Source organism: Castor canadensis, chromosome 5, assembly GCF_047511655.1.
Source record: "Castor canadensis chromosome 5, mCasCan1.hap1v2, whole genome shotgun sequence".
Taxonomy (NCBI): domain Eukaryota; kingdom Metazoa; phylum Chordata; class Mammalia; order Rodentia; family Castoridae; genus Castor; species Castor canadensis.
The window spans coordinates 114,213,693-114,357,871 of record NC_133390.1 but is presented as its reverse complement, the minus strand read 5'-3'; the positions used below and the strand labels follow the sequence as shown (position 1 = coordinate 114,357,871).

General features: G+C 36.7%; 1 non-coding gene and 4 pseudogenes across 1 annotated transcript; 1 reads left to right on the top strand and 4 right to left on the bottom strand.

The window, feature by feature from the left end:
• The first annotated feature begins 27,472 nt into the window (after positions 1–27,472).
• On the top strand, positions 27,473–99,441 carry LOC109679511 (elongation factor 1-alpha 1 pseudogene; annotated as a pseudogene).
• Positions 99,442–120,863: 21,422 nt separating this feature from the next.
• On the bottom strand, positions 120,864–121,200 carry LOC141423470 (synaptophysin-like protein 1 pseudogene; annotated as a pseudogene).
• Positions 121,201–125,577: 4,377 nt separating this feature from the next.
• Positions 125,578–127,360, bottom strand: LOC109679510 (peroxisome assembly protein 26-like; annotated as a pseudogene).
• A 12,084-nt stretch (positions 127,361–139,444) lies between these two features.
• On the bottom strand, positions 139,445–139,636 carry LOC141423525 (U2 spliceosomal RNA). Its single transcript, XR_012448383.1, has one exon. It is a non-coding gene; the product is annotated as a U2 spliceosomal RNA (small nuclear RNA).
• Positions 139,637–142,031: 2,395 nt separating this feature from the next.
• Positions 142,032–142,578, bottom strand: LOC109679512 (large ribosomal subunit protein uL6-like; annotated as a pseudogene).
• Between the last annotated feature and the right edge of the window lie 1,601 nt (positions 142,579–144,179).

Sequence of the window (144,179 nt, the reverse complement as noted above, 5' to 3'; positions counted from 1 at the left end):
GGTTAGCCTGGCTCAAAAGACCAAAAATCGTATGTTCTCCCTCATATGTGGACATTAGATCAAGGGCAAACACAACAAGGGGATTGGACTATGAGCACATGATAAAAGCGAGAGCACACAAGGGAGGGGTGAGGATAGGTAAGACACCTAAAAAACTAGCTAGCATTTGTTGCCCTTAACGCAGAGAAACTAAAGCAGATACCTTAAAGCAACTGAGGCCAATAGGAAAAGGGGACCAGGAACTAGAGAAAAGGTTAGATCAAAAAGAATTAACCTAGAAGGTAACACCCACACACAGGAAATCAATGTGAGTCAATGCCCTGTATAGCTATCCTTATCTCAACCAGCAAAACCCCTTGTTCCTTCCTATTATTGCTTATACTCTCTCTACAACAAAATTAGAGATAAGGGCAAAATAGTTTCTGCTGGGTATTGAGGGGGGGAGTGGGAGGGGGTGGAGTGGGTGGTAAGGGAGGGGGTGGGGGCAGGGGGGAGAAATGAACCAAGCCTTGTATGCACATATGAATAATAAAAGAAAAATGAAAAAAAAAAAAAAAAAAAAAGAAATACTCTGGAATTAGTAGGTATAGGTAAGAACTTTCTCAATGAAACCCCAGCAGCACAGCAACTAAGAGATAGCATAGATAAATGGGACCTCCTAAAACTAAAAAGCTTCTGTACATCAAAAGAAATGGTCTCTAAACTGAAGAGAACACCCACAGAGCGGGAGAAAATATTTGCCAATTATACATCAGACAAAGGACTGATAACCAGAATATACAGGGAACTTAAAAAACTAAATTCTCCCAAAACTAATGAACCAATAAAGAAATGGGCATGTGGGGAATTCCAAGATGGCGGCTAGAGGTAGGAAGCAGAAAGCGACCCTCCTATAGTGAAATCTTGGAGAGACGCTGGAGACACACTTTGCAGGCATAATCACCGAGAAAAGGCGTAACTTTGACTCCTCCACACCTCCAGCCGGCGCAGAGAATCTCCACTTCACGTTAAACGGAGAACCGAGGAGGCCCCCGGGGCCGCCAGTGGCCGGCGCCCATTCGGCTTGGGAAGACGCGGACCAGGTGAGCTTCGCGGTACCGCGGTAGCCCCACAGACAAGCCTGGGCCAGAGCAGCATAGCCCCCTGGACAGACTGACCTCCACCCGGGAAAAAAAGAGAAACTGAGTACTAAGCAAGAAGAACAGTTAAGACACGCTGGAAAGAGGGTGGGGCGCCCTGAGCGCTGAAGATTGGGGGAAGGGAATCCTTCCCGGGACTGTAAATAAACGAGCCGGGCGGGCCGGAGAGGCTCTGGCGGGAGCGGGGCGCGCCCAGCAGCCAGGAGCGGGGACGCATGTGAGAGGAGGGAAGACCCACTTCCCACGTGAACTGTAAATAAACACGCAGGCCTGACAACGCGGGGCAGTGGCACCTTTCCCAGTGCTTGGAAAGGGGAAAGCCTGTGGCAGAGGCCCCCCCCCCTGCACAGGAGAACTCTGAGCAAACAAAGCCTGTGGGACCAGGTGAGTGCTAGCTCACCACAGAGATCTGCATAAATAACACCTCCAGCTACAGGCTGAGAGCAGCAGGCAGGCAAGCCACAGTTGCAGATACCACTCTCAGAACTGCCTCCAGACGCTTTTTTTTCTTTTTCTCCCTACCTTTGATGAGAGAACAACCGAATTACACCTGCAAGCCGAAAAACTTACTGAAACTGTATTGCATTTGAACTGGGGACACTTGGAGGGGCTTTTTTTTTTTTTCTTTCTTCTGTGTGTATGTGAGTGTAGTTTTGTTCTACTTTATGCATCCCCTTTGATGAGACAACTACAGAACATCTGAGGCACCAACTCCAGGACTGGAGATTGAGACGGACATCCAAATTATTAAGACTGAAATTGCATTGCATATAAACTTGGAAGTTTTTTGGTTTTTTTTTTTTTTTAATTTTCTATTTTCCATTTTATTTTAATTCATTTTTATAAATAGATATTACTTTCATATACTTATTTTTTATTTTTTTTATCTTTGATTTTCAATCCTCTCTCTGTCACTCTATTGTCTGTTCAGCTTACTGTCGATTAGTACACTAACACTCCCTGTTTATACCTTTGAAACTCTCTTGTCTGATACCTTGTTCTGCTTTCTCCCTCTTGTCTGTATATTTGTTTTCCCCTTTTCTTTAACTCCTTGCTTTCCATCTCAGCTCACTCTTCCATTCTAAATATTACCATTGTTATTATTACAAGCTAGAAAATACTTAATTACACACAGTACAGGGACAGTAACAACACCAAGGACAATGACAGGAAGACAGAAAAAACAAGGAAACCAGTTTCCCCACAGCAAAAAATTAGTACAGGAACCAGAGGGGAATGAAGAGAACAGAAACTCAGAGCCAGACTCCAACAAAATGAAGATAAACTATGCCAAAGGACCCAATGAAGCCTACAAGAATAATTTAAAAGAAGACATACTACAAGTACTCAATGAGAATTTTATAGAGATGATACTGGATAGGGTCAACCAAAATGGACAGGAGACACTCAAGAAATTCCAAGACAATAAAAATAGAGAATTTGAAAAAGCAAAAGAAGAAATAAAGGAAACCATAGAAGCACTGTATAAACACCAAAGTGAAAGAGAGAACACAATGAATAAATGGATAAATGAACTCAGGACAAAAATAGACAACAATAAAGAAGAAAACAGCCAGGATATGGAAAACCTCAGAAAAAAGAACGAAACAGAACTGCGAAACAAAATGGAAGGCCAATCCAGCAGAATAGAACAAACAAGACAGAATCTCAGAACTTGAAGATGAAATGGTAATTAAAGGAAAAACTGAAGAACTATTAATTAAACAACTCAAGACCTGTGAAAAGAAAATGCAAGAACTCACTGACTCCATCAAAAGACCAAACTTGAGAATCATGGGCATCGAAGAAGGAGAAGAGGTGCAAGCGAAGGGAATGCGTAATATATTCAACAAAATAATAACGGAAAATTTCCCAAATCTAGAGAAAGATATTCCCATACAGATGCAAGAGGCCTCCAGGACACCAAACAGACCACATCAAAATAGAATTACTCCACGACATATCATCATTAAAACAACAAGTTCAGAAACTAAGGAAAGAATATTGAAGGCTGCAAGAGAGAAAAAACAAGTAACATACAAAGGTAAACCCATCAAAATCACAGCAGACTTCTCAACAGAAACATTAAAAGCAAGAAGAGCGTGGGGTGAGATCTTCCGGGCACTGAATGAAAATAACTTCAACCCCAGGATACTCTACCCAGCAAAGCTATCATTCAAAATAGATGGAGCAATAAAAGTCTTCCATGATAAGCAGAAACTAAAACAATATGTGACCACAAAGCCACCATTACAAAAGATTCTGCAAGGGATCCTGCACACAGAAAGTGACACCCAACTTAACCATGAAAAGGCAGGCAGCACCAAACCACAGGATAAGAAAAAGCAAGACAGTAGAGAGTAACATCAAGTTAGGTACACACAATCAAACCTTCAAACAACTAAGATAACTAAATGGCAGGAATCACCACATACATATCAGTACTAACGCTTAATATTAATGGACTTAATTCACCCATCAAAAGACACCGTTTGACAAAATGGATTAAAAAAGAAGATCCAACAATTTGTTGCTTACAGGAGACTCATCTCACCGACAGAAATAAGCATATGCTTAGGATGAAAGGCTGGAAGAAGATTCACCAAGCCAATGGCCCCCGAAAACAAGCAGGAGTAGCAATACTTATCTCTGACAAAGTAGACTTCAAACCTACATTGATCAAACGAGATAAAGAAGGACATTCCATACTAATAAAAGGGGAAATAGACCAAACGGAAATAATAATCATCAATCTGTATGCACCCAATGTCAACGCACCCAATTTCATCAAACATACCCTGAAAGACCTAAAAGCATATATTAACTCCAACACAGTGGTTGTGGGAGACTTTAACACTCCATTATCATCAATAGATAGGTCATCCAAACAAAAACTCAATAAAGAAATCCAAGATCTAAAATATGCAATAGATCAAGTGGACCTAGTAGATGTCTACAGAACATTTCATCCAACCTCTACACAATATACATTCTTCTCAGCAGCCCATGGAACCTTCTCCAAAATAGATCATATCCTAGGGCACAAAGCAAGCCTCAGCAAATACAAGAAAATAGAAATAATACCATGCATACTATCTGACCACAATGCAATAAAAGTAGAACTCAACAACAAAAGTAAAGACAAAAAACATGCAAACAGCTGGAAACTAAATAACTCATTACTTAATGAAGAATGGATCATCGATGCAATAAAAGAGGAAATTAAAAAGTTCCTAGAAGTCAATGAAAATGGAAACACAACCTACCGGAACCTATGGGACACAGCTAAGGCAGTCTTGAGAGGAAAGTTTATAGCCATGAGTGCATATATTAAAAAGATTGAAAGATCCCAAATCAATGACCTAATGATACATCTCAAACTCCTAGAAAAACAAGAACAAGCAAATCCCAAAACAAATAGAAGGAGAGATATAATAAAAATAAGAGCTGAAATCAACGAAATAGAAACCAAAAAAACCATACAAAGAATTAATGAAACAAAAAGTTGGTTCTTTGAAAAAATAAACAAGATCGATAGACCCCTGGCAAACCTGACTAAAATGAGGAGAGAAAAACCCCAAATTAGTAGAATCAGGAATGCAAAAGGGGAGATAACAACAAACACCATGGAAGTCCAGGAAATCATCAGAGACTACTTTGAGAACCTATATTCAAATAAATTTGAAAATCTAAAAGAAATGGACAGATTTCTAGATACATATGATCATCCAAAACTGAACCAAGAGGAAATTAATCACCTGAATAGTCCTATAACACAAAATGAAATTGAAGCAGCAATCAAGAGTCTCCCCAAAAAGAAAAGTCCAGGACCTGATGGATTCTCTGCTGAATTCTATCAGACCTTTAAAGAAGAACTGATACCAACCCTCCTTAAACTGTTCCATGAAATAGAAAGGGAAGGAAAACTGCCAAACACATTTTATGAAGCCAGTATTACACTTATCCCAAAACCAGGCAAAGACACCTCCAAAAAGGAGAACTATAGGCCAATCTCCTTAATGAACATTGATGCAAAAATCCTCAACAAAATAATGGCAAATCGAATTCAGCAACACATCAAAAAGATTATTCATCACGACCAGGTAGGCTTCATCCCAGGGATGCAGGGGTGGTTCAACATACGAAAATCAATAAACGTAATAAACCACATTAACAGAAGCAAAGACAAAAACCACTTGATCATCTCAATAGATGCAGAAAAAGCCTTTGATAAGATCCAACATCATTTCATGATAAAAGCTCTAAGAAAACTAGGAATAGAAGGAAAGTTCCTCAACGTTATAAAAGCTATATATGACAAACCTACAGCCAGCATTATACTTAACGGAGAAAAATTAAAACCATTCCCTCTAAAATCAGGAACCAGACAAGGATGCCCACTATCTCCACTCCTATTCAACATAGTACTGGAATTCCTAGCCAGAGCAATTAGGCAAGAAGAAGGAATAAAAGGAATACAAATAGGTAAAGAAACTGTCAAAATATCCCTATTTGCAGACGACATGATCCTATACCTTAAAGACCCAAAAAACTCTACTCAGAAGCTTCTAGACATCATCAATAGCTATAGCAAGGTAGCAGGATATAAAATCAACATAGAAAAATCATTAGCATTTCTATACACTAACAATGAGCAAACGGAAAAAGAATGTATGAAAACAATTCCATTTACAATAGCCTCAAAAAAAATCAAATACCTAGGTGTAAACCTAACAAAAGATGTGAAAGACCTCTACAAGGAAAACTATACACTTCTGAAGAAAGAGATTGAGGAAGACTACAGAAAGTGGAGAGATCTCCCATGCTCATGGATTGGTAGAATCAACATAGTAAAAATGTCGATACTCCCCAAAGTAATCTACATGTTTAATGCAATTCCCATCAAAATTCCAATGACATTCATTAAAGAGATTGAAAAATCTACTGTGAAATTTATATGGAAACACAAGAGGCCACGAATAGCCAAGGCAATACTCAGTCAAAAGAACAATGCAGGAGGTATCACAATACCTGACTTCAAACTATATTACAAAGCAATAACAATAAAAACAGCATGGTACTGGCACAAAAACAGACATGAAGACCAGTGGAACAGAATAGAGGATCCAGATATGAAGCCACACAACTATGAGCAACTTATCTTTGATAAAGGAGCTAAAAATATACGATGGAGAAATAGCAGCCTCTTCAACAAAAACTGCTGGGAAAACTGGTTAGCAGTCTGCAAAAAACTGAAACTAGATCCATGTATATCACCCTATACCAAGATTAACTCAAAATGGATCAAGGATCTTAATATCAGACCCCAAACTCTTAAGTTGATACAGGAAAGAGTAGGAAATACTCTGGAGTTAGTAGGTATAGGTAAGAACTTTCTCAATGAAACCCCAGCAGCACAGCAACTAAGAGATAGCATAGATAAATGGGACCTCATAAAACTAAAAAGCTTCTGTCCATCAAAAGAAATGGTCTCTAAACTGAAGAGAACACCCACAGAGTGGGAGAAAATATTTGCCAATTATACATCAGACAAAGGACTGATAACCAGAATATACAGGGAACTTAAAAAACTAAATTCTCCCAAAACTAATGAACCAATAAAGAAATGGGCACATGAACTAAACAGAACTTTCTCAAAAGAAGAAATTCAAATGGCCAGAAAACACATGAAAAAATGCTCACCATCTCTAGCAATAAAGGAAATGCAAATTAAAACCACACTAAGATTCCACCTCACCCCTGTTAGAATAGCCATCATCAGCAACACCACCAACAACAGGTGTTGGCGAGGATGCGGGGAAAAAGGAACCCTCTTACACTGTTGGTGGGAATGTAGACTAGTACAACCACTCTGGAAAAAAATTTGGAGGCTACTTAAAAAGCTGGACATCGATCTACCATTTGATCCAGCAATACCACTCTTGGGGATATACCCAAAAGACTGTTACTCCAGAGGCACCTGCACATCCATGTTTATTGCAGCACTATTCACAATAGCCAAGTTATGGAAACAGCCAAGATGCCCCAGCACTGACGAATGGATTAAGAAAATGTGGTATCTATACACAATGGAATTTTATGCAGCCATGAAGAAGAACGAAATGTTATCATTCGCTGGTAAATGGATGGAATTGGAGAACATCATTCTGAGTGAGGTTAGCCTGGCTCAAAAGACCAAAAATCGTATGTTCTCCCTCATATGTGGACATTAGATCAAGGGCAAACACAACAAGGGGATTGGACTATGAGCACATGATAAAAGCGAGAGCACACAAGGGAGGGGTGAGGATAGGTAAGACACCTAAAAAACTAGCTAGCATTTGTTGCCCTTAATGCAGAGAAACTAAAGCAGATACCTTAAAGCAACTGAGGCCAATAGGAAAAGGGGACCAGGAACTAGAGAAAAGGTTAGATCAAAAAGAATTAACCTAGAAGGTAACACCCACGCACAGGAAATCAATGTGAGTCAATGCCCTGTATAGCTATCCTTATCTCAACCAGCAAAACCCCTTGTTCCTTCCTATTATTGCTTATACTCTCTCTACAACAAAATTAGAGATAAGGGCAAAATAGTTTCTGCTGGGTATTGAGGGGGGGAGCTGGAGGGGGTGGAGTGGGTGGTAAGGGAGGGGGTGGGGGCAGGGGGGAGAAATGAACCAAGCCTTGTATGCACATATGAATAATAAAAGAAAAATGGAAAAAAAAAAAAACCACCTGATGTGGGAGTGCAAATTATCCCTGCAGGGGTCTATGGCCCTCTGCCCCAGGGCACAGTGGGTTTAATATTAGGGAAAAGTAGCACAACCATAAGGGCATTACAGGTTTATCCAGGTGTAATTGGTGAAGACTATACTGACGAAATTAAGATAATTACCCAGGCACCAGGTGCCTTTGTAGTAGTATCCCCAGAAGAAAAAATAGCTCAGCTGGTTATTCTCCAAAACATGAAGAAAGGCAAGGTGTTAACTCACACCCAATGAAGAGATGGAGGATTTGGTTCCTCTAATCATGCCTATTGGGTATAACAAGTAGGCCAGAAATGATTTTGTTCTTAAGTGAAAATGGTTTGGGGGGCTTTTGGATACTGGTGCTGATGTCTTTGTAGTTGCTTCTAGACATTGGCCATCCTATCACTTGGTAGAGCCACCCTGTATCTTGGTCAAACACATTTGTTTAAGGTCCAGCATAGCAGAGTTGGGTGTAGGCACAGAAAGTACTGTCCTTTTGTCACTGTTGAGAGTGCCATTCTTCTAAAAGCTCTTCCTAAGTGAATGTTACTCATAGACCTTTGCTGCTTTGATTGATGAATGCATTTATTTTAAGGAAGCAGACCTTCTGAGTTATTTTTACATTTTATATTGTCTTAATCTGTTTTCTGTGGTTAGTAGTACTCCAGACTGGGTAAGTTATAAAGAAGAAAGGTCTATTTTTCCTCATGGATCTGGACCAAGACTGATAAGACAAAACTAGTGCTGGCCTTCCTGCTGCCCACGCACTGGACAAGCACAAGGCATCACATGGTGAGAGACAGGGAGCATAGCAGAGATCTAGCTAAATTAACTTTTATAGCAGACCTGCCTTGGGATAATCCATTAATTCTTTAATTTATTGCTCATATGAGTGATTAATCCATTTGTAAGGGCAGAGCTCTAATCACCTCTTAAAGGTCTTACCTCTTAATATCTCATAGTGGCCATTCAAGTTCAACGTGAGTTTCAGAGGTGACAAACCATATCCAGACCATAACAGATATGGTCTACTGTTGAGGAAAACTGGGCTCCTCATCAACTGTGTCTACATGATGTAACACTGTAAAATAAAGTAAATATATTATCTGTCCACAAGTACACCCTTCATGTACTTATACACTCCAGATTTCTCCAGTTTTTATCATCGGATGAAATTAATAGTTTTAAGGACACTAATTACAAAGTTAGCGAATATGTTGCTTATTATAAATTGATCACTATTTACTGAGTCCTGCATGGGATGATATTCTGTGATCACAAACACCAAGGTGTTCAAACATGATGCAAAATTAACACTTGAGGGTAACAAAAATCGTGATTATAAATCATGAAATCTGCCCAGTTATTTTTAGAAGCAATGTTATAAATTTGCCAAATCTTAGTAATAAACTATTTTTCCAAAACCAGCAAAATAGAATTAATCAGGGAGACATTATCTAGGTCAACTAGGGCCTAGGATAAATGGTCTTGAGTTCACAGAGAAGAAAAAATCAAGGATAAATACTTTGTAGATACTTGGGCTATTTGGGAGTTCTCTGAGACAAAGGTAATGATTTTGGGAAATAAATATAATGGCTCAAAATAGCTTCCCTTTCAAAAAAATATCTAAATGTAATAGTTATACTTAGGAAGTAGAGGTAGGTTTTCAACTTTAAAAAATAAAACCTGAGTTCTAAAGAGCAAGATCAGAGAAGAGAGAAAAATGCAGAGGATATTTACATAATTCTAATGCAAATTACCAGATGAATCTCAGGTCATAATTAAAAATGAATCTGCAATTGAACATCAAATTTGAACATCAAATTAAATAACCCTAACACTACATTATTTATCCTGAAACCTCGATATTAGTTTCTATTTGTCTACTTTACAAAATCTTGATGTGTACTTTTGATGATAAATGGAAAATGATTCCTGTTTTACTCCCTAGTCTACAACTAAATTGTCTGAAGATTAGTAGTGAGATGACAAAGAATGGACTTGCTTCCTGTACGGCAGTGATTTTCTCTTTTGGAACTGGCAAATGAACAGGTATGTATTTCAAGTTGGGGTTTGAAGTGCAAGGTTAAGTGTGCAATCTGAAAAGCAGCCATTATTCTTACAACAAATATTGATAAGGCTCTGAGAATATTAATATGAGTCAAGAGATCACCACCTGGGAAAGTCTTTGTCATTGAAATGGTTCTCAAATGTCAAAAATGAATTATCTCAAAACTAGAGTCACAGGGGTCTCTGAGGATCATACAAATCATGTAAAAATCATTCATACAGTTACAACAAATGTATTATTTTCTCTTAGGTCAGTCACACATATTTAAATTTTACATCTAAAAACAAAATATAAATCCAGAAAGATTTTATAAATAGATGGATGGATTATTGAGATATTAAAGGTGAATGCCATGCAATCACCAGGAAGCCAAGTAGTTGAATTTTACCAGCTTCCCTAGAAATCCCTCCCCATGTGCAATGCCCCCCACCAACCTCCCACTCTCCCAGCCCCTAAGGTAATCAACGTGCTTTCTTTATTGCTCTGTCATCTGAGTGTGAATCCCTAGAAATGCAGTTTTGTCAGGTCACTTAAACTTTTATTTGAATTTTTTTTTTTTTGTGATACTGGTGTTTAAACTCAGGGTTTTGCACTTGCAGGTGTTCTACCACTTGTGGTTTGAGCCACATCTCCAGCCCTTATTACTTTAGTTTGGTTTTCAAATAGGGTCTTACACTTTTTGCCTGGCTGACCTCTGACCAAGATCCTTCTACCTCTTCCTTCCACATAACTGGGATTGCAGCTGTGCCCCATCATGCATAGCTCTTCCTTCATCCATTTCCACCCCTTCCATTATATCTGTTGATATATTTTGGTGGTACTAGGGTTTGAACTCAGGGCTTCATGCTTACTATGTAGGTGCTCTACCATTGTGCCTATCCACTCAGCCCTGTATCTGTTGATAGACCTAAGACTTTATCCTTGGGTTTTCCCACTGTCTCACCATGAATGAATTTTCATGGTGCACTTCCTCATGTACTTCTGTCCTCTACAACTTGGTAGCTAGAAACAGAGGCTCAACTAAAGTAGGACTGATCTGTCTGACAAGACTGGGTGGTGGGGTGTTCCTTTATTAGATGGTACACAAAGTGTACTCATCTCTCATTTGTGATGTGAGAAGCTGTTAACAATTACCTTCATTGGCCCTTCCGGCATGATCCTGTAAGTTTTTGAGCACTTCTTCACTTGACAGTTTGACAAGATTTCTGGAGTCATTGTGTAAACCTTTCATCACTGTGACAAAAAAACAACTTAAAAGGAGGATTTATTTTGGATCACAGTTTCAGAGGTTTTAGTCCATGCCAGCTGCCTCCATTGTTCCTAGGTCTGTGGTGAGGCAGTACATTGTGACAGAAAGGGTGGTGGAGCAGAGCTGCTTATCTCATGGTAACCAGGAATCACAGAGACTGACACAGGAAGGGGCCAGGGCAAGATAGACCTTTCAAAGACATGACTCCAGTGACCATTTTCCTCCAACCAGACCCTACCTCCTAAGTCTCCACCACCTCCCAATGATACTATCAATTTGTAACTCCATCAGTAGATGAATCCATTGATGAAGTCAGAGCCCTTATGGTCCAATTGCTTCCCCAAAGTCCATTAGCTGACAACCAAGCATTTAACACATGAGCCCTCTGGGGACAATTCATCTTGAAACCATCACACTCACTGTATGCATTTCCTGTCCCAGACCTAGAACCAAAAAGCTCTGGTTTCTTTTACTAGGGAATGACAATAAGCTCAAGATGAGGGTGCAAGGAGTGTTCATTGCTACCGAGTAGGCCATTGTTTTTTGCTTTTTATTGGACAGAAAACATACATCATTTTCTATAGACAAAATATCTCACAAAATTCATACTGATTTTGTAATTCACATTCAGATCTGCAGGGTTTCCCCACGTCTTCATCAAAATAACTTTTACTTCTCAGTTCTCAAAGGCACAGGGGATAATAAGGTTTGAATAGCTATTTGCTTTATCTCACATCACACACATCTGACTTAAAATACCAATACTAATGCTTTCATCACATTTTTAATGAGAACAGTTACATCATTTTCTGTGTTCTCCCCACTGTCTACCATTTTTTATAGTCCACCCTGTATTCACATGACCTAAACTTATCACCATTGCATACTGCATTCTCTCTTCTCAAACCCTTGTTTTATCTTACTTCTACAAGTTACTATATAGTAACTTGTTTAGTTTTCTTCAGTCATTTTGGTTACTGATGCTCCTTCTTTAGTACATTCCTCAGGAAGTGCTTATGTGAACAGTATTTCTTGCAGTCTTGAATGTTAAGAGTTTGTGTCTAAAATCCTCAGCTCGAATTTTCTGTCCCTAAATGTTTACCAATTTATTATGAAAGTGTGGCTCTTGAGAAGTCTGCCAACAATTTAATATTTCAAGTCATTTATTACTTATTTATTTTTGCCTAGGTAGTCAAAGGATTTTTTTTCATTTTCATTAAATTGAGACAATTTTATTAGAATATGACTTTTGTGTTGGCCTTCAAGTTCATAATCTCATATATGACTGTTCTTTCAGTATATAGATACAATTTTTAATTTAACAATGTTTTAAAATCAAGGTTTTGCTTAACTTGTTATTTTTTTTCTTCCAGAACTCTTTTTAGTCAGTGTTGGATTTTCTTAAACTTGTCTTAAATATGAACCACTGTCTCCCACATTCTTTTGTATGTTCGTCATCACTTATACTTGATTTAAAAATTTCTTCTTTTCACCGTGTATTTCTCAGAAAGTGATTTTTCTCATCATCTCTGGTCTACTCATCCTTTTATGTTCCTTCTGTTTAGTCTTTGTTTTCTTATTTGTGTATATGTTTTTTTCCCTGAACTCTGCCACTTTATTTCTGAGGTTTTCTGAGATTGATTTATTCTTTCACTCCTCTTATACAATTTTCTTAATTTTTTAGCTTTATTTAAAATAGAAGGTTACTGATTTAGGAGTTTCTATGAGAATGCTTCCCTACACTTAAAGAATTATCTCTAGGGATTATTATCCTTCCCTATTCTCTTTACTTTTTAAAGCTTTACATGGGCTTTGAACTCAATATTTAATCTTTGCTCATTTTTATATGAAATTGTTTTCCTGCAGTTTTGGAAGGAAGCTTTGTTCAGGTAGCATTACTACCTTCTCTCTTTTTTGCTTATTTTTTGTGTAGTGTTCCAAAATATGGCAACTTGTTTTCTGAGATTTGCTGGCCCTCTTTCTTTTCCTCACTTCTGTCTGGATCGTCATCTCTGTTTCACCAACTCAGCTTGGTTTTTTATTCAAGCAGAGTTTCTCCTAAAGGTTGACCTTCTGTGAGTAGGGAGCCATGCAAGTCAGTTTCAAGAGAACCCATTGTCTAGGAGCTAGACTTTTAACTCCTCTCATTGCCTCCTCCTTCTATTCATTCAATTCGATTGAGCATCCTTTCCCTATTTAGCTGTGCTTCCAAACCAGCCTCCTGTGCTTCCCAGTGCTTACTTGCTGCCTCTTTTGGACTATTCTCAGGTCCATCTGTTTCTTCTTGTGGCTTTTCCTGCTCAAATGTTAACTCCTCCACATCTGTGACTACAGGGAATTTGTCTTCTCTTGCTTGAACATGGAATTTCATGAGTGTTCTCTGTCACTGAACAGATTGTGGTTTATTCTGTGCAGGTGTTCTGTTTTTACATTGGGAGTGAAGGCTTATTTCTGCTACCCTCCTCCCATAATCTCCTTACACAAGAATCTGCTATGGGTTTATATCAGATACCAAGTTTTAATAAAAATACACAGAGGAAAACTAAGATTGAGGAGATTGTATCTATTACTTATTATTATTTTGCAAATTTGAGAAAATTGGATTTTACTTGATTTATATGTACAAAGCAGAGTTTGATACTTATCTTAGAAAGCCTCTATGGTGCTAAAAAAGAAATATAGGGAAAATAGCTGCAGAAAGACAGAATAAAACATTAAAACTGCCCACAGGAAGTTGGGACTAGACTACATACATTTTTGTTTTACAAAGAGCACAGGAATAACATAAGTACAGGGTCTACATATGGATGTTTAATTGTTTCCTTTTGAAATGAAGTATCATGTGTGGAATACTTTGAAGGGAAAGGTAGAAAAGCCATATCAAGGTTGTTCTTTTTCAGAAATAAGAATGCCAGTGAAGACAGCAGGCTTTCAAGGGACTGAAATTGCCTTGCTGGTAGAGTGGATGGAGTAGCTCAGAAGGCAATATCATCTCTTTCAGGTGTCAGAATGTCATCCAGGAAATCACTGATATTGCTGCTAATGGTGTCATCTCTCCTAAGAGCTAATGTGGCTTCTAGGGAAGAGGAGCAGAGTGAAGAGAGAAAGGTGTTAGAGATGTCAGGTCTGGCTCAAGTCTGGGTGTCATCATTTATGATCTTTGTGATATTAGACACTTCATTTAATTTCCTCAAGCCTTGAATTTTCACCTGTAAAATGTATATTACATGCAATTGGTGCCAAAGTAAAAGACCCTGAAATAAGTTAATATTGTTATAAATATCATTATCATATAAATGCTAATTTTATTTCCAAGGAAAGTCTTATGTACACAAAAACTCTACCTCTCTTCAATTTCCAATTTTTTTCTGATACAAGATCATGCTGTGTTGGCCAGCTGGACTTGAGTTCAGCTTCCTGAGTAGCTGGGATTATATACATATGCCAACACCCATTGTCAATATTAGTAAGTGCCTAACGTTTATCTAATTATCCCAAGGCAGTTCCGCTGCCACCCAGCCTGTCACCAAGGCCTACAAAGTCTACTTTGTCAATATTTCTTGCCATGCCCACCACTACGACATGATTCAGGCCCCCATTCTCTTTCATCTGAATTACTGCTAGAACATCCTTATGAATTCCTTACATTTTCTAAGAATAGTTTCCATGGTGCAGCCAGAGTGATCCTTCAAAGGTACTTCAGAAAATGTCATTTTCTTCCTCAGCCTCCCTTAAAGAATCATTATTATACCCAATATATGCAGGGTATATACACCCTACCATGACCCATAAGGTGAGCCTTTCCAGCCCCACCTGTTATAGCTACAGTCCTTGCCCACTGAACCATTTCCAGTTCCATGAAAGTATTGCTTTTCTCCATGCCCCATTGCCTTGGCCTGGAATGGGTTTTTAGCTCTTGTCACACAAGGCCAACTGCTAGCCTTCCCTGAATCCCAATGACTACGTTGATGGGTTGGTAGTTCTTTATATAGTCCCAATAGCACTCTTTATCTCTAAGCCCTCACAACAATATTTGTTGTTAGAATGACTTTCCCAGAAAACTCATGCTCTATAGCAGTAACAGTGAGCTGTCATTCAGGCTTAATTAGGAGACTATTCTGAATTAAATCACACACAGCAAATAAACAAACATCAGCTCCAAATTTCAGTGATAGAAACACATTTTTGTAGATGTTCAAACTATGTTCTAATATTGTAAAAAAATCTCTGATATATATAGTGATATTTTCAATAATTATTTTATTCTCTTTCTATATATTAAGCATAATCTGTACACAAAAATATGTATATGTCCCTTAGCTGTCTGGTGTTTTTTGTCTTTTCCTCAGACTTATGATTCCAGAAGCTCATGTAAATCATTCTCTTGAGTCTTCATCTTACTATTTTTAACATCTGAAGTCATGGTATTTGGAAGTGAGGCCTTTGGGAGATAATTAGATTTAAATGAGTTATATGGGTGAGAGATCCACGATTGAATTCATACTTTTGTAAGAGAAGGAAGTGAAACTAGACTCTGTTTCCCCATGAGGACATAGCAAGGTGGCATCTGAAAGCCAGGAAGCAAGTCCTCACAGGGGAACTGATCACTTGGCACCTTTATCATAGCCTTGCCAGGCACCAGAACCACAAGAAACAAATTGCTACTGTTCAAACCACCTAGTGCATGGTATTTTCTTATGGGAACCTACACTGATTAATAAGTGTAATAAACAACTCTCAATTATTTTTATATTAACCAAAATGAAATTTAAAAAATCAAAATATGTGCAGAGAGCCAATGTGAACCCTTGGTATTTACTTCCAAGACAAAAATCCTTTAAAATGTTAAAAAACAGACACTGGAGGTGCATAAAATCAATTAAAGTAACCGTTCATTCAGCTGTGTATGAAAAGGGCAAACAGGGTGACGTGATGGCCTTTTCCTCCATTTTCTACTTCTTCAAAGCCCCCTTTACATGACAATATCCCTGCTCAGAAATCTGTCTGATATGTGTGTTTGTCTGGCTGTCAGTACAGACAGTATTTTCCCATCTGTTCCATGATAGAATTTTGTTCCCACTATTGGATTATCTGGAAACCCCAGGAAATAAAAAGAAAGACTTACCTTTTATACTGCCAGAGAGGGCTCTCAAACCTGCTCTACAAATGCAAAGAGTGTTTTTGGTATTGCATACTTTGAAGAGTTTTAGGAAACAACTCACCCAAGAATGTGCATTATCTGCTTCATCCTAAAGTGGATCTGCAACTTTATCCTGAGATTGCATGGGGGTCTTGCTTCAACAGAGACGCTATCAAATGAACATTGGCTTGACAAGAGAACAGAGGTAATCATATTCAAGATAGTTGTGACATATTGTCAGAATATCCATGTGCTTTGGATAATTTTCAGATCTGAAAGCCAAGGAAGGGCTCAGGAGCCTCACAAATGGAAAGAAAATTGAATTGAGCAATTTAGGCAAAACTGCTACTAGTAGTGAGTCCTTCAAAAATTCATGAATATGTGATTCAGTTTCCTCTCTTATGAAAGTCATTCCATAGGTAAGAGGTCAGATGGCGTAAGTTAAGAGACATGGAGATGTTAAAAGCTTTTAATTGATGAAATTGTGGCACTGTTAGACTATAGGAGACTTGGACTCCTGTTCAGTTATTAGACAACATTCTTACTGGGACTCTAGTTGACCAAACACCTTTCCTCTTCCTACCTTGTAATATCTTTATAGAAAATATCTAGTGAGGCAATTTTAAAAATTAATAATATATAATTATTAATAATGTATAATTTTGGTATAATTTAGAACAAAAGAGATTATGCAGAATCATACTATTTATATATTTTAGCCCTATACTTTTACTGATGTTCCGGTTATAATAGATAATTCACAATATAAAATGTAACATATTGCTACCATTTAGTGAGAAAAGTGATTATAAATGTAGTAGAAGCCATCAGAGCTGTGCCCATCCTTTTTCTTACTACTCCAGTGCATATAGCTTCATCTAACTTCAGGTCCTGTGTGTCTTTGAGAGCCTCTTCTCTTGTTAGCTCAGTCTAGTTTGTCATTCTTGAGTTCCCTGAGCAGACTCAGAGTGCCGGCATATTAACAGAGCACCCTCCAGGACAGGCAACTTTCAACAAACTGCTGACTGGAGTTAGTGAGTAAATGAGCAACCCCAGCTGCCATGCCCATGAGAAAAGACTCTCAGACATGTATCTGAGACTGACGGACCTTCTGTAGGGAGATCGACCTCTTCACCCATCTTTTCTTTCTGACTTTACCTCTCCCTGTACCTCTCCAATAAAGTACTTTTATGATTGAAGTCTTATCTCAGTTTTTTTTTTTTGGCTCGGAGAACTTCATTTAAGAAAATAAAAACTATATTTCATATGTCATGTGATATGGGTAGGTGCGTAGTGATGGGAGTAGTCTTTTTTCAAAAACCCTGAATGACTCAAAAGGACAACCTTCTTTCTCTTAGTCTTCCCCTTGGAGTGTCTTGAGGGTTGAGTCCTGGTTACTGTTAGGATGGTTTTGGAACTATTCTGTAGTGAGATAATTCTGGCAGTGAGGTAGATGGCATAGACTTTGGTGGGTCCCCAAGCTCAGGATGTGGGTCCCTTCGGTAGGCAACAGGAAAGTCCCACTCAGCCTCCTGAAATGAGGCCTTCTCCTGTGGCAACTTGAGAGGCTGCCTGCCACAGCCTGCATGGCCAAGCTGCTGAACCTGACTGGGAGTGACAGGAATGAGAAACAAAGACACACAGACGTGAAGACACAAAGCTGGGATCAGGAGGGCTGCATGCTCCTGGTGAGATACATCAGTGCCTACCTGAGCCAGCATGTTTATTTTATAGGTCAGGACAAGGAAATGAATCAAGTGAAATATACGTAAGCAATTCTTTTGATCTAAGGTAAAAGGAATGGAGTCTGGTGGGCTATTTTCCTCAGACTTATTGAAGCTTAACTACAAAACATCTGGTCTGGAGATCGTCAGAGCACACAGGACACCTTATCAATAGCTATTGACTAATCTGGCATCAGGAAGTCTCTGAACAGGTCTGGTACATTATCTAGTTTTGGATCAGGGAGCTGATGCAATTTGTATGAGGACACACAAATTGTTTTCTTTAAAGAAGATGAGGGAGCAAAGGTCAAGACACCAGGTACTAGAAAGAATGAGAGAAGCTGTGCAGTCTCTCATTAGAAGATCTATGCAAACTTCTATTTGGAGAGCTTTGCAAACTCCAACACTTCCCAGTCCAGGGTCTATGCCTAGTCCCCAACAGCTCCCAAAGAAATTCATGAGATATAGGAAGATCTTTGGAGATAGGGACACTGCTCTTGAGACTCAGGTGGGCCAGGGCAGCTGGGGAGGGGAACACAGGATCCTCACTACATGCCTGAGGGAGGGGAGGGCAGCTGCTTCCAGTTGGACAAAGGAGAGTTAGCTTCTCACAAAGACCTGTGGGAGGAGACTATTGGAGCCTGAGTTTTAAGACTAGTATTTCCATAGCTTGTCAAGAGAGAGCAGGAAGCGACCAAGAGATATCTAAAAGACAGTCCTGCATATGCAAAGCTTCCAGCTGTGAAGTGACTCATGTATTTGCTCTGGAAAGAGTGTCTCTTAGTTAATGCTAGTACTGTTCACTTACGGCATTGTGTATTGTGATTTTGTTTGCTTCCTTTGAGACAAACTATTGCTCTGTAGCCCAGTCTGTCCTGGAACTCACAATCCTCCTGCTTCAGCCTCCCATGTTCTGGAATTATGGGTGTGTGCCAATATGCCCTGTATTTTAATTTTTAATTAATAAGTTGAAAAATAGTTCTAAATGCCAATAGTGACAGGAATTATGACTGCTTCTTTAAAACTCGAGCTTTAAAAGATCTTCTTCTCTAAATATATGTATGCCCGAACTTGAAACCTGCCACAGCTCCTTGGCTGGCTCTCCTGTCTTTCCCCTGAGACCTGTGATGGCAGTGCTTGTCCTCGTCATCACGACTCATCTTTCTCTGTGGGCCATGCATGTCCCTAACATGAAGGCCAGCAGCTGACTGGTAGTGTTAGGGCAGCTCTCATTCTATTCGTAATGAGAAGGAATTACTTTAAGAAAATGGCTCTGGCTTCTACACGTTCTATTCACACAGGTAACTTTAAATTTTGTAAGCATTTTGATTGGGATCATATAAAGCATTGTTCAACAATAGATCATATTTCTTTTGTAGCTATTTTTGCTTTCATTTCCCTGAAAGACACCAGGAGTCTCACTTCTTGGCCAGCTGGCACACTGGGTGTTACTTCTGAAGGACATTTTGGTTAGCCTTCTACCTCCATGGGACCTTGTTCATGAAGCCAGTGTCCATGTCAGGAATCCAGAGGAATTGTCACTGCTAGATTAAACATTGTTCTGCAGGAATGTTCATGTTATTCTGCTGCATAGACTCCTAAATCAAAGGTATTTTTTTTGTTTATTTGTTTGTTTTTTACTTTATATAGGTCCATCTCTTCTCTCAGTTGGGAAGAACAAGAGAGAAATGATAAAATTATAATGTCACTAAATAGTATAATGAAAATGATTGTGAGAAATTTCTTTTAAAAAGTTACTCTAAATTATTATATATTCAAAATTATATAATTATATTATATATAATATATATTATATTATATAGTAAATCAACAAAAAAATCTAAAGCTGTAAAGCAAAACATATGTTTGCTATTTGGAGTTAAGAATCATAAGAGAACTAAAAATAATTGCTGTGTAGAGAAAGGAATAGGGCTGGGGAAAGATATTTGTCCCCTCAAATCTTATGAAATTATTGTACTCAAAGTTATATGTCTTACATTATAAAAATAAAAGTGCTCTAAAAGAAATTTAGAAGTTCAGAAGAAAATCTTCAAAAAAGTATTTGATTTTTAATTAAACTTATATGAGAATAATGTTCTCCTTAAAATGAAGAGAATTGGTGAAGAAGTAATAACTTGGTAATTGTATGTATTACAAACTAGGAAAATATTCAGTTTGCTCTCTTTCCTAATTCGATTTAATCCTGACTCACTGCTGTAGTTACTGAGTTTGATGTGATTATTTATACTGTTGTATTTACAAAACTGAAGATCTACCTCCAAATGTAGAAGGAAGGGTGATTCATGAGGATCTCCTTGATTCCTTTGACCAGGTGACTATTGGGAGACAAGGTTAGAATTTAATAAGAATCTGGGAAGGAAGCTCAATGTTGCATTTTCCTATGACTAAAGAGGTGAAACACTTTTTCATGTAATTTTTTCCAAAGCATATTTTCGTTGAAAAGTGTTCAGTTCATTTGCCCATATATTTTTGGATTATTAGCTCTTTTGGTGTTTGATTTTTAAAAATTCTTTACATATTCTGGACCTTGTCAAATGAATAGCTGGCAAAGATCTTCCTGATCTTTGGGTTATCTCTTCACTCTGTTAATTATTACTCTTTTTGTTTTGGTGTGCAGAACCTTTTTAGTTTGATATAATCCCAGTCATCAATTCTTGTTATTATTTATTGAGCTATATGAATTCTATTGAAAAAATGAAAAAGTCATTGCATTGCAGGTATGCCTGTAATCTTGAAGTGTTTTCCCTGCTGTAGTAGTTCCAAAGGTTCTTATGTTAAGGTCTTTGGTTAATTTTTGAGTTGATTTTTGCTTAGAGTGAGAGGTAGGGATCAAATTTCTATCTGTGGAATTCAGTTGTTATGGTTTGAATTTTAAATGTCACCCATAGCCTCATGTATTGGGGGTTTGGTTGCCAGTTGATGGAGTTCTGATCTAATAAATGGATTAAAACCTTGATGGATTCATAAAATGATGGTATCCTTGGAAGATGGCAAAAAGTAGGATACAGCCAAGTTGGAAGAAGTAGGCCCCAACGGGGTGGTGGGGGCAGGGGAGAGTAACTCGTGGTCTGTCTCTTGCTTCTTGTACTCTCTCTGCTTTATGTCGTCTGTGAGGTGAAGAAAGTCTTACGCCACTTGATCCTGCCATCATGATGTTCTCATCAAGAGCATGGAGTCGAGCAAACATGGACCAAACTCTCTGAAACCATGAATCAAAATCAGTTTCCTCCTTTAAGTTATTCTCTCCAGTATTTTGGTCACAGCAAAAACCCACTACCTAATATACAGTTTTCTTAGCACCACTTGTTGAAGAGAAAAAGAATAACAAATGTTGGTGAGTATGCAGGGAAAAAGGAACCCTTATACAGTGTTGGTGGAAATGTAAATTAGTGCAGCCACTACAGAAATCAGTATAGAAGTTCCTTGAAAACTGAAAGCAAAACTACCAAATAATCTATCTATATCACTTTGTGCATATATATGCAGCATACATTGAGACACCTGCACACCCATGTTTATTGTGGCACTATTCACTGTAACCAATGTGGAAAAAGAAAATGTGGCATACACATATAATAGAGCATTATTCAAGCATTAAGAATGAGATCGTCCTTTGAAGGAAAATGGATGTAACTGGAGACCATCATGTTAAGGGAAATAAGCCAAACTAAGAAAGGTAACATTGCATGTCTTCTCTCAAATGTAGAATCTAAACCCAAACCAAAACAAAACAAATAAGAAAGTATAAGAGGGAGCTGTTAAGGAATAGGAGGGGAACCAGCAGGAGGAAGGAAGGGATAAGTTGGGGGGAGGCAAATACAATTAAAGTGCCTTAATATACATGTATGACAGTGTCATAATGAAACATCTTATTTAGTACAATGCTATGCACTTAAAAAATGAATAGGCTTATGAGGAAAAATTGGGAATTTTAGAAAAACACACTGAAGTATTCTTTTGAAAGTTATGAAAAGGGTTGGAGAGCTAGGGAATGTAAGAGCAAAGAGAGACTGCTCAAATACTGGAAGCAGTACACATGGACTTTTACAGGTTTTTACTGTCATGATTTTTGTGGGGAGCATTTCATTTCAGGATTCCTGGCAGAGGGATTCCTATTTTCTACCAAACTTCCACTTGGGTTACCTCTAGAAAAGTTGGAATGTAGTGCTTGCTGGGGTGGCATGTCAGTTCTGAGGGTCACTGTTCCATGTCATTTCAAACCAACCAAGTCCTGGAGATTCCAAGACCTCTTCAGTGACAGCCTTTCCTTGTGTTCTTCACTTTGGAATATCATTTGCTATGGATTATGGTCATATAGGTCATTATTAGAGAAAGCACTAGTTGAACTTGGCAGGTCATCAACTTAGGCTTGAGGCGATGGGTCTCCCATTTCTGCTAGGATGGGTGGTATCCAAATCAGAAGAAACAGATATCATTTCCTCCTGGGGAGTGCCCTTTGCACTTGGCTCTGCCTCAGCTGGAGTGTGCCTGAAGGTTTGAATAACAGAGGGGAATATTTCATAATTCTGTTAGTTACTTTCTAGGTGTTCAAGTTGTTGAGAAAAATGGCAAAGAAGCAATGATGGAAACTGCTGTGATAAAGAATTTTCAGTATAGAATTTGTATCTCATAGACATATGGGAGCTGGTTCAATTGCATTGTATCCAAAGTAAGTATAGGAGAAGGCAGCATATGTTGCCCTGATGACATCATCAACTTGTCATATGTGTCCTATAAGTGATAAGTTTCATTCAGGTGGTTGCAAAAATGGAAGGCTTAAAGTAGTCCTCTATAAAACAAAAATGCAAATTTGGATGGCTACAGCTAAAATTTAGGTAGTTTGGTAACTCATTAAGCAAAGAACTTAATAAATATTAATGTCAAGTGGTAACTAAGAGTCTTCTCTTTGTGACATACTGGTGTGATTGGGACTAAATGGTAGTTCTGAAAGTGGTTCTAATGAGCTTAAATCGTAGAGAAAACTTTTTAGGTTTAACTATAGAACTGCTAATTGCCACTGAAAATTGATGAACAGGAAATCTATGAATTTGCTATCTGAAGGTATTAAATATTAAAAAAATAGTTGAAAGCTATTAATTCTATTTCTAAGCAGTAGAATAAAATCTTAAATGTATTACCTCATATGCCACAGGCTAACTACTAGTGTTCACACTTCTACAGATGAAGAAAATGAGAGACAGATAATTGTTGCATGGTAAGTAGTGAAGTGGTATAGAAAACTTGTGTCAGCCGAAGGATGGAGAGGAAATGGCGTGGCGGAGGTCTATCTGACTTGGAGTGGGCCACAGTTGCTTTAGCTCTGGCATTACTGATTCATAGAGTTAGCAAGACATGAATAAAATAGCACTAAAATTCCTTTTTTCATTGATCTACCTAGTCAAACTACTATAGATATTTCTCATATGTGCTTTCTGTCATGTCATCCTTTAAAATATTAAACAGGTGCATAAAACCATGTTTCATTTTTAAGCAGCTCTTTCCCCATTCAGCTGTTTGACTCAGTATTAGCTTCCATTAATAAAGTGAGATGGAGTAGTTAAGATGATAATGTCACATGGTAAGTAATTGGGAGTCTTCTCTTTGTGAAATACTAAAAAAAAAAAAAAAAGGTCTTTACCACTTGCTGTGACTGATGATATTCTCGGAGCAAGCAAGACCTCTGTGAAATTATGAGAATAATTAATGGTTACTTCACTCTCAGTTTACATGGCAAAATTTGTACTCCATTATTCCTGGCCTTTTCAATATCAGCTATATTTAACCAGAGCCACTGAGTTTTTAAAATTACACTGTTCTGGTATTCACATTTATTTTTTGACACATTTATATACCGTGTACTATGTGTTAGAAGTTCTAAGTGTACAGGTCAAATAAGAAGACCTAACCCTTACTTTCATAGGTGAATGTAGCTCTGGTGGAAGCAAATATAAAATAGATAATTTTGCAAATAAATTATGTGCTTAATTATAGTGATGATAGATTGTCAAGGGAAAGTACAAAGTTTATGGATTGTCAGAAAGGCTGATTCTAATAGGAAGGTTAGGAAAGGGAGGTGGGGGCTGGCTCATGCAAAGTTATAGAAACCTTTAGTAGCTTTCATCTGAGACAAATGGAACATCAACAGGTAGAGAGACTGCTGAAATAATGAAGCCTTCTAATTGTAGCCTCATCTAACTGTAAGGTCTAGCCTTTAGTGTGGTGGTCTCTTAAAAAAATTAAAGGATATGTAAGAAAATTAAGTATGTATCAAAAACACCTGGTTATTGATAAACTAATGAAATTTGAAAGAGCAGGAAATTTGGACAGGGAAAGTGAATTTTGATTTCTGACATGTCAAATCCCACATAACCTTAGAGTATTCATAGGAAACCTTTCAAGACCTGGTATCCAGGCTAGAAATGGGGAATTGGCAATCATTCCTAGGACTTATGTAAATATTTTGTGCATCATGGTGAGGAAGGAATGGATTCTTCAAATTCTTCCCAAGCAGCTTCTATTTATGATCTGTGCACTGTCGGCTCATGTCCACTCAGTTCTGTCTGTTTTGCATTCACACAGTACCATGTGAACTAGCAGCAGGTCTGATTCCCAAGAGTAATCAAAACTTCAAAACTGGATGAACTCTTGGGGAATAAGTGTAGAGGAAATGAACTACAAGGTCTTTAAAAGCAAGTAAGAGAAGATGGGAAGCAGGACAATTTGATGGTAATGTAATAATGTGAAAGGAAGGAAGAGATTAAAACAAACACAGAAGAAGATATGAAGGAGGGATGAGTTCATGGTATCCATGTTGCCAAAAACTTTAAGACGGTCAGGATGGAAAACGATTACTGAATTTGGCTATGGAGATGGGAATTTGCAAATGGAGAGTAAGTGGTGATAGTGGAAGCTATGTATTCCTCAATTTGCTTATTTTTTAATTAGATCAAGGGCAAACACAACAAGGGGATTGGACTTTGATCACATGATAAAAGCGAGAGCACACAAGGGAGGTGTGAGGATAGGTAAGACACCTAAAAAACTAGCTAGCATTTGTTGCCCTCAATGCAGAGAAACTAAAGCAGATAGTTTAAAGCAACTGAGGCCAATAGGAGAAGGGGACCAGGAACTAGAGAAAAGGTTAGATCAAAAAGAATTAACCTAGAAGGTAACACACATGCACAGGAAATCAATGTGAGTCAACTCCCTGTATAGCTATCCTTATCTCAACCAGCAAAAACCCTTGGTCCTTCCTATTATTGCTTATACTCTCTCTTCAACAAAATTAGAGTTAAGGGCAAAATAGTTTCTGCCAGGTAGCAAGGGGATGAGGGGGATAGGGAGGGGGCGGGGGTGGCTAGGGAGGAGGTGGGGGATGGGGGGAGAAATGACCCAAACATTGTATGCACATATGAATAAAAAAATCTTTACACAAATCTCTTATATGTTCCATTCATCTGATGACATGGGAAATTTGTTATGTAGTACATGAGAAAGACATTCAAAGGATGTAGCCAGAGAAAAAGGAGAAGGGACCCACAGGAAGACCAAAAATCTAGGAAGGCAAAATCTAGTTATCTTTAAAACAGATGAAAGAGAATAAGAGTATGGAAAAATGATAAGGATGATAAAGCTGTTAGGGAAAAAAGCAATAAGGTAGAACTTCAGAGATTTGAGAAGAGAAGCTTGTTATGGGAGATATGTTACATCATAGACACTGGATTTATTAATCATTTTTAAACTGGAGTATTCATAGGAAACCTCCACAGGTAATCAAGACATGGTATCCAGGCTAGAAATGGGGAATTGGCAATTGTTCCTATGGCTTATATAAATATTTTGTGTAGCATGGTGAGGAAAATATATTTATAAATATATTTTTCATAATAATTAAAATTTTTAACCTCTAGCATAAATTAGAGTAAGGATTAAATTCTAGGTTAAAGTTTGATCATCATACCTAGGGCAGAGAGCCTAAAAATTCCAAGAAAGAAATTGAATTTGGCTAAATTCTTTAAGAGTTTTTATTTATGTTTTTATCTGTTAGATTCCCCTAAAACTAATTCTTCTAAATAGTTTTATTACAAATGAAGAGCCAACCAACTTATGAAGACAGTAGTGAGAAATAAATTCTGAACAATGAATTTTATGTATAAGTAAACTATACTGTGGGTTATATTTTTTCATGAAATAAAATTTAAATTTACTTATTTGCTTCTTATTTGAAATATTTTATTCATATGATAAATCTAAAATAAATATGTTTTTACTAGCAGCAGACACTTGAAAAATGAAACTTAAAAATAGCATCCCCATAATAACATCAAAATATTATGTATTTATGAATAAGCTTAATAAAACTGCATACAACTTTATATGGTAAACTAAGAAATATTTATTAGAGAAATTTCAGGAACTCTAAATACATGAAAGATCATATCATTTTGTGGATGAGATCCTCTGATATTTTTAAGATGTAAATCCTCCCAAATTAGTATATAGATTCAATGCAATCCTTTTGCAATAGCAGCAGGGTTGTTTTGGAAGACATTGGCAAGGTGACATTGGCAAGATTTATTTTGAAATGAAAGAACCTAAGAATAAGCAAACTAGTCTTGGAAAAGATCAAGATTGCAAGACTTGTCCTACTTTATTCCAAAACTTAGTATAAAACAATAATAGTTAAGGCAGTGGGATATTAGTATAATAACATATACTACATATAGTATTGTATGTATGGATATATATATATATATCCCATATGTGCATGATATTCAGAAATATGCCCACTATGTATAATCAATAGCTTTTCCAATAAAGGCACCAAGAAGAGGCAGTAAAGTTATTTTGAAAAATGGTGCTAGAACAGCTGGATAAATATATGAAAAATACTTAACTTTGATTCCCTACCTCATACCATTCATAGACATTTTTATATGGATTATAGACTTAAAGCATTAAAGTTGAAAATATAAAAGGGTCTAGAAAAAAATGGATAAATTAGACTTAAACCAGACTTTACAATTTCTACTCTTTAAAAGAGACTGTTCAAAAAAATGAAAGGTAAGCCATAGATTGGGAGGGTTTTTTTTTTAAAGCTCTGTTGTACAATTAGATCTCTGATCCACTTTTAATTAATTTTTATAAAGGGTATAAGGTCTGTGTCTAGACTATTTTTTGACATGTGAATGCCCAGTTGTTCTACCACCATTTTTTTGAAAAACTGATTTTACATATATTAAAACAGGTTTCCAGCATTTTAAAATCTGGTGATTTTTATATAAAATTTGAATGTTGATCTTCCCTTGGAAAAAACTCAAAAGAACTATAAACACAGGATCAACGTTGCCATGTGGTGACCATAAACTGGCATTCAGTAATGGGCCATGCGCCCACAGTCCGTTTATTCCGCTGTTTTCTGTATTCTCAGAGCGCTCACATTGGTGCTGTTTCCTGGCCTCCACGGGCCTTTGAGTTTAGGACAACAGTTCTCCAACTTCAGTGTGAGTAAGAACTACCAGATGAGATGGGGCTTTAAGAGCACCATCCACACAGACTCTCATTCAGCGGTTCTCTGGTTGAGTCAAATCATCTGCATGTTCCCAAAGCAACACTGCAGAGGATCAGTGCAGACACTGATGTAGGCCAGTATGCGACAACCACTTTGGATGTTGAAACATTAATTGTCTATCTACAGACTGCTAGCAATTTTAATAAGTAAGATATCACTGTTGCCCTTCCTTTGGGTTATCCTTAAATCAATGATTCTTAACCTGAAATCTCATTAAAGGAGTACCATATTTTGCATATGGTCTTGTGGCAGACACTGTTGGTTTTGTTTGAGGGAAGTAAAGTATGAGCTAAAAATCCATATTTATTGTCCACTCTTGTAGCTAGAAATACCATGTGACAGATTATGGCCAACAGGATGCAGGCAGAAGTCACTGGGTGAGGGAACTGAGAAAGTTCTATATAAGGAATTGATTCGACTGGAAAAAGCCTTTTGCTCTGCCTTCCCCTTTTCTTGTCTGAAATACAGAAACCATGTTGGAGGTAGAGCATCCATCTTCCTGAAGATGGCTGAAGAGAAGAGGGTAGAGGTTGCAGGTCCTCTTGTGTAGGGGAAGAAAACTACAGTCAGTTCTTGATTACTTAACTCTGGAAAAAATAAACTCGTCTACTTTGCAAAAAGATTTGTCTTTTTTTTTTTTTTTTTACTTTTTTTCATAACCAAATCAGATCATAACTAATGCATCAGTACATTTCTATCTACATATAGCTATCATTTTTTCTATACCATAAAATTGGCTTCCATCCCAATTTCATGTCCTAGAGAGGTCCTATGATCTCTCAAAGTCCATACATTCTCTTAGTCTCCTTATGTAATGCCTGCTTTCACAGAAATACGCTACTGCCATTCCTCACTACTTTGATCCTAATACAGTAAATTTCCTCTGTGTGGAGAGGGTCTACTTTTGTTATATTTAAAAAGGGATCCATGACTTCTGTAATAAAGAGGGGTCACTTTCTAGTATGCATTCATTAATACATCACGTTGGAATACATAAAATGAATTAATCAGCATGCCATAGCTTGAATTTCTAAAGAAACTTGAATCAATCAAAATTAATTTATGAATAAGACTTCATCATACATTTATTTCAACAACTGAAATACCCAAATAAAGCAGAAATATTCTTTGAAGATAGTGACAGAAAATGATATATTGTACTTTGTGTTTTTTAAGATACTTTAAAATGAATAAAACATGAACCTGGTACTTAATAAAAATATTAAAAAATGATTGTGACATTCAATAGTATTTCCCATTTAAAATATTTTTGTACTTAAAACCACTATTTAATATGTACAACTAGGATAAAAGTCAAGGTATTTTATAGTGTCAAGACTGGAAGAAGTGATAAAAAGCCATCTATTGTCTAGACTGCTGACTTGTTGAGAGGTTTTAATGCAAGCCTTTGACCAAAAGGATCAAGAATCAAGATGAGGACTAGTACAAGGTTGAGTATTATGACGGTCAGGGAGGGGTGGCGGGAGTGAAATCACCTCTTCTCATGAGAGCACAGGAATCTCAGAGGGATAAATGCAAAACCAAAAATTTGTCTGGAAGACAGCAAAGCCTGTGTTAGGAGCCTTGAAAATGAAAGTTGAGGAATAAGGATCTTTCAGCATCAACTGAAAGAGTTCCTGTTCATCGCTGCTTAGTCTCTGAAGGGCTCTGCCTCACCTTCAAGTTGCTTGCAGCCATGGGTGGAGACAGTGGTCACCTGTTACAGTGAAATGGTTCCTGCTCCAGTCATGGTGTTGGGCAGGGTTTTCCTCATTTGTTACATAGGAGCTCGTGAATTACTGTTTCAGACCATCACAGCTAGAAGGGACCACTGGGATTGTCTAGCCCAGTTTTCCCAACTGTATTCTGCATATAGAAGCCATTTTGTGGGGGGGGGGGGGAAAGAAAAAAGGTTATGTCAAGTAAGTTAGCTATTATTAGAGGTAAAAGGTTTCTTAGTGTAGGGCTTCTAACAGCTTTCCATATGTGGAACACACATTGTGAATTCCTGAGAGGAAGAATACAGCATATAGGGATTCTCATGTTTGGTCATAGATTTCTTACCCCCCCTTTTTGTCTACAAATTTTCTCATAGGAGTGGAGGGCTACAGAACATATTTTGGGAATACTGATCTTTCTGATAGAATTATCTTAATATACTCTGTAGTCAGTATTCAAGTCATTTTGACTTTGCATGAAATAATGTGGAAATTTTATATTAACAGTCAGCATGTGGATTTTGTCAGGGTGCATATAAACTCCTTGGGAGTGGAAGGTGAGACCCTCCCAACACTGGTGTCAGTTGGGAGCTTAAGGAATAACTAAATGAAAATGTCTAAGTTGTTCTGTATAACAAAATAAGGGCATTATGGGTTTTTTTTTCCTTGAAAGATAATGAAAGTCTGTTGAGAAAATAAGCAGTGGAATAAGGAGATGAGGTGATGGGTCTCAGAGCCTTCCCAGGAGTAAGTCCTAAAGGACAGGAATGTTGCTGTAATTTAAACTTTCTCTGTCATGCTGAAATCTTCAGGAAAGTCACCTGTACCAGCAACTGGTATTTCAGAGTATTCTGGTGGAAATCAGTGAAAGATCTGGTTCAAAGTAATAAGGAATGGCAACAGCATATTTCTGTGAAAGCAGGAGTTATGTATGGAGAATGTATGGACTTTGGAAGGTTGTAGGACCTATCTATCTCTAGGACTTGAAATTGGGGTGGGGGGCCAATTTTATTAGGAACTCAGTGGCGAGAAGGACCTCAGCTGACACCCAGATCTGTACACACATACATTACCAGCCTCATCCAATATCAGATGTCATCAGAGGATATCACACAGACATTACAATCACCCAAGTCAGGGATAAGGTACATTGCCACTCGGATTGATTAAAAAAATAAATTTTTGGAAACAAACTGTAATAGATATCAGCTAGTTAGCCATTATAAGCATTTCTTCTTCCTTCTGGTGTCAGATGACAGGTCCTAACCTGTCTTGCAGTTCAGTGTGACCCTATGACAGGTATATGATCAGAAGTAATATGATATGTGTCATCTTCAGACTTTGCCCAAAGAAACCTTTTCAGTGAAACTCTCCATACTCTGTCTGCTTGTCCAATTTGATATAGCTGAGTGCTGTGATACTAAAAGCTGAATACAGAAAATGGAAAAACCTCCAACCTCCAACTCACTGTTTAGAGGAATCCTGAAAAATAAAGATGGCCACATGGGTTTGATGTTGGTGTAATAGTTATCAACTTGGGCCTCTCAGCTCCATGTTCACTCTTTCATATTACTTGATGAAAATGGGTCTGGGCCCACTAGGTATTTTTCTATTGCCACTAGCATTGAATCCTCATAAATAGAAGACGATGGGGGAGACACTGAAGGAAGAAAGGATTTCCCCTAGTTCCAGACAGTGCTCCTCCACAGGATCCTTTGGCTCCATGAGCTCCTTTGGCACTTGCAGTGTCTCCAACTTGGCAACAAGCAGCACTTGGTGGTCAGCAGCACTCAGCATTTGTGGTGAAATGACCCTGGAAGGACACTTACCCATGAGTCCGATTTCCTAGGGCTGTTCCTAGAGGTCCGATTTCTGGAGAGCTCTGCTGCCCAAAATCCCATTGACCTCTCTGATATCCAGTGAGTTATGGTCATCCTTTCTTCAGCAAGTTCATGGTTGCCATCATGAGTGCAAAGGCCTTTTGTTTGAGAGCTCTACTCCAATCCTAAAGGCAATGTCTGCTCTTTGTATCTGAGATTCCCATATTCCTATAGTTCCTAATACTCAATTATTCTTTATGTTAAACTTTCCTTGTTCAAATTACTGTGTGATTTTTCTCTCCTGATTAGACCCAGATTGACACGGTAAAAACAAAATATTGTATTTAGTCATGAGATATTTTTAAGTTTAGTTATTATGACACCTAGGACTGCCTTAACCAATATACAAAAAGTTTAACAAAAGAAATTTTAAAAGCATTTATTCTTTATTAAAAATTAAGAGCGTTTGTGCATTGAAAATAATACATAGGTATAAGAATAAAATCCCTGGGTACTGAAAGAGAAGTATCGTTAATGTAGATTTTTCAAGGGCAAATAAATGCTAATTGAGATTGTTTTCAATGTACTTGCAACAATTCTGTAGTACAATTGTAAATACTGTCTTCGTGCATGAAAGTCATTTCTAATATGATTATATTTTCCTTACCACTTTCTTGTCTTTGTTTTGGTGGCATGGGGGTTTGAACTCAGTGTCTCACACTTGCTAGACAGGAGCTCTACTATTTGAGCCACTCCACCAGCCACCTTACCACTTTTCTGGAAAAATAGGGTACTCTTGAATCTTGCCAAACTTCTTTTCAAACAAAGCATTTATGCTAAAGCATTTTTTTCTTTTTTTATGATATATATATATATATTTTTATTATTCATATGTGCATACAATGTTTGGGTCATTTCTCCCCCCTGCCCGCATTCCCTCCCTCTCCCCCCGACCCCCTTGATACCAGCAGAAACTATTTTGCCCTTATCTCTAATTTTGTTGAAGAGAGAGTATAAGCAATAATAGGAAGGAACAAGGGTTTTTGCTAGTTGAGATAAGGATAGCTATACAGGGGGTTGACTCATGTTAATTTCCTGTGCATGTGTGTTACCGTCTAAGTTAATTCTTTTTGATCTAACCTTTTCTCTGGTTCCTGCTCCCCTTTTCCTTTTGGCCTCAATTGCTTTTAAGGTATCTGCTTTAGTTTCTCTGCGTTGAGGGCAACAAATGCTGACTGATTTTTTAGGTGTCTTACCTATCCTCATATCTCCCTTGTGTGCACTCACTTTTATCTTGTGATCAAAGTCCAATCCCCTTGGTGTGATTGCCGTTGACTATGTCCACATATGAGGGAGAACATACGGTTTTTGGTCTTTTGGGCCAGGCTAACCTCACTCAGAATGATGTTCTCCAATTCCATCCAATTACCAGTGAATGATAACATTTCGTTCTTCTTCATGGCTGCATAAAATTCCATTGTGTATAGATACCACATTTTCTTGATCCATTCATCAGTAGTGGAGCATCTTGGCTGTTTCCATAACTTGGCTATTGTGAATAGTGCCGCAATAAACATGGGTGTGCAGGTGCCTCTGGAGTAACCTGTGTCACAGTCTTTTGGGTATATCCCCAAGAGTGGTATTGCTGGATCAAATGGTAGATCAATGTTTAGCTTTTTAAGTAGCCTCCAAATGTTTTTCCAGAGTGGTTGTACTAGTCTACATTCCCACCAACAATGTAAGAGGGTTCCTTTTTCCCCTCATCCTCGCCAACACCTGTTGTTATTGGTGTTGCTAATGATGGCTATTCTAACAGGGGTGAGGTGGAATCTTAGTGTGGTTTTAATTTGCATTTGCTTTATTGCTAGAGATGGTGAGCATTTTTTCATGTGTTTTTGGCCATTTGAATTTCTTCTTTTGAGAAAGTTCTGTTTAGTTCACTTACCCATTTCTTTATTGGTTTATTAGTTTTGGGAGAATTTAGTTTTTTTAGTTCCCTATATTTTCTGGTTATCAGTCCTTTGTCTGATGTGTAGCTGGCAAATATTTTCTCCCACTCTGTGGGTTTTCTCTTCAGTTTAGAGATCATTTCTTTTGTTCAGCAGAAGATTTTTAGTTTTATGAAGTCCCATTTATCTATGCTATCTCTTAGTTGCTGTGCTGCTAGGGTTCCACTGAGAAAGTTCTTACCTATACCTACTAATTCCAGAGTATTTCCTACTCTTTCCTGTATCAACGTTAGAGTTTGGAGTCTGATATTAAGATCCTTGATCCATTTTGAGTTAGGGTGATATACGTGGATCTAGTTTCAGTTTTTTGCAGACTGCTAACCAGTTTTCCCAGCAGTTTTTGTTGAAGAGGCTGCTTTTTCTCCATCGTATATTTTTAGCACCTTTGTCAAAGACAAGTTGGTTATAGTTGTGTGGCTTCATATCTGGGTCCTCTATTCTATTCCACTGGTCTTCATGTCTGTTTTTGTGCCAGTACCATATTGTCATATTGTTTTTATTGTTATTGCTTTGTAGTATAGTTTGAAGTCAGATATCGTGATACCTCCAGCATTGTTCTTTTGACTGAGTATTGCCTTGGCTATTTGTGGCCTCTTGTGTTTCCATATAAATTTAACAGTAGATTTTTCAATCTCTTTAATGAATGTCATTGGAATTTTGATGGGAATTGCATTAAACATGTAGATTACTTTGGGGAGTATCAACATTTTTACTATGTTGATTCTACCAATCCATGAGCATGGGAGATCTCTCCACTTTCTATAGTCTTCCTCCATCTCTTTCTTCAGAGTTTTATAGTTTTCCTTGTAAAGGTCGTTCACATCCTTTGTTAGGTTTACACTTAGGTATTTGACTTTTTTTGAGGCTATTGTAAATGGAACTGTTTTCTTATATTCTTTTTCAGTTTGCTCATTATTAGTGTATAGAAATGCTAATGATTTTTCTATGTTGATTTTATATCCTACTACCTTGCTATAGCTATTGATGGTGTCCAGGAGCTTCTGAGTAGAGTTTTTTGGGTCTTTAAAGTATAGGATCATGTCATCTGCAAATAGGGATATTTTGACAGTTTCTTTACCTATTTGTATTCCTTTTATTCCTTCTTCTTCCCTAATTGCTCAGGCTAGGAATTCCAGTACTATGTTGAATAGGAGTGGAGATAGTGGGCATCCTTGTCTAGTTCCTGGTTTTAGAGGGAATGGTTTCAGTTTTTCTCCATTAAGTATAATGCTGGCTGTAGGTTTGTCATATATAGCTTTTCTAATGTTGAAGTACTTTCCTTCTATTCTTAGTTTTCTTAGAGCTTTTATCATGAAATGGTGTTGGATCTTATCAAAGGCTTTTTCTGCATCTATTGAGATGATCAAGTGGTTTATGTCTTTGCTTCTGTTAATGTGGTTTATTATGTTTATTGATTTTGGTATGTTGAACCACCCCTGCATTCCTGGGATGAAGCCTACTTGGTTGTGGTGAATAATCTTTTTGATGTGTTGTTGAACTCGGTTTGCCATTATTTTATTGAGGATTTTTGCATCAAGGTTCATTAAGGAGATTGGCCTGTAGTTCTCCTTTTTGGAGGTGTCTTTGCCTGGTTTTGGGATAAGTGTAATACTGGCTTCATAAAATGTGTTTGGCAGTTTTCCTTCCCTTTCTATTTCGTGGAACAGTTTAAGGAGGGTTGGTATCAGTTCTTCTTTACAGGTCTGATAGAATTCAGCAGAGAATCCATCAGGTCCTGGAACTTTTCTTTTTGGGGAGACTCTTGATTGTTGCTTCAATATACGCTAAAGCATTTTAAAAACTTTTTGGAAACAAGGTAAATTTCCAATTCCCAGTTACAGCATATTATATCTTGATGAGAAACCATGCCTGTAAGGAAATCCAACATGTCTTTTCTTTTTTAAGAGAAAATTGTTAATTCATTTTTTCAGACACTTATGTAGGTTCATATAGATTACTCCAATTTGCATCCACACAAGGACCTGAAGGACCTGCTGTGACATCTTGGTGTTTTGGAATTCTCCTCCAGGACATCGGCATGTTGACTGTGTCTCACAACCACCTGCAGAAAGTCACTGAGGACCCAGAGACAATCCTATGGACTATCAACAAAGATGGATTTCTTTTTTTCTAGCTATAAAATAAATATCTATTGATAATATTTTCTTCCTCGTCCCAATGTATTATCCTATGTATACTACTCAGGAGACTAGATAGAGTCTAATGTGTACATTAAAAAGACAGTGTTTTCTGAGATGTCTCATTTTCTATTAACAATTAAAATCTTGCTTCCAAGGGGGTGTGTGGGATGGAATATAAGTAAATATGAATCAGAGAGATGTGGGCCAAGATTTTGATAGTAATAGCAATGAATCAATGAGGTGTGAGCCATTTCTGTTACACAGGAGTTAGTAGAAAACACTACTAAATGCTTAAGCCCTCATCTCTGACTGGAGTGGCTGTTGCCTGGGTAATCATATTTCTCTTACTTAGAAGAGCCCTAGAAACCAAACCAAGAGGTTCTTGATAGATGAGTATTGGGGCAGGGGTTGCTGTAAATATCAAATACTTAGGTAAATATATGAAGAATTCTGGACCATGATAGAAGCTGGTTTAGGGGTTGGAAGTAGTACATCAAGCAGTTAGTGGTGATTCTTCCTTCTTTATGCACCAAGTCTAGTAACAGAATCCTGTGCCCTACTTTTCCTTTCACCTACCTGCCCTTCTCCTTTCTTTGTTTCCTCTCTTTCCTTTCTCTACCTTCTCCTTCCTTCACATCTATCCTCATCCCCTTCCTTCCTCCACTGTCTTTTCCTCATTTCTTGTCTCTGGATTGAAATGACTAAATTTAGGGTGTTTAATTTGATTTGTACTTGAAATAGATTGAGAATATTAGAACACAATATATTTTTCATTAAACATGTTTTCAATTGTGCTAAGATACACGTAACATGAAGTGTTGAATTTCAATTTTGTATTAACATTTCTTATTATGTTTGTAAAAGACCTATCAAATGTACGAATTTCCTGTGATACTTGTAAAGACTTTAGAATTAGGTTATACTATAAATACTCCTTATTATAAGAAATTCACAATTTGTAAAATTGTATCTTAATATATTTTCATACCTGATGAATCAAATAGTCTATACACCTACTTTATTTTTAAAAATCAACATAATAAATTAAAATATGTCTTTAACATCGTGTTGATTTAGTACATTTCCCTCAATCTCTAATTCATCTTTCTTAATTGGTTTCTCCCTCACAGCTTCACAATGCCAAGAGATGCATGTCAATGTAGTGAACTTTGTTACATTTTAAGAATGACAGGCATTGAATGTTTGATCACTTGGGGGTCATCACATTGAGTCTGGGGATTTTTAAAGCCATATTAGCAGTGAGAGAACTCATGAAACAATTTCCAAAAGAAATTGTATTTGTGGGAGGTTTCCAGTGAATTTGCCAGTGGAGAAACTGCTTGTTATATTTTTAAAAATGTTATTTGTCTTCATTAAAAGAATATTGAATCATATTAAAATTGCTTCTAATATCAAGGTAAAAATCTAAACTCAGGTAATTGGGTTTGTGTTCCAGCTAACGGCAGTCAGCCTCTATGTGCACAGCCAGAAAGTCAAACTCTGCTCACAGCTGTGCATTAGCCCCTGGCCTCTGGCCACTCTGACAGAGAAGCAGTCATGAGAGTATCAAGTGTCTAACTCGAAATTCAACAATCTGACTATCTGTATTTCTCCAACCACACATCCTTCAATAAAAGATTCTCTCTGTAAGTAAAACTGAGACTTGTCTTACACTTGGTCACCCTATCCACCTAGGGAATTGAGACATGCCTTCATGCAATTATATGTGATACGATGCATATCAGAATCTCTCTATGCAACTTTCTTGCATTAACTTAATAATGAAGTAACAAAGTTAATTGCTTTCTGTTGAGCTAGCCTAGAATTACACACAGGCATAGAAAAAGTCTCTTAGTAGCTGTGATTGCAGAAGCCTGGGGAAAACCACTTTCCCAGGAAAGGACACTATGATTACAAAGATGCAACCACCTATTCTCTGATACTTGCAGTGTTGTGAAAGTGCTTACGGATATAGTTTCAACATAAGAAAATTAGACATCTCTGAGAGGAACAAGCTGCTTTAATTTACACTAAATACCACTGGAAGATATCAAATTGTTTTAGGAAGGTTGGTACGAGAAAGAGGATAGCACAGGGCACCTCTAGGAAAGTGGAACCACACAGGAGGGAAGGGCTGTAGAAAAGGATCTTGGGGAGGCAATGTGATAACAACGATGAGAATTTTGTATAGTTTGGGAGCTTTAAAACACTTTGACATTTTGTAATATTCATTTCGGATTTTTTTAAATGATGCAAACTGAAGGAGAAGTCCCCTTCTCTGCCTTCCCCTTGCGTGTTTCTTCTCTCTGGTTATTACTATAGATCCAACCCGTATTTTTATGCTTTCATTGTATGTACTTGTGACTGAAACAGCTGTGTAGTTAATGTCTTACTTATTTTTAAAATATTCACATAGCCATTTGAAAATACTGATGTATTTTTTAAAACTTTCTTTTTTCACTGAATGTAGTTTTGATTTGTATCCATTTTAACTGCTGCATTATGTTCTTTTGTTTGAATGCCTCACAATATACTTATTTACTTCCCCTCCCATGAACACTTAGAGTATTTTCAAATGTTCACTGTCTTGTAAATATTGCTGCATTCATCTCCTGTGTTCTTGTGAGAAAACTTACCTAAGCCTTGCTAGGGAGCTGGATATGCCGTTAGCTGCTTCAATAGATACTGGCATTTACTGTCTGCAGCAATTACAACTGTTTTATTGAGGAGTGCCAATGTGGATAGACACAAATGAAAATGTTTTTTTTAAATTAATGCTTACAGCTCTGCTGTTTTGAATCCCCTTCCCTGCTATGCATAGATTTCTTAATGGCTCCTTGAGCAGGTTTGATAACTTCCTGGTCGTTTTCAGTGACAATACAACTCAGTTCCTTTCAGCTAAACTTCAATCTCACATCCTTCACAAAATTATCTGATTCGTCCATTCCAGGGCCCAGATATGGCTCTTGGGACCTTTCCAAAAGAGAGTAGCTTGTCTTTTGTTTCACTCTTAGCATTTAGGAAGTAAGTCAATCAGAGAATGAGAAGCCTTTGTAAACTTCCTCATCTCTTCTAGATGTAACTATTCCTTAGATAGGATGGGTAGAAGCAGAGATCTTCTCACAGGACTGGTCTTCTGTAGGTGGTTGAGAAATTTCTTGTCTCACTGGATTACTGCATTTCTGCCCACTATAGGTTGCCTTCATTGATGTGCATAAAAAAGTGCACATTTGTTCTGGGGATTGATATTCAGCTTACCATAGCTCTGTGTCATCTGGGAACCCTTCTGAAAGGTACCCATGACTCCATCTGTTCCATGTTCCCAAATCCCTTTCAAAGACAGTTCCTTGCTTAGCTGGCTTTGCTCTGTTCACCATTGCATGTTGCCATGGGAACACTGAGTTGTTTACCTGCAACCTCAGAGGTCTATATGTGGTACCTCCTAATCCTTTTCTTTCCCTGGTCTACAACACCATGGTGCATACCAGCTCTACTATTTTTACTGTTGAATCAAAGCCTCCCACCACCAAAAACCTTCAAGTGGGAAGCAGAGTAGTTTCCTTGATTGTGGATGCTCTCAAACTCCAAGGAGCATTATAGGAATATAATGCATCCCAAGAACTCCCTCACTGAGCTCTACTCTTCTGTTTCTATAGTGATTTAAGATCAGATGAGATGGCTGCAGCTAGGGTGTGAAAAGCCATTATTCCCTTACTAGCCCCTTGATATAGTCAAGTGATTTCTCTGGAGTCTGTCTCCTTCATTTTTTGACAGCCTTGTCACCTTTACAATGGGCATGGGAAAAAGATAAACAATGCACTTGTTGTAAGACTGAAGTTTGTGAGTCTCTTCTTTTTGCTCCCCAATCTTCCCATATGAAGGAGAGTTGGGGTAATTCCTATGGTAGTACCTTAGTTAGTACCTTCTAAAAGAGCTCTCCAGATTCAATATTTGTAGTTCTTCTTAGGAAGGGGAACAAAAGATTATTCTCAGTTACTTTGTTTAATGGTTTTTCTAATTCATTCACTTACTGTGTTTCTGTTTCCCAAATTGTATTATAGAGTTTAAAATTTTCATCAATCTGATGAGCATTTTCTTTGATTTCTTGGTAACTATTGAGTTCAAACATCTTTTCATTCTTATTTTTCCATTCTGTTTCTTCTTCATAGATACAGAAGATTCTTGCCTATGGTGAGGTAAACATCCTGACAAACTCACATAAGTAGAAAGTACCGTGCTGAAAGTGTATTTAGTAAACCTAGCCTGCTCAACATGAAAGCCTGGCATCATAGTGAACTGTAGAGAACTGGGTTTACCCTCATGATCACGTAGCTGACTGGGAACCTGGCTCCCTGCTGCTGCCCAGCACTGCTGGAGAGAAAGTACTGTAATGCATATTGCCAGCCTGTGAAGAGCTCAAAATGCAAAATTTGAAGTATGATTTCTTCACATTATCATCACGTAGGAAAATTAGGGACCATCAATAACTGATTCATTCATTTGCCAACTGTTTCTATTTGGTTGCTTTCTTTTTTCTTACTGATTCATTAAAGCTTTTAAAGAAATACCAATGCTGTATATGCTGCAAATATTTTCCTCCAGAGTGTGGCTTGTTTCTTCATCTTATTCTTAAGTTTTATATACACTTGAGTCTGTGATTAGACCTTCTATTCCTTTGTTTGTTTGTCTGACTTTCCTCATCTTGTATCATTAGTTCTTTCTTTCTTTTTTTTTTTTTTTAACAAATTTAACCTGTATTGATGTCTGGGATGTTCTTTTTTGCTTAAATGCTGGCTTAGCCCTTTGCTTAGGTATACAAATTTTAAAGCCAGTGTATCACATTACATAAAGAATGCTGATGAGAATTTTATTTAAATTATATTGGCTTTGTAAATTAATTTGCAGAAAACTTTCTTCCCCATAGCTTCTCCATCTAGGCTCATTTATTGTAATTTCATCTTTTAATTAACTTTCAATAATGTTCATAGATGTAAAAGAGAACTATAATTTATAGATTTTGAGTCTTATCTTCATTGCACTTTTCTAATTGGTATTGATAGTGTGGAAGTTGCCATGTTGAATTTCTGGTTAATAATTATAATAGGCTCTTTTATCAGCATGTCAATAAATTTCTTTAAATTTTCTATACAAGTAATAAGTTTATTTTCAAATAGTGGCAATATTCTTGTCTGGTTCTTTATTTAATGGAAACACAATTTCACCATAAATGTGAGATAAGAAACTTTCTTTGGGTTTTGATTGCAAGTACATCAAATCTATGGGTTGATTTATTTGGTAAAAATTGTTTTTTTTTACAATACTATTTTATTTCTCAAAGAACAAGTTAAGTCCCCTCTCTCCTTACATTTGTATTTATGTCTTTTTCTTGAAATTCTCTATTTATGTCTTTATGTGTATTAGCAAAGTTTGTAGTTATTCCCCCCAATCTTAGGCATATTTTGACATGTAACCAGAAGGAGAGTCTTCAACTTGGCTTCTGAATCCTTTTGATGTGGTTATAGGAGTCTTTGCTAACTGGTATGTTTCCAGTTCATTTTGTATATTTCTCATGCTCAACTGGTATTAATTTTTTTCCCTAGGAAGTCCTGGTTATTTTACAATCAGAAGTTTGAGAGTGAGAATGTGATATTTTAACAATAATGTGGTTGCCAAGGATACCGTGTTTTTTTAAGCTGTCATTTACTCTGTTTCTGTTTTGTTTATATTTCCCTTCTCCTTTTTCTTTTTCTCCATACCATGAGTTATGTAAAAATAGCTAAAATAGTTGGGCATCGTGTTGTATGCCTGTAATCCCATCACTTGGGATGCTGAGGCAGAAGAATTGTTAGTTTAAGGCCAGCCTTGGCTACATAGCAGGACCAAGTCTCAAAAAAAAAAAAGCTAGAATATATCCTCTGTATTCCTTCATGTTTAAATATTCCTACATAAACACATCTCATACACATGTGTGTATGTAACCACCAGAGCTGGCCTCACATCATAGTTTTGCCATCTGCCAAATCTGTGAGTCTGGACTCTGTGCTAGTTTTCTCATCTGTAATGTGAGTATAATAAGAGGATTCATCTCCAATATGGTCAGAGTAGAATCTGTTCAAATACTGTATGTTTCTGGAATGTGGAAAGTACTATATAAATGTATAAATGTCAACTTTCATCATCATCATTTTGCTTCTCTCAGTCAGCAGTGCCTCATGAAATTCCTTGAATAATATAAGCTTTTCATTACCTTTATAATTTCTTCAGTGTAAGAAGTTTACTCAAATTTTCAACTTTCTTCTTCAGATCAAATTGAATAATCTTTACTTTGTTACAAAAAATCATCCATTTCAGATGATATAAATTTGACACTATAGAGTTACATATATTTCTGATATTGTTTCATTCTTTTGTTGGTGCTTATGTTTTCACTCTCATTTCTAATCTCATATATATGCTTCCCTTCTATTCTTCCTTATCAGATTAATCAATGATTTCATACTTTTCTGGAATTAGTTTCTGGATTTGCTTCAGTTTTAGAAAAATAATTAATTTTAATATTCCTCTTATTGATTTCTTTCTATTATCTTTTGATGCTTCCTTCTTCTTTTCATCTTTGATATTGAGTACTAAGTTATTTTAGTGATATCCAAATATTTTTTTCCACTGTGCCTCATTAGTTTTGATACATATTCAGTAAATATTTACTCAGTACTTATTGTGGTCACTGATATAGGATCACATAAACACAAAACTCTTACCACAATGGTGCTTAAATTCTAGTAAAATTTGCCTGCTACTAATGAACTGTAAAGCATTCTTTTTTGTTGTTGTTTGCTTTATATATGATTTGTTGTCTCACTTATATTTTCTCTGATGCAAGGGTCATCCAAGAGAACATTTCCTAATACCTAATTACCTAAAAATTTCTTTAACAATTTGTTAAGTCTCAGATTCAAGAATTCCTGTGAAAGCTTTTTCAAAATAAGAAGTCCAAATTGCCAAAAACACATAAAGAAATCCTCATCATCCCTGGCCATAAAGGAAATGCAAATCAAAACCACACTAAGATTCCACCTCACCCCTGTTAGAATAGCCATCATCAGCAACACCACCAACAACAGGTGTTGGCGAGGATGCGGGGAAAAAGGAACCCTCTTACACTGTTGGTGGGAATGTAGACTAGTACAATCACTCTGGAAAAAAATTTGGAGGCTACTTAAAAAGATGGACATTGATCTACCATTTGATCCAGCAATACCACTCTTGGGGATATACCCAAAAGACTGTTACTCCAGAGGCACCTGCACATCCATGTTTATTGCGGCACTATTCACAATAGCCAAGTTATGGAAACAGGCAAGATGCCCCAGCACTGACGAATGGATTAAGAAAATGTGGTATCTATACACAATGGAATTTTATGCAGCCATGAAGAAGAATGAAATGATATCATTCGCTGGTAAATGGATGGAATTGGAGAACATCATTCTGAGTGAGGTTAGCCTGGCCCAAAAGACCAAAAATCGTATGTTCTCCCTCATATGTGGACATTAGATCAAGGGCAAACACAACAAGGGGATTGGACTATGAGCACATGATAAAAGCGAGAGCACACAAGGGAGGGGTGAGGATAGGTAAGACACCTAAAAAACTAGCTAGCATTTGCTGCCCTTAACGCAGAGAAACTAAAGCAGATACCTTAAAAGCAACTGAGGCCAATAGGAAAAGGGGACCAGGTACTAGAGAAAAGGTTAGATCAAAAAGAATTAACCTAGAAGGTAACACACACTCACAGGAAATCAATGTGAGTCAATGCCCTGTATAGCTATCCTTATCTCAACCAGCAAAACCCCTTGTTCTTTCCTATTATTGCTTATACTCTCTCTACAACAAAATTAGAGATAAGGGCAAAATAGTTTCTGCTGGGTATTGAGGGGGGTGAGCGGGAGGGGGTGGAGTGGGTGGTAAGGGAGGGGGTGGGGGCAGGGGGAAGAAATGAACCAAGCCTTGTATGCACATATGAATAATAAAAGAAAAATGAAAAAAAAAAAAAGAATACAAATGATAACGAATGTTGATGAGGATGTGGAACCTTCATACACTGTTGGTGGGAATGTAAATTAGAATAACCACTGTGGATAACAGTATGGCTGTCCCTCAAAAACTTAAAATAGAACTGTCATATGATCCAGCAATGCTACTCCTAGAGATATACGCAAAGAAATAGAAGTCAGGTTATAATAAATGCACCTGCACATCCATGTTTATTGCAGCACTATTCACAATAGCTAAGCTATGGAAACAGCCAAGATGCCCCACTACTGATGAATGGTTTAGAAATGTGTTATTTATATACAATGGAATTTTATTCAGCAATAAAGTAGAATGAAATTTTGTCATTTGCAGTTAAATGGATAGAACTGGAGAACAACATCTTAAGTGAAGTTAGCAGGTTCAGAAAGCCAAAGGTTACATGTTTTCTCTCACATGTGGAATATAGGCCCAATACAGATGCAAGCAATATTATGAAAAACAGATCACGCTAAGGGGAGGTCACTAAAAGGAGAGGGAGCATAAGAGAAGGAAATTAAGAAGGTGAATATAGTTGATGTACTTTCTATGCAAGAATGAATGTAGAATTCTTAAACTTATTGAAATCTCCATAAGAAGAGGACTGAGGTAGAAAGGAGAAAAACAGAAGGATGAAAAATTCAAATCATAATACATATATACATGGAAATGTCACAGTGAAACTCCCTGTATAGCTATTTTAAACAAACAAAAATGTTTTTCTTTTCAAAAATGGAGAACAGGAAGACAAAACACATTCTGTCTAGGGGTTGACGCCAGTGGGATGGGGGAGAATATAAGGAAAGGGTTTAGGAGGATAAATGTGGCGGAAATATTATGTATGTATGCATGAGAATGGAAAAATGAGACCTGTTGAAACTATTCCAGGAATGGGGAGAGGGAGCATAAAGGAGAATGATGGAGGGGGTGAATTCAAGTATGATATATTGTAAGAACTTTTATAAATGTCACAAAGTACTCTCAGTACAACAAAAATAAAAAAAGAGAGAGAAAAAAGAATTTTAGCAGAATAAGTATAGAGAAAAATCACATCATCATAGTAAAACTACTAATAAACCAATAAAGGGAAATATGAACAGCGTCTCAAGAAAATGAATACATTACCTTTTAATAAACAATAGGATGACAGTTGACTTCTCAACAGAAAATATAATGCCCTCAAAGACAGTGAGTTGATATCGTCCAAGTGGGGAGAGAAAACAACTATAAATTTAGGATTCTACAATAAGAGAACATTGTTTTTCAAAAAAAATGAAGGTAATATAAAATATTTTCAGAAAACAAAAAACTTGGAAAATGTGTTATTAGCAATTATACATCTGACAAAATATTAAAGGATATTCTTCAGGCAAAAGAAAAATGATCCCAGGAGATACAAAAAGGAATCTGGGTAAATCTACATGAATATTAACTATTTAAAGTATTTAAATATGAGAATTAACTGTTTTGCACACACACATGTTCCATGGTCTTTCTGATTGTCCAGAAAGAAAAAAGAAAACAGCTAACTTTGGCGAGCATTTGGTAAGGTAAGGTAAGATAAAGTAAGGTAAGGTAAAGTAAGGTATAGTAAGGTAAGGTAAGGAAAGGAAAGGAAAGCAAGCATTGTAATTTACATTTAGTTTGATCTGTTTGGGTTTACAGTAGTTTCCTCTTATTCACAATTTTTCCTTCCTGTGGTTGAACATGGTCAACTGTGATCTGAAAAAAATTAAATGGAAAATTCCAGAAATAAACAATTCCTAAGTTTTAAACTGTGTACCATCCTCAGTGGTGTGTCTCCTGTCTTCTGCTCCGCCTGCCTGGATGAGAATCAACCCTTTGTCCAGGGTACACATGCCAATTAGACACTTTGTAGCCATCTAGATTGTCAGATATTTATGGCTTAATTAAATCTGTGATTTCAGGCATCCACTGAGGATGTTGGAATACACACACCACAGACAAGGGGGTTTTACTGCACATTTGTTTTCCATTTGACCCACTTGTTTCACATTCCATTACCATTCCTTTCTTGGTCAATCAGATGTATCTTATTTTTCTTTTACCTGTTCTGTTAATTTGTCAGTTATATCTATGTTTCTTTTCATTGTTACATCATACATTTTTGGCTTGTTTTAGTCTAATTTGATTCATTTCCAGCATTTCTCTGATAAAGTTAGAAACTCAACTCTTTAAATCCATTTATTTCTTTAGAGCCTTTTGGTGCTATAGTTGCATACAGTTTTAGTTACATATATATAACATATATATATATATAATATATATATAACATATATATATATAATATATATATAACATATATATATATAATATATATATATAACATATATATATATAATATATATATATAACATATATATATAATATATATATATATATATAACATATATATATATGTTATAGCTACCAAAAATTCCTTAGTATTGATTTAAATTTGCCCATATATTTACCCTTGGTGCTACTCAACATTTCCTCCTTCATTGCTTGGCTTCCATCTAGGATCATTTTTTTTCTCAACCAAGGACTACTTTTATTATTTTATTATGGGGCTGCTGAGATTAATTTTCTCAGACTGGTGTATCTGAAAATATCTTTATTTTTAATCTTCATTTTTCTAAACCATGTATAGTATCTTAGGTGGTTTGAGTTGTTTTTCTTTCAGTGATTTAAATGCAATGTCATTGTCTTTCTGGCATCTATAGTTTCCTTTGAAAACTCAGCTGTCACTCTGTTTCTTTGTTCCTTCTTTGAAGGTAATAGTCATGTTTTTCTTCCTCTGACTACCTCTAATCTCTCTCTCTTTCTCTCACCTGTCTGCTGGGGATTGAATCCAGGGCTTCAAGTATGTTACCCACAAACTCTACAATGAGCTATGCCCATAGCACCCTCTTTTTCTTTGAGAGTTCTACTCTGATGTACCTATAAATGGATTCTCTGTATTTATCTTGGTCTTTTTCCCAGTGTTTATTAAATTTATGGCTTGCTGTTCAGAAGTTAAAGAAAATTCTGAGGCATTGTGTCTTCACATACCACAGCCTTATTCTCTTGGTATTTTTCCTTCTGGGAACCAGTTATACTAACACTAGAATTCTCACTCTCTTCTATATGTTCCATGTACTTTGTTCTCTTTTCTCCTGTTTTGTCTTCCTTTAATTATTGTATTATTCACTTATTCATTCTGATTTAGTCTTCATGTCTGGAATAACTTTTTGCTTTATTCCTAATTGTTACTACCTTTTTTTTCCTTTACCATCTCATCTCTCAAATTTTTAAATTCTGATTTTTGTTGTTCTTCCATAACTTTGATAACTTTCTCAATTTCCTTATTCTGGTTTTGAAGCATTGGGCAATAGTTTCATCTTTCTTTGTGGGTATTTATTAAGGACATGGCTCTGTTTGTTATTTTTGTTGTTGTTGTCACCATTTTTTTTACCTTGATTACAGAATTGTCTTAATTTTGTTGTTGTTGTTATTGTTTGCAGTGCAAGGGATTGAACCTCAGGACTTGTGCATGTTAGGTGAGAACTCTCCCACTTGAGCCATGCTCCCAGCCCTTTGTTTTTATTTATTTTTTTTTGTGACAGTGTCTCACTGCTGCATTTGTCTTGGCTGGTCTTGAACTCATGATTTTCCTGCCTCTGTCTCCCAAGTAGCTGCAGTTACAGGGTTGTGACACCATCGTGCCTAAGATTTGCCTAGTTTTTAATCAAAATGAATTTTCCTCTGCTCTTAGGAAGCAGTGGTATCTAACACAGCATTTCTAGCTGTATTTTGTTAGAGCAGGGATTGGCAAACTTTTTATGTGTAAGGGCCAGATAGTAAATATTTTACACTTGCTGGCTACATGAAGTCTCCATCTTCTCCTTCCTTTTGCCTACTTATCCCCCCTCTTTTTCTCTTCTTCCCTCCTCTTATCTCTTCTCCTTTGCCTTCTTCTCTACTCTTCTCCCCTTTACCTTTTCTTCCTCCATCTCTTCTCCTTCTTTCCTCCTTTTCCCCTCCCCTCCTTCCTCCCTTCTTCTTCCCACTCTTATTTTGTGGAACCACAGAAAACAGGCCATAGTTCACATTTGACCATTGGACTGTAGTTTGCTGACATTTAACAAAATTCAATAGATTCATATTTATTTATGCAATGTGACTAAAACATAACCTCGTATATTTCCCTCCTCCACTGTTGCATGACTTTCTTCTTTCTTGATCCATATTCATCTGTCCTTTTCAGTATATGTCTTACTGCCCATAATATTTTCTGAGTATGGTTTTGTCCTAAGAAGTGCTATATTTTAGTGTCAAAGTTTATAAGACCCAGACTGCTCCAGCAGCATTGTAGAATCATTCATTAATTTCCTTTATTGTGAATTGAAAACATTTTCTCATCATTTTTAGATTGGTCTGTTGTGCTTTCTGAAGGGTACTTGTTCATAGTGTTAGAATACACCCATTCTCAGAGCTATCAGAAGCCTGACTGCCTCCACTCCACTTCCTCCCTCACAAGGCTGACACCATGTGGATCATTCAGATTTCAGTGACTTTTATCACCTCCTTATACTATGAGACTCACAGAGTATTTTGTCACTAGTTTTGTTATAGATGTTATCTGTGGGTTTTTGTTTTGGCATGCCTAATTGCTCTCTCTGGTTTTATAAGGGTTTGGGGATATTTACAAACCAAGTTGTAAGAGCTCAACCCTTCCACAAATCCCTTTCTAACTTGGTTTTGCAATAGAAAACTCTGGCTCGTCTAATGGAGAAGAGACAACTGGGAACAACAGGCAAGAGGCAGCATGCAATATAACAGTCGTGGTGGAGTTCATGACAAGTGATCACATTTTGGAATCTCTTTTGGGGCTATCCTTATTTCCCTATATACAGTCCTGTTCTCCCCTCTGGTAATTCTGTTTCACTGTGGATTTGTTCTGTGATTCTTTTAGTGATGGTCTCTCTTAGAATGGTTTTGATTTTTCTTTGCTGACTTAGGTATGACTGACAATCTTTCAAACTCTGGGAGTTCAGAGCTGAAGGGACACAGAGGGGTTCTTATTGTGTAGACTCAGTCTACAAAGTACTGCAAAGGCAGGAAGCTGTCAGTTACCTGCTAAGACATGTGGCAAAGCCTCTTTGGTTATTTTGTACTGTGCCCTCCAAATTTTTGGTGCAGGAAGTTCAATTCTCTTATTCATTCTTTCCTGGCTTTTCCAGGATCATCAGAAACACCTGCCACATTCATAACAGGTTGTTAGCAGCTTACTTGGAAACTCTAAGTAGCCAAACCTTCTCAGATTCTGAAGTTGGGCTCTGGATAAAGCTCAACACTCATTCTTTATGCCAGAGTGAGTCCAAAGTCTCACTTAAGTTGCAGATCCCATCAGGCATTTGGCCAGGAAAGACTTAAAGTTGGGAGTGGAGAGGAAAGGAACTTTGTTTATGACACTATGTTCCAAGAATTTCCTCTTGAAAATCTTTCTATATTGAATACATTAAAGATCATCAGAACCTTATTAATCTTAGTATAAGTTATATGCTGACTCTGTGTATCTAGTTAGTGGCTTGTCATTATAGTAAGTTTTCAAATTTGTTCATAAAGCTGTGAAGATTATAAAAGAATAACTATACTTTGGGAAGGAAGTAGAACATTGTATGTCAATCAATTAATTTTTCCTTCTATCTTTGCACACGGTATTGTACATATTAGGCAAGCGCTCTACCACCAAACTATACTCCCAGCTCAAGCTGATTTATTGAGCTTTAGAGTTTATTTAGAAATATAAAGAAACATATATCAGAGATGTTGCTCTCCTTGGGTTTAGAGTCCCATTAAAAATGGAACATATATGATTTTGAAAGAAAAGGAAGAGAAGAAAAGACAGAATAAAAGTCTTCCCTACAGGGCAGTACATAGTTTCATATGTGTTTTTGTCGAGTTCTGTAGAAATTTGGAGGAAGGATTGATAGTAGGACTTTAACCTCAGAACTTGGCATATTCATATTTTATGTAAATATGGCTAAATAATAGTTAAGTTTTATTTATAAATAGAAACCATGCTCTAAGTACTGATGATAAAGGCAGCATTGTGACTCATTGTCAGTAATTTATGATTTTGAAGACTTCTGTTTAGGGTGCATCCATTTTCAGCTTATGTTTTTTCAAGTTAGTCATGGTTTAGTTCATGACTAACAGCATACATACAAATAATATTGGTCGTGTTTAAGAATGGTAGTTTAATGAGACAGCACAGTAAACAAACTGTGACTGTAATCTTTGATGTTTTGATAAATCAGTCAAGCAAGAGCTAATGTCCATAATGGAATGGGCTTCCAAAGAAATCAGCAAATGTAAATGTCCAGATTTGATAGTGACTCAGTCAGATTTTGAAATTTGTTATGAGAACAATGATGCTTGACAATGCAAGTATAGAGACAGAACTGCCACTCCTTCGTTTCTGAAGTCCATCTTGTTCAAGGGCACGCTGGAGATGTAAAATGAAAAACTTTGACTTAAAAGTTGTGATTCATGACTCATGATGCAGTCTTCATTGCCTTTCAACTGAATCATTTTCTAAACTTATTTTAAGCAACTGATTTTCCAGTAATAAAACATTAATGTTTGTTATGTCAAAATCATTAATAATAATAAAATATTTGCACATAGTGCTCTGAGCAATCAATAATTCTATTAAAAGATGAATAAACAAATAAATTTTGGTTGTTGGTGATATGAATATGCATGAAGACAAAAATGTGTCTTTTTTCCTTTTTAAAAAGATAAGTGAATCCTCCCTGTGTTTCCATTCTGTTTAAGAATTCACTCTGATCCTCCTTCAGATGTGAATAAATATAATAAGAAAGGTCATTGAGCTATTATACACTATGGTATTAAATTCTACAGGAAGAATTGTACAAAAAGGGAACTTATTTCATTTTTTTAGTTTTGACCATGAAAACATAATGCCCATGCTTCTAAACAGAATAGCGAACCCCCAACAACACTTTTTAACAATGTGGGGAGCTTTTCTGAGATCTTTGGCCATGGTTTATAAGAGTCAATGACTGAAAAGTTCAGATATTTTTTATAATGAGAGAAAAGCCTACTCATTAATATGATTTATCTTATTTGTGGCTAATAACAAAGTATAAAATGAAATCTAGAAAAACTCCTGGCATTTCTCAATGTCTCAATTGCTGACAGTTTTTTTGCAATATATTATAAATACTTTCAAAATAACAAGGCTGTAAAAATCCTATTCAGTCTAAAATTGCTCAGTAAATCCTTGACCAAAAAAAAAAAAAAAACACTTCAGGTTCAGATTCATAATACCTTAAGTATAATCTTAAATCTAATGTTATATTTCTTTTTCAATGTAATGGATTTTATAAGAGTTCTTTAAGTACAAATGCAGAACATTGGATTTAAAAAACATATTAAAGATTTAAAATATTCTGCTTCTCCAGTTACTTAGTGTTGCTAAGGCTTTAAAAGAAGCACTAAAATACTCAAAATCCCTTTTCTCAGTGGTCAGTAACTTTTGATAAATCCGGTGTTGCTATTATAATGAACCAGGGGCTCTTAGTGTCTACCAGAGCTTCCTACTACTTCCAGAGCACAAAGCAAATAAAGTCATGTTCAAATTTATTTACAGACTCCTGTCTCCAACAGAGAAACTATTGAATATTTATACAAAGAAAGTTTTGGAAACTTAGGAGAAATTTTTGTGGGATCAGTCTTCAGAATTCATGTTTTTACCATTTGTCAATTTTAAATCCCAAGGCATAATGTATATATATTTGCTTCTGGAAGACTGTTCTGACAGCTCTCTGTCGTGGGCCTATCTCATTGTATCATAACCTTGTGCAACTTGATTGCATATCCATCACATTGACTGGTTCCCTAAGGCAAGCAGCCAGGTCATATTTATCTTTGTGCTTTTACTGCCTGGTCAGTTCCTGCGCCATAGTGAGGGAAAACGTGTCTGTGGATTAAATCAATACTAAGTTTAAGTTCAGGAAACTTACAGAGTAAACCGATAAGAGAGAGAATAAAATTATCTTTTGAGCATCCATATACATGGTATATATGGTATAATTAGCCTCCTTAGATATCTTACATATATTTTCATTCTTATTTATAAACCTCTGATTTTCTACTAAAGCTCTCCTAAAAGTAGAGAAGAATGAACAAAGCTCTCAGATGCTGGAAGCTTTGTCTGAAGGATTGTAATAATTGCAATATTTTTATGTTCTGTATTTTTCAAACAACATGAAATTTTTCCTTCTATTACCCATGTTTATTTTATTATAAACATTATATATATAACATAACATATAATCCTATAATCTCTCCATATTTTTTTAGCATAAACATTATTGTTTCAAAATCTTTAACTAAAGTAGATAATCCAGGCATATGTATTCTATTTATCCTATGAATTCTTACACTCTAACTGAAAAATGTGGTGCTAAGATATATCTCTTCAATAACAGGCCACTTCCAGAAATAAAAGCTGTATGTGTTTCAAATGCCTCCATACATAACAAACCTATAACCTTTTTCTGAGTTTGAATTTCTTCTGAAACAATATCTTTAAATAAGCATTAATAAATTCAGACATATTGATTGATCATTCAGAATCAGGAATATCATCCTACTTGGAAAACAAGAAAATTAAAAATATGACACAGCAGACAGAATAGCAAAGTACTCTTTTCATTGCTATTCATTACATGATTCATCTGTTCTTTGTTCACTCATTGATCACATCATCAAGGACCCAAGGAGCTTATGACTCATCAGGAAAAGTAGGCAAGAAAGTGGCTTTCCACAGTGTAAGACAGACAGAGGGTAGTGCTGTAGCAGAGAAGTAAAAGTCATACTGTGTGAGTAGAGGATAGGGAAGACCTTATGTAGGAAGGGGTATTTGCATGCAGATGATTGGAGAACCAGGATTTGAAGTTTGGGGTAAAGAAATCATCACCAATCCACTAGCGAAGGTACACCAAGGTTGCCTATCAAAGCCTATGAAAGACACGAGAAGTGTCTATCATGTGACCTGATGTTATGAAAATGTTATGAAAAATGCAATACAATGGAGCTTGAACAGTCCACAACAGAGTGTGGTCAAAGATATGGTAACCTGGACCTCTTTACAGCAGCATTTTAGCCTGTTATATTTCAAACTTCTTAAGAAGTATACGACTTGGCAGGAAGAAATCAGAAACTAAGAGGTACCTTTGTGATGGCACAGTCCATAATGTTTCATGAAGATTTTGAAATAAGAAAACAGCTCATTATTACCTGGTAGGGTCATTCCTTACTGATTTCTTCTGGTATGACCATACAAATAGTCCTTATGATGCTCAGAGCAACAGTCCCTGTAGGTTATTCTGTATTGTCCAAGGTGAAGCTTCAGGGAAACACCTTTGACAATCTGAGAAAGGAAGGGAGACTTATAATTACCAGAGATAAATTGAAGTGGATTAGATTGGTGAAATAATAAAGAATTAAATCATAATAGTACATTTTGCAGAATTTTTAGGCATTTAAGAGTTTTCATGTAAAAGTCTAGGAAAATGGGTAATGCCTTTATTTTTTTTTTGACAAATAAATGATCAAGTCATTTGGCTGTAGGCAGCATTGTCCTCCAGTTGTAGGCAACATAGACCATACATGAATTAGATTGTGCTTATGGGAAATGTTCGTGCTAAAACTAGGAAGCTGTCAGTCAGGGGTGTTCAGAATTATAGGGCATTTCTAGGCTAGGTAGGTTTTGTTATTGATTGTGTCCTTGAAATTCTAAGACTCCTTAATTCTATGATAAATTTCAACTCAGGCAGAGAGGATGGTTAGTTGTGTAGAAAAGATCAGTGGATTTGGAGACTATTCTGTCTGTAGATGCAGAAAAGACCAGGGATAGAGGCTGACTGCACAAAGTAAAGGAGGAAAAGCAATAGGACACAATCCAGAAGTTTATTCTTTGATAAATTAGTTTAGCAGTATATTAAAGAAAATTAATATTTTAAATCTTGGCTAATAAGAAATAATAGGATCAAAAGCCCCATTTGACAAGACCTAGAATAATAGAACTTATTTTAATCTTTCAGTCATGTTCCACTATGACTCTTCTTCATTATTACAAATTTCAAGAATGATTTTGCCTATTTTCATACTTATGCATACACATTTTGGTGATTCTGTGCAAAACTCATATTCTATCATTTCTTGTTATTCTTTCAAATATAAGAAAAGTGCTGCAGTGTTGCAATTATTGTTCTATAATCACTGAGAAATTTTCCCATTAATTTTTCAAGACTTGCTTTTCGCAGGCTTCTGTCACTAGCAACTTCAAGGACAGTGACTCCAAGGACTGCTGCCAGCTGTAGTCTGAATGAATTTAGCAGTTTCAACCCAATAAGTATTGTGGATCTCAAAGGCTCAGTCTTCTAAATCTCACAGTTTGCATAGCAACCAGTTGAAAAAGAAGCAACAAGGATGAAAAAAATATATACATATATATATATATATACATTTATATGTATATATATACTTGGTAATTTATTCACTATTAATTGTAGGTGATTGTGAATGGTTTTCTTCTTGTTCTGTAATCCCTTTTTTTTGTGTGTCTCCCTTATCTGATCTGTTGTCATGGAATAACATAATAATTAATTCTAGAAGCAGCTGGTGGGAAAAAAGTGATGGGAAATGCTATTCATTTGTAATTTTATTTTCATTAAAAACACAAATTTAAGCCATTTCTAAAACTACTTTTTAGGAAAAATAAGATATAACCATACAGTCATTTATTTACACAATTGCAGAGGTAAAACCAACTTATATTTTTTATTTTTCCATGATAAATCTCTTTAGCAATTCGTTCCACACATGAATGGAATGCTAGAAGTCTAACCATAACCAGAGTGTTTTCAGCCCTCTCTCTGTTGCTCTCCTGAATCTCCCCTAAGGTCTAAATAGAGCTGGGATAATGGAGTGCTAGGCCTGAAAGCTTCCTCGGAAATAAATCATGTGCTAGCAAATGTGTCCACTTCTAAAGCACTAAATCCAATTTGGGGGCCTCCGAATGAAGTTGCTCTATTTCTGGTACTAGCTATGAACGCCTCTGATGAAAGGTCACTCCACAGGGGCATTGTATTGAATGCTAGACAACAACGCTCTTTACCAGATAAAACTATGTCCCCAATTCATTATCCAAAGCTTCTTTTAAAGACTAGCTTTCCTAGTCAAGGTCCCAAAGCTCTGTGATGCCGTATGGTAATTAGGACAATGCCTTTAAAAGGTATTTCTTCCTATAAGTAGCTTTCTTGAAAAAAAAACAAATAAATGGGCAACTCATTTTTATTTCTTTATTTTTCTGTTGAGGTTGGAAAACAGCAGCATCAGTCAACTTGAAAGAAGGTAAATGTGACTGAGAAAGTGACATGGCCACCAAAGAAGGACTTTATATGCTTTAAGATTTTTTTCAGGGTACATGAAACTATAGCTTAATGTAAAAAGATAAATAAAATGTAAAAGCAAAGATAGCCTCTCTATTTCCCTGAGAAAAATGAAATATTTTTCATCTGCAAAGTATGGTTACCCACTGACAGGAGTGTTTTGCTCTGTATTTCCTAGGGGAAATACCCAAAACAGCTCATGTTTCCTTTTTATTTATTTACCAACTTGAGGGAAAAGATGGCTAATCTGAGAGAATTTAAGTCAGACAGGGAAACATTTAAAAAATTTTTCTTGATGTACAACCTAAGATCAGGAAGCAAATATCTGGCATTGTACACCTGCCACAAGGCCTGAGATAGTATACTATCAAACTACAAGCTTGTGGAAATTTCATTTTTCTTAATGTGTTATCTGAATATAACACACAATCATATTTCTGAAGGAAATTAAAACAAAGGGCTCTGAAATCTAGGAAAGAAGAAATGTTTAACTATTCTGCAGATTGACTTTTGTGCTAAAAGAGCAATGAGATTGAGATAACTCACTCCACTGAAGACTAAAATAATTCAAATGCTTAGGAAAGTAACTGACCCTCTCTTACCTTCCTTTTTCCCATCTTTCCTGCCTATCTTACCCTATTCCTGAAAAGAATGAGGTGTTTTACAATGATCAAAAAACATGAGCTCTTTAAGAAAAACAAATCTTTTTCAGAGGTTCTATCAGTTATAGGCCTGACAGAAGCAAGACCCAAAGGGCCATTGCAGAGATACTGGCAAAGTCTTGTAAACAAAGGAACTGGTTACACAGTGGGAGTGGTCCTGAGAGAACCATTAGAAACAGTGTGGCTCCCTAACCATCCTGAGGCCTGAAAGGGCGAGGAAAGTTAACAGAACTGAGAGCCCTGAGAATGCAGTGGCCTTAGGTAAGGGAGACAGCTACTGCCAAAGTGTGCTGTCTCCTTCTATCCTCTTGTCTCCTACCTGGATTTCTACTGATGGAACCCAGTTAGGGATTGGAACTTAATGGATTTGACTGAAGCAACTCTGGAGCACACCTTCCTGCACAAAGCAGAACAGAGCAAGTTGTAGAATAAATTAGGGGGGCAAAGAATACCCAGCAAAATGTTCAGCATACACCAGGTGCACATAAAACTGAGCATCAAGTTTTTCTTGTTAGTATTATTATTTACAGTGGTAGATTAGGAGGAGGTGATAGAGAGAAAAGATTCTGATATCAGGAAAGAGTTTACAAATTTTCCATTGTAGAGCTCCATCCTAACCTTCAAGCATATCTGCAGCACCTTTGTTTTACAACCCCCTTTAAGAAGGGTTTTGTTCAATTTCCCAAAATTGAAAAGATAGATAGAACCTCTCCAGCTGAAATTGGAAGCATATGCAAAATAGAACTCTCTGTGCTACAGGAAATACCTAGGAGAACAAGTTGGCCTTAGGCAAATTCCCAAATGAAGAGATCCTTGCATTTGGTATGAGGTGTGTGTGTTTGAATAATCACTTGATTTTATATGGCCCTTATTGCCCTCAGATTCTTGTCTTTCATAAATTCTAAAGGTTGTTTTCAACTTCTTGAATCTGGTATTATTTTAATTTCCAAGTCTATTTCCTATGTTCTCGTGTTTTAAGGTTTTATTTTTGCCAAATTGATTATTTGTTTATAAAGGAGTAGAATGCTTCCAGCAATAGGCATTAGCTGCCTCTAGCAGCTGGGTAGTCTCAGAACCAGGCTGCCTGCATTCATATCTTGCCTTTATAATTTACCAGCTTTGTTAACAGGGACAAATCATTTACCCTTTCTGTAACCCAGTGCATTCATTTGTAAAACACAGCAGTGATGATACCTACTAAAGAAGTCATCACAAGAAGTAAGGGATTTTTCCCCCTTTATCATTATGCTGTGTGGGAGTACATTGCAGCATTTACAAAGGGTCTCTTACACTGTATCAACTATATCATACTTGAATTCACCCACTCTACCGCTCCCCTTTACCTTCTCCCCGATTCATGGTGTAGTTACAACAGGTATCATTATTACATTTATATGCATGTGTACACATTTTTGGCACTGTATTATTTGCCCTCTTATCCCCTCTGCCCCATACCTCCCCCTCCCACTGGTGCCAACCCACCCGCCCTGGGCAGGACCTGTTCTGCCCCTCTGTTCTCTGATTTTGCAGAAGAGAAAACAGAAAAATATGAAAAGAAAAACATGACATTTTTGTTTGTTTGAGATAAAGGTTAGTTATTCATGGAGTTTTCTTGAGGTCTTCCCATGCATATATGTGTTATATCTCCGATTGGTTTATCTTCTCTAATTATCTACATTCTACTTTAGTCCAAATTAAGGGATTTGATGCCTATAAAACATGGAAATGCTGGTAGACACTGAGCCAACACTGAAGAAATGTTCATTGCTATGGCTGCAGACCATTTATTCATAACTATGTATAAGATGTCATTGCACTCTAAATCTAAAATGATTTACTTAATCAAATTTAATTTCAGACTATTTCTTGCATGGTAAATTTTTTATAAGTTAATTATTTCTTCATAAGAATAAAATGTGTCAATTGTAGAGAACTGAGCATCATATTCTTACTAGCAAGTGAAATAGTTAAGACCTGGATTCAGTTTGTCCACTAAAGATTCCTGTGTTGAAAGCTTGGTCCTCAGTGTGGTGGTGTAAGGAAGTGGAGGGACTCTAAGAGGCAGAGCCTGGTGCAGGTTATGGTGTGCTGCCCTAGGAAGGGATCAACATAGTTCTGGGATTCTGTGTTAGATCTTGTGAGAAGTTTGTTATAAAAAGAGCAAACCTGGCCTGACCATCTTTCTCTGCTTCCTGTCTGAACACGTAATGCTTCTCTCACAGACACAAACTCCCACCATTGTGCCATGTGCTATGAGGTCTTCACCAGAGCTGAGCAGATGTGGGTGCCATGTTTCTGGATCTCCAGAACTGTGACCTAAATAAATAAATCTCTTATCTTTATAAAGTACCCAGCTCTGGGTGTTTTTATAGTAATATAAAGCAATATAGCAAATTAGCATGCTTCTTTTCAGATATTTTACTATGACCATACACATATGTAACAAACATAAACACCTTACCCATCTCTAGATAAAAATAAAGGGATAACAGGTTGAAACTATACATACTGATTTTAAACCTACTTGTCCACTCAAAAAAATGAGTGGACATTTTCCCCTTACAAATAAGTAATATATCTACTTTGGTTGCCACGGCCCAAGACTGTGCCCAGGTACTTTGCACTAATATCCGAGAAAAGTACTCTGAATGAATAAGCATACATTTGGGAATAAGTTTTAAGGATAGACTAGCACTGTATTACATGAATACACTATACTGCATTCTTAAATATCTTATTATTGGAACCAACTTAGGCTGGTTTCTGTTCAACCTAAGTTGTTCATCACTATGCATGGTAAATAAACATCCTTCTTTGACACATTTGCATATTTTCCCAAAAACTAGACTATGATCAAATCTTAGAACTGAATTTCTGTGTTTGAACACTTACACATTTTATTACAATATATATTTCAGTTACTTGCCAGAAAACTTTTCATGACTTATAACAGCATTTTTCTTATCCTATTTCTTATTTCATAGTAATTGAAAGTAGTTTTCTATTTATCTGGAGCACTATTTTTAGAGTAGATACATTTTCAGTCTTCCATTTCTATTCCAGCTTGTTAATCTGCTTCAAAGGATTACAACCAAGTCGCTGATTTCCACTGTATATTTTTAAGTACATGATTCTCCCCAATAATTATTTAGTACATATTTAATTTCTTTTAACATATTGAAATGTTTGACACATTGCTTTTATTTCCTATTCTATAAAGACTAATTTAACTATAATTCTTATTATTCACATATAACATTTAATACAGAATAAATTTGTAATTTACTCTTCAGTGCTGTGCATCTTCATGGAAATAGCTTTGAGCTACTCTATAAATCAAATCACTTCTAATATCTATTTATCACAAAAGTATATGCACAGTTACAAAATATATTCTGGTTTTCAGATTCATATCTAATCTGAAACATTAGGAAGGGTATGTATGCAGTATTTTATAAGAAAATGAGATCTTTCCCATTTCCTGAGAGGTCTTTTGGTTTTACATAGCATTTCTTTGAGGTTGCTTTTGTGCACCTGAGATGATGGATGTATAAGGTAGATGAAAGCACAGCTTCAGACTTTTCTATATTTGTTGATGCATGTGGAAGGTGAAATGAAAATTACAGAGGCTGTTGAAACTCAGATACTTGCATTTCCTATTCTCTTTATCAGACTGGACCACCACACTATTGGAGATGATTTTGTTACATATATCTTTGAAAGTCTACATTAATCTTTCCAACCCAGAAGGGTAGGCAATGGCTGCTATATGCAAAAGGTTACAGCTACATTTGTCCCTGTTCTTGCTCTGAGTTTACCATATTTTATGTTTTCACCATTTAAAGTTAAAATATAAAACTAAATGTTATGCTCAGCAATAGATTAATAAAATACAATTAAAAGCATCTTTAAAGAAAATAAAATTATTCTCATAGAAATTCATGATTTTAACTTATTTTGTCATAGGATATTTCTTTCTTTTGTTTTCAACTTGATCTTCTAATCCTTACTCAACTTTTGGCAGCAAAAGTCTAGTTCCCTTCAGCCATGTTTTTGCAATGAGGAGAAGGCATTGAAAATACTAATAGATTAAATTTTTATAATTCCCCAAATAGCTATAATCAGATATGTACTCAACAAAGATTGAGTTCTTACTATGTGCTACATATATGGTATGGTCCAGAAATGTAATAAATTTCTCTCTCTAAGGAATTGAGAGTGAGGGGAAATATAGTTAAGATGGCGTGCAATGACTCTTCTACTACATGCCTAAATTGTGTCAGCAGCATGGAGAGTGTCTATTCAGCATCAGAGTTCAGAGTGACTTGTGTCAGGCCATAAAATATGGCTGCCAACCATCCAAGGAAGAAGGCAGCCAGAAAGAAATGTAATAAGAAGAAAGAGCATGCACAATGGCCCGGGGGCACAGAGTAATGAAGTAAAGCAGAATAGGTGGTTTTGGAGGTGTGTGGACTAACAAAGGTACACATTAGAAAAGATTCCATTTGTAAACGATGTTGTATTTTTCTTCTGAATTTCAGGGGAGCCATGAAAGATAGTAAGCAGTGTAATGATGTGATATAATCAGTGCATTTATAAATATCACTCTGCCGTGCCAAGGATAAGTGAAGAGAAAAGGATGATGCGGTGTGGTAATTCAGTCAAGAGCTGACAAAGATTGAACTCACACATTGGTGACACAAACAGAATTTCAAGAGCATGTCTAAGAGGTATTAAGGAAGTAGTAAAATTAGGACTTAGTGACTAATTGGTTGCAGAGGATTGGGCCAAGAAGGAAGATAAGGATGGCACCCAAATTTCTCACTTGGGCAACTGGATGATGATCTGTATTTTGAAATAGGGGATATGGAAGAAGCAGACTAATATGGATGATGACAAGGTCTGATTGAGTATGCAGAGTTTGAGATACCTGTGATACACTCATAGAGAGGTACAAAAGAAATTGGGAACATAAGTTTTGCAGTGAAAAGAAATTTGAGGAAAAAGAATAGATTCTGAAGATGCAGTTGTCATTATTAATATGAAAATCTAGAGTTATACATGGTATTTTGGTGGCTATTAACTCTTTATGTAAAAATGAAATATCTAAGGAAGAGAGAAAAGAGTAAAAAAAAGAAGAGTGCTAAGAAGAATGCCAATATTTGGAAATTGTACAAGAGAAGAGAAATCTGCAAAGTAGGTTGTTAAATGAGTCACTAAAGAGAAGAAGTAGAAGAAAGTGACTTCATAAAATTAAAAGCCAAGAACTGAAATTTATTCATTGAATTGTGTAGTTTGGAGGCAATGGACAGTTTGGTGAGAATAATATCAGTAGATTAATGGGGAATGGACACTGGATTAATTGGGCTTTGGAGGTGATGTAGAAGAAACACCGTAATGGCCTATCTGTTCAAGAAGTCTGTACAAGTTTGAAGGCTCTGTGTAGGCTAATGATTATGAGTTTGTAATGTTACCAAATTGCAGATTTAAAGCTTTTTGAAAAGTAGTCTTCATTATAAAAGCCTAAAAGAAGAGAGATGTGATTGACTGTGTTGGCCAGGATAAGGAGCTCAGCATAAATACTCAACAAAAAGACGAATGCAAGGGAGTTAAAGACATTGATGGTTTAGATATTAAATAAAACAGAAAACAGCAGCCTAACATTGGAAAAAATACCCCTCCCTAAGTTACACTAGCACAGCATAGCTTCAGTTCCAGTATGTACCTTTAACAGAAAAGGCTGCCTTTTAATTCATCTACAACTATTATTGAATGCACGCAGTCCCAGGAGGTAATGAGGATGTGCTCTTGATGTGTCAAGGACACCAACACAGTTGACAATGTGAAAGATCCACGGTGTGCTTGCTGAATGATTAGTACATATTCTTTTTCTTTACTTTCCTTGCTTTGTGTTTTATCCAGAGAAGCAGAGCCACTCAAAATGCGACTTAGGAATTTTCTCCCTTGTTATCGAAAAGAAGTCTCATCTGCTGAAACATAAATGTCAAGGCAAGCATGTCAAGTATGCAAACTGTGCACAAAGAGGAGCCACCATCTACAAATTATAATGCTCTGAGGCTGCTGTCAAAACATGACTCTGAGCTGTAGCAGCAGGCACAGTTTTTAACTTCTTAGCATTTTCCCATGGAGGAAGAGAATTTCCCTGAAACACATAACAATCAAATTATGCATTTAGGTTGATGAAAATAATCCATAGAAAAATAAGCAAGCACCCAATGAATAATTTAAGAATGGAGAGGCATCTTAATAATTGAAAGTATCTGACAAATGAACATAGAAATGACCATTTCAGCAGAACTAAATTGATAGGGTAGAAATTATTTCTTTGGTACATAAGATAGACCTGCCCAAATCTGAGTATGGGGTAAGTATTTCCTTTGGAATATTGTTTTCCGTATGAATAACAACCCTGATTGCTTTCTTTAATCCAATGTTCTTTTTTTATAAGCTTTATTATAGCTTGTGAAAGCAACTATAAGACAGGGAACATTCATTAGTCATTTAAAAATTGTATACCTATACATATTTATATATACATATATATTTGATCACATATACATATATATGTGAGAGACAAATACACAGTGAGCGGTGAGCTGAGCAATTAAAAATTATCATAATCACAATATTCTTATTTGGTTACATGGAGAATCATAAAAGGAATCTGATACTTATGATTTGGTTTTTTTAAGGTTTACAAATTATGGATAATTTATTCGTGTGTCTTAGTTGGCTAAAATTAGGGCAAAAACAAATATGCCAAAATAGCACTAGTGTTTGTTTCCAGTAAATATTGAATGGCTGAAGAAATGAACATCTTTATGGTATAGTACAAATTAGCAAAGACTTAAAAGACCATATAAAACATAACACTTAAAAACTAAACAAAAAAAATAAAATAAAAGTACCAAATATAGCTTAGGCTTCTGCGGTTACATGTAGGATGTGCATCTTCTGCCATCTAGGAAATTGCTAGAAATGAAGAAGGACATAAAAGGAAACCTCTTGAGGAGCCCAAATAGTAAACTTAAGTCATTACCATAAAGCTCCCGTGCTAATTTCAAAGTGCCACTGTCACTTATACGTGCATGTGTAACTTTATACCAGCCAACAGAAAAGTTAGAAGTAGTAACTATGAAGTGAAAATGTGTATTGAAGAGGCATCAACTTTTAGTAGGAAAATAGAAATGAAGGTGGAGTGGGTATTGAGGAGTAATTTCCTCAGATCTAGTCAATGAGAGTTCTTGAGATTAAAGGAAGGCAAGCTCAAAGTTATAGCTATTGAAGAGCAGGTGTGGGATCCCAAGAACAGTATTTTATGAGACCTTGGATTGACCCAAGAGTTGATCACTTATAATGTGATTTTTATGGACAAGGGATTCATGTACCCTAATTTCCTATTTATGAAATGACAACATTATGCTGTATTTCATAGATGGCCAGGAACACGTTTTTGTTTACATTTTAATGTTTACCAGAAATGTGTCTCACAATTTAACACTTAACATGTCAACTTAATTTGTTTTTAATAGTGATATGTCTTGAAATTGATGGCATTTCACCACTAAATTGAGCTAAATGGCTTTTGTGACACTGTTGTTACTGCCTGCCTGGGCACAGTCTTGGTTCCTGTTGTCATGATTGGACAAATAGCTCAGCATTGCTTCAGTCAACCAACTACTTAAGGACCATGTAAGGAAGAACTATGCAACCTAGTTGCTGCTTGAAACCTTTTATTGGCATCTTAAAAGCCCTAGCATCAAGATTTATGAGGTGTGTGTCAGTGGCTTGAGACAGAATGGAGCATTCAGTGGAGTGACAAAATGCTACCATTTAGAATCCAATTAGAAAACTACTCTAGTCCATTTACCTTTCATTTATTTTCTTTTAAGAAATATGCACAGGAGTTATAAATATATGATAGAAATTTATGCTTAAAAAAACCAAAAAGAGTCTTGAATAAAAATTGTAGGAGATAGACCATTGTCAGTTTAATTAGCATCTTTGTTTTTTTCCTAGTGTTACATGACATAGTGATGTTTTACAATCAGTGGCTTCTTGTGTTTAATGAAATATGGTATTTGAGAGACTTGAAAAGATGACAAGAAAACAAGTATGATGTACAAGACTGGAAAACAAAAAATTTTGAGCCACTACAGTGAAAAAGAAATGCTTGAAAGACATAGAAATGGGATCTAAACTTAGGTACATCTGTGCTCAGTGCCTGAAGATCACAATTCTATCCCATCCGTTATTGGCATTGTCACGTGTCGTGCCAGTTACTGATGACATAAGCCTGTGGGTGGGATTCAGCATGTGACTAGCATTGCTGAGGCCCTGGGTTTGATACCCAGCACTTAAAAAAATTGCTGCTATCTGACACAAAAAAGGAAATAAATATATCAGCATCAGTGTGAACCTCATACTCAACTGTGGGCTGCAGATCACTTAGTGTGTTTATTTTTAGGACTATCATATGAAAGGGGATGTGAATCACTGCAGCCATTTTACTCTCAGTTCTTATGACATAGTCAAATATTAATATTTACTTACCAATGCAATTGAGTTCAGCCTAAAAATGTTAAAAATCAGTTAAAGTTTATTCAAGATAAATATCATCCATACTACATTTAATAAATCATACACAGTTTTATATATTGAAAATAATATATATATTTCTAGTATCGTTTTCTTGAAGTGCTAGACTATATTTTTAATTATTCATTATATGACATATAAGACATATTATATGTGATTACGTTACATTACATAGTATGTAATATGTTTTTATAACATTCAGTCATATTAATGTAAAGTTATTAATAAATTGATATAATTCTTATATGTTTCTATTACGCAAAAATGAACAATATAAATTATTTTTAATCTACTTTTTAAGTATATGTCAGCATGTATAGAACTATCTGCTCTTTTAATGGCTATTTTATGTTCTATTGCATGGACATATCATAATTTATTTCATTAATTCTTCATTAATAGTTATAAAAGTAATAATTGGTTGCTCTCATAAACAATAATACAATAAACAATTTTTGCACAAACTTGCTTAATTTTACCTTAAGGAAACTTTCTGCATATAAAGTTGATATATCAGGAGGTATGTATGCTTATTTTGTGCTTTGAAGTACAGAAATTTTTTTTCTCCAGAAAGATCTCATAAAATTTTGTTGGCTTAGCAATAGATGGTAGAAGTAGTAATAATTTCAGAGTGGTTTAAAAAACGCAAACTGCTATAGATTTAGTATTGAGGTCTTGTGGATTTAAACATGGAGTTGAAATTGTCTTCCTTGGTCGGGCAAGTAGGAGATGGTTCGATATCTCTTACTATGGTGCCAGTGGTATTTGAGGTATATATTTCTGTGTTGTGACACTAGTCTGTGCCCTTCAGGAATTTAAATCCTGGTGCCTATTTGGTGTCATGTAACAAGGAAAAACACTTTCATACCTTTCCAAGTGCCTCCTTCAGCCAGGAACCCAGTAAACTGAGAACATTGCTTTAGGCTAGACAGGTGAGGGAAAGTCCTTATTAAATATAACTAGACACATGCTCTATTTCACCCTTGCTGTGGTTACAGAGCAGATTCATTTTGTATATCACATTCTGGGATTTTTGATGCTTAACTTTGAGCATTTTTTAATAACCATCTAGAAATACAACTTACCAATGATAAAGAATAGGAATACCAAAGCTTGTAAAATAGTTTAGTACTCTTCAAAAATCTTTAGAATACAAATTTGTTGCAGAAAATTAATTTTACTCAAGCCATAAAATAATTTGATAACTTTGATTCATTACACTATAAATTGTTCAGGTTTTTATTGTTGCTTGTTTGTTGTTGTTCTAGATATTCAGAAAAACTCAAGATTTTTACAGGTGTAATTTTCATATTGTTGCCCTGCTCAAAATAAATAGTGCTTCTGCTAAGTTTAAATGCTAAGTTTAAATGCAAACATGACTCAAAGTTCTTTGTCCACATCCCCATAAAATCTGGTGACTAACAATGGAGTAGTGGTTAAAAGAACAACTCAGATCAGAATGACGTGGCTGAGACATTGTCCAATCTTCCCATCTCACTGTCCACATCTGATAGTTGCAAGGATAATTCTGGAGCTAGTTCAAAGGATTGCTGTCAGGAACAATAGCCATGCTGGCATATAGAACGACTTGATGCCAGCTTTCTGTCATTATTATTGCTACTCGTGGTGCTTTATAGCATGTCAGCTGAGTTGGAAATAATGCTTGCATCCCAAATTCCTTTCCGTGTACAATAAGGATTAGGGGTGAGCACAAGAATCTGTGTGCTCTTTGCAAGGGGAAGGTGAAGTAGTGGCCCTGTTTGGTCAGACTCTATGGCAGCTTCTATAAACAGCCTAGGCTCTGCTGTTCACCTTGGTGGAGGCTGGCAGCCTCTCCTGCTCCTGCTTCTCACTCCTGTGCCAGGTGCATACTTGGCTCCATGAGGAAACTGTCCAGTGCTTCTCCTCGTTAATGAGTCATCAAAGCTGAGGGTTTGGAAGCAGTGAGGCACCCGTGAGGGTTCTGGCTCTGTGGAGATCTGTGAACTCCTGCTTGTTTTCATGGGTTCTAATTATTCCTCATTGTCATATCCATTGCGTCTTCTGACCGCCAAGCCTGCTGACTGTGGAGCCAGCCACAGATTCTGGGGTAACTCACTTAGGCTGGCATCAAGTCTAATTCCTGGATCAAATTCCCTCTGTCATCCATGTTTTGCTTCTCTCATCAGACTCCACTCCTTGTTTGTGTTATATTGCTGTTGTCATGGGTAAACATCCCAGACCTACCATTCCTGCTGTTTTCAGTCTGTCCTTCTATGTTACTGAGAACTCTGAATGTATTTTGGAGTGTTCACTGACCTTTTGCATATCATCTATAATTTGCCTATTTGCATGTGCTCAATTTTTGGTTGGATTGTTCCCTTTATATTGCTTCCTATGTTATAAATTAAGGATATCAGAGCTTTGTTTTTGTCAAAGTTTTAATTTTTTTGGAATTAAGTCTGTCAACTTATCTTCCTTATTAAGCTCTATCCTCCATATTGTGCCTTTCCCAATCAAAGAATAAATATTTATAAATTTAGGATAAATTTAGAAATGTGGCTTGTAACTATGGAGTGTTATTACTGGGATAAAATCATTAAATATCTTAATCACTATATGTTTTATTAGATGGACTTCTCTCATAACAAATACACACAAGTGTTGTCTACTTTATCAAATTAAAATAGCAGGTTTAGTAGTTAATAAAAACAACAAAAAAACCCTGAAAAATAAATTTAACCTTTGCATTTGATGGAGTCAAGTTTGGAAAGGTTATTAAAAACCACATAACTAAATTCTGAATAAAAAAATTTAGACACCTATAATAAAAGACAGATTAATGAAAGAAAGGCATACAAATTTACTTAAGTTTTATGTGACATTGGTGACATCAGAAATGAAGACTCAAAGAAACAGGAAAACATGAGTGTGGTGGAAAAGTGGAGCATCGGGAGAGGTGTGACTAGACAAAGTGGGTGTGATCTAATGGTAATAATCAGACATGGATTAGCAAGGCCTGCCTGCTCAGATTCTTCTCTGTGACCCACATCTCCAGAGATAAGGTCATTCCTCCCCTCCAGGTTTGGAAAGGATGCCTCCTGTATGAGGGACTTAGGACCTACTTCAGAGGCCAGATAATTCTTCTATGGCTACTTCAGGGGATAAGGGTGACAGATGGTCAGAGAGACCTTCCAGCATCTGCTGCTTTCTCAAATGCTAAGGTGCCATATTTGGGGTGGTGTTCTGACCCTCAACACTTGTTAGTTCATTTAACTTCATAAGAATTTTAACAGTTATCATTTATCAGAGTTTCTGTCTTGATGGTTTTAGTTTCTCTAGCTGAAGCTTTATTAGATATGCTTATTTTCTCTTCTAATATATTCTGTATGGCATTTGAATTTTTGCAGATAGTTTTTGTAGTCTTAAGTTATGTCTCTTTTGGTTCTTCTTTGTATTCATTTGTTCATATATTCAACAAGTATTTATTGAGCACCTATTATATGCTCAACAGTATTCTAGGGGTTGAGTATAATATAATGAAAATAGACCCTACCTTCATGGAGCTCATATTCAAGTAGTTAAGAGTTCCTCATCTTACATAATAATTTTATACTTCTATCACCTTATTATGACTTCTAAATTTATGTCTTCAATGGTAGATAGGAATGCTTGTTGATAGATACATATGAGGTAGTTATATTAGGTATGAAATTTCCTGCTCCATATTCCTACTAGGGTTGCAATTCCAGGTTGAATTGCTCAATTTTTCTTCTATTTTCTTCCCACTCATGGTATGGAAAATTTGGGTTAGAATGAGTTAAAACAAGGGGGTCATTGGATAAGAATTTGAATGCCTGCTGTGAAGAGGAAAGGAGAAGGCAGTTAACTATAATTGTCAGTTCACTGATTTAGGCAGTAGCCTAATAAGAAACTTCCCTGGAAAACAAATGAATGCTCTCCCACTTCCACACAGCCTCATGCAATGCTGGGGGGATTTGCTCATATTTCACAGAACAGCTACAGAATAGAGGAGTCCCTGCTTTGTATTCAATCAAGAGGCTAGTTTTCATCTCTTGAACAAATAACTTCTTTAAATTTCTTATGAGGCAAGTGAATTTTTTTCCTCTATAAAACTGAGTAGGCAGAGCAGTTGTTTCAGAATACAGTCATATAATTGTCTCTGCTTCCCATTTTATATTTTGAATGTCAAAACAGGTTAAGTTATCCTGAAACCACTTAAGTTTATTTGCAAGAAATAAAATTCTATACTTATAATAATGCTTTTAAAAATATTTTAAATCTATTTAAAAATATAATGATCATTTTATGTTTATTTCCCTTTTTTTTTTACAGTAACATCACAGTACCAATTACTGATATCTTTTATGTTTGGATTTCAATTGTTAATTTTTACAGTGCCTTGCCTTGTAAAAGATAGCCATTTTACTCATGCATTAATTTATTTAACAATTACTGACAGAGTGCTTACAGGCATTAAACAGTGTTAGGCATAGTGGGTATAATGGAAACTTCCAATTAGAGACAATTAGAGTAGGACTGAAAAACATGCAAGATTGTGGAGTACATCAGCAGCAAATGGAGTGGCTAAGACCTGGCTAGAGGGCTAAGTAGGAGACAGATCATGAAGGCAAAAAACCAGGAGCCACTGCTTCATCACTAGAGCCACGAGGAACTCCTTAAGAGCTTAAGCAGGTTTCCATGATTAGATTTGTACTTTAGAAAGATTACTTTTGGCTGCCATGCAGAGAAGTTTGAAGTAGGAGACTAGTTAGAAAGCTGTTGTAATAATTCAAGCCAAGAAGATGGTGTTCAGAGCAGGGAGACAACAGCTTATAAATATGTCTTTCCATTAGAGAATCTGTGCAGGTCAGGAGGGAAGAGAATCTAAAATTCTTAGGAAAATAACATTTAGTAGACTGATTGAAGGGAGAGAAGCAATAAAGTAGAAGGAGTTGCCAGAGAGATGGGAGTAAAACTAAGACAGTGGTTTGGAAGAGCTCAAAATATAAGGCTACACTGTATTACTTATATATCTGGGAGGAAAATTGCTTCAGTGCTATATTATTGTTGTCATTATCATTATTATTGTTGTTCCTTTTTTATTGCAGGACTTAGTGCTTGCTAAGCAGGTACTCTACCACTTGAGCCATGCTGCTAGCTCCCATGTTTGTGTTAGGATAAAATACAGCAGTGGTTCACTATTTTGTTTTTTGCTATAAGATTCTAGCAGCGATTTCTTGGGATTTGGTATATCACTGTATGGGTAACCAAAGTAATCTACCAGCATCATGCTGCTATTTCAGGAATGCAGGGAAGATTAATGCATCACAGGATAGCGCCAGAGACTCTCTGTGATTAATTCCTGCCTTCCAGTTACCTCAGACATTTATTAACAACATTTACTCTCAGTTTTAACATCCTATTACAGTCTGTTTAAGTAGAAAGTTTCTAGATCCCAGCAGCTGTTTTCATCAGCTGCCAAACAAAGAGAAATATGACCGTGTTCAGTGTAAGGCAGAAGAGCCAGCCGCTCTCCCAAAAGCTCACTTAAAACAACAGGAACACAGTGCAAAAAAGACTATTTCGAAGAACATTTTAAATATCATCTTTGTATTTTTTGTTAGTTACAGTCAATTGGTATAAACAAATATAATTTTTATAGGCATGGTCTTGGTTCAGGCTGCTATAACAGAAAGCCATAGACAAGCAACATTTATTTCTCACAGTTCCAAGGCTGGGAGATTGAGAGCAGGATGTCAGCATGGTCCAGTTCTTGATAAAGGTCTTCGTCCTGGTTTGCAGTGGCCTCTTCTAGCTGTGCTCTTCCACGGCAGAGAGAAAGAACTCTCTGTGTCCTTCTCCATATGACTCATAAACTAGGAGTCATGGACTCATCTAAACCTCAGCTAAAACTAATTATCTCCCAAAAGCCTCACCTCCTAATACTACCCCATTGGGTGGTTAAGGTTTCAGTTTATTAATTTGAGAAATAAAACAAACATGTAATCCATAGCAGTCACTATACCATGCTGACAACAATTCCATGAAGTAACTATTTACAGTGTCTTCAGCAAACAAATAAGGGACCCCAAAGCAGCTCAGAAAATAATTTATAGTTCAATGTAGTCTGGAAATTTTTTGAAAAGAATGATATTTATGCCATCACTTTTAACTTTAAAATAATTTTAGTCTGGCAGAAATGCTGCAAAGCTGAATCAGGGAGTTCCTGCATTCCTTTCATCTAGCTCTCCCTGATGTTAATATTTTACATAACAAGATAATCATGGTATATACTTACCTGGCACATTTATCAAAACCAGGAAAGTGATACTGCTGCATTACTGTTAAGTGAGTCACAGACTTTGTTTAGTTTTTTGTGTCTTTTCCACTAACAGCCCTTTGCTGTTCCATCATCCCATCCAGCATCCCACTGTGGCTTTTTGCTGTTGGTTTTCCTTATTCCAGTTTTGCTCATTTGGACCTCTCTCCTGTGACCTATCAATATGGCTTCCCTCCATGCCTTCTGATCACTTTCTTACTTCTTGGAACCATAAAATACTTTGGGCTCATCTTGTATTTTCTCTCATTTGGTCCTGGAATGAACCACTTTTCCATAGATGTCTGAGTCCTTTTTTAAAGAATGATATTTAGAAAGCAAAATCTGGGTGTTGGGTGTGTATCATTGCTTCTAGACTCCCTCCGTGTCCAAATCTTGGAACTATGTGAATGTATGCACATGCATGAACCCATGAGTGTGGTTGAGGGGCAGGTGTTATATTTTAAAAACAACAATATTATTGGTCTAAAGAATGTGCCTTGCATACACACTGCCTACATTTATTTTATTCTGTATCTGTTATACAAACAAACAAACACGAATTCATCCTGAAGTCTCAGTCCAGAGTTTACAGCTAAAGTGGTCCTGGAAGCTGTTGTGATTGAAGTTCTTTAAAAATGAGATTTTCAAGGTTGCCGGCTCTGAGCACAGAGGCGCCAGTGGAAGAACTTGTGTTCTGTTTCTAAACTTGCCAGAAGCTGGTTATGTCATCTTCATCTCTCCTTTTCTGCCCCTGAACTGAAACAAAGAAAAGGCATTCCTATCCAATGTAGTTAGCCAGATGGTGCAAAGATTCAATGAAAGTCTTGATTCTGTCCATGTTTCTGTAGGCCCGGAGTTTTCTGTTCCACAGCCTTGCTCCCCTCAAATCCCTCCTCCACCCTGACACAAGACCAATCAGAAATAAAAATGTGGTTCTTTTTCTCTTTCTTCTTAAACTTTTCAGTGCCTTTTTATTACTAAAGAATCCTTTCTTAGTTCCTAAAAATAAGATTTAAGGACTTGAATGGCAAACATGACCCTCCATGGTCTGTTTCTTTTCTCTCATGAGTTTCATCTCTCATTATTTTCTATTTTTCCTTTTTATGTTTTAATATTACAAGATTGCTTAAGATTATCTCCACTTTTTACAATATGAGTCTTCCTTCCATCTCTTTGCTTTTCTGCTACCATTGGGCCATATTCAGAGTGAGATTCTCTTTACTGTTTCTACTAACCAAGTTTGACTTAAACTTCAAGGACCAGTTTGTTGTCAAGCATCCATCTACCTTGTTATGTGCTTGGTACCCGGTACCTGGTCAATTTAGTCAATTCTTGATGATCTCAATGAATTGTCTACTCTTTCTGTTATTGTTTCCTCCTTTATTTTGATATCTAATACATGAAGCCACTGTAGTGGGGTTTCAAAAATTTCATTCTTTATTTAAAATTGCTCTTGATAAGACTCTAATTGTCAAATCCATAACCACTTTTTAGTCTTAAAGAGGATTAGATATTAGAGGTAATTCAGTGTGGTTGCCAGGTATCAGGTCACAAATACGATATGTGAGTGATAGTGACATATTTGAAAGAAGATATCCATGCTGAGAGACAAGGCTGGAGAGGTGAACAAGGGCCATCTGTTACAGGAATCAGTAGACTATGTAAAGATCAAGGTTAGTCTGAAAACAATGAACATCTATGCACAAGGTTTAATTAAGGCAAGTTGAATTTTGGGAATTCAATTTAGGAACATGAATGAATTTGGGAAGACACAGGGCAAGACTGAAAGGAAAGGAAATGAGGTTGTTGCATAATATTGGAGTACAATCATAGTTTATGTAAATTAAGAGAACAAAAATGTAGACAGAAGTGGATGTATTTAATAAACATAATAGAATCAACACAATTGGATGATGAATTGGAAGTGGAGGGATGAGTTGAAAAAAGAAATGATAGATATTTAGTATCTTATTAAATGATGAAGAAATTCCCTGAGGTTGGGAATGTAGGAGGATGACTTTGAGAGAAGATGGTGAGTTTAGTTTTAGAAATTGTCTCTGATATGTCTATGGGATATCTAAATGGAGTTGTACCACTGCCAGCCTCACATGTGTCTAAACCTGGAATGCAGATGTGCTCAGGAGATGCAGGCTTTGAAACCTGTGACATATTGATGAAAATGAATCCATCCTTGGGGATAAGATATCCCACAACAACTGCAGTGTGAAAATGGGTAAAACACTTTCTTTCTCTTCCCCTTTCTGTCTCACTGAACAGAAGTACCACTCAACCATTCCACCCAGCTAGAAACCTTGGAGCCATGTTCAACTGCACCATCTGCCCCACCTGTCCAGCTCATGCTGACCCTATCTCTTGCTTTTTAAAATTGTTTCTGCCTTAATTCAGGTTCTCAGAATTTCTCTCATGGATTACTTATTGTTATTCTGCATGGTCTCAGACAGTCCAATTATCTCTTCAAAATCATCTATCTTATGCATTTTATACACACATAATCTATACTTTATTCATACTAAAAACTAATTAATGAAGATTTTTTGAAAAGTACACAATGTTAAAGAAATAAAAATTAATAAATTTTAACAGAGGTTGAAATATCAATTCTTGTATTTCATAATAACTTATAGGTAAGATTAAACAAAAATATTAATATGTACTTCCTTTATGCTTAATACCATCCCTCATGGGTAGAAGGAAAACTACCTCTCAGGGCAATCTTGGAAAAACAAATAATTAATATCTGAGGGGTCATATGGAAGGTGATCTGGATAAAAGGGTAAGAGGCATTGCTCTGAAACAAGCAAAAGAAAGGAAGAAAGAAAATCAGAGAGGACTTGGGAAAACTGTGTACTTCACTCCAGATTTTGACATGATCTAAGAGATTATTAGGCATGAAATTCCAATACTCACCAGACAAATAGTGTCCTCTGCAGTTGGTAGCCATCACAAGATAGAGGGGAACGTTTATACAAAACACCTTACCACCTGTTTGTATCTAGCCTGACTCACACAATATCTCTTTGATGAACACTAAAGAGGCTGATGGATTTATAGAATGGAGTAAGCTATAAATGTGAATATTTTTAGGTACCTACATGGTGCATAGAAAAAGACAAAGATAAGATACACAATCCTTCATGAAAGGCGACCAAGACAAGAAGTAAGGGCAAGGAAAATAACTAAAGCTAAATTTTTATTTTAAAACTTTTTTGTGAATAGAATTTTTTACCAATTGTGAAAAGATCTTTTTTTCTGCTACTTTAAATACTACTTTCTTTTTTGTGAAATGCACAGATCAACTTTTCCTTTTATACAGTCAGGCAGAAAACACTCTGAAAGACAGCAGAAGATAGGTATTTAATTCAGTCTTTAAATGGCGACTTTGCTTGACAGGCTTCAGAATGCTGGGATAGTAATCTCCATAGTGAAGTAGTGAACTTGGAATAAAGGAACATGATTTCCATGAAGGTAGTATGTGTTCATTCATCAATCAGCACATATTTCTTGAGAAATAAATATTCACCCAAAACTGTTCTTGATGGAAGATTACCGCAGTGAGTAAGGAAAGTCCCTTCTTCAATAATCTTAGATTGTAGAGAGGCGAGATTGACAAAAACAGGTAAACAAATATACACCATAGTGTCAGGTGCCATAATTAACATGAACGCTAGGTTAGGAAACAAAGAGCAAAGAGGAGTTATTTTGGAAAGGAGTAGACACAATTCCCAATGGAGTATCTAAGGCCATTTAGAGGTCTCTTACATATTTTACCTATATATGTGAAGGCGATATAAGTTGTTCTGTGACACTATATCACAATCTTTGTAAAATAGGATACCTTTTAATGTTCATTCTAAGATTGTTGGTCCTTGATTTTTCTGAATTTGTAGTTATACAACTTGACCCAAAAATGAGATAAAAATATATAAACTTGCTTTTGTATCTTGGAAAAGCCCTCATAATGAATCTATCATACCTATGTAAATTACTTCACGGAATTATATCACCAAATTTTATTACAATGCTGATGTACCTTCAGGAGGTGAGGGTATGACATAGAAAAGACAATTGTCTTCACATTGGCTACTTCAGGATGAGAGGATGCTGAGCAGAGTCCTAAATTCAGTATGCATGTCAGCATGGTTATATTTTGTAGCATTTTACATTCATAAGCATTTAGCAGCCTTATAGGGAAGTCATTTAGGATTCAGTAAAAGCTGCCCATTTAATGAACAGAATTTTACCCTTCCATAGAGTCTGGGGACAGTGCTATTCAACAGAAATTTTCTAGTAGCACTATTAAAAAAGTAAAAATCAATGGTAAAATGAATTTTAATAGTATTTTATTAACCTGGTATATTTAAAGTATTATCATTTCAGCATAAAATCAATATGGAGATTAGTTTTCTTTTATACTTAGTCTTTGAAATTTGATGTTTTCTATACTTAGAGCACCTTTCAATTTCAGTTAGCCACATATTAAGTGCTCAGTAGCTACAGTGGCTACTGGCAGTTATATTAGACAACACAGATCTTGAACTCCTTTATGCTTTGAATCAACCTTCATTTCACTTGAGCTTACTATTTTCTGAGCCTGTTTTAAATCTCTGAGATCTTTTGCATTTTTCCACACTGGTCCTCACATAGGTACATTCCCACCATTGAGGACAAGGGGACTTACACTACCTGTGTCATTCTCTCCTCCTCACCTCTTCAGCTTTCATCCATCAGAAGCTAGAAGCAACTCACACTTATGAATAATTTAAAAATAACAATGTTATTGGTTGAAAGAATGTGCTTTGCATATCTAGTCATTCAGGGATCTCAAATATAAATACATCCAAATTTGCAATGGCACTTTAATTATAGCCAGTCTACTGTAATTGCTATAAAAGCAAGAAGCATAAGGCTCTCACCAGCTTAAATTAGAAGGTGAAATTATTTTTAATAATATTAGGCTAAAATAGAGATGAGTAATGGAGAATCAGAAGGTTCATTGCTCTACATCTTGTATGTTGCCCAAAGACCTTAATCTAGTCAATTGTCATTTCAAATGACAATATGCTGCTTCTGAGTCTCTTTAGTTTAAATATCATACTCCTGAGAGTAAGAAAAAAAGAGAAAGAGAAATAGAGAGAGAGAGAGAGAGAGAGAGAGAGAGAGAGAGAGAGAAACTAATTCACCAAGCTCTTGTCATGAGTCTATTGCTAGACCATACCATTAGGCAAGGGTAGAGGGTAATATAATATATTAAAATAAGAAATAAATAAATAAATAGAGATGTTTGTGGTGCAGTCTGGTATACCAGTAACTGTTCTCAAAAAAGGAAGAATCATTGGAGTTAACAACGTTCTGCTTCAATGAATAATAGCAAGAAGAAATGTTAACATAAATATAATGTTTATGAGACTAAATCAATGCCTAAAATTTAATTTACATACTACTAGCCATTGCCTCTTTATCTGTAATGACAAGAGCATAAAAATGGTACAATTCTTTTTATATTAAGTCCTGTTAGCATTGACTTACTATACTTAGTTTCTCAAACTAAGCGTGAAGTTAGTTGCATTTAAGAATAAGTCACATGGGAACTTCATTTAAAAGGAGATTAAAAAAAACAACAAAAAGCTTACATTTCTTTATACATATGGTAGAATATAGTGGGGAAAAAATAATTAAGTACAGGAAGTTTAAAAAAAAAGTAGATTCAAGAAGCCATTGCTCTGGGCTGGAATGGCAGAACACCTGCCTAGTGAGCCAAAAGAAACCGGAAGAACTGGTATAACTGTAAAGAAAATTTTAACTATCAGAATACATCAAGTAAGAAATATGTAAGACTACAGAAATAATATGGATAAAGAAGAGTTAATTCTAAGAAGAGATCTCTGACACATTTCAGAGTGGGTTCTTCCTTTTATCCTGTTAAATGTTTTTTATAGCAATTAGGAACTTGCTATCATAGTCATATTAATCTCTGTACTTTTTGATCCTTACTTCCTAGGATTTAAACTCTGTGATAGCAGAGACTGCTACCTATTTCCATGTTGTCTTAGCCTAGAAAAGTATCTGATACTTAACCAACACTAAATAAATAATTGTTTAATGAATGAAGGGGAACACATTAAATTCAATATTTTTCTGTTAGGACCACAAAAAAATGATGTGTGGATTTTGCAGCTGAAAATGACCTGGAGAATTATTTCAATTTTCTTGTTTTACAACTAAAATAATTGTCCTTCTAAATGTACCCTTGACTTAGGAGACTAAGAAAAGTTGTGGAGTCAAACACAGAAAACTACCTACAACTATTTTTTTAGAATAAGGATGTACTTTGCTAATGTCAAGTAAGTCACGAATCATCTATTCATTGACAAGAAAATTATATAACCACTATTTCTCCAGCTTCAACTCCCCACCAAGCCCAACCTTGATCACAAATCCCTTAAAGTACTAAACACATCCATGAATATAAATATAAAATATGAATATAAAATGCTTATTCAGAAACTTAAATTCCAAGTGTTTCAAATATACTCCACAAAGGCTTTAAATATGAAATACACACATTAGTATTTTATATGACTTGGTTTTGTTTAAGCCAGCATTATGTGAAGCTTCCAAAAGATCAAGACATGATGCCATGAATTTTGAAATTAAATGGGGTCCACCTGGATAATCTGTAATAATCACCCCATCCCAAAATATTTAATCACTTCTACAAGGTCTCTTTTAGCAGGTAAGGTAACCCATCCACAGATTCCAGGGATTATGAGATGTGCACATCATTGAGACAGAGGCTTGTGATATACTGTCTACGCCACACCGCTACTGAAATGATCTACAGGTTACCTTCTCCTGCAGATTTGAAAGTGGTTCATTCAGTAGAAAGACAAACCCAATGCTGTACTTAAAGAACACCCTTTACTCTCTCCCAGTGCCTTACAAGTTTTATATAATTTTTATAACTGTTTGAAATCCAGTTATATTGGCATGTTGTAAAGGCACAGGTCACTGAGAAACAGTGATTGATTTTTTTTTTAATTTTAATTAATTTATTTTTTTCATTATTGTGCTGAGAATACATTGTGACATTTACAAAAGTTCTTACAATATATCATAGTTGAATTCATCTCCATATTTTTGTAAAAAATAGACATTTTTATTTGTTTACATTGGTTTCCTTGTGATGTGTCCATGTATATGTTTATTATAACCCAAATGGTTCATCTCCTCTATTTTTCTTCTTTCTACCTTAGTCCTCTTCTTATGGTGATTCCCCATCCTAACTTCCTTCTTTTAGGCTATCACTTGGAAAAAGAGCTCTGGATTTCCTAAGTAATTTTGCCAAAGGACTCATACACATGAGCCTCCACACTCTGCTGTGGAAGCTATATAGCTTTGTTTTACTCCAAGAAAAATGGTAACTGGAGAGAGTAGGTAGTGCCCAAACAACCCATTCCTCACATCATCTGAAAAATTATCAGCATATCACTGAGAGGATCTTCATAAAAATAGCTCAGCCTTGAAGAGAGTAAATCATGGCTTTCAAAAAAGTTGAAGAGTTATGATATCAGTGTCCACTATTAGTTAAGGAGTTTGTTAATACTTATTGATGGGGGAAATTTGGCACATATGTTGGAAAATTATTATTAAATTTCTATGATGAATAACTTTATTTGTGACCTGGCTTGCAGTATCAGTTTTGATTCATAATATTGTTTATTAATTTTTAGAACTTGAACCATTTATTAGAGACTATCTGTATTTGCACACATAGATATTTTTAAAAATGAAATTAAATGAATATGAAAATAGGCATTTTATAGTGTAGTTTTATGGATGATAGTAATAAAAAATCTCAATGGAGCATGTATCCTATTAAATTTTATGAATGTTGTCATACTTAGAGCCAGTTCTATGGATCCTGCTACATATGGCCTCTACTTTATTTATTGATGATTTTTAGCTGATGCTTGTTCCAATGGTCCCACATCTGAGCTTTGCTACTTTTTCTGATCCAGCTGGAAGTGAGTGGTGGGCAATAGCATAGGTTGGGGCAAGGACCCAGTGCTACCAGTCTCTTTTTATGACTTTATACAAAGCAAAATGCAAGACTGAGTGGCCAACCTTTATTATGCTGCTGGCTACCGTGGCCACTGAATATCAGGCACTTTGAATCCCACTAACATCCATACAGCAAATAGCTTGTTAGCAAGGAAAGTGTCCTGGGAGCCTTGAAGAAAGCATACAGGGCATTGTATTTTCAGACATTTCTTGGTTTCAGCTTGATGAATATTTAATGCTATTGGGCATTTAGAGAAAATGTAAAAACTTTGCTAAAAATCTAGTTTTAACTATTAGAGCTTCTTATACACTCTTGTTCTGAAAGTATTCAAATTTATCATATTCAATAACTAGGGAGGGAAAATAAGCTTTAAGTCTGTTATGGGAAATTACTTAGGATTTTTTGGAAGGTGGTGAACAATAAGTATAATTGCCCTTAACTCTCTGTGGGAAAAACTCCTCAGGATATGCTTCTGGCAACTGGCAGAAAGCACTCTGATGTTCTTATTCTATTCCTCGGGTTCTGGTAGTGCTGGTAATGGACTTTGATACAAGCAGACTAAATGGCTTCTCTTTTAATCATCACATTTCTCTTTCTTGCTCACAAGAATCTTATAAATCTACTAGTCAGAACTACTAAAGTGATGGACACATAATTATAAAGGTATTTTTGTAAAGTAGAAAGGAGTTGACAGTGCTTTCATTTCCTCTCTAAAATATCCCTGAGAATTTATCCAATTCAACCATGTGACTGTGTATGCAGGTCATTTCCATCTTTTCTGTTTCAGATCTTGTTCCTCTTCACTCTATGCTCAAGTGATCATCATTTCCAAATTTCCTGTACTTTTCAATGGTACTTGGAAAAATCTTACCCATTCTGTCCTTCATGTTATAATTTGTTTTCATTCAAAGAAAACAGAACATTGAGAACACAGTAATTTTAACGCTTATGAGAAATGTAAAAAGATTAGAAGAAAGAAAATTTAAGAGAATGACAACATTGTTATCTGACACTTTTCTGCCACACCAATGTATTATGTTGGGAATTATTTCTCTTCCTTTATAAGAATGTAAATGAGAAAGAACAGGACTGTGGAGGTCCTGGAAGCACTGAATAGGCAGACTGGGTCCGTTCATCATCTTCTGAATTTCTACCCTTGCATTTCACAACTTCTAAATGTTTTCTCAAAATACATAAGAGATGGAAGAATGTGCTAGAACTTTCAAATGGTAGCACAGAAGGGAAGCTAAAATTTTTCTAGCTTTAATCTTCATATACCACTAATACAATTTTATGTTGCATTAAACATTCCATTTTCTCATCCCAGAAGGATGAATTACTGTGGAAAAGGGCCTATGACTTTGGACAAATTTTTCCAGAAGCCAATGTGATCTCTAAGGAAAAATTCACCTAAAACAAGGTTGTCTCTTGAACTCATACACCTTGGGGACAAGCGGAATAAATGATACCAAAATTAAAAGATTCATTTCTCAGCTTTGTTCATGTTAGCATTGGTCCTACATACTAGAACAAACCATTGTTTCAAGCCACAACCTCCATAGCTTGATAAGATTCACATAATTGTGGCAGTAAAAACAATAAAAAGTAAAGTAATTTAACAAGGTCATTTCTTAGGACTTTCTTTGCCAAATCAATTGTCAGTTGGTATCCATTGCAATACATTTGTCACTTGCTGAACCAATTTCTATGAAAAGAGAAGAACAGGATGAAAGCAAGAGAAATATAAAGGAGCTTAAAATTGGCAGTATCAAACCAGTTTAACAAAAAAAAATGACTGTTTCATTGATACAGAGAAAGCATTATATGAGACAATATCTAACATCCTTTTATGATACAAACACTAAAAAAAATAGGAATAGAAAGGAACTTCCTCAATACAAAAAGAAAATTTTTGAGAAACACCCAACTAAGATCATAACAAAAATTGAAAACTTTCCCACTTAAATCAAGATCAAATCAAGGAACAAATCAACAAATCAGAAACAAATCACTGCTGTTGGACACTCTCCTGAAAGTTCTAGTCAGAGCAATTAGGCAAGAAAAAGCTATCTATTGGAAAGGAAGAAGTAAAGTGATCTGTTTATAAACTGAATCATTTTAAATGAAGTACATTCCAAAAAACCTACAAAACAAACAGAAACTATTACAGATAATAAATAAATTCAGCAAAAGTATAAGGCATAAGATGAACATACAAAACTCAATTGTATTTCCACATAATAGCAGGAAGCCAAATGAATTTAGGAAAGCAATTCCATTTATAATAGCATCCAAAGGAACAAAATATCTGAGAATAAATTTAACCAAGGAGGTTGTCTTGGTCCATTTGGGCTGCTGTAACAAAATACCACATTTCTGTTTTTATAATTTGTAAGAATATTTCTGTTCTTATAAAGGGCAGAAATTACTCATAGTTTTGAGAGCTGGGATTTCTGAGATTTGGTGTAAGTTGAAGACATATATGAAAGTAAAAAAGAGCTTCTTTTTTTCCTTTGTGCTCTGACACTAAACTCAGAAAACTTCTGTGACCAGGTGTGTGTGTGTGTATGTGTGTGTGTGTTAGGGATCTCCACACATCAAGCAATTCTCCAGAGTATACTGACTAGGTGTGCTAATTCTCTTCATTTTAATACTATCAGTGGAGAAATAGTGCCAGATCCTGCAAGTTTGAGTGCTCATCCCCACAAGACTTCCCCCATTTCAGATGGCAATAATAAGTAGTAGGTTGTCACCTAGACTCTTGAACATTCCTACAAAGGATTATGATGGTCATCTTCTTTGAATTCAATTAATTAACTAGAATGGCTCACAGAACTCAGAGAAACATTGACTTGCATTTATCAGTTTATTATAAAGGATATTACAAAGGAATAACCAGATGAAGAAATGGATAAGGCAAGGTTTGGTAGGGGAGGGGATGGTAGAGCTTCATTGCCTTCTCTGGGAGGGTCACCCTCCAAATTTTCATGTGCTCAGTAACCTGGACACTCATCAAATCACATTTAAGAATATTTACAGAGCTTGCTTTCCAGCTCCCTTATTTCCCTTCCCCTACAACGAGATTAGAGGGTAGGGTTGAACACTCAACCCTCCAGTCCTCTAACTATTCAGTCTTTCTAGTGGTTAGCCCCATCCCGAGTCTATCTAGAATGTTTACTAGGGTGGGGACCCTAAGTAAACTCATTAGCATCAACTCAGAAGTTATAGAAGAGGCTCATAATGCATTACAAAGGATACTCTTATCGTGCTGGAAATCTCAGGGGTCTTAGGAGCTCTGTGACAGGAATCAGGGAAGACAAAATATATTTCATATGATACCACAGCCAATTTCCTGGTTCATAGATGACACCTTTCTGCTATATTCAGCATCCTAACATGGTGAGAGAAAGAAGCAAGGCAGCTTTCTGGCATCTCTTTTTATAAGGACACTAATTCTACGCATGAGGGCTCTACTCTCATGACCTAATCTTCTCTTCATACCAAAACATTGGTGATTAGATCTCAACATAAAAAATTTGGAGGGAATGCTTCAGACCATTACAGAGGTAGAAGATTTGCTCACTAAAAACTACAAAATATTGCTGAAAAAATTAAGGAAGATCTCATTAAATGGAAAGACAGCCCAGGTCCATGTCCTGGAAGACAATGTTGTTAAAACTGCAACAGCTTTCCAAATAATGGGCAGATTCAGTACACCCACTTTCAAAATTCCAGTTGCATTTTTAGTGGAAATGAAAAGTTGTCCTCAAATTCATACAGAATTGCAAGAAGCTCCTGGTAGCCAGAAGAACGGTATTAAAAAAGAAAAACAAAGTTAAAGTACATATGCATCCTTATTTTGATTTGTTTTTTTTTTTTGCACTGGGGTTTTGAACTCAGGGCCTCAAGCTTGCTAGGCAGGTGCTCTAACTACTGAGCCACTCCCCAGACTTGCATCCTTATTTTGAAACTTAATTAAAAGTAAAACAATCAAAACAGTGTGGAACTGACATAAGCATAGATATATGGATCTGAGAAACAGAACTAAGAGTCCAGAAATAAACCAAATATGTATGACCAAATGATTATGAACAAAGGCTCCAAGTCTATTTGATGGGGAGGGAAGGTGGGAGGGTACTTCCTTCAACAAATGGTGCTAGGACAACTGTATGATCATAGGGAAAAGAATAAAGATAGATTGCTACTTCACCTCATATTAATGGTACCTCGCAACGGATCAACAACTTAAATATAAGAGCTAAATCTGTAGAAATAGTAGAAGAAAACATAGGGGTAAAACTTCATGACATCAGAAGGGTAATAGATTCTTTGCCACCAAAAGCATAGGCAATGAAAACAAAAAAAACTATAAATTAAACTTCATGAATTTTAAAAACTTTTGTTATTCATAGGACATGATCAACAAAGCTTAAAAACAACTACAGAGCATTTATGAATCATACACCTGATAGGAGTCCAGTGTTCAGGATATACAGGAAATCCCTGTAACTCAACAGCAAAAAGACAAATGACCCAATTGAAAAAAAGAAGCTCAAAGAACAAGATTTTTTGGAATAGCCAGTTAGTACATAATCTTTCAGTTGCATTGGTCATTCAAGAAGTACAAATCAAAACCTCAATGCAATGACACTTCACATCACTATAAATTTTAAGTGTATTCTTTTTATATCTTATGTTTACTCAATTTAAGTGTCCATCTAAAGGCATCTACATTAGACTCAAAGGATAATAAAACTGGATGAACTATAAAGATCACTTACTTCCATTCTCTTAATTTTCAAAGGAGAAACGAACATCCACTCAGATGGTCACTGTGTTCCATGAATGACTGTGGGAACAGAGGCCCCTTCTATCTGCCATGGAGGGCTCCAAAGTTCCCTGACAATCTTGGACTGGGTGAAGAGTGTGAGCATCTCTCAACCCATGCCATTTAAGGTGCCAAAGGAAATTTCCCAAGAGTTGGCAAAACTCATTGAGTCTTTACAGACATCTGCATTAATAAGTGGAGTTAGTAGAAAAATATAAACTACTATATAAATGAAGTTAATATAATATTTGCTTTGGGAGGGAATAGATATTAAGAAGAGTCCAAGAAATTACTGAGGGTTGCAAATGAAGGGCAAAAACCTAAAACCTCTGTAGGGTTTTTCTTCACATTATTTTTAGTAAAGGTGAGCCTAAGTCAACAGAAATAAGGATCTAAAGAAAAAAGTAATTACGAATAAATACATTCTCTATAGCCAAGGGTTTTCTATTGGGACATCTACATTATGACAAGTTATGGGCTATCTCTTTTCTATCCTCTGTCTAATCAATGTCTTTTCTTTCTGTTGTATTTTTTAGGCATTCCCTACTCTCATGAAAAAAACACCTTACTGAAACACCTTGGCAACATACACAAAATCTTTAAGCAGCACACACCTTCTTCTAATATATGCCTTAGTTATTAAATCAGTCAAGGCTCATTCATTAAATGTCCTTTTAAAATATGCATGGGCTCACAGCTGTGTGACAGAGACAGGATTAACAATGTGCAAGAGGAATTCAGCTTGAAGGAATTTGGGAACTGTAAAATAAAGGCAGCCAGACAGGAGGGAATAAAGAGATGACAAAAGAAGCAAGGCTGTTAAATGTCAGATGCGATCGTGAGATGAAGTAACGATGGGTTACTGAGCCTGCGTAAATATGCAGGGGAAAACTCTAGCTGCCCTGTGTGGGAGGCAATGTTTACTGCATCCATCACTCAAAGGAAATATAAATGTTTGTGTCATCACAGCTCTGAACCCATTTGTATTTCTTTCACACGATTCTACCAGTGTGCTTCTACTTTGCATACATATATTCTTTGGGAAGAAAATAAAGAACTACGTTTTCTCTATGATCTTTGATTTCTCCTGTTTGTCCCTCTCTCTTCTCCAAAACGGTAAAATAGCTTTTCCAGTACTTGTAGAAGGAGTGAAACTTAGGTAACTGAAGGAGCAGTTAGTTTTTTGCTTTTGGCTGATTAAAGGACAGATGAGCTATGCAGCAATTGCATTTCTGTCTCTGGGAACCATCTGTCATTCCACTCCATCCACTTCCTATGTTTTGATTTATTTTTAAATTTGTAGCTTAGACTAGACAGACACAGAGTTGTTAGGTTTCCCAGCTCTATAGGGTTTTGGCTGTCTCGTGCTTCATAGTTAGGATGCTTAAGTTTTCAAAAATGAGACTGGAGAATGGGAGAGATGATGGCAGCAATGTAAGTAGTGTACAATACAAGCCTAATTGGAATTGTCAGTATGAATATCTGCCTGTATAACAAATATAACCTAATAAAAATTTTGCTTAAAAATGAGACTGGAAAGGAGCCCCAAAAAATCACCTTTCAAATTTACACACCACCTCTATTTCATCTGTTCCTCAGTTAATGTGAGTTTGTGGACATTTATTTTAGTGATGAATTTCTGTCATAAGGAATGATTGGACTCAAATTAACTGTCACTGATTTTTCTGTCCCATGGAAAGTCACTGTGTATTTTAAAATATGGGTCCTGAACATGATACAAATTGGAAAAATCTACTCTTGCTATTTCTCTTCTCTTTAATTTTTGACATCATGTTTACCACCACCACCATTGTTAAACTGAAAATAAAAAGGTTGGAGGGAGGAATAGCAAGAGATTATGCAAGTGAAAGTCATTTTTATTTAAAAGTGAGTTTCTATTTTAAATTTTATTTGTTGGATCCAAAACTAATAAGCATAAAGCAAGAATGGTTTAGTGATAGAAACCACTGGCTTACCTACTTTTCCAGGGCCTTAAATAATATATCACAATTATGCAAAGTTATTGTAAAGTTAGCACAAAATTATTTGAAAGCAGAACTTGATAAGACTACAAAACTAATAAAGGCCAAAGAGCAAATGTCAAGAATCCTAAATATGTTTAGGTACATATGTCCACATTAATTTAAATAATGATGCACTCACCAGCTAAAGTTAGCAATTTTTGTTAATTAGCAAATAACATGTGTTACAGGACTCAGCTGGTGTTCACACTTACAACAAAACACTCTATTGATTGTGTATCATTTTGTTATTTTCAGATAAATAGACAAAAAGTTAAAAACTATTAGCACAAAAATATGAAAAAAAATCCTACCTGGACAGAAGAACCTAATTTCGTTATATTAAATTTATACTGAGGAGCAGGAGAGAAGAGTCTTTGAGCCCAGTCTTCCTCACTGTGGATATAGATCATTGGGTATCCTGCTGAAATGAAGACTGATTTTGTGCTCTGAGTAGAATTTGAGGTTTTGCATTTCTCACCAGTTCTCAGTTATGTCCACACTGCTGGTCCTGGGGACACATTTTTGAGTGTCAAGGATTAAAACAAGCAAAGACGTTTCTAGAATACCAACACACACAAGAAGAGTCATAGTTCACAAAGGCTAATGTTAACATTTATTTCATTTTACAGTAATTAAGATAGAGTGGTTTGGAAATTCTTGTTATAAAAGCATTAAACGTAGTCATCTCAGGAGTTACTTGAGTTAATTTCATATTGATTGCTCTATTTCAGCAGCTAGAACATTTTGTTCCTTTATGAGCATGGACAGTGAAGGGCAAGCAGACTTCAGTATGCAGTATTCAGATCTAGATATTCATATCCATTTAATATATCAACTGATTATTGACTGTCCAAATTTGACTGGCGTGCCTTAAAAATGTTCACTTGTCCTCCAGGTTATAAACTATAATATAAAGTAGTGAATCTCAACCAAGAATAAATTTTTGTCTTCCAGGGACACTTCTGGGTTTTTTTTTTTTTTGGTTGTATTGAGATTTGAATTCAGAGCCTCACATTTGTGATCAGTCTCAGTCTGAGGTCTTCCTACTTACGCCTTCCAAATACCTGGAGTTATAGGGATAGGCCACCACTTCTGTCCACCAAAGGGACATTTGGCACATCTAAAGATAATTTGAGTTGTCACAATTTGGGATGGGGGTGGCAGGGAAGTTTGCTACTGGCACCAGTTAGGTGTTGGCCAGAGATTCTGTTGTTAAATGTTCTACCATGTACAGACCAGTCCCTGCCCCACAAAGAATTATCCAGACAAAATATCAATAGTAAGAGTTAAGCGATTCTGATGTGGTGGATAAGAGAGGTGTGAGATATGATGTCTACTGCTGGGTTGTAGAACTATCTGAGGATGTGAGAGTAACCTGAAGGAGACAATTAGAAAGTAAGTTGTAAGCAGTGTCATCCGTAGAGAAGCGAGAACAGGATAGCAGAAGGTACCCACACTCTGGGTAGTCAGAACACTTTGTGGAAGACGCAGCTCTGGAAGAAAGCTGGGCAAGATCTATTTAATAAAGAATGATGAAACAACAGAATTGTATACTTATCAGTGTTAAGAAATTAAAGGTAGGGCTTATCTTCAAAAGTGAAATTGTTGGCTTCTGATGGAAAGTTTTGAGAATAATCTATTAATTATTTTTGCACTTGAAGGCAACTGACGCTCCACAATGGACATGCAGCTGTTACTACAAATACATTACTGACGCATTCGAAATTCTACCAAATTTTCCAAACAACATTACGACTTTCCTAACAGAAACACAGAATAAAGCAAAATATTGACTACAAGTAGAAGACTGAAGTTTTAACACTGAACATGCAATTGATTCACTTTTCACTTTATTGTTAATATCGCCATAGAGATGTAAAGATAAGATTCCAGGGAGTAAAAGGAAAGGCTGCTCTTGAGGGGCAGGTGATAAGACCATACTTTCTTTTTATGTAATAATTAGACTGTGATTCCCAAGAGATGTCACATTGCTTATAATATTAATAAACAAGTATGTAGTGGGAACACATGTATGAAAAATCCATTTTAAATAATAGATTCACATTGTGACATCATGCATTTACTGCCTAAGATATTTTTAAGACATGCTATTAATGAAAAAGAGCATTTGAAAGAATGTATTTGTACTGTAGACTCAATCTCATGCACTACAGAAAAAAAATGACCTGCCTGACATACACTTGTCCACCTAAGCAATGTCTCACCTTCTTGTTTCAGCTCCCACACTGTAAAATAAGTGTTGTTTTCATGGTGTGTTTAGTGCCATGTTGCTTTCGTGCTTTTGTTATTTGTTGGTGCATTGTTTGTGCAAATTAAAACCACACTAAGATTCCACCTCACCCCTGTTAGAATAGCCATCATCAGCAACACCACCAACAACAGGTGTTGGCGAGGATGCGGGGAAAAAGGAACCCTCTTACACTGTTGGTGGGAATGTAGACTAGTACAACCACTCTGGAAAAAAATTTGGAGGCTACTTAAAAAGCTGGACATCGATCTACCATTTGATCCAGCAATACCACTCTTGGGGATATACCCAAAAGACTGTTACTCCAGAGGCACCTGCACATCCATGTTTATTGCGGCACTATTCACAATAGCCAAGTTATGGAAACAGCCAAGATGCCCCACCACTGACGAATGGATTAAGAAAATGTGGTATCTATACACAATGGAATTTTATGCAGCCATGAAGAAGAACGAAATGTTATCATTCGCTGGTAAATGGATGGAATTGGAGAACATCATTCTGAGTGAGGTTAGCCTGGCTCAAAAGACCAAAAATCGTATGTTCTCCCTCATATGTGGACATTAGATCAAGGGCAGACACAACAAGGGGATTGGACTATGAGCACATGATAAACGCGAGAGCACACAAGGGAGGGGTGAGGATAGGTAAGACACCTAAAAAACTAGCTAGCATTTGTTGCCCTTAATGCAGAGAAACTAAAGCAGATACCTTAAAGCAACTGAGGCCAATAGGAAAAGGGGACCAGGAACTAGAGAAAAGGTTAGATCAAAAAGAATTAACCTAGAAGGTAACACCCATGCACAGGAAATCAATGTGAGTCAATGCCCTGTATAGCTATCTTTATCTCAACCAGCAAAACCCCTTGTTCCTTCCTATTATTGCTTATACTCTCTCTACAACAAAATTAGAGATAAGGGCAAAATAGTTTCTGCTGGGTATTGAGGGGGGGAGCGGGAGGGGGTGGAGTGGGTGGTAAGGGAGGGGGTGGGGGCAGGGGGGAGAAATAAACCAAGCCTTGTATGCACATATGAATAATAAAAGAAAAATGAAAAAAAAAAAAAAAAAAGATGGTCCCCATTGGTAGTGCTGAAATGCTATCTAGAATTTCTAAGCACAAGAAAGCTTCAGTCTGCCTTACTTAGAAAATATGTGTTAGATCAGCTATGTTGAGGCATGAATTGTTGGCCTGAGTTCAATGTCAATGAGCCAATATTATACAGTAGACAACATATCTTCAAACAGAAATTCACATGAAATAGTTGTCAATTTAACTGGTTGATGAAAATGTGACCAGAGAATCACAATAAACTTAACTCTGTTTCTCCTAGGAGTGATGCTTCAGTATTGGTTCACTTAGTGTTCCCCAAACTGGAAGTTTCTCCCTATCCTCTTCTATCGTTATCCAGCCAGCCAAACAACCAGTTCAAATGGACCAGATTCCTTGCCTTTAGACAATGCAGCCTCCCAACCAGTGGAGAGTGTTATTCTAAAATGTGTATCTGATGTCTCTCCTCACCTCATCTTAAAGTCCAAATTTCTCTTACAAAGCCAATCTTCCTTCTTTCTTTCTTTTTCTCTCTTTCTTTCTTCCTTCCTTCCTTCCTTCCTTCTTTCCTTTCCCTTCTTTTCCCTCCCTCTCCCCCCTCCCCCATCTCCCTTCCCCCTTCTCCCCTCCATCCCTCCCTCTCTCCTTCCTTCCTTCCTTATTTCTTTCTTTCTTTTCCTTTTTTTAGAAAAAGCATTTAGTTTCCTTTCCTAATCCCTGTAGCCTCTCTTACCACAACAAACTTCTTTCAATACCTTGGGTGGGATATGGTTTCTTTTGACCTTTGCACATGAATTTTCATTGCCAAAGATATAATCTGTAAGTCCCTCAACACACATTTTACTCTCCTACTTATAACTGCAGGTCTCAGCCTAAATGTAGCCCATTTTCCTATACTGGGCCAGGTGTTCCTGCTGTTTCCATAGCATCTGGGAGGACTCATCATTCTTTGTTGGTACTACTTATTGAATATACGCTTTACAAGAGCAAGAACTCCACGAGTCCATTTCTAATGCACGTTTTAGGTATTCAGAATATAAGTGATCACCTGGAAATAATAGAAAAATTATAATACAAATGCATTAAAACTTTTTTCTTTTATTATTATCATAAATTAATTGTATAAAGGGGTTTCATTGTGATATTTAATACATGAGTATAATGGACTTTGATCAAATTCAGTCCATGTGTATTAATCTTTCTTATCTCTCCTTCCTCTACTTTTTAACAGTTTTTAGTGGGTTTCATTATATATTTTCATATATATAATGTACTTATTTAATGACATGGGAAAGTGGTCAGATAAAATAAGTGCTGTAACATTAGCAGTGTGATTTCAATTTTGCCCAGTAAAACAAATGCACATTTTTACACTGAAAAAATTTTAAAATGTACTAAAATACATTTTGTTGGCAACTAATTATGTGATTATTTTCAGATATACAAAGTAAATATAAATTTTATAATCAAAAATAAATTATTCTAATAGGGAAATTGGTGTTCTTTTTAATATTTTTACAAAAGACAGGAGTAGTCTTAGTCTTTTTTTTTTTTGGCAGTAGTGAAGTTTGAAGTTAGGGCTTCCACTAAGCAAGAGCTCTGTAGCCCTTCTTACTCATTTTTGATGGAAGTTTTTGTTATTGTATTACTGTGTATGACCCATAAGACAGTTTTCAAACCAGGTCTAGAAATCTCAGGTTAAACTAGCTTTTCCTAGCTTGGAGAAACTAATGAACACTTAATGTAATAATTCCACTCTATCTTACCAGCATCTTTTTTTTCAAGAACTGTTTTTCTCCCAAGTAATTACTTTTTGTTATAGCGTGTGACGGTAAAGTTTATTAAGAAAGGAATACACTTCCAATAGACTGAAAGTGTGCTATCTCTAAAGAGAGAGAACGAGAATGACCCCTAAGTAATTACTTCTGAAAACATTGAATCTTTCTTATCAATTAGGATTTTGAGGAATTTGGAATTTTTCTTGAATACCTAAATTTAAAGAATTTAAAATTTCTTATACACTGGTACAAATAAAGCAATACTACTAAAGAGCCACAGATCACAGTTAAGTATGAATTCATACATATTTTTTCACAGTGGAAAAAATACACAAATACTGGTATTTTTTGCATCTCCCAGCTTAACAATTTTGGTTAGTTTATTATTCTTTCAATCATGTCATCTTTTTTTACATCTTAAGTACATGTTAAAATTATTCTGAAATGAAAATATAAACATTCTTCATTAAGATTAATTTTAACTCGTTTACTCAAGAAACATTTGTAGAGCTTCCTCATATGCTTTAGCTGAATGTAAGCTCTGAGAATACAAAATGAGTAAGTATAGCCTCGGCCTTTCAGGTGCTCATAGTCCACTGAGAGAGAAATACAAAAAGAGAAATGATAACACCATAAAATAAGTCCTGTTCTGTAGGGAGAATAAGTAGCCTAAGGCTCAAAAGAGATTGAACAGGGTGTCATGGAGCCTGTACCTTTTACATCTTCTTTGGAGGAAGCCACCTTCATTTCTTACCTGGATTAGCATGATAACCTTCATCTGGTCACTCTGCTCTATCCTGCCTCTTAACAGTCTATTTTCAACATGGCAGCCAGAAAGATGCTTTCAAAACTATGCCAGAACATGTTTCTCCTTTGCCCCAAATCACCCGGTGGCTCCTCATTTTACTAAGAATTAAAAAAAAAAAAAAAAAAAAAGATGAGTCCTTACCACCCTCCTCCACCCTCCACCTCAAATTGACTCTTCATCATCACCTCTTCCTACACTCAGGTTTGCTCAGTCTGCTGAAGCCACATTAACCACTTTGCTGTTTTTCAACTCTGTTGTCATATTTCTGCTTTAGAGAACTCGCCATTCTCTCTGTTGGAAAGTATGTTGACTGCACATGACTCCTTCCTTACTTCCTTTAACTCTTGATCATGCTATTTTTTCCAAGAGGCCAACCCTCATGACTTCATCACCTAAAGTTGCAGCTTACACACCCAAACACTCCCAATTTCTGTATTTGTCCTTATTTTTCTTATTTCCATTGCACTTAGCATTATGCAATATTTTTATTTACCTCTCCCTCCCTCTGAATAAGGTCAGAGATTATTATTGTATTCAAATACAATACTACAAAGGCCTGGCCTACTCAGCTAATTGTTCTGTATTAAAGAGCAACTCTAAGTCTTATGTATATAAATGTATATATATATATATACAAATATAAAATGCACTATTGCAAGAATGCTTTCTTCAGCTTTATAAACCTCTGACATCCTAGCGTCTTTAGTTCCTGATGGAAGGCACTAACAAGAGCTTTAGCCTCCCTAATGGCTACAGCATGTTCTGCTGGAAAGGCACATTAAAGACACATTAGTTATTGGTGATGACTGAAACACCCATTATTTTGCAGCAACATTTCAGTGACCTTAAGAAGGGAAATGAAACAATGGGCTAGTTAACAAGCCCTGTGGCATTGAAGACTTCAGCAAATCCTGGAGACTTGATAAATGAACAAGTCTTCAGTAGTCAGAAATGTGGTTCCTTCTCCAATGAAGTCCATGTGCTCCTTTTATGGAATACAAAGAGGTGGGAATTATAAGTGACTTGAATTGTGTGTTCTGTGGTATGGGGTTTTACTTTGAATTCTTCACACTTTAGGCAATTACCCATTACATGTGATGACATGTATTTGTCAAGCAGGTGGCAGGAGTGTGCACCTGGCCATGGACCTCTGATTCTGGGATCATTGCCATGGAATCAGTATTCATTCTTAAGAGGGCCCTACCTTTCTCTCAGTGCACTTGAATTAGTTAACATAGTAAATGAAGAAGACATGGTGGCAATAAATATCTATCTATAATTTTAAAAGACCCAGGTCTCCTCCCACTCCTCCCTGGAGAAATTGCCTAACTGCTAATGTGTTCTGCAGTGAACCTTTCCAATCTACCTGCTGCCTAATTAGCTTTATTAAAAAATACACATCATCAGTGTTTTGAATGGTGGATTTGTTATGCGGAAAGTAATGCAAACACAAGATTACTGAATGAAAACAAATAAGCAAAGGCTAACTACCATCAGGTCTGTTAGGAATAACTAAGGATCCTATTAATATGTTGGGCTTTCTTTTGAAATTGCCAAGTAGGTGGGAGATCTGAATTAGTATCTTTTATGAGCTCTTGATTTGCAATGAAAAGGGTGTGAGCTTCACTCCACCCCCTATTATTTTATGTTCATTTTAATTTTCAGTTCTCAAAGGTATTTCCAAGTGCAATGCCATTTTCCCATCCTCCTTCAAAGTTTCATCAATTAGTGTCTGACATGTATGAAATGATAAGCATTAACTAGCACAATAAGGAAAGAAGAAAGCAGTTTGCCTTTCACAGCCATATACATGAAAAATTAATCAGTGCTTATAAATCCTTTCCAATCTCCTTTGTCCCCTAACAAATGAGTTTGTGTTCTGAAATTTGAGATTTGAAGAATAATTATAGCATAAACCGCACATGGTGAATACAGGCTTGACTGAATTGACTCTATTTAGCATTTGGCCACCTGTTCGATCATAACTAATTAAATGAACTCAGTCTAGGTTGGATACGAGCCAATGTATGCAACATTACTATGAAATCCTTAAGGTGCTGCAAGTTGGAGAGACACTATAAAGTAGCAAGATCCTCTCGGTAGAGACTGGGGATCAAATCCTGATTTTGTCAGGGTTTGTCTTTCTGTGAGGCCTTTTGGTAAATAATACTTATCTTTCCTCAGTTTCTTTATCATGGCATGAACACAACAACACTACATTAGGAATGGATCATAAAGATTATGGAGCGTCTTTGCATGGACTGCATAAAATTAGACCTTCATCTTATTCTCTTCTACATCTGCTAAGGACCCCAAAGGCTTGACATTGATCTTTTGATGTGAGATCAAGGACAGAAAATAGTTTCTGGTGTAATTGTCACATGGAGAATGTAAACCTCTCTGTCTGGTAAGTGCTGCATAATATGCAGTTTTCTGTGGTTGCTTCTTTGAAAACTCTGTTTTGTGTCTACAGAACATGTCTTGCATAAACTGAGTTAAGTTGAAGGAAGATTTCAAGGAATAATTGGAATATTTCTGAGTTGAAGATATTCAAAGTTCTGACTAAATTATAAGAATAAAACAATTTTCTTGCCTTAGATAGTAGTGCAATGGGAAATGGGTTGAATTATTTTGAAAATGTCACATAAAAATATGGAGAGAAAATACTGTCATGCATGTGAATTCTAGTTTACTTAAGTAAACATGTTTAAATAAACATGGTATATGTGTTCTACTTATTAAATGTTAGCCTTCCCTCACCTTATAAGAAATACATGCTCTCAACCAGGATTAAGCACAAAATCCCAAAATCAAAGCCACTATTTCATTATGTCACATTTTCCCCATTATTCTTGTATGGCCAAATGTCCTTCATGTGACTCCAAAAGCAAAGTAAAGAAAACAGAACAAAAAATAATCTCCTAATCTCCTATGGTAAATAACCAGGAAACTACTACCAATGCTATCACCATCAATCGCAACAAAAAGCCAAACCACAAGTAAGAGGTATTTAGAAATAATTGAGATTATACTTTTACCATGTTTCAATAATAGAAAAATTCTTCTGCTCATATGTGTTTTAGAAATGGTAAGGAGAAGAATAGAATGATAAAGATTCTAAATGTCAAAATTTGAAGTTTCTTTTCTTTTGGTGGTAGTGGGGATTGAACTTAAGGAAAGATTTAAGTTTCTATCACACTTCTGCTATGGCTTTAATATACTACTGAAATTTTGGAGACCCCAACAAAATTAACAAAAATTGCCTTTATTGAGAACCATTATTTTTTTCTTTTTAAGAACATGAAATAAATCAACTACCATGTTCTGAAGAATGTCATTTTTATTTTTATAACAAACTATAAAAAGTTGCACTTATCTTCATTTGACCAATAAGAAAGTATAGCTTCAGAGAGTTTAAGATACATGCTTAAGGATTAATGGTGACAAGTGGGAGGACCAGGGTTTGAACCATAATTTCAAAACTGGTGCTTCTTTTATTCTACCATGAATTTCTCCAAATAACTACCTTGCCTGCCATCTAGGACTATTGTAAATACCCAATAAAATGTGCTTGAATGCATTCTACAAAACTATAGAAGTCTATATACATGTTAATTGTATCTGTGATATCTCTCCTTTGGGGCAATTTCATGAGAAGCTAAGTCCAGCATACACAATGTGCTATAGCAAGAACCTGCTATCAAGATCAAATATGTTTAAAAAGTCATTCTGAGATATTATTTTAGAGTTAATATCATAGTTGAACGAGAACCATGGTTTTGTCTTTGCATTTTCCTCATTTAAACCATAATTATAGATGATCCTTCTTTATGAGTCAAATCCCAGAGACTCTTCCCTGAAAATCCTCATAACTATCTTCATTCTCAGTAAACCACTCATCATTTCCCTCAACTTCAACATTTTAATAATATTTAAATCAGTGGGCTTTGTTATTTTTGTTTTTGCTTACTGACCTTTCTTGACTATACCTATACCCATTACATACAGTGACTATTTCATAAATATTTGTCAGAAAAGCATTGATTAGTTAGAAGACCTCAGTTCCACTTTGAGATTGACCACTATTTGTATGACATAGCAAGCTGCCTGAACTCTTCTGGACTTCAGTGTTTTCTTCTTTTAAAATAATAGCAAAACTAGAGTCTACAAAGACGAATTTTTCATGTATATGATTATCTTAAAATAAGGAAATGAGAGAATAAGACTGAAAGAACACCCAAACACCTTCAACTTTAAAGTTAATGTGTTTAGTCTTTGATGTGTAGGGTCTATAAGACTGGTCTACATGTAGTCACACAGAAGTATGCACAAACATGTATAAAATCACATTACAATTTGAAATCCTTATATATTATTTGTTTTCTCTTATAGATCATTCATATTATTTATGGTCTAGTTATTCTGACTGTGAATTTATACCTTTAAATTTGGTAGACCATGAAAGTTTTTAAAGTTTTAAAAAAGTATTTTTCCTTGTAATTTCAGTCAAGAGCTTGAATGGAATTATTATTGGTGCTCAACAGTGTCAGCCTTGAAGAAATCTGCCCTTTGGATGTCTTTGTCATTTTCATTTCACATTTATCACAACTTGGAATCTATTCAGGTACTTACCATCTGCTCTTCACTCTTTCTTTTAATCAGAATTATTATGTGCATCTCACCTTTTTAAAATAAAAAATACCAAGGTACTCTTTTGTAAGGATAACAATATGTTTAAAACTATCAAATAAAGTGAGGAACATGGTATTTGTCAAAATAGTGAGCCTATTGAAATAATTGCTAAAATGTATTTCAATACTGAATGAAAGAATCATGCCCTAGAAGAATAAAAAGACTAGAATGGAAACTCAACAAATATTATTTAATTAAATATTTATTTTTCAAGTTTCTACTACTAAATTATTTTAGAATTTAGAGTGTTATCAGACAGACTTTAAAGTGAGCTCCTTTTAACTTTTTCTCCTTTAGTTTCTAAAATTATTTCTCTAAAATAAGTCCTTATAGGGGTTAGGTCAATAGCAAACTGTATTTCTATTTCCAGTAATTTCTTAATCTAAAATTATCATCAAAGTTTCTATATCTCCTAGAAATATATTTTGGTTTACATATGCAAAATTAGGGTGATAATAATTATCATTTCATTATACATTACATTACTGGCCCATAGATAGTCCTTATTTATTTATTTATTTATTTATTCAGTATCGAGTAAGCACCCAAGAATCCATCAACTAATACAAAAAGTAGAGTACTGTTCATTTATAACCACCTATAAAGTCTTTGTCTAGCCTATCCTAAATGATTTCAAACCTACTTATATCATGGATTTCCCGTTACCACCTCTACCCCCTGCTCTTTCCTACACTGATTTTCATCCTCAACATAACCCTCAGCCTCACCAATTATACTCAGTCCACAACCTCTCTTACTAAAATGATTTTCTAAGCTTCCTTCAAATCAACAGAAATTAATTCTAGTTAATCAGTGCTAACCACAGCTAAATTGACTTACTAGAATTTAATGAAATTAAAAAGAATCAACTCCAATTAAGCTGATTCTAGTTTATCAGAAAGGAATATATTTTCCTGATTATGAGAGAGCTTAAGCAATAGAAAGAGAGGCTAGGAACTGAGGTTCACAAGAACTAGAACTAGAGCAACTACAGCAGAAGCACAAACACAGGTTGGGTTATTCTGCGGGCTGGCAGAGGAGGTCATGGTTCCATTCTAATGCTGTTAAGAGTACTTGTGGTACATGGAAGACAAATTTTGGAAGCTTTTCATAAAGAAAGGAATGACTACTGATTCAGAAGGTAGCACAAATCCATACTTCTGTCTTTAGTCCAAACTCTTGTACTTATCATCTTAACACAAGTTTGTAATCCTCAGTTGAATTTAATGTCGCAATTATTAATCTATAGTCTGGATCCTTTATTACACTCCTATTACTGTTTAACTATATGTGTTAACCAGCATTTGTTTGCAACCTAAAAAGTGATAATTTCACATGGCTTAACTAAATGTAGCTGCATATGGAGCAGAAGCTACTCACCACACAGTTACGCTTTCCCCTTTCTAGTTACTTTAGGAAGAACTGCTTATATTTTGTTGTCCTTTCAATTTAGGACTTCCATGGTGATTTTTTCCACCTTGTTGTAAACGTCCTTAAATAGTTTTCTAAGGGATAATAGGATAGCAGGGGCTATCGCATCACACAGATTTAGTTCTAAAAGCCCATAATATGTATTAAGTGTGTGAGTGTGGGGAACTTACTTAGATTTTTCTCAGACTGGTTCTGTTCACAGAACTACCCTCTTGCATCTGTGTGAGTGCACCTGTAGTAATGCATTTTCTAGTTGTGTGTTTATAATGGACTGGCTCCAAAACTTGCCAGTAGTGATTGGGAGTTATGTATGTGCTCTGTCCAAGTAACGGCCATTGGCGATTAGAATCATAAACTCCATTAATTTACTAATCCTATATGCATTCCTTATTTTTCCTTCACATATGGAATCTTTTCTTGATTTATTATCTAAATTTTTCAAATCTTAAAAAATTTTTGCCTGTAATATAGGAATGACATAGTTGTGTGTGACAGAGTAGTTGTAAGTCCACAATAAAGTAATGAATGTAGAGTGATATTTTATGTACCAGAAATCACCTAAAATAACTAAGTTACTCTTATTATTTTAATCACATCTACAATATGCAGGTCAAAGTCAGTAAAAAGCAGTGGTTAAGAGTGTGAAATCTAGAGCTCTATCCTACTGAATTTGAGCCCTGACTCCACTGTTCTGGGTAAATGACTTGAATTTAAAGTGGCTCTTAGCATCTCCAAGAACGGGCAGACCTGTGAGCATGCCCTTCTGGCTTACACTCTGGGTATGAAACAACTGATTGTTGGTGTTAACAAAATGGATTCCATAGAACTACCCTACAGCCAGAAGAGATACGAGGAAATTGTTAAGGAAGTCAGCACCTACATTAAGAAAACTGGCTACAACCCTGACACAGTAGCATTTGTGCCAACTTCTGGTTGGAATGGTGACAACATGCTGGAGCCAAGTGCTAATATGCCTTGATTCAAGGGATGGCAGTTCACCCATAAAGGTGGCAGTTCCAGTGGAACCACACTACTTGAAGCTCTGGATTGTATCCTACCACCAACTCACCCAACTGACAAGCCTCTGTGTGTTCCTCTTCCTAGGATGTCTACAAAATTGGTGGTATTGGTACTGTGTCTGTGTGCCGAGTGGAGAATGGTGTTCTCAAACCTGGCCTGGTAGTCAGGTTTGTTCCAGTCAATGTCACAACTGAAGTAAAGTCTGTTGAAATTCACTGTGAAACTTTGAGTGAAGCTCTTCCTGGAGACAACATGGGCTTCAATGTCAAGAACACGACTATCAGAGATGTTTGTCATGGCAATGCTACTGGTGACAGCAAGAATGATCTGACAGTGGCAGCAGCTGGCTTCACTGCTCAGGTGATTACTCTGAACCACCCAGGACAGACCAGTGCTGGCAATGCCCCTTCACTTGGTTGCCTTACAGCTCACATTGCTTGCAAGTTTGCTGAGCTGAAAGAAAAGATTGATCAACGTTCTGGTAAGAAGCTGGAAGATGGCCCTAAATTCTTGAAATCAGCTTAGCCCATGTGTGTTGAAAGCTTCTCTGACTATCCTCTCTGGGTCATTTTGCTGCTAGTGATATGAGACAGACAGTTGCTGTGGGTGTCATCAAAGCCACGGACAAGAAGGCTGCTGGAGCTGGCAAGGTCACCAAGGCTGCCCAGAAAGCTCAGAAGGCTAAATGAATATTATCTCTAACACCTGCCACCTCAGTCTTAATCAGTGGTGGAAGAATAGTCTCAGAACTGCTTGTCTCAATTGGCCATTTAAGTTTAATAGTAAAAGACTGGTTAATGATAACAATGCATCGTAAAACCTTCAGAAGGAAAGGAAAATGTTTTGTGGACTGTTTTTTTGTGTGTGTGGCTGTTTTAAGTTATTAGTTTTTAAAAATCAGTACTTTTTAATGGCAACAACTTGACAAAAATCTGTCACAGAATTTTGAGACTCATTAAAACAAAGTTTAGTGAGAAAAAAATTTAAAAAAAAAATAAAGTGGTTCATTTTCCTCAGCTTTAAGTTGAGGATAATTAAAGTACCTTTCTTGTGTGGTTGTTTTTAAGAATTAAATGAGTTCAAATATGAAAAGTACTTTAGAACAATGCTTGACACAGAAGAGATGATATATAATTATTTCTATTACTGTTATCTTACTCATTAAAGCTGATATACTGAGTTCTACTTTTTACACATATTTCAAGATTTGTGATTACAGCTTACATCACACTGTCATGCCTTACTTATTCATTCTTCTGGAATTATAACGCTGACTGAATAATTAATCTCTTTATGTTTTATTTTTGCTTTTGGACTGCCTAGTCCTGTGGGAATATGTCCTGTTGTCTATGTTTTGTTATTTCCCAAAGGAAATAATAATTCTCTCTCACATGAATTGAAACCTCTCTTCTATTCCTTTTCACTTACGTATTTGTTTCTCTCACTCATTTTGCAGTTTCGATTCTGGCAGAAGAGTGTTGAGAGCTTCCAGATTACATTGAAAGACTTTTGGTATCATTCCCAGTTCAGTTTCAGATCTGAAGATTTCCTTGCATGGGGAGTGACTATGGCTGTTGAACCAACATGAAAAGATACTTAAAATTTGGATATTTTAGCACAAACTTGGCAACTGATTTAATAGATGAGAATATAAAAACATATCTAAAAAATTCACACCTCAAACTTTCACTTTGTAGAAGTATCAATTCTTGGCACAGTTTTACATACACACACAAAAAAGAAAGGGTAACAAAAGATATAGAACTAAATTTTTAATTATTTCAAAATAATTTCCTAGTAATACGGCATGAAGATTTTGACCTTATGAGGCATATTTGTGAAGGTAGGGAGGCAGAATATATTTTAACATTTTAGCTTATTTAACAAGTCTTAAATATTTACACGTATGAAAAGTTGATTTGTAGTTTTTTATTGTGCTACAAATGGTTTAATTCTTAATGACAGGTAACCAGGGAGTACTTAACACTTATATCATTTGTAGAAAACTGATTTCACAGAAAAATGCCAAGCTACATCAGCATGTTACTATTCATAAGAATTAGTAAATAGTTCTACTTACAACATGAATTCATCTATCCAGCGAATAGTTGTTGAGTTCCAGTTACACCCAGGCACCTTTACAGGTACTGAAGGTATAGCATTGAACACAAAAGACAAAATGTTCTGATTTGGAGAAATTTTGTTCAGTGGGGGAGGGAGATAATAAACACTAGACAGGTAAATATATTATGGGATTGCTTAATTATAAGTGCAATCAGGAAAAATAAAGCAGGAAAGGGAAAATAGTGTTCTGGGAGGGGTAGTGCTGATTTCTTGGTAATCATGTAAGACCTATATGGGAAGATGGCATTTAAGATATGCCTAAAGGAAATGAGGGGGAAACTGTGCAGATGTATGGTGAAGAGAATTCTGGCTCTGAGACAGAGCAGGACTGGCATATTTGGGGCCAAAGACGCTGGGGGGAGTGGGCAAGGAGAGAGAGACAGGACAGGCGATCCAAAGGATAGTGAAGAGGAAAGCCCTTTGTAGACCATTACCGACTCCAATCTTTATTTTTAATGAGGGAGAAAGCTACTGGTGTTTTGAGCAGAAGAATGTTAGAGCCTGAATCAGGTTTAAACAAAACCTCTGGCCAATACTGGACACGTCAGAGAGTGGGAAAGTTCTAGGTTGAACCATCAAAAAGGTGGAATTGAGCAAGGATGTAATCAGTGTGAGTCAGTGTTGTCATTTTTGACCATCTTAAGGACCAACATTTAGGTGTTAGTTGCTATGGCTTCTCAAATTAGTTCATGTTAAATATTATCCTTACAAAGAATAATATTTTTGCTGAAAGAGAAAAGGTGTTGGGTATAAAGACTTTCTGGAATAAAGATTTTCTGATGCTGTAAAGAACAGTAATAGTATATCAAGTCAAATAAATAATCATGCTTAAAAATTTTTTCTGATTGTAAAATGAACTGCAAAAAAACCCCAAACTGTATATACATTCACTTTTAGAGAATATGTAGGTTCTGTCAGAAAAGAATAAAATATTTATGAAATTATCATTTAAATATGGTTTTTTGTAAGAACCCAACCATGAAATGTAACCAATATGCAAAATTAAGATGCTTATTTGAGACATTGGTTCATCTTCTGTGGCCTTTACTAGGCAATGTCACAATAAAAAAGAAGATGGAGAGTCAGTTAGACTAGTAGCTGTAACCACAGCTCTTGTTCACTTCCTCAGTGCAATGGACTCAGTGTGAAAGACTCCAATAAAATCAGAATTATCTTTTCCTGCCCAACCTCATCCTTCTCTTTTTGCATTTTTTTGCTAATGCTTGGTGCTAAGCAAGCATCATAAAAATTTCAGTCTCTTGAGAATTCTCTAGTGTGACTGAGGTTCACAAGAGATTGTGGTTTCTTGGCTCTGCATGTTTTTGTTTGTTGCATGTAAAAATTGTGATGGTATTTAAGATAATATTGCTCTAAATAAAAGGAGGTTTTAATTACTCTTTTGGTGGATGCTGAACTGTAATTATTCACGTATAGATCTGCTTAGATGGACAAAACTTAGACCACCTCTTAACTTGACAGCTTGTGTTTCTTTCACACATCTTCAATAGTATTTTATTCTATTACTTATTATAATGAACATCCATATTTTTATAATGCCTAGTCAGGCATAGTGTTAAAGGCTTAGGAGAAAAAACAGTGGATCATAGTCCTTATTGTGTAACTCAGAAGAACAAGTTTTCTAAGTTTTTTCTTCTTACTGTCTATAATTTTGAGACCCTGTGAGACACTAAATTTGATTGGCATATGAACACCCATGTTTTTATAATGCCTGTACATTAAAACAATCTTGTTCCCTGTTCCAAGGGAAGTTCCCATGGCCAACCATAGCATCACAGGGCAACTACATTTAAGTGTGAGTAGGCAGACTCTAATATGGGATCTCAGAATGAAGTGGGATCATTATGGATGGGATTGGTCAGAAGCCATGAGGTCCTTGTTGTAGAACTATGGCATAAAGTATGGAAAGTTTGTGGAATGTAAGAAAAGCACCTCAGAGAGTGACTCTTGGATGTGGTAAAAATAGATAAGGTTACATAAGTACCCTAATGAGTAATAAGTAGCTTGATATTATTCTCACCCCCACTAAATTCCCAACCTTGCACTGAACTGACTACGGATAATATTTTTCCTTTCTAGCAAAAAATCAAATAGTTATTTGGGCATCAGGGAATCTTTGCAGAAGTTTTCACTCAACATTTGTCACTTTTCCTGAGCCTTAAAAACAGGAACACAAGCTATACTGACTGTCTTTCATTTAAATAACAGCACTTTGTAAAAGCACCTTTTGCCACAAGCTACTGCTAAGATACAGAAGAACATAGAGAAGAGATATTTTTCCAAGCAACGCACTTCTTGCAGAACTGGAAGGAAGCCAACAGAAAAATCAATCACAATTATTCTGAAGTGAAGTTTCACAATTTTCTCTTATGTTATTATCTCAGAGATTATTCTCAGAGATCACTGACAAAGCCTTTCTCACCTTTGTTTCCTCAGTGCCCAGTTCTGTGCCCAGCAAATAGTGTAATGTAAATGTTTATGACATACTTATAAGCACACATACATATATGCATAGTAGGCAAATTTTAACATCCATGCCAGCAAATTCAAGTGTCCATCCTTTTACTCATTAAGTAAACAAATAATATACTGATATTTTCTTGTCATACAATTTGAAATACAATCGTTCCTACATATGTGTGGGGGATTAGGTCCAGGACCTCCTTGGATATCAAAATCCAACATGCTCAGGCATGTAACATGGGATGGTATTTGCAAAATCCAACTTTATAGAAATTTTTGTTGCATCTTATTAATGTACGATGTCTCCATAATTTTTTAGTGTTCTACAAAGTGAAAGATCTGTTCACAGGATGAATTTAAAACTCAGATTTTTGACACTGCACACTTCTAAAATGAATTAAGGGGACTGGCTATTCAGTAAATAAGTGCATCCTCTCAAGGAAAGTTGCTGAAAGGGACAGAACTTTCCATTAACTTGCATTTGGAGTTCTGCGGAATGTTTCATGGGGACAACACTTGGAGTCATGAGTTGAAGGACTCATGTCACAAAAGGGGACTTACCAGAGGCCTTATATTCTTACAGATACCTAGCTTTCTCAGTTTAGATAACATCGGGCTGTTCCATGGCAGCCACAAGAGGAGCTAGCCACCCAGACATTTTGCATGTACCTCTGTAAGACGAATCACAGTTAATAAAATTATCTTTGTACAAGAAAAGTGAATTTGTCGGAATCAGGAAGAAACATTCTGGTAAATAGCATTCTATACAGGCATTTCTGATAAGAAAAGTAAATATACTCTGAATTTAAACTATATAGAAATCAGTTTACCCCTCAGATATATGAGAAAATTCCTCAGCTCTGTTGTGAGTGCTACAGGACCCTGAAACATCTAGCTCTTTATCACTTTTTTCACAGATGTGTGAAGAAAGTACAGGAGGTCAGACCGCATCTGCAATTACCTGCAACAACTTCTTTTAAGACAATCTAACAAACTGTGTACTGATTGCTTCTCTTCTGACAATATGCCACCTATTAACCTTCTTCCTGTTTACTGAAATACATTTCTAGTTGATAGATCATTGAATAATTCTGGATTTTAAAAGAAAGGCCATATTTCTTCCTACAAACATACTGAGTCTTAATCATGTGATAATATAGGAAAACATATGGAAAGATTACGCCTGAATAAGTAAAATAATAAGTAAGTGAAATTTGGAACTGAAAATAATTCATTAACAAGATCAACTTCTTCACTTGGGTTGACCGTAAAGTAAACACTGACTGAAACTATTCAGTACAGTACATTGCTCCCAAGATAATGACTTTCACTGGGTGTATTGCTGGTGTTTCCCTCAGAACTGCATGGATAACAGTCAAGGGCACGCCACTCCTGACAAAGTTGGTGTTTGTTTCTTCCAGGAGCTCTAGGAGTGACACTGGGTCCTAAATGTATTTCGTGCTACACTCTCTGCTAGTTAAATTTTACTGATCAGCAAAGGGCTATAAAGTTGAGCCCAAGCTTGAGGTGTCTAATCTTCAGGAAGATACTTCCATTTGATTCCTGAGCATTTTCTTACCTTTTTTATTCTTATCTATGCATTTAAAAGATTGTTATATTTTATCCACCACATTTACCTTTTCTATAATGCTTCTGGAAATAGAGATTGATGCTTTCTATTTTATAAGCAGATGCTTTAGTATTTCATATTTGAGCCCTATATTAAAAATATAAGATTTTCAAATACTGAAAAAAAAATCTGAGTATTAGTAAGAGCTCAGCTTTGGAGATGTTTGATTTTCCTAAGTTGACAGGACAATTTCTATTTAACTTGCTGGAGTTTGTGCAAGTTACATGAGTTTAGTAAGTACCTTCTGTGGACACGCATTACTGCACTCATTTTTTTTGCTCACATGTTTTCTTGGAAGTCCTCACTTTCACATAACGTACTGCGGGCATTCCTATAAGAACAAATTTGTTCTCTTGGAAATATTGCAGCTTCACATCTGTGGGAAGGTAAAGAAAGCCACAGGGAGTAATTTTTTCTTGTTCAAAGTTTCTATTAGGCCTTGGAGAATTTTGAGGTAAGTCAGGCTATTGACCTCTTCATTGAAATGACCCTTGTTTTTGGAGCTATCATATCAGCCATTTGTAGGGATGGGTATAGTTTCTATGTCTCTTTCTTCTTTGTTGGCTGCTTTTTCTTGCTGCAGACATTGTTGCTCTATCCAGCAATCTCTCGGCTTCGAATTTCCTATTCCTAATCACCAGTGCATGAATTATAACCAAGTAATCACAACTGGAATTAGTGCTCAACATCTAAAAACGTGTTTGAATGAAGGACAATGGGACAATCCAAAGACAAAATGACTGAAGATTTGGTGTATGGACCTTCTGAGATCTGTTCTGATTGCTCTGAATGAATTTGGTTTTTTAACTTGCATTTTTTTCAGATATTTAATCTTGAATCATGTGACCTCCATTTAAATGAAACATTACCTTCCCTAATGGAGAAAAAATAGGTTATAGACCTATTATTTCCACTTGGAAATAAGATTCCTCGTAGTAAATTAATAAGCTATTATTTTGTACTGTAATTTTCTTTTCCCTGAAACTGGTAAGAATTTGTCAGTTTGCCAAGTAAATAAAAATCTTTTTTAAAATGTGAAAATCAAGGTGAAACTGTAGAAGTGAGGCTAAGATTAAATGACAGGACTATAAGACCCAAGCTAAAACTTTCTCTTGTCTTACTTATTATAAAACTATATATGGCTTTTTTAAAATTTAAAAGCACTAAGAGAAGAAGGGTAAAAGGAAACCTCTCACAATCACTGTGATATTTTTGCTGAATATTTATGCTGAATCTACATCAATCAAAGATGGACAATATAAACCTGGCAGCATTCATTCTGTTTCAAAATTTGACAGGTAGCTCAAAACTTCCTTAGAGTTTATGTCAGTTTTGCTGATGCAAAAGCTGCCAAGCCTGGGTGCTGAAAATAAAAACTTTTAAAATGTGAATATAAGCAGCAAGAAGATGGTAATGATTCCTGAGTTTCTTTCATGAACATTATTGATTTTTTACTTGTTAGTTTAAATGCAACTGAGTTGTGTTTTGAATTCAGTTGGGTCTAACTAATCACAGATTTGAGTGTTCAGTGCTAAGCTTAAGCCCGGATGCCCAGAAGAATCACCTAGTAAGCTTTAGGGTTGTTAACACACAGGCCATCTCTCAGATCAATTAAATCAAGTTTGAAGATGTGGCCCAGGCAAAAAATCTCCCCAGGGTGATTTCAATGTTTAAAGAACCTCAGTCTAGCAAAAAACCCAATGGGGTAGACTCTTCAAAGGGCCTGACTGCCATAAACACAGGTCGCTCAGCACAGCTGGGACATTGAAGATTCTGCATGATGTTTTATTAATTTATTCTTTATTCTCTCTCACGTATATCATAGCAGTCTGCTCTAAAATCCTTGTGAATCATCCTTTACTTCATCTCTACTGTCTTCACTTTTGGAATATCTAACCTCATGCCAAAACCAAAGTGAAAGGCAGCCACCTGCCATGAAGCTCTCATTGCTTCTTTCCTCTCCTCACTTATCTGCACCCTCTTGGAGCTCTACTTCCTTCCCAGTAGACAGAGCCAAAGCCCTTGGTGAGTCCTCGGTCCTTTCCTAGGACTGCCCAAGTAGTCCCTTCTTCTGTGGTGTCCACCCTTGCTTCCCCTGTTGCTCTTCTTTCCTTGGTCCAGCTTTCCCCTCAATTAATTCTCCCTTGTCTTCTCTTACAGGCAATTTGGATGACTAATCCATAATGACAATCTCAATTTCCTTAAGTCCAACTCTAATGCTGAACCTAAAAATCTCCTCTCAGCTCCCATAGAAGATGTTCACTTCCCAGTCCCAACAACCCAGCTTGCCCTTTCCTAGTCTTTCCCTCCCTCTCTGTTTGTGAAACCCTGGACTCTCCAGTGTTCCCTCAGTCCTCAGGTGGCACAAGCACACTTTTCAACCAACTTCTTCCTCTTTACCTGCTCTTTAGGCAGAATCTGCCATTAGTTACCTTCCACCTCTAACTAACTTCTAGTCTTCTACCCTACTCCTTTGGTAACTTCAACCCTCAGCTGTGATCTACCCTCTTTGGGTTATTCTGACCCATTTTATGGTTTCAGCTAACATCTACCTATGGTTGACTGATAACCCAACCTCTCTCTTAAATGATGGGTCTCACATTCATCCACATAAATTGCAAATATCTGAAAAATATCCATGCCTACAGCTGCCTAGAACAATGCCTCACCAATCACTCCCATCCCACAAAACTAAATCCTAAAGGAACAAAATAAAACAAAATGAAAAGATAACACAACAACATAGAGGTTTTTTCCCCCCTCTGCTATTTGTGCTGCAATTTTCCCAATTGCCTGGTCTCTAAGCTGCTGTATTGACAGTCATTCATGAGACCTCTGACACATTAAGGATCTTTTAAATTCATCTTTCTTTGTATTCCACTACCTGAGCAAAGGACTCAACTTCTTCCACACAAATTGTCATGGTCTCCTTTCACAGTATCACCAGTGTAATTTGGAAACACACACACACACACACTTCATTGCATTGGTTCCTGTTCAGTTCTTCACTGACATTGCTTCCTGGGCTGGTCACATTCTTCTCCACAGGGCACTGACCTTTCCTTCCTTATGGATCCTAACCATCTCGTGCAGGCTCCTTGTTGGGCACAGTGCTCAGCCTGTCCCACTATAAGCTCCTGACACACTGGGTACTGTGTCCACTGACCTCTGCCCCCATAGGCAGCTTCTCTAACACCACATATTATCTCCACATTCTATCCCATCCACTCAGAGACTCCTACTTCTTCTTTAAGAGTCAAATAAAAAATGATTTCTTCTTTGATCTTTCTCTGAAAGTTATTCTCCTTTTCCACCTCTGCATTTATTATACAGTTAGTCACTTAATTTGGGTTCACACAGAGAGGATAATAGAATTTATCACATTATTTTGTAATTTTTTAAAATTTAATTTTAATTTCATGCATGGAAATAAGTGTTTTCCTTGCACGGATTAAAATACTATAGAAGATAAGAAACTTTGCTTTAATTTTTAGCTCCAATTCTGGTCTCCTTCCCAAACATGTCCAGCATTGGTTGTCATTCTAATGTGTGAGCCCTTTACTATGATTTGCATGCATGCATAGATAAATTCCAAGTTAGCTTTTAACAGCTTTATTTAACTTTAACTGACATGTGGTAAACTGCATACACTCACAGTATATAATTTGATAAATTTCGATAGATATATGTACACCTATGAAACCATTCTAGTCTCCACTGCCATTTTGCAATCTCCTCTCCCACCCTTCCTGAACTTCAGACCCCAGATGAACCACTGTGTTGTTGCTTTTTAGCACTATATTTACATTTCCTAAAATTTATATGAGTGGAATCATACAACACATGGTTGTTTTTTCTGTCTCTTACTCAGCAAAATTATTTCAGATTATCCATGCTATTAACATTCCTCCTTGCTGCTGAGCAGAATCCCATTAAATAGACACACCACAATTTATGAATCCCTTAACCTGCTAACATTTTCCGCTTTGGCAATTACTAATAAGGCTTTGAGTAAGCCTTCGCATGGTATGTGCATCTTTGCCCTGGCGTGAGCACCTCAGAGGAGGGATCAGGGTCATTTGGTCACATGAACCCTTTTATATCTGTTCTTGCATGGTGTTCAAGGTTTTTAGTTGTATAAAAAAAGATGAATAGGGGAAATAACTTTTACTTCCTGGAAGTGGAAGGTGAGTTGCCAATCCATTTTACATCTCTGGAGCTCCACACAATTAACCAAACAGCAAATGAATTTTCTGTCTCAGCTGCAGTTCTCTGCTGGGTTCCTTAACCTCCTGCCTTATGCCTAGAATTGCCCTATGAGGAAAAAATCAGGAGACGGTCAGTTCACCTCTCTGGAATTCTCTTTTCTCTCTGATTTTGGTCTCCTACATATGAGTTGTCTTCATAAGTTTTCTCTCAAATGGATGTGGCTTGTTTTTCTAAGTGGTTATAGAAGAAGATCTAGTCTGCTTCAAGCTCCTCCATCAGAGTCAGAAATGGAAATCTGAGGTTAAGAAACATAATAGTTATGTCAAAACCCTTCTATTATTAAAGAAAATATTGGCTTATCTGGTCATTTTTATTCAGTTATACATTGTTGACATTAAACAAATATTTGTAGAATAAATTGAAAAAGTTTTACAAATATTTGTTCAATGTCTATTATGTACAAGTTCTCTGCCAAATACTAGCAATGTTTCAGGGACTCAAATAAACCTAATGTCTCCTTTATGGAATCAGTCTAGCAGGACAATTAGATGTTAAATGACATCATATATAAACATAAAATTATAAACTGTTATATATTTATTAATAATGATGATAAAGTAACAGTAGATTTTGATGCATTTTTTCCACAAGCAGGTCTTGCTTTCATTCCATTTCATAGGTATGGGATTCCTTCACCTTTTTATCCCTGTCATATCTTAGTCTTCTTACTTTGCTTTATTTTCCCAATAATCTTGATTTTTGCCCAAGGAAAATGATTTTGTATTATTTGCCTCCAGAACGGTGGGAGAAAAAATTTTTATCACACTCAATCACCATGTTTGTGGTCATTTGTTGCAATAGCCATAGGAGATTATGAACTTGATACTGTTACTGTGATCCCCATTTTACCAATGAGGAGATCAAAATATAAAAAAGTGAATATGGATATATCTGTTAATGATTGGCTGGTTGCTTGTTGCTTGTACATATCCTCTATTAAAATGAGAGCTCCCTCAGAGGAAGGACTATTTTTCTCTGGTATATCTGTAGCTTCTTGTACATGATAGGTGTTCAATATATTTCAATGTTGAATGGATGACTTTTGCTACATGATCACTTTACTAAGATTTTTCATGCACTTAGTTTTCACTTCTGTTATTGTAGCAGGTTGAACAATGGTCAACAGTAGATACCAGCTTCTAATTCCCATAACCTATGAATGTTACCTTATAAAGAAAGGGGGTCTTTAAAATGTGGTTAAGTTAATGCAGAGAAACTAAAGCAGATACCTTAAAGCAACTGAGGCCAATCGGAAAAGGGGAACAGTTACTAGAGAAAAGGTTAGATCAAAAAGAATTAACCTAGAAGGTAACACCCATGCACAGGAAATCAATGTGAGTCAATGCCCTGTATAGCTATCCTTATCTCAACCAGCAAAAACCCTTGTTCCTTCCTATTATTGCTTATACTCTCTCTACAACAAAATTAGAAATAAGGGCAAAATAGTTTCTGCTGGGTATTGGGGGAGGAGAAGGAGGGGGTGGAGTGGGTGGTAAGGGAGGGGGTGGGGGCAGGGGGGGAGAAATGAACCAAGCCTTGTATGCACATATGAATAATAAAAGAAAAATGAAAATAAATAAATAAATAAATAAAATGTGGTTAAGAATTTTGGCATGGGGCTTATTCTGGATTACCCTTGTGGATCCTACATCCACTCACAAACTTCCTCAAAAGAGAAAAGCAGAGACAAATTGGACACACACAAGAAAGAGGCCAATGTGGCTATAGGGGAGGAGATTAGAGAGAAATGGTCACAAGTCAACTAATGCCAGCAGCCACCAGAAGCTGAAAAAGGAAAGGAATGTATCCTCTCCTAGAGCCTCCAGAGTGATCCTACAACATCTTGATTTTTTCCCAGTGAAAATGATTTTGAAATCCTGGCCTCCAGAACTGTGGGAGAATAAAATTTTATGTTATACCACTATGTTGTGGTCAATTGTTGCAACAGCCATAGAAGATGATAAACTTGGTAGGTTATGATAATCCTCATTTTATAAATAAGGAAATGAGACACAAAAAAAGCAAAGCAACTTCTACCAGGTCACATATCTGTACTTGGTAGAAACAGAATTCAAACTTTACCGGTTTGGTAGTATGAATTATGCTGTATGACTTTAAATCAGGACTTGAAGTATGGGGGTGGGAAGTGAGTCAATTACATGTGTTAGAAGAGAGCTGCTAAAATGGGAAAGATGTCATCTCCACCTAGAAAAAGCCATAGCTTCTTTATAAGCTTGTAGACAAAGTTGACGAAGAAACTGGATTGCCTTGCAGAGGTTTTTTTAAAGATTTTTGGATATTATCTTATGGAATTGCCAATCAGGTTTTCATTTTAGCAGCCAGTATAATTTCTGTACAGTGAACAAATAAAGCAAACCAAGGCAAGAGCAAGATAGAGGGTATCTCAGGAGCTGCCATGGCAGTCCAGGCAGAAGGTAGTTTATACTTTCACTGAGATGATGTCAGTGATGAGAAATAAAAGTGGACATATTTGAGGCAAAAACCAGGAGTTGGTTTACATGTGGGAGGTAAGGGAAAGAAAGAGGTCAAGAATGGCTCCAAGTTCCCAGCATAAGCATTTGTGTGAATGAAACTGTGGGTTAATTAAAAGGGGAACACTGAGAGGGAAACTCATTTTTGTGGAAGAAGGAAATCAAGACACTGTTAAGTTTAAGATGCCATTGAAACAAAATGTACAGATGTAGGTCATTAGCAAAATGGTCATGGAGTAGACAAGAAAGCCATATGTCAGAGACTCATGCTTAAAAGACCAAAATCTAGGTAAGGCTGCAGAATGAAAAAATAAGGAGCCATAGGCCAGAGAATTCCAAGTCTTTGGGGTCAGGTTGAGTCACACATGAAAAGAAGTGTCCAGAGGATGGAATAAAAATGAGTAGAGTTTCATGTAAACTGAAATAATTGACTCATGATAATTTTATCATTGTCAACTATTGAATGCTGCTAAGAATCATAGAAAGATAAGGACTGAACTCTTGCGTTTGGATTTAGAAATGTGCACCTCAGGAATAAGAACATATGGAGCAGTGAGGGAAGAAAGCAGGAGTGAATGTTCTGTGCACACCAGTAGTTGGGCTACCACCTCACTCTTTCCAGTCAAATGTGGTCCTTCACTCTGCTCAGCACATCAAGAGATGCTGACCTCATTCTCAGCTACAGGAAAATGATTCTCAGCAAATTGTGGTGATACTGTCTTCCCTATTTATGCTGGTTTAAGAACTCAGACTTAAGCCAGTCAGTATATAGTATTTTCTTGGTGACTTTTTTGGAGGGGCGGGGGTTGTGCTGGTGTGTGAACTCAGGGCCTCATGCTTGTTACGTAGCTGCTCTACCACTTGAGGCACATACCCAAGCCCTTTATGCTTCAGTTTAGTTTTCAGATAGGGTCTTGCATTTTTGCCCAGGGCCAGTCTCAGACTGTGATACTCGTGCCTCCACCACCTGAGTAGCTGGGATTAAAGGTGTGAACCACTATGCCCAGCTGTACTTGGTGACTCTTAATCTTCCAAAACTGAGCATGTCACCTCGCTGTCCAATCAAACTGAAGAGAACATGTATTATTTTGTTGAAAGAAAGACCCTCCTTCTTCCAGTGAATTGAATAAGAAAACAAGTTTTCATAGTTGGTACTCAACCATATTGAATGAACAAGAGGGAAGTCTACCAACATCAAAACCAATATATAGATGAAGGAAGAACTCAAAGAATTTCAGAGATGCTGAGCTTATGTCCTGCATAGAACAACTTTTGACTGTTGATAGTGATATCTTACCTTTTATTATTGTTTAAGCCAACACCATTCTACATAGATAATGGCAATAAAGTGGAATCAGTGTGGTTAGCAACTCATGCAGGGTGGGTAGCTATGAAGAGGAGCACAGAGATAGTATGGGTGCCTGAATGCCAATATGAAGAAGAAAATGATAGATAAGACAGAAGAGATAACTGAGCACTGTCCACAGAAGGTGAGGCCCAAAGCACATGCAAATAAAAAGTATGAATTTTCAACTCTAACAAAAGAGTGAAATAATAGATGAATAGAGAGGAAGTTCTGCATATTTAATTAGGGAACTCAAAAGAGATTTTGCAACTCAAAACCTATTTTCTCAGTGAAGTTAAATAACATGTTTTCTGCTTGAAGATGAGACTGATTTAAGATGGTGATGTTTAGGAAATTGAAGAAGTTATGAAATAGTAATTACAGACAGTAGCTATGGTAAATTTCATTAATGTCTCAAATTCTCCATCTCTTCATGATAGAACTTCACAGTTATTTACACAGAAGAGACAGATAATTGCTCTGTCTTCTGATTTTGAGTATGACTATATGGCTAGCTTTGGCCAATAAGATGAAGTGGATGTGACTTCATGCCACTTCTGAGCTTAGACCCTAAGAGACCTTGCATGGTGCCACCTTCTGTCTTGTTTGTCTTTTCCTGTCATATGAATATGGCTGGGAAGGTGCTGTCCTTGGAGGAAGAGGAGAGATGCAGAGCTGAGTTGGCGCTGGCCTTGCTCAATTTCCTCAAACAATCCATGTTTTATATTTTTTAGGTTGTAATTACTAACTGACACAATGGAAAAGAAAGCTTATTAGAGAAACTTAACGCGATGACTATTTGAATGCCAGGAAGAGCTAGAGATTATAAACTGACAGTGCCATTATTCTGTCAGTTGGGAGATTTTCTTCTGCAGTGCTAATCTGCTAGAATCAAGTATATGGAAGGCAGGTGAGTGGGTTGGAAAGTGAAAAGAGGAAGTAGGTCCTAGGTATTGATAAGTTGGAGGTGTTATTAAGTTGGATAATGCACTGATATTAAAAATAACTGTAGCAGTGAGGGTAGTTTGAGTAAATTGTAAGGAAAAGTAAAGTTGTGATCAGAAAAGGGCAACATTTAAATAAGTTATAATGAATAGCACTAGTTCTTGTTGATAAAAAGATCAAGGATATGACTGCAGGAGTGGGTGGCAATGGTAAAGACATTCTTACTTGCAAAGACGTGTAAGAACTGAGTTTAGTGATGTGATTAATCTATGTGATTGCCAAGGATTGCTCAGGATATTTTGCAGAAGCTACAGTAGAGAAGTCTGCAAGTTTGGAGGAGGTCCTTGGAAATAATCCTTTATTTTTTTGGCAAGGCTTTCTGTTGTGCCTGGAGCTCCTACTGTTACTAGGATATGCTTCTGAGTTTGATCTGGTGCTAATCAAAATCCTTCATACCTAGCCCACAGAGGTCCAATGTTAAATCCACAAGGCATTTCAGCTGAGTTGTATATTTGTATATTTAACAACAATTTATTGAGTCCCAGTATGGAAAAAAAAAAAGCTCAGGAATTGCTTCTTATGATAAAAAAGTTAATCTTTTACCAACAATGGAGTGTCATGAGGTAGTGCAAAAATCTATGAACTTCACTTAGTAATTCAACAATGTGTTACTGAATCATAGGGTAGTCCTCCACTTTTACTTCTCAGGCAGCGAATTGCAAAGACTTTCATCATATATAAAAATATCTAGTTAAGTACAGCATTGGATAATCAAAGTCTGTAAAAGTGGGTTTCTGAAGTAACTGAAAGTTAAGCTTTTCAAATAAAAACTGCTTTTATTTCAAGCATTTTTATTGGAAAAGTTCACAAGTGAAATGTTTTATACATGTAGCATAGTCATAATTGTGTCTACATATCATAATTATAAACATGTATCAGTTAATTGTGTTGTAACATAGTGACTGAGAACCACTGAATGGGTTGTATTTTCTTCCCTCTTTTTATTTTCAAAATATCTAATTTCACTGCTCCATGTACACTTCCACTTCTGTTAGTCTTCCTATTTGTTCTGAATTTACTATTTTGTTTCTGGACTGGGAAATAACCTAACTTATTTAATTACATAGAAAGTGAACGTTAAATAGGCTCTGAAGACATACTTGAAGAGTTTACTCTTTTGACATTTGTTACAAATATTTCACCTGCTTTCAAATGTATTAGCAACTTCTGAAGACTTGAGTTTACCATCTTCATGACTTCAAGATAAGCAAGATATTTTTATACCTTTTATAGAGACTTTCATTTCTCCTTGCTTTTATCTGTAGACTCATGATGAGTAGAATTGTTATAAACATTGATTAATTGAAATACTTGTAGCTTAGTTAGGTAACTATGACCTTGTAAAATTTTAAAACTGAAGAAGTACTTAGAAAGCTTTTGTCCTAAAGTTAGACTTAATATCTTACTGCCAAAACAACATTTTCAAAGGACCACCTATACAGGGTACTGACATGACTATCTTGTTCCAAGGATACTGGATATTAAAAATTATGTGACTCAGTCTGATTGTCTTGATTCCGGTTGTCCAGAAATTGAAACTAGAGTTTCCTAATATTGAAAATAAATATATTTTTATACCACATTTATTTAAACTAATCTTCATAATCATCAATAAAATTATCTTGAAATATGACTAAATGAATAACTAAAGAAAATATTCCTTCAAATCATACATGAATTCAATGCTATTTAATTTCAAGTATAATTATGAACATAAAAATGAACCAGCAAGCATGTGGTGCTAATGAAAGAAACATAACTCTTAAATTTAGAAGACATAGTGAAACTGTTAAAAACTCATCTGATTTATATTAGAATTTAAAAGACAATTTTAATATCTTATTATTATGATATTTAAGATGAAAATGAGCCACTGAAGTGAAAAAAAACTGTAGTGATGATCAAATTATATAGACTTACCAAGCTTTGAAGTAATTTCATTTTCTTTGGGGAAATTGAATTCTAGGTTTAAGTGAATTTCTCAAGGTTACACAGGGAAGACTGACATTTGTACAGCCATTCTTCACACACTTATTGATTGTCTAGTAAGTGTCAGAAAGTAAGTAACACCTTTGTACTGCACCATTTAAAAAGACATCCAAGAATTTCATCATTTAATGGCAAAATGGGGACTGAAACCCAAGATTTCTAATGCCTGGTCTTGCCTTTCCAATATACCTCCCAACCTCATTGTTTCAACATTTAAGAAGACTTTGATTCTAGTCTGAGGACTCTAACTTCAGACAAATTATTTTTAGGTTTTTTAAGCCTTATTTTTCCTTCAGCTTCTTTAGTGAATCAGTTGCATAAAAGATATACTTCTCATATTGACAATTCTTGACATGAGAAAAATCAACAAAAATAAGACAATAGCAAGATATGCCTCACAAATAAACAGTCATGGTGTAAAAATAGGAAACCTGGACTCTGTAAATAAAAAGATTAGGAAGATCTATAACCACAATGAAATTAAAGCAGCAATTATCTCTCCAAAATGAAGCCCAGGACCTGACATTCCCCACTGAACTCTACCAGACCTTGAAAGAAGAACTAACACCAGCTCTCCTTAAACTCTTCCACAAAATAGAAAGGGAAGGAGCACTGCCCAACTCATTTTATGACCACCTGATCATCTCAATAGATACAGAAAAACCCTGCAATAAAATTCAACATCCTTTTATGATAAAAGTGCTGATGAAACTAGGAATAGAAGAAATGTACCTCAATATAATAAAGGCCATATATGCAAACCTATATAGCCAACATCATACTTAATGGGGGAAAACTGAAACCATTTCCCCTAAGTTCAGAAACAAGATAAGGGTGCCCACTTTCCCCACTCCTATTCAACATAGTCCTGGAATTCTTAGTCAGAGAAATAAGGCAGGAAGAAAAAATAAAAAGAACATAAATAGGTAAGGAAGAAGTCAAACTATCCCTATTCGCAGATGACATGACTCAAAAACCTCCACAAACTCCTAGACACTATAAACAACTTCAGCAAAGTAGCAGGTTACAAATCAATTTACAAAAGTCAATTGCTTTTTTATACACCAACAATGAGCAGATAGAAAAAGAATATAAGAAAATAATTCCATTTACAATAGCCTCAAAAAAATCAAATATCTAAGAATAAACATAACAAAGTATGTGAGTGGCCTCTACAAGGAAAACTACAAACCATTCAAGAACGAAATTGAAGAAGACTACAGAAGATGGAAAGATCTCCCGTGCTCATGGATTGGTAGAATCAACATAGTAAAAATGGCTATACTACCAAAATCAATCCACATGTTCAACTCAATTCCCATCAAACTTTCAATGACATTCATTACAGAGATTGAAAAATCTACCCTAAAGTTCATTTGAAAGCACAAAAAACTGAATAGCCAAGGCAATACTGAGCAAAAACAGCAATGCTGGAGGTATCATAATACCAAACTTCAAACTATACTACAAAGCCACAGCAATAAATACAGCATGGTACTGGCACAAAAACAGATATGAAGGGCAGTGGAACAGAATATAATCCAGTTATGAATCCATGCAGCAGCACCCACTTAATTTTTGACAAAGGTGCAAAAAACATATGATGGAGAAAAAAACAGCCTCTTCAATAAATGTTGCTAGGAAAACTGATTATCTGCCTGAAAAAAACTGAAACTAGATCCATGTTTGTCACCTCATATAAGTATCAACTCAGAGTGGATTAAAGGCCTTAATATAAGACCTGAAACCTTGAAGCTAGTAGAGGAAGCAATAGGCATAGGCAAGGACATCCTCAATAGAACTCAAGTGGCTTAGCAACTAAGACAAAGGATGGACAAATGGGACTACATGAAATTAAAAAGCTTCTGCACTACAAAAGAAATGGTCTGTAAATTGATGAAGCCACCCACAGAATGGAAGAAAATCTTTGCCAGGTATACATCAGACAAGAGACTGATAACCAAAATATATAGGGAGCTCAAAAAACTAAACTTGCAAAAAATCAATAACCCAATGAAGAAATGGGCAAATGAACTGAACAGAGCCTTTTCAAAGGAAGAAGTCCAAATGGCAAAAAACACATGAAAAATTGCTCACCATCCCTGGCTATAAAGGAAATGGAAATCAAAACTACACTAAGATTCTACCACACTCCTGTTAGAATAGCTATCATCAAAAACACAAACAACAGCAAGTGTTGGTGAGGATGCAGGGAAAAAGGAATCCTCATACACTGCTGATGGGAAAGTAAGCTAGTACAATCAATATAAAAACAGTATGGAGGTTCCTCAAAAAACTAAAAATAGATCTGCCATATAATCTAGCAATACCACTCCTAGGGATATACCCAAAGGAATGTGACTCAGGTTACTCCAAAGGCACTTGCACACCCATGTTTTTTGCAGCACTATTCACAATAGCCAAGCTATGGAAGCAGCCAAGATGCTCCACTACTGATGAATGGATTAAGAAAAGATGGTACTTATACACAATGGAATTTCACTCAGCCACAAAGAAGAATGAAATTTTGTCATTTGCAGGTAAATGGGTAGAACTAGAGATCATCATCTTAAACAAAATTAGCCAGGCTCAGAAGGCCAAAAGCTGCATGTTCTCTCTCATATGCGGATTGTAGACCTAAAACAAATGCAGCAATATTAAGGGACATGGCTCACACTAACGGGAGGCCGTGAAAGGGAGGGATATGGCAAGGGAAGGAAATTAAAAACTTGAATGTGGTTGATGTGGTTTTTGTACAGGAATGAATATAGAAATCTTATATTGGTTGGGGCCACTTTGGAATGGAGACTAGGGAGGAGTAAAGAGGATTAGAGAAGATGAACCAATTGGGGTTGTAATACATATATGTGTGGAAACGTTGCATGGAAACTCCCAGTGTAGCTATCCTTATCTCAAACTAGGAAAAATGTCATGTTTTCTTTTATCTTTTATGTTGTTTCTTCTACAAAATCGGAGAACAGGAGGGCAGAACAGGTCCTGTTGTGGGGAGGGGGGAGGGGGACGTGTTGGCATTGGTGGGGGGGCAAGGTGACAGGGAAGGGGAATAAGATGATGAATACAGTGCAAGTAATGTGTGCACATGTATGTAAATGCAAAAATAATACCTGTTGAAACTGTTCTAGGAATCAGGGAGGGGGATGAAAGAGCAGTGGAGGGGGTGAATTCAAATATGAGATGTTTGATACATTGTAAGAACCTTTGTAAATGCCACAATGTACTCCCACCCAGCCCAACAATAAAGAAAAAAAAGATCAGGAAGAAAAATGTGAATAAGTTTTGTATTCAAAGTCTACCCCTAATGTGCGTGCAAAGAGTATGTACCCATAATATAGCTCTCTTAGTTTTATTTCTGTCTAATGCATAATTCCTTAATCATCCATTAGTAAAATAAGAATAGATATTAAGAAAAACAAAATATTAATTGCATTTATTTTCACAATGTCAATACTAAGCTCAAAATGGCAACTTCAGTGACTGTAAATTTCAAAATAAAAATAAATTTCAAAATGAAAAATTTCAAAAATAGAAGCATTCTTAAGTGTTTTTAATATTTCTGAATAGTTTACTTACAAGGAAATAAGAGATCAGCCTGCACTTAAATAGCATAAGCAACAAAGGGCAGAAAAAATGGCCCTGCTTCTCAAAATCCTTAGTTGAGCCATCTTCTTTCTACGTTCACAGCGAATCTAGCAAACAAACAGCATCATGGGGGTTCACACTTCATGTGACGGAATTACTGAATTAACCACTCATCTATTAGGAATTTCCAAAGCTTTGTCCCAAATAATTTTAGCACACCTCATAAGTACTATCAGTCCTTCAAAAAACGGAAGTAAAGCACATACCATCCTTTGCACTTTATAATGATAACACATGAGCAATGTTCAGACACAATTTCTAGCTAATAATATTTTTCTGAATGTAGTTTAGAGTAATGCCTTGTATGTACTGTGTCCAGTCCCAATGCCTCAAAAGTAAAGAAAAAGTGAAAAAAGAAAAATTAAATAAACTAAATATAATTTAGGTAAGAAGATTTTCTTGCACAAAGACAGGTAATAGGTATATGAGTTGCACAAACTTTTGTAGTAGTAAACATTCAAAATAAAGATTTTCTTTCTGTTATTTGCTTCTGAGTAAAGCTATATATTAGGGCTTAACTTGTAAATACTTTGGAAGGAAAACACTTTAGTGAAGAAATTATTGTGCATTTAAGAATATATGTCATCTTACAATAGGCTTTCAAATTTATATGCAAGGATGGAATTATATCTCAAATTTCTAGGAAACAAACTTTCTTTTTAAAAGCAGCAAAATTTTAAACTGACCAATTTATTGAAAAAGTCATTACTTTTATTAGAAACAATGCTTCTCACGATGCTGGCAACAAGTCATAGTAAAGTCACACACAAAACATGAGAATCAATGAAAGTCAGGTCTTTTCTGTCAAAGGGGTTATGTCTAGTATATTATCATTGTACACATTCAACTTAATTTCCCCAAATTGTTGCCTGTATGCCTTGTGAGATGTCACTTAACCCTGTAAATTCCTGTTTTGAACAAAGGCCATTCTTTTTAGCTAAGCAAGTACCTGTTATCACCAGGTGCCCTAGTTTCAAAAACTGCTTGCTTAAGGCAACTATTGTTCAAGTAAATCTTTGCTCTCTCTGCTCCAAGTTCCCTTGCCCCACTTGCTCCCTTTTCAAATTAGCCAATCGTGAAGATTGTGAACCTGAAACCCACTCAATCAAGTGAAGGGCAGACTTGCATTAGAGATAAAACTTGACTGGACTTCTCACCCAGTGTGCTTGCTTACTGCACTCTTCGTTGGTGGCACCTCCTTCTGCAGAAGTAAATATTGCCTAGCCCAGTGACTTCTGAGTTGTGTCATCCTCTCTCATGACACCAATCAGTATGTAACCCAGGTTGACCTTCAATTTACCATGCTTCTGCCTCAGCTTCCCAAGAGCTGGGATTATGGGTATGCACCATCATGTATGGCCATAGGCATTTACATCTTAAGTGAGTTTCTCTCATAAGTTATATTCTGGCAAAAGTGGAATACCAACCTGGCTATGGGAAGCAGGAGTACTTGATGGACTGTGTCAGTTGATCTGTTGGTACACAAACCAAACATGTCCTCCCCAGGTATCATATTCAGAAAACCAAAAATCACAGACAACTTTAGGAATCCTTAACTGGTCACGAGTGCAGAATAATACATGTCTCCTGGGTGCTTTTAAAGGCCTAGCTTCCTAAGCGATACTGTGACTGGTAGCTATTTTAATATTTGCAAGAGCTTTAGTGACCAGGATGAAATGGTCACTAATCACAAAAAGTAGCAACCAGAATAACAACAAAGTCAGTCATGGGAAGTTTTCCAGGTCTCCCCATGTATGTTCATGCAAGCTACAAAGAGGATTAGCAGAAAGGTAGAATGGGAAGACAGAGACTGCAACCTAACCCACACTTGTCCAGAGGGTGATCTATAAGGATAGGATTTTCCAATTTTTATCACAATGGAGGTGACCAAAATCATGTCTGCCTCAACATGGGAAACCTTTTATACAACAAATACATACTAATAAAAATGAAAGAAACAACAAAAAAGAAAATTAATATTCTGAATAGATGATTTATAATATGTTTTGTAGACATTGTATTCTACTATTAAATGTAAAGCTAGAATTAAAACTAATTAGAATTTAACAAATAAAGAAGAATTTAACACAGTTGTAGCAAGGAAATATTCAAACAATTCATCCATTTAGCAAATACTTAAAGAGTAAATTAATTTAGTACTTCTTTTCTTAGGTACTATTTCAAACATTAATCAACACTATGAATTCAATTTAAACCTAGGAAAATTTCAGTTTCTAAAAGTAAAAGTTGAAAAACTCAAGATTCCATGAGTTTATTTCTGTTTAGTAGCCAACACATTTCATTTCATTAATTTACCTAGCATTTAACCAACAGATAAATATATGTTGGTTTTATAAGACAGCACAAGCTATTTTATAAAAAAAAATCTGTAGTATTGTAAGTGCCTCTGATATACGCCTCTATCTTAGGGAAAATAAGGTTTTAAGCTTCACAGGGATACTTCTCATTACCTTAGATCAAATAATCTTTTACTCAAAATAAAGGGCAGAAAATACCATCTGCCTTAAGTAAATAACTCCAAGGGAGGTTTAAAATTTTTCCAAAAGAGCAAAGCTATGAAATGTTATGCATAATAAATGCTCACTTGTACGATGCAATATTAATAAAGTTCAGTCATTTCCATGATTAAAGTCAGGTCAGATTTCAGACTAGCTTTAAAGAGTGATGATGAAGTTCTTTTAAATTAATCTAATTTTATTCAAGCTGTAATGTTATGGGAGTAATAGCCGTGCATGGTAATGAGTAACAGAAAGGTCATACCGTCTTTGTTCTGGCTCCTTCACTCGCTTGCTACATGGTCTTGTGTTTTATATTTACTTACTCTTTCCTTTTCCTTTCTTTCTTGGAGGTACCAGGGCTTGGCTCAGGGCCTCCCTCGTGCCAGGCAGGAGCTCACAAAGTCTGCAGCTCTGTCTCCATCACCATCTTGGATCAGGAGCTCTACGTCTTGAGCTATGACCCCAGCCCTTTTTTGCTTTAGTTATTTTTCAGAAACAGTCTTAAGGCGTTGGCTTCAGACCACAGTCCTTCTTCCTGTGCCTCCCTGGTGGCTGGGATCACAGGCATGACCAGCTAGGTCCTGTTTAGTTGTAAAGCTGATGTCTCACTTAACATTTTTGCCCCGGATGGTCTGCCTCCAGGGTAGCTGGGATTACAGGTGTGAGTCAGTGTGCCTGATTCATATTTACTTATTCTGAGCTTTACAGTAGTAGGAATTTTTTGACTATAAATTGGGAAAAAAGGTGAATACATTAATGAAAGAACCCTGCCATACCAAGGGTTCTGAGCCATTCAAAGTAAAAGAACGTGTCTTGGACTTGGGGTTGTCTTACAGATCATTATGACAGACATTTGTGGCAACATAGGGCTATAATTAGGAAACGAAAATTATAAGTTTTTTAGCTTTAATAGATTTTATTTAACTCAATATATTCAAAACATCATTTCAGCATGCAATCAACATAATAATGATTGAGTTTCCATTCTTTTTTTTAGTACTTTGCCATTGAAATCCAGTATATGTTTTATAATTATGGACTGTCCTAATACAAACTAGTCACATTTCAAATGCTCAAAAACCACATCTGGCTGATGGCAACCATGCTGGATGATGCAGGTGTAAGTCTAACAAGAAAGCCCTCCCTTCATTTTGACCCCATTAAGCCTGGCATTGAGGCTCTCACTCTCCACCACCAACCCCAACGAGACAGGTAGCCTGGACCAGAGCACTGTGGTGTTCAGGACCAGGACCACAACCAGAGGCTCTAAGTGCTACCAGGAGAGCACTGGGGAACTCAGTGGAGAGCAGAAAAATGACCTGGATAGAAGCAAGTCTCCTTTATTACAGAGTTTCATAACACAGAACTGCAGACTCACCAAATGCACGCAGCCCTCTTATATCAGTTACGTCAACTCAGTAACCCCTCTGGGCACCTTCACAACTAGCCCTTAGCTGGGCCCTGGGGACAGCAACCACTCACAAGAGCTCTTCCTTGGGATAGAAGAAGGTGCCAAGCACTTCCTAAGTACAGCAATTACTCATCCAAGATAAGGAACTGACTGCTAGGTGAGAACCAAGATTGAGAAAGATGAAACCATTGTTCAACAATCACCCACATGGTAGAGCAGGTATCTGAGCCTGACTTACCTACTATCATGGCCTTACTCCCCAGCTCCAAAGAGTTCATAGCACTGGAGGCAACAAGGAATTCCTCAACTGTGATAGGAGACAGGAGCGGGTCAGGAAAGGAATCCCAGAAGTATGCCTTGAGAAAGCACAGTAGGTCAAGGAGCTTCCTGGGCAGAGTAGGTGCTGGACCCTCCACAGGAGCAGCAAGAATCATGACACTGGGGAGTGTGCTGGGTCAGGAGACCCTGGGTGCCCGGCAACTGGAGGGCAATGTCCCTAAGGAGCAGAGGCCACAGGCAAAGTGGAGGTGTCAGACAAAACCCGCAAACAACAGGCTTCAAGTTCCAAAGAAGAAGAATCTGGATTTCATTCTGTGGGCCATGGATGCCATTAAAGAGTTTTCTCTAGGGTCATGAATAGGACCAGATCCTCATTTTAAGAGGTGTGTGAGTCCTTGCTACTCGAGAGGTTGAGCCTAAGAATTTGAGGCAGCCTTTACAACAAAAAAAAAAAAAAAAAGAAAAGAACAAAAAGAAAGAATTCTTAGGGAGGGATCTCAAATCTTATGTGAACCCTTTTCTCTCCCCAGGGTTTCAAGATCTACTTAAAATCTATATATTAAAAAAGAATTCCATAGATTTGTTTCCTGCAGAGTTGGACCATATCTTATGGATATAGATGTAACTTTAAGTACCTGTGATGTTTCCTTTTTCTTCCTTTTCCTAAAGAGAAGTTGTTAACTTGCCATCACTGTACTCCATCAACCCAGAGTAGCAGAAATACTGCCAGAGTCCATGTTGACTGCCTGCTTGGCCTTCCACCACAGAGGCTCCTGTGGAGACCATCCACCATCTTGATGGCACAGCAGTGTTCTGCAGACACACGGAACATCTCTGTGGTCAGCAAGAAGAAGCCTGAAATGTTTTAACTCCTGTATTCCAACACTCCAGTAGCTTTTTCCCTTGAGGGTTACAGCTCACTGCCTTCAAAACCCATGCTTCCCCTCTGGCCAGCCCTCACACAATTCACCTGATCACTCGATCACATTTTTAGCTCTGAGCCTGGCCTAATTTTCAAGGCCACATGAGCAGAAAAACTTGTGCATTTTACAAACAATCAAACATAACAAGACAACAGGACATAGAAAAAAGGAGCCTTGGCTGAGCAATGTGGCTTATGCTTGTAATATCAGCTACTCAGGAGGCAGAGATCAGGAGCATTGTGGTTTGAGGCCAGCCTGGACCCAAAATGCTAAACCCTACCTGAAAAACAACCAAAGCAAAAAAGTCTAGGGTGTGGTTCAAGTGGTAGAGCATCTGGTCAGCAAGCTGGGGACCCTGGCTTCAAATCCCACTACCACCAAAAATTTTTTAAAAAGGTAAGGGAGAACCTATCCAGTGTGTATCAATGAGGCAAGGACAGTGGATCCACATGTAGTTATCCTTACATGTGTGGGGACCAGCATAGGAAAGAAGAAAGAGACCTTTCTGACCTCAATCTGACTAATTACAATACTGCCCTATGGGGAAGTTTCCAGAAACAAGTTTTTGAGGAAGCAAAAGACCAAGGGTCACTCTACTAGGATTTTCCTGAACTTTCTGGTCCATCAACACCCTGACCTGGAAAGCAGTTCCCTGCTTTTGGCAATAAAATGGAATGGTTCCAAGACACACTCCCTGCTCTCAACCCCTCTTTTCCCAGAGTCCTCTAGTGTGAAAAGCACTGTTCTGGACAGTTGGGCAGTGGGCATGTTCCCCACAAGGCCAGCCACAGTGAGGCACAGAGAGGAGCGCTCAATAGCAGCAAGTCAGGCTCATTTGCCTCAGTTACTCTTTCTAGAATGAGTCGGGCCCACTCCCACTGGCCAGCTGGCCACAGGGGCCAGGCCATAAACCCAGCTATTCTGTATCTATGGATGTGGACAGATAGAGGCTGAGGCAGCCAGGGAGGGTCACTCAGTCATGGAAGGAGAGAGGATAGAGGTGAGCCAATGTGGTCTTCCAGATCCAGTGGAAGAGCTGACCAGCTGGCAAAGGAAAGGTAGAACAAAGGGAAAAGCTCGATCAGGCCTCACCACCAAGGATGAAGGCTGCCAGGAGGCTCTTCCTCAAGGGCAGAGAAAGGCAGTAGCCACTGCAGAGTCCCATAGGGGAAGCAGCATCAGCACTTACAGGAACTGATGGGAGAATAACCTTCCTGGCCCAGCTTCTGGGCCTCCTAGGAGCCCAAGTGCTCCCATCTGTGCTGTGGTCTCACCATGTGAGCAGACTGGAGCATTCTAGCTGCTGCTCTCACCATAGGCTGGAGAGTCCACTGCCAGCAGCCCAGGAGCAGCACCACCCTCTGCACGTGGAGTTTAGTCAAGCCTTGGTATTCTGGAAGGCCATGATTGCCTGGGTCTTGGAGCCAGGCACTGAGCACTCCAGCACAGGCTCCAGGCTCTTGCATTTTGCTGTATAAAAGAATGCACAGCCAGACACAGGTGGCTCACACCTCTAATATCAGCTACTTGGGAGGCTGAGATTGGGAGAATGGTAGTTTGAGGCCAGTCTGGGTACAAAGCTTGCAAGACCCCATCTCAACAGAAAAAACCTGGGCATGGTAGCACACACTTGTCATCCCAGTGAAGATGGGAAGCAAAAAAAAGGAGGGTTGTGGTGAAGACAAGACTGAGCAAAAAAGTAAGACCCTATCTCCAAAATAACCAGAGTAAAAAGGACTGGGGTTGTGGCATAAGTCATAGAGCATCTGCTTAGCGAGAGCAAAGTCTTAAGTTTAAACATGAATGCAGCCAAAAAAACAACAACAACAACAAAGCACAGTTCCAGGACTTTGGAGGGTAGCTTTTCAGGGACGAGGTAATACTGGAGGATCTTCCTGCCTCCGATCCATTTCTGCCAGAGCCTGGATTGTCACAACACACAGAGAGCATTTCACCTTCACTGAGGCAGTTTTAGACTCCTGTGTCAGAGCATGCTAAGCCTGGGCCTCTTGCATGTCTCCAGTGCAGCGCAGACATCCAGGAGAAGGACTGCCTCCTCCAGCAGGTGCACCAAGAGAGACTTGGTCCAGTCTTGCTGCTCTGCAGGAACCCCTGAGCCCCTTCAGGGGGCTACAGAGGTCCAGACATCTCTTGGCATGGCCAGCCTGGATTCAGGGCCTGTCTTTTCAGCAGACTGGCTTCAGGAAGCTCTGGGATGTCCCAAAGTCCACTTGGCCCTAGCTTTTCCCACCTTGTGACCTATGCCCAAAGCAACTTAGCTAAGAGAGCAGAGTAGCCACCTGCGTTTGCTTTACACTTTAAGCCAATCCAGATATTCGAAAAAAGACCAGACTTTTAATAATGATGGAGTCAGAAATTGCATAATGGAGACACCTGAGTAATGATCCATAAGCTCTATCCTAAGCTTCTTAAAACTTGATTTCTTGACACTGTAAATACACACACACACACACACACACACACACACACACGTTCACATACATGTGTATGTGGACAATGCTAAATTAAAAACAATACTTCTAAGTCCTATAATTACAATTCAGATAAAACTGTATCTTGTATCAAGCACCTGTTATCCTATTCTCCCTACAGCCACTGCAAACAGTGACAACCTGAAGTCACCATGATTTCAGCTGTGTCGAAGCTGAACTCATTAAATTTTGGCACACTGCCGTTTCATCCCAACCTTGTCCTGTGTGCCCAGAATCACAATAAGATAGAGCTATGAAGGCCATGGCTTGTTCCTGTGCTGTTTATCTCTCCGTCTGATTTCAGACAGGCCCAGGCTTGAGCACCACCATCAAGTGGAGAGCATGTTCCTTTATAAACATCCACAAAAGGTGACTGCACAGCATCTTAAACCTTTTAAGTTCAATGTTGAACTGAGACTGGAGACATTGAGAATTGTTCTTAAGTTATTAATCTCTGAGCAAACTTTAAGTATATTCTAAAATCACATGAAGATAGAGTTGGCTATCTCTTTTCTACCAGAGAGATTCTAATTCTTTTTCAGGCTTTCCTCCCTTCCTTCCTTCCTTCCTTCTTTCTTTCCTTCCTTCCTTTCCTTCCTTCCTTCCATTTTCAGGTGTCAAACAATCTGAAGTTGTTTGCATTCAAGTACATTCAAGTACACCTGATCATTCAAGAATCAATTTTTTAATAACACCCTATTTTAATGGATATTGTGCACAAAGATCTGATGCAACTGGGACATAACTTGTGGAATCAGACCCTACATCCACCTTGGCACCTTGGCCAAGGTCTGAAGTCTGCCAGATTGTGTATGGGTAAGAAGCTGGGGACAGGGACAGGGTCAGAGATGCTGCTTTGAGAAGGCACAGATGCAGGCAGGAGCCAGGACTAGGGTGCAGATCAACCACCTCTACATAGTAGTTCTTTTGGAGTAATATGGTTAAATCTAGGCATTGAGTGGATGCATCAATTCATAGTTATCTTTGAATACCTAGAAGCTGAGTACACAAACAGATACACAGAGCTCATCTTCCAGAGCTTATCCAGTGCAGACAAGCACAGCAGCTGCCCTCGCAACATCCTTCTTTTCCTTTCAAAGCCCCTCAGAATTTAAAGATCATAAGTTGGCAGCTAGTTGGGAAATGTGGCCTTGTTCTTTTGTCCCCAACCTTCTTTGGCTCTGCTGTTTGTGTGTGCACAAACCCATAGCCACGTCCCCCACATGTACTCATGTGTAAGTAATTCAAGGAGAGGAGAGACAGGTTTTATCCACCAAAATTCAGGATAAATAGTACCCATTGTAATTTCTTGAGCAGGAAAGTGATATCACTCATTTAAAGGTGCTTTCAACAGATTCATATGTCAATAAAAAAAAGATTCTGTGCTTTGCAGATTAATTTATCAATTTAGATTGTATTGATGATCTGCTACGTGGTGGATGGAAATTGGGAATGAGAGTTATCAAGCAGTTGCTGCAGTGAAGTCAGCATGAGAGAATGAGGGTCTTGTTGGTCAAGTTGACATGATGCAGAGACTAATGGCAGTTGAAGGACAGGAAGAGCAGAGGGTGTCTAGGCTTGGGAGAAAAGAAGGGAGGTATATTGGGAGGGGTAAACAGAGTAATATGTTTTCTTTAGGCATTCCGGCTTGCATGATACTAGTCTGTCTCTTCAGGTGAAGAAGTCTTATGGGAAGCTGGAGGTGGTCCACTAAAAGTCAGGGCAGGGAGGCAGAAGATGAAGGTGTGGAACACAGAGCTGTGGTATATTTCATATCATTTTTCAGCATTTATCGGGCTCAGGCCTCATTGCCTTTTTCGATTCTTACCTTTCCTTCCATCATCAGTTACACAGAAAGCATGCAAATTGTCTATAATTCTGTATTGATCACCTTGTTTTTTTTTCTTTTTCTTTTATTATTCATATGTGCATACAAGGCTTGGTTCATTTCTCCCCCCTGCCGCCTCCCTTACGACCCACTCCGCCCCCTCCCTCTCCCCCCCCTCAATACCCAGCAGAAACTATTTTGCCCTTATCTCTAATTTTGTTGTAGACAGAGTATAAGCAATAATAGGAAGGAACAAGGGGGTTTGCTGGTTGAGGTAAGGATAGCTATACAGGGCATTGACTCACATTGATTTCCTGTGCGTTGATCACCTTGTGATTGGACTATTGCAATGCTTTGGAGCTCGTCTCTTCGTTTGGTCCTCTCATTGCTCTTGTACACCTCCTGTGACCTTGTAAGACTTGTCCTTCCAAGCATAATAATGTTTTTGACTCCCCATACCCTATTATTAACCAGGAATTTTCTGGTTTGGAGTTTTCCTAGGAATGTTGTTAGACTGGCTTTCTAGCTCTAATCTACTGTTTGCAATGCACTTGCTCACTACTGTCCTCCATGAACGAAACAAACTGATCTACTTATCGTCACACATGCTGGATGCTTTCCTGTCTCTGTGCTTCATTTCCTCTTGCTCTCCATGCCTTTCCTAAATCAGCATGCCCAAATCCCAAGCTTAGACTAAATGTTGAGTCTATCATAATCTCCCCAACTGGAGAGACCTCTCCTCAGATTCCTTGACACCTGTGCTCTGTATGCTACTAATCACATTTTATCTTAGATTATAGTTATTTGATCACCCTCCTTGTCTCTTCTGGAAAAAATACCCTATAAGTTGTTTGAAGACAAAGACTGTTTCTGGCAGTACCAAATAATTACTGAAGTGAATATGCTTTCTCTTATTGTATTAGATTTCCAATATTTTAGTTAAAGATCTTTGATTATAGGCAAGAGAAAATAACTGCTAAACTTAAACCAAAAAGAAAGAATTTATCAGACACTCACACGACTCACAATAGTGAAGGAAAAGTTGGAGAGCTCCCTCTTAAAATGTAGAGAAAGCAGGGTATCCCATAGATTTAAGGAGTAAGAACTAGGGAAAATCTTGAGGAGTGTTACTGTTGCCATGAACCAGCTCCAAATTTTCCTATCTCTGCCTCATTCTGGTCAAGATTTAAATGTCCTGAAGAAGAACTCTTGATTGGCTTAGGCTGGGCCACACAGCCAGGAGTTACTAGGTCTCCTCAGCTCAAGGTCCTAATGAGACTACATGCAGGGAAGACTGGGTTATATTCCATGGCACAATCTGAGGGAATAGATGGGGCAGGTAAGAACACTAGGTTCCAGTACAACCATTCTACAAAACCTCTCTGTTCATTCATTCATTCGTTTAACCAATAAAAATTTGCTGAGTGTCCTCTATCAGGCAATGTGCTAATTGCTAGGGATATAAATATGAGTAAGTTGAAGTCCATATCCTCAAAGTCTTCATGGAATAGATATTTCTATTTTGTCTAATTTATTTTATAATTATTAAAATGAGTGGTCAAACAAAAATCCATGTCTCTGGGATCTTTTCATTCCATTACAACTCCCCCATATCCTACATGAGTTTAGTGCCACATGAGTCCCCTGTCCATCTTCCTAGTCTCTCAGTTTTGTGACTTCCTCATTGATAACGTGAGGTAGGAGACAAAAATCGGAGGGATCCACAGGGCAGATTATGTAGTCTTGAAGCCTTGGTAAGGCATTTAGACTTTATTTAAACTGTGATTGGGAACAGTTGTGGCAGTACTGAACTCAGAGCAGGTCACTGTGGTTACTATCTAGAGGCAGCACTGTAAGACCAGGGAACAGGATGTCACAAGTGTCTAATGCCACATTAGACAAGGGTGCTAGCAGAAGATGGGTGAAAAGTGGTTCAGGGTATACTTTGATTTGGAAGCTAGTAAGACTGGCTAATAAGAGAGGAATCAAGGAGGACCTCTAGATGGACAGAGGCTCCATTTTCTATTTTCTCTACAGTTTTCTTCCACTGCCAATTCTTCTGTCTCATTTTGACCACTGATCCATAGACCCTTTTACTATTTCCCTGCCACTTCTATCCTGCATTCACTTTTTCACTAAAACTTGAATCAGTGGTACAATTTTTCTACTATTATTAGAATTTCAAACCTCTAACTTCATTCTCCTTCCTGTCTGATGAAATATTCACCAAACTACCCACAATTTACGATCCTTTAAATGGATATTTGAAATGTCACAAAAAAGGATGTATTTGGGACACAATAAAGTCAGCTTCCACTCTCCCTTCCCTTCCCTTCTTCTTTCCCTCCTTCTTCCCTTTCCTCCTCCCTCCCATTCTCCCTTCCTTCTCCGAATGTTATTGTTTCTGTCAGTTTCTAAAGTCATACTCTTCTTTTGAGCTTCTCTTCTAGGCCTCTTTTTCTTTGGGTAATATACAGCATATGGATCTTTTGTCTGAACCCATTAAGTTTCTTGTGCGCACATGTGCATGTATGCACATGCACACACGCACACACACGCACACGCACATTGGTGTCAAGCTTGGTTGCCTATATTCTTTGAGCAAGGCAAAGAAGGAGACTAGGGTGGGGAGGTGGGGCTACTTTTCCCTCCATTTATTCAGTTTTCAGTCTGGTTCCTGCCCTTGCCCACTGATGGCCCAGCAGGCTCAGATCTACACTCTCTCAGCTCCCTTTGTCTTGGAAAGCACTCTTCCTTTTCCTTCAATGGTGGGCAGAGGGAACTTGTCTGACTGCTTCAGTTGAAGAAAAAATTCTAATAACCTTTAAAAAGAGAGTCTTCAAGCAAAATTTTTAAAAATGACATTAACTGTGTATTTGAAGTCATTTGTTAGGATGAGAAATTAGATTTTAAAAAACAAAAATGATCTCATGAACTAATTAGTGACTATGTGAGAGAGAAGGCCTGGAGTCTTTAATTGTTTTATGTCTGGGAGTAGTTTCCAAGATATTGCCATGTTATTAGGAAGCCATTTTAGCTTAGTAGTATATAAAGTTAACTGGCTAGAATAGCTATTAAATTACTTAGCTTACCTATTAGCCATAGCAAAATTGCTCCTAAAAGCAACCATGGCTTCAAACTATCTTTAAAAACTATATTTCTGCAATATTTATGTACATTAACTGAAGTGTTCTGAAAGTTCATTTCCAATTTCATAAATGTCACTTAACACCTATTTCCACCTCCACCACCCCTGATTTCCTTTTCTGTGTTCTCTAATGAGTTGACCCTTTCTGCATCACCTACTGAGACGTAAACTGCATTCTCAGCAAGATCGCGCTTTTCAGGGGGTCATTGGCAATAGGGCACCGTGAGACATGGACAGACATGGGTACTTTGAAGTAGTGGTATCCTTGCAATGCCCCAGATTTATTTCTCACCCTTCATCAGTAAGATGTTTACCAATGACTTCTACTGTAGAATGGTGCCCCTAGTTAAAACAGAACTGTGCATTTGGAAAATGGAAAGAAAATAGAGTTTACACTCAGTGAATATGCAGCTACAGAGACGTATTCTTATTTTAAACATTTTTCTTAGCATGTATTAGTTATACAGGGGACCATTGTGACATTTGTGTTTACAATGTATCTTAGTTAGATTCACCCTCTCCATCATTATCCCTCATCTCCCCTCTCCCCTTTCTTAGAACAATTTCAATAGGTTTCATTGTTCTATTTACATATACAAAACATATCCACCATATTCACCCGCCTTCAGCCTCTTCTTTTGCCCTCACCCCTCTCTATTGGTACCCACTCACTCTGACAAGACATGTTTTACCTTCCTGTCCTTCATTTTTTAAAATACATATTGATCGTTCAAGAGAATTTTGCTGTGGTATTTCACACATGCATATTTTGTACTTCAATCAGTTTAACCAGCTATTATTTGTTCTTTTTCTATTGCCCTGCTCTCTATTATTCAAAAGCTTTCATACACAATTGTCTACACACACGGATACAATGTATTGAGGTATTTCCATATTATTTCTCCCTGTCATTCTCTTTTCCTCTCCCACTTCCCCTTCGTCCCCTTAGACAGATCCACTAATAAAATCATGGGTTTTTTTTCTTTCTCTCTAGATAGATAGATAAATGGATTTTTAAAAAATATCCTTGGCCATAAAGGAAATGTAAATCAAAACAACACTGACACTTCATGTCACCCCAATCTGAGTGGCTATCATCACGAACGCAAACAACAAATGCTGGAGAGGATGCAAGAGGGGAGGAACCCTCATCCACTATTGGTAGGAATGCAAATTAGTGCAGCTACCTTGGAAAGCAGTCTGGATGCTCCTGAAAAGCCTAAAAGTAGATCTACCATGCAATCTAATGATACCACTCCTGGTCATACACTCAAAGGATGTGCACCAGGATACAATAGAGTCACCTGCACACCCATGCTGGTTGCAACAGCCAAGCTTTGGAGACAGATGCCCTACAACTGATGAATGGATTAAGAAAATGGATATATATTCACAATGGAGTTTTATTCAGCCATAAAGAAGAATGAATCTATGTTGTTTGCAAGTAAACAGATGGAACTGGAGAACATCATGTTCCAAAAGCAAGCCAGAACTGTGGGAACTTTCTGCGGTTGTGGGTTGGTCCTATATCTTCTCTGGGATGATGGTGTATGATCACATGTGTACTTTTGCCAAAACTCGTTAAACTGTACAGTAAAATATAAAACATATGCATTTTAGTGTATATAGAGTATACCTCAATTAACAAAAACTAAATAAGTGCATAAATATAGATGTATATAAATGTTTATATGTGCATACTTCACTACTGGAAAAAGACTTCACATCAGATTCTTTAGATTAGGGAAGAAGCAGAGGAAGGTTCATTTTCTATTTGTTTTAATTTCTATGAACACACTACTGTCGTAATAAAACCAATAGATAAATAAGAACAAGTCATTTGAATCCTAAAAAGCACAGATCTTACATGTGTAAGCCAGAGTGCTCTGCACCAACACAGCCCTCTGTTTCCAGGGTGTCTGTCACTGGCCTTGTTCCCTGCAGGGGGCTGAGAAAGCTGTGAAGTAATTGCAGCTACTGAGCTGGCTCCAGATTGTTTGCTCAGAAATCCAGCACACTGGAGAGAAAGAAAACAGTTCTGAGTTTCAGCAGAAATGTGTAAAGGGTTGAGCACAGAAAGGAAAGCCTATCTCTGTTTATTCCCATGTGCCTTAGGGTTGGGGTTGTTTAGAAAGCTGCATATGGGGTGCATATGTAAGGTCAGCCTTGCTCTGCTACCTCCATAGAAGAACCAAAACCAGAAACTTGGAGGCCATGCTGAGACCTGTCAGGAAGCACTATGAGCTGTTTTGAAGTGAGCCCCAAAGGACTTTTAACGAGCGCTTTGCTCTAATCTTTCTTGCTGCCACCAGCTTTTAACTTAGTGTTCCCTTGGGTTATTTTCTCATCTCATCTTTTCATTTAATACAAAAGAGCTGCAGCAATTTCTAGCTCATGCTTTGAGCCTTCACTTACCTGTTCTGTATTTTGACCTTCTGACACTAATAAATCTCAGGAGTTTCTAACCTCCGGCAATTAGTGCTTCCGGTGTCTAACCCAGGCATTCCCTGCAGAGGACAGAGAGAAACAGGCTTTCCAGAAGAGATTCATTTTGTTCATGCTGTTTTCTGCCATTAAATTGTTTTGACAGACACTAGCTTTTTGTTTCATTGTTTTTGTTTTGTTTTGGTTTGTTGTAACCACAGAGATTACAACTCTATTTCCTAGCAAACTAAATTGAAGGTTTTTATAGCTTATATACATTCTCACATTCACACACGTATGTACATAAATATATGTGTGTATCTGGAAATATTATTTTGAAATATAGAACTTTATAGTCTACTGATGAAAAAAAAAAATGTGTGAAACACATGGTGTGCATCATTTTTGAGCACTTTTATTCCAAGTGTCTCTTATTTTGCAAACAGCCTAGAATATTCTCAGAGAAGAGAAAGTCTTTTTTTAGAGTTGGAGTTAGCATGTGTAGCTTAGAAGCAAAGTAAATCATGTACTATACTTTATTTCTGTTTACTTATATATTTATAAGTGGCCTCACAATTTGTTATAGCTTCTTTATTGTCACTTCCCATAGATTATGTTTAGTTACCATGACATGATTTTTTTTTAAGAGCTGTTTTATTGGTGAGGCTTCCATTGTTGACTTACATACCCTGTCGGCAATTTGAAAGTGCATTTTCAGCTTGTGCTGGTACAATGGTTTGTGGTCATCGAGTCATTTCGATTTCTCTTGCACACACAGGAAGATGTTTGCCAAACCCTGTGCATGTAGGTGTGTCCACATGAGGAGCTCTGGGCAGTGGAAGAGGCCTACGCTGCCAGTCTGCTACAGGGCCTCACAATTTCTTACTCATCCACACAGCCAAGGAAAAGGACTCAAAGATAGCAGACATACATTTGAATCATTACTGGAAGCAAGTGACCTTGAAGGTGACTCATAGGGTACAGAAGATAGACGCTTACTGTGTTAAGACTTCAGTGTTTGTTACTTTAGCATATCTCACAGTGATTGTATCTCATTAATGGGAGTCATGACTTTGATTTTAGCAGTTTCGTAAGAGGAAATTGTCAACTTTAACAGGGAGAGACTTTCCGAAGAACAATGATATTTATTTGGAGATATCAGAACATTGTAATAGAATATATACAGCATGTAAACTATAGCCTATTCAAAGAGTTTGAGGCAGAGGAAAAATTTTAAAGGCAAAAAGAGAGAAATCTATGTAAACTACTTGGATAGAAAGTTCACCAGTCTTGGAAATCCAAGGCTGAAGTTGGAGTCTGATATTGGGTGGAGGAGCCTGCTGGGCAGGTATTCTATCTGCATCTTTTCTGAATTGTTGCAGTCTTTTAAAAAAGGTTAAAAACTAACTTTGTTACAGAAACCTGTGCATTTGAGCAAGGTGTGTAAAGCCTGAGGTCTGTGTAGAATGAGATGGGATTTCTTGCAGAACTATAGAATGTTTTGAAACAGATTAAGCTCAGACAAGCAAGGCATAAGGCCTGCCTCTTCATCACATCCTAACTTCAATTTTGTCTGAGCCTGACAAGATTTCATCTTGGTGTCATCAACTTCCACACAACAGACTTTTACAGTCAGTGGGGAAAAAGTTGTGGAGTTTTATCAACATAGCTTGAAGTTTTGGAAGATTTAGAGTCATATTTTGACACTATTTTAATGTGCAAGATGATAAAAAAATTTTCTTGTCTGAGTTGTTAAAATCTCTTAGTTGGACTGTACTATACTTGAGAGCAGAGGGGACCTCCCTGTGGCATTTTTGGCCACATGAAAGAAGGAAAGAAGAAAGAAAAGAAGTAGGAAAAGACATAGAGGGTGTAGCAGATGAGAGAGCAAATACAGGAAATTACTGAACATATTTTAAATGCAAGGTGCTGGGCAGAATAAATGGAGAATGATCCATAACACTCTATGTGTTTTTTTAATAATCCAACTACATATACCTCAAAAAATCATGTGCTGGGAGGTTGAGATCAGGAGGATCACAGTTCAAGGCCAGCCAGGGCAAAAAAGTATGGAAGACTCCATATCAATGGGGAAAACATGGTAGAGTCATTCCAGCTACAGTGGGAAGCATAAAAAAATAGGAGGATTGAAACTCAGGCCGGCCTAGGCAAAAAATGACACCCTATCTCCAAAATAACCATATCAAAAAGGACTAGAGGCATGACTCATGTGGTAGGGCATCTGTCTCACAAGCATGAAGTCCTGAGTTCAAACCCCAATACCACCAATAAAAGAAAAAATCGTGTCATAAAAAGTCGTAAAGGTAAATATTAATTTTTAAAATTTGTCACACTGATATACAAATGAAAATATTAAACCTTTTATTATTTTCATTGCAGAAGTGATACAAGCATAGTTTTTAAAGAAAAGTTTTAAGGGATTTGGACTAAGAATGTACATCAATTGGACTATGCTATCCTTGCACTTGCCTAGCATGCACCAGGCCCCAGGTTTCAGCCCCAGCACCACAAAAAATAAAAAAATAAAAGTATGCAGTAGCAAATAATCTTTAATGTTATATAGGCACTTGTAAGGGAAGCTTCTTGATAATTTTAATTATTATTCAAAATATGGTTATTATATTGAATGTATTAATGTGGATAAATCAATAACTATTGATTTTGAAAACAATTCAGTGTGCCCTTCGCCCATAGGGTCCTACAGAGCTGGCCCCATTTCCCTCCAACCTTAGCCTTCTTCCTCTGCTTTCATCTGCCACAGTGAACTCCATTTCTGTTTTTGACCTTTGTGAATCCTGACCTGCTTGAGAGCTGTAATCTCTCTTGTGATAGAGTTGTTAGGTTCTAGAATCAAGGCTATGCTGGCTTTATAAAAATGGTTGTGAAATATTCTATTTCTCTTAATTAGTAGAACAACAGTTGTACTAATTTCTGTTTTCGTGCTTAGTAGAATTCATCAATTAAGTTGTTTACTTAAGATTTCCTTTGTGGGAGAAAATTATAATATATTCAATTTCTTTAATGGACACTCACTATTGAGATTTTATTAATTTTCATTGCCAATTTGGGAACTATGTACTTTTAGAAATTTGTCCATTTCACTGAAATTATCAGACTTACTTCTATCTTTTCACATGTCTTTATGATCAGTAGTGAAGTACCATTTTTGTTGCTATTACTGATAATTTGTGTTCTCTTCTTATCTCCTTCTGATTCCTGGCTTGATTCCATTATGGTATAAAAACAGGGAGAATTTCTTTATAATGAGCATGTTATAGCTAATTTTATGTGCCACTTTGACTGGGCTATACAGTGCCCAGATATATGGTTAGACATTATTGTGGGTATTTCTATGAGGGTACTTTTGAATGAGATCAACATTTAAGTTGGTAGAGTGAAAAGGTAGATTGTAATCTATAATGTGTTTCCCACATTATAGATTACAAAACCCTCACCAGAATAGAAGGATGGCTGCCCCTTGGGTGAGAGGGCTGATCTGCCTGACAGACCTGGAACGAACATTAGCTCTTTTTGGCTCTACAGCAGTTTCCAGCTTTTGATTAAACTAGGACATCAAATGCTACAGACTTTGTATTTGCCAGCTCTGTAATTGTGTAAGCTAATTCCTTACAACAAATCTTTTTCTGTGACTACGCACTACATGTACTACATATGTAAATTTACATATATTTTCAATTGATTCTGTTTCTCTGAAGAACTCTGAGAACCTGAGAACAGTTTTGTGCAATGTGTCCAAAGACGGAATGTTCTCTGTTCTTGTTTGATACAATACTCTACACATGTCAATTAAGTCAGGTTGAATTACTTAGTGGATATCTTTCTTGTACTCACCTCCTTTTTTCCTATTAGTTCTTGCAAAAGGTGTGTTAAAATCTCCAGTATAATTGTGAATTTGTGTACTTGTCTTTTCTGTTTACATATTCCATACTTCGAATGCATGCTATTGGACACAGGTAGACTTAGAGTTCTGATGCATACATCGTCTACTCATACTGACACTTTATTCATGTCACTCTTTATCTCTAGTAATACTTCTTCTCTTAGAGACTAACTAGTCTGACCATTAGTTTATCTATATCAGCCTTTTTTTTGGAGGGAGGGAGAGAAGCTGTTTTAGAGTGTATAAGAAATTGTCTTTTTTTATCATTTTATTTATTCCCCTCTGTGTTTTTACAGATGTGTTTCTTGTAGGGATCATGTAATTATTTTTAATCCAATTATTTTGCTTATAATATTTGTCCATTTATATTTAATAATATTACTGATAATGCTGATTCCACCTACACCATTTTACAACTGATCTTCTGTTCAGCTAATTTGTTTTATGCTTCTTTTACTCTCTTGTCTTCACTTGGATAAAGCATTTTTTTTTTTTTTACAGTACTAGGGTTTGAACTTGGGACTTTATGCTTGCCAAGCAGGCACTCTTGAGCCATAACTACAGCCCCTTTTTGCTGTGATTATTTAGCAGATTGGGTCTCAATTTTTGCCGAGGCTAGATGGAGCACTATCTTTTTTTAAGCCTCTTGCTGTGGCTGGGATGAAAGTTACATGCCACCACGCTCAGCTTTTTTCCATTGAGATGGGGTCTCAGTGGCCTGGAACTGCTATCTTCTCAATCTCAGCCTAAGTAGCTAAAATTACTGCATGAGTCACCAGAGCCCAGCTATAAAGGATCTTCATTCTTCAATTTTTTTCTCTACTTTTTAGTAAGAGTTTGTTTTCTATTCTTTTTTTTTTGATACTCTATGATCATAGTATGTACTCTTGATATTGTCTGATAATAAAAATTGTTACTTTTACTACTTCTATATTTATACTAGAATCTTAAAAAACTTTAATTTTATATAACAATGCCTACTTTTTTGAGTTAACATTGTAATTTTAATTCTACATGTGTGTTAGCTTTTTTTGTACACCATTCTGGGAAGTAATAAAATATGGGGTGCATTCATAAAATGGGCAGAGCCAGCTCTTATCCCATTTCCTGTTTCTAAAACTCCATTCTACATGTTGTCCTCAGATAGAGGGCTGATCAGATAGTAAATTGACTGGAATGTATATGACACTTGATCTCAGCCAAAAGCCAAGAAGTGATCTGCTTGTATTTTAAACTTCCTGAGACATTGCTAGTATCATTTTGTAGAATGAATGATTATTTACATTCCTCCACATTTCATATTTTCTGATACGTTTCTCATTTTCATTGTTCTTTCTTTCTTTTTCCTTTTTCTCTTTTTGTGAGATAGGGTCTCACTGTATCACTGTATAGCCTGGGATCCCAAAATCCTTCAGCCTCCACCTCCCATATGCTGGAATTGCAGGCATGCACACCCACTGCGCCTGGTTGCTTCAATTTTCTTCTGCCAAAAGAATTTCCTTTAATATACCTTAAGGCAGACTTACTGAGAATTAATGCTGTTATTTTTCAGTGAAAGTGTCAAAGTCACCTTTGTTTTTGAAGAGAGTGGTTTTTGCCCTTTGAGGTTTGCAGGGCTTTCCCCAACATTTTGGAGATGCCATTCCATTGATTTTGGGCTTTGCTGTCTTGAAAAGTCAGCTGAATGTCTAATTGTTGCTATTTGAAGTTAATGTGTCATTCCCCTTTGACTACTTTTTTTTTTCTGAGTACTGGGGTTTGAACTCAGTGCTTTGTGCCCTCAGATTGCTTTTTAAATTCTCCTCTATTTAGATTTTAACAGAATTACACCAATGTGTTAGGTACTTATACTGATTTGGGTTCTTTTAGCTTTTGAACTCTGTGGGTTGATAGCTTTCACTCATTTTAAGGACCAAGTTTCAGTTCTTTCCTTTCAAGTCCCCAAAATTCCCTCAGTCTTTTCTTTCCAAGACTTCAGCTATACATGTGTGAGGATTTTTAAGTGTATTTTGGTATTAGTTGTGTTTCATATACTCTTGATCTTTTATGGATTTCTCAGGAGTGCTTCAGTTTAGATATTTTCTATTGACATATCTCATAGATTATCAAACCTGTTTTATTCCATGTCTAATCTGCTGGCAGATCTATCCATTGAATTTCCCCTCCTTCACAAATACTGTAATTTTTTTTAGTTAAAATGTCAATAAAATTGATGTTTTATTGACAAAATATCAATGTTGTGGTACTGGGGTTTGAATTCATGGCCTACACCGTGAGCCACTCAGCAGCCCTGTTTTGTGTTGGGTGTTTCAAGATAGGGTCTCATGAACTGTTTGCCTGGGCTGGCTTTGAACCATGATCCTCCTGATCTCTGCCTCCTGAGTAGCTAGGATGACAGGCGTGAGACACGAGGAGCCAGCTCTGTTGATATTCTTGATAACTTTATAAAACTTGTCTATATACCACTGCATTTTCTTGAGCACATTAACTGTCTGTTAACTCCCATATCCTTATCACCTATGAATATGCCTCTGTTTTCTTTGGCTTTTTCCTCCCTTAGATTTTGTGTCTTTGTCTTGACATGTATATTAACTGGTTGAATGTCACATAATGTTAGGATAAAGAAACTACGGGACTGGGTCTGAGGGGGTGTGGCTCAAGTGGAAGAGTGTTGGTCTAGCAAGCATGAGGCCCTGAATTCAATCCTCCCCAGGATCCCACCATCCCCCCCCAAAAAAAAGGAAAAAAAAAAAAGAAACTTTAGAGTCATCTATACAAAAAAAAAAAAATCAGAGGATATCTTCCACTAAAAAGGGGTTGAATATTCTAGTGGTGTAAGATAGAATGGAAGCTTTTTTACCCTCATCCATGTGTGCACGCAGGCTGGGATACACTTTTGGTTAGACTTGGTTACCTTTGATTTGAGTTGGTGTCTATGGTGTGGCCATAAGAAAGCTTTTAATTATAAATATACCAGATCTTTTAACTCTTCAATATAAGAATAGTTAATGTCCCTTCTTCTCTTCAGAGTTATTTGATTTAGCCTGTTAAACTTTTGCTCCACTCATCTCCAGAATGCAGCAACACTTGAGATAAAGATTGGCTGCTTTGAGGTCCTTTGAGTCTCCAGTTTTGTCACAGTCAAGGCTGTGAGTGTCCCAGCAGCAGCTCTCTGTCATAACCACGCTCATACTCTCAGACTTCAATTCATACCCAGAAACAAAAAATATTCCCAGAGAGAAAAGAAACTATAACTCTTTACTCCACCTCTGAATTTGCTGTTTCTCTACAATTTTAGTTCCTTTAAACCTTTTTTGCTTCACAGCCCACTGGTAACCTACAAGACATTTATATAGTCTGTCTGACTTTTCTAGTTGCTATGGATACATCTTTCTGCCCTGCAGTAGAAGTCCTGATACCTGTATTACCTTTACTTGCAGGACTTCTAAAACTATTCAGAAAAATCTACATTTTCCTAAGCTACCAATCTGTTTTTCTTTTCATTTTTCAATAGAGAGCTTTATTGCATCTTTTAAATATCACCAGTAGGTCTCAGGAATCATCTGGCATCTTGTTTCTGTAGTTGGACAGCTCCTAGATTTTATTCATCAGCCTACTGAATTGTTCTTTTGTCAGACAGACACCATTTGAAATTGTTTTTGACTGTTATGGCTTGCTGAATCAAAGCAGTTGAATTTGACACAGATTCAAAGTCATTTCCTTCAAAAATTAGCTCATCTTTCTGGGCTTGAGATACTGAACAAGCAATGTCTGGCCTCATAAAACCCAGAAGATGCATTTTCTGCCCAAGAAACTTTGGATTTCAATAAGAGACCATACTCCTATAACAACATTTTTGGGGAAGTGAGCACACCCATACCTTATTTTGCAATGGAAGTCTAGTGTAACACCCTCGGCCCTTTTCTGTTCATGACTGTGGATGGTACGAATAGCAGCCAGTTCCTTTCTATTTCCCTGCCTTTTACCAACATGGAGCATTTTCTTTTCTTACCAAGACAAACAAAAAGAACTCTACATTGACATGATTGAAATCCCTTCACACTATTCTTCCCAAGCCTTTCACAATCACTGTGCATCCTTAAAGGGATGTTGACATTTTCTGGAACATTGACTGTCCATTGGCTGAGAATGGTCATCATTGTTACAGTAGATGCAGCAAAGAGAGCCACAAATTTGGTTTTTTTTTTTCTGGCTGTTTTCAAAACAGCTAATCTCCTTATTCTCCTGAATCTATAAGGGCCCCACCAGACTCCCATTCACCCCCCACGTAGGGGATGAGGAATGGTGTCAATATTAAATAGTGCACATTTCACATACGATGAAAATATTCCATGGTTTCTACCAATGGACTGAGTATTTAAAAAAGAAACTATTTAACAGAAAGTGAAAAGGCAAAACTACAAAGGAAGCTGAGAAGGCAGCAAGACCCAAGGAAGCAAAGGTGGAGTTCAGGATAAGACTACAGAAACTTTCAGCCCACACACATATTAGATACAGAATTAAGTTAATAAATCATTCTTGTTTAATTGAAAAAATTCCTCACTGTGGACATTTCCTTTATTATGAGTGAATAAGCCAATCAAATAGGACAAAAGGGTCTTTAATTAGGAAGTTTGAGTATGAGTAATAACTCTTTTAAAGTCTCCTACCGTTGTAGAAAAGGCTGAGAGTTTTGTAGTTACTTGTAGATCAATTCAAAAGTCAAATAGACTTGATGAGTACAAGACTAAAGTAGCAAATGAATATAATGTTTAACTTCCTGCAGTTGGGAAAAAGCTAAAATAACATAATCAATTGGCCTCATGACTTCCCAGCAAAACTTCACAAAAACACAGTACTATGCTCTTTCAACAACTGCTACCTGGAGAGCAGCTTGAATGTCTCATTGCTGACAATTCTTTTCCCACACATCTCACACTGACGCATTGGGCTTTCCTAACAGAGCCAGACAGGCCAGTTTCACCTGTGAACAAGCAATTTTAAAGACATTCAAGAAGTTAAGTATATATTGTCCATGTAACTATAAACTTCCTAATTCTTTCACTAATACATAAAAAATCTGGCTTGCAGATTCTGTCACTAGATCCTTTAGGAAAACAGGTGTTGTTTTTGGTAATTATGCCTTTCCAGCCTCTGCTTTGGGTCATCTGCACATTTGAGAATCCTTTAATCCTCTCCATTTCCAAAAGAATAAAAGTTTCAAATATTTAATAAGTAATGTAAAAGCATTTATTGGAAAAAATACCATAGAAACCAAAAAATACGTATGTTGAAAGCAACTATACTACAAACCTAATTTCTGGGGAGAAACTTTAAAAACTCTACTATTGTTTGTTTTTTGTAAAAGTGAAACATAACACTGCTCCCAACAGTTAACACTGAAATTTCTCCATTGGAGCAGGAAAATGTACATTATTATTACAAGAGAGAAAAAAAGAGGAAAAAGGGAAAGAGGAAAGAGATAAAAAAGGGTGAGTGATAATTTTCATATCACTTATGCTAGATTTATGTACTAAACTGTCAATCTTATTTTTTTTTCAAAGAACCAACTTTTTTTTCGTTGATTCTTTGCTTTTTTGGTCTCTATTTTGTTAATTTCGGCCCATATTTTTATAATTTCTCTCCTTCTGCTTGTTTTGGGATTTGCTTGTTCTCGTTTTTCTAGGAGTTTGCGCTGTAGCATTAGATCATTGATTTGAGATCTTTCTGACCTTTTAATAAATGCGCTCATGGCTATAAA